This window comes from Haliotis cracherodii, unplaced genomic scaffold (assembly GCF_022045235.1).
Source record: "Haliotis cracherodii isolate W230 unplaced genomic scaffold, xgHalCrac1.p SCAF_39, whole genome shotgun sequence".
NCBI lineage: Eukaryota > Metazoa > Mollusca > Gastropoda > Lepetellida > Haliotidae > Haliotis > Haliotis cracherodii.
This window is the reverse complement of record NW_027266296.1, coordinates 1,525,418-1,648,302: the sequence shown is the minus strand read 5'-3', so window position 1 is coordinate 1,648,302 and position 122,885 is coordinate 1,525,418. Positions and strand designations below refer to the sequence as shown.

Here is a 122,885-nt window from a genome sequence, read left to right as displayed (position 1 = left end):
CCGTCCACAAGGGCAGAGATCCCGCGCCCACTGGCAAAGAAAAACTTCCAGGAAAAACGTTCGTCCTCCATCACAGTAGGGGCTGTTTTAATGTATCGGCCCAAACAGTATTGATACCAAGCTATACGACCCGTGAGGATCCCGATAGAGAATAGGTCTTCAGCAACCCATGCTTGCTGTAATAGGCGATTAACGGGATCGGATGGTCAGGCTCGCCGACTTGCTTGATGCATGACATCGTATCCCAATTGCGTAGATCGATGCTCATGATGTAAATCACTCGATTGTCATACAAAGCAGATTCCATTGGGCTCAAGAGTCGCAATAGCCTTGAAAAGTATATGAATGGCCCACTGAAAATCAGTGATGACACCAAGTGTTCGCGAAGGGATATGCATGTTCTGCCACTCACACAGAAGCATGGCCAAACGTCTGAACATGATTATCCTTCTACATATGACCTTCACCACCCTGAATATATATGACCTTCACCCACCCTCTATACATATGACCTTCACCCACACTCAATACCTATGACCTTCACCCACCCTTAATACATATGACTTTCAGTGAACAGATCTTTGTAGCATAACGCAGTGAATAGATCCTTTGTCCTTTTGACTTCTGTGAATGCGATTTTAAAACTCGTCACGGTCCATTGCTTGCATTGAACAAGAGGTATGGGCAGTTGCACAGATTGGTTGTAACATATATATCTCGTGTTTACTTCACAATTAAGTATCTGATAACTTTGCCTAAAGGTAAATAGATTCGCGTGCGGGAGCGCAAAATGCAATCGTTACTCAAGAATAAACAACGTTTCGTTTTAACACGTTCAGTGTCACTGTATCGACCTTTGTTTTCGTGGTATTGGTTTTCCATGACAAAAAACAAACGCATATTGAATAAATTCATCAATATTTGTCAGAATTTTACACATTGCGATACAAGAGTCATGAATAGACGGTAATTTGGTTGTGCAAACATATCGCGATTGTAACAGTCGCCTAAACGCAGCCAGAGGGTAATTACAAGCGTGGAAATTCGCCAAAACGCAAACCACGTCACCACTGCACAAAAACAATGCAGGGTTGTCCTCTTTGTCCGGGCGATTGCACAACAGCAAACACATGCCGCCACTGAGTGAAGCAGACAGATACAACGCAATCATTCGCCTGAAAATCCAAGAAGAGACGGCGTTTCGTCTACCTTCATGCACTAAGCACCACTGTCTAGACAAAACAATGAAAAGATCCGGAAAAGCGACTAGCAATAAAGTAGTGAGTGTGATTTCATATTTATATATCCAGTTACACTAGGGATGGGCGATGTTGATGCTTTTCTTTACATTAAGTATCAATATAAGATATTTCAAAATATCACTAAATCAAACAAGCAATAATTACAAGTCTACTAGTGTATGGATTGTGGACTTGAAGAGTATCAAAGTAGCGGGAGTGTAGAGTTCCACATGTTGAAGTCGAAACACGAACGAAATAATGTAAATAAAATGACGTCATAAAGGCTAATAAGACTGCCATGGAGACAGCGTTAATTGTCCGAATGCAACCAATACTGAGATCCTATCAAACAAAACCGACTTCATCATGATCACCCTAGATATTTTAGAGGGCTGAAACAATCGTATTCACCGGTAATGTGAAGTTGCAAATGAGAAAATCAACATATAGTCGAAACCCGTTATCACGTACTCCTTGGCATGAGATAAATAGTTCCATTTGTCAAAGGTTCGATACCTACGATTCAATCTTTTCATCCTCTAACCTAGGCATCAGTTAGTGAGTGACTGAGGTTAGTGACTATAGTGAGGTGAGTGACTATACGCCGCTTTTCACAGCAATTCCAGCTAATTAGAACCATGCCCCTGATAACCTTATCATTTGTTCTGTCTGTTAAAAGGAACAATTTCAGCTCTTGGCTTCGAACGTAGTTGTTTATTTCTAAACTGAAAGACAAAAGATCATGAAATAAGAAACGGGAAATAGATTCATAAACTTAACTGGCCACAGACACATTCAGTAATGAGAATTGTAACTGGAAAAAAACTGTGTTGAAATAGTTCGAAAACATGTGATGCTTTGTAGAGTTTATAATTGGAGGTGGGGTGAAATGAGGTTCAATGTCGCGTTCAAGATTGTTGCACTTATATGGCGTCGTGTGTATGTATATTTGTGCGTGCGTGCCCGTGTGTGTCTGTATATGTGTATGTGTATGTGTAGCTGCATCTTACTCTTCCGGACTAATGCCGAGGCAAAAGACCAAGGAAGCGATCCTTATTATTGGAGTGTGTATATGTTTTTACGCCGCTTTTAGCAATATTCCAGCAATATCACGGCGGGGGACACCAGAAATGGGCTTCACACATTGTACCCATGTGGGGAATCGAACCCTGGTATTTGGCGTGACGAGCGAACGCTTCAACCACTAGGCAACCCCACTGTCCTGTTACTGCATACCGACTCAATGTTTTTATTCTCTGACCTCAGTGAGTGAGTGAGTGAAATGGGTTTACCGTCGCTTTCAACAACGAACTCTGGCTCCTTAAACGGCTGATCGCTCCATGCCTTTCATAACATTATGATTTGTTTTGCCTAACGCTAATGGTTATCAGGAATTATTTCACCTCTTGGTTTCGAACGTAGAAGAATATTTCTAAACAGTTACTAAAAGACTACAGATCGTGAAATAAGAAATTTGAAATACATACTTTATGATAAGACGTGCATCATGCAAAGACTATTTCAAATAGCCCTATCACATGGAATCCTTGATCGGGGTTTATTGGAAACATGAAGATTGGAAGCAGTTTGTGATTGAAATGTAGTATAAAACTTGATATCAAATTGATCCACGAACGCGGATCTTCAATTTCTTGATATCTTGAGGGACTCATATTAACACAAAAGTCTGTTACTTCTGAACAAGATTAAAAGAAGTGTGCACAGAACTTTATTATTCTTTTAAGCTACTAAAAATAGCATTTCACCCTCATAAACAACAAGAATAAATAGACTAATCCAAGTAATTTTCATGTAAAAGAATTATAAACATTTACAACCGAGTGCAATGATTCTATGTAAACATAGCTGTAACATAAATTCTAAGCTAAAGTTAAAGGTGATATGCACTGATACAAATAAGTGAGGATATATTGATCAACACTGTCACACTATGTGTTAGTTATACTCGGCCACATTGTATATATTTATACTCAATCACACTATATATCATTTACACAGAGTCAGGTTATGTATTAGTTATGTTCAAACCATATATTAGTTCTACTCAAACTATGTATTAGTTATACTCAGTCACACAAAATATGACACCGGGAAGATCTGACACTGGTCACATGGGTCCAAGTCAACACTGAGTTGATGATCTGTCAACACCACGTCAGTCAATCTGCAGTTTGGAGGTGGTTGTAAATGTAGGTAGTTATCATAACGTCAGATGGAATGATCAGTTGATTATGAATCAGTGGTCTATACTGTGTTACTACTACTGAATACTTTGATTTCACTTGAGATGTGATTACAAACATACACACGGCCACGTCCATCTACACAAACTCCGCACGGGTACAAGACACCGTCATCTTCAGTAAGGAAGTTTCTAACAAACTCTCCCGATTCAGTCAGATGAACAACTTTAGGTTGAGAATCAGCAAACAGGATGTCGCCTGTGCTGGTACTTGTGATGCCCCGCGTATATGTCACTGTTGTGTCTCCTGTCGGGGTGTAGGTGAACACAACGTCCCCTTCAGGTGTCAGGCACAGGACAAACCTGGGATTGCTGTCCGACACAAGGATGTTTCCTGTTCTGGTGGTACAAAGAAAGAGGGGATTTTGTAGGATGGTCTTTCCACTACGGACTGGACAGATTGACTTCAGCACGTGTCCCGTCATATCCAGAATATCCACGCTGGGGGGAAACTGGACACTTGCTGCGAGTGTTGATTGTGTCAGAGACGTTATACCCCGGTACTGTTTGTTGGTTGTGATGGTTGACAGCAGCACCAGGTCAGGGTTCACTTCAACTGTTACAATCTGTCTGGTATCTGGCACAGTGACAGCTACCTGGTTGTGTTCCAACTTTGTTATACCCAAAGGACCACTACTCAGACTGAGCACGCTGTGACCTGGCTGTTTTGTCGTGGTGTAGAAGGACTTCACACTCTTGTTGTTGTAGTCTGTGACTACCACTGTGTCTGTGCCATTCACCACCAGAGTCGTCACGTCAAACGGGCATGCTGTATTTTCATCTCCTGCAACTGTGATGTTAATGGTGTTCTGTAAGCCATGAGTAACCTTCAGGTCCAGCACACCCTCATATTGGATATCTATCTCACCCAGCTGTAGATCGTCCAGTGCTCTACTCAGCTGATGCGTGTCCTGTCTGAACATGATCCTGGCTATTCTCCCATCATCCTTCAGGACTGCGTCTCCGACAGCATCCACATCACCGACCTCACATCCTTGATACATCTCATACACATCCATGTCAAACTCAGATTGTAGAGTCTGGTCTATCAGTTCAACCTGTTGTCGGTACATCTGTACTGATATTTCCCCTGACTTAATGTCGGCTGTCAGTTGTCCAATGTGCTTTTCTGAGACTTCTCTCAGTTCGTCTAGGAGTTTGTTTTCCTTGAGAGTGATCTTCTCTCTCGCTTTGTTACCTGACGACTTGATCTCGGATTCCATTTGAGCATACCGATCTTTTTCAGAGATGACATTTGATTTACCTGTATCGACTTTTACTTTCATTTGGATTTGTTTCTTTATTATTTTGTTCTTCTCATTCAACAGTTGTGACTTTAAAGCAGGTAATTCCGACTCAAGTGTGACAACCGAGTCACATTTCCTGTGATAGATAATACAACAGGTTTGACAGGTGACTTTCTTACAATCTTTGCATAGGAACTCGATGCACTGATTCTTGTGTTCTTTACACATGAACTTTCGTTTCCTGGTGATAATAACCTCGCTTGACAGGTCAATTGTGTCATGATGGCGAGTGGATGAGATGCGTCTGTGTACACTCTCGCATACGTCACACAATGCGTCATCGCAAATAGAGCACCACACAGAGGCTGGAATTGTCTCCCCTTCGCGTTGACAGCACGCGCAATTTTTCGTATCTAAACAAAATAAAAAAGATTGATAAAAACACAGCTGGCAATGTAGCACTGAGTGTGTACTGGTATATCACAATGTATAAATCTAGTGGTACTGAGTGAAGGTGATATGTTTATTGTTGTTAATACATATTATTGGTATATACAGAATCTCACCGCACGTCTTTTGATATCAAATCTATCAACACGAGTTGATAAAAGTGGAAAAAACTCTGAGACGTTTTCAGTTTGAAGACAACAGTTATAAGCAGTGTCCTCAGTGTAAAAAAGCCCTGCTAACAGTTTCAGAGCCATGAGTGATGTCATTTGATTGTGGCGTCATGGCAACCAATAACGTGACAATGGGCTGCAAAGAATTGTGATGCAATTTCATTGCAGTGATATCTACACTATAGATATCGCTTGATCTCACCCGAGCCATATCTCCTGTGGGAGCCAGTTTTGGATGATAAAACATATTTCACACCATCATAAAATCACACATTAATGCTACACCTGTCAACAGATACAAGCATATGTACATGATGGACTTTAAGAGCGTTTTGCCGGCAACTTTACATACATGAAAATAATCTTTTTTGTCTGTAACATCTTCCTTTACAAAGGCCAGCGTGTCTACATGTCGTATTTGGATGACTACAAACTGTATACAGCGACTAAAGCGAAACAATTGTTACATTACCAGATTGAGTATTCATAATATTGGTCCTGTTTCTATTACTTCTACAGTATTTGTTACAGTGAAATAACTCAGAGCGCAATGGGATTGGGAGAATAACATTAAGGACATTGATTTGGACAAACTGTTGACACAATGTAGTTTGTATCTACCTTTAGATCCGGGGCCAAATGAATCTAAGAGACCCTGGATGACAAAGCTTGGCTTGACATCATCCGCCCACTCCTCCAATGGTTTCTCGGGGGAAGACACTTTCGTCATTTTGCTGCAGAATGGACACAGGAGAGACTTGGCACTGATGGCTTCTGGTCTGGTTTTGGTGTAGTTGACCACACATTTCCGACAGAAGGTGTGATAACATACAAGGGTGCATGGATTGTCAAACACCTCTGTGCATATGGTGCATGTTAGAAAATTTTCCTCTAGTTTCTGGGACGTCGCCATCTGCCAACAGATAGAGAGACGCACGTGTAATGCCACATCATATCTTAAATGAGAGTCAATGATCATTTCAAATTTGTGAAAATATTCCATATAAAATTCCCCAAACGTTTTCACCCGCAACCACAGTTGACACATTTAGCTGATGTAGACGCCGTCGCACCTGTGTATCCAACTCATATTTTCAACAGGTAACGACAAAGAATTTGCTAGATGCATTCATCCAAGGACTGAATATATTCAGTTGTAATATCTCCAGGCCACAGTCGCTATAACAGGTACACGGACGTTTATTGTCGCGTGTTATATGCACTGACCTAGATATCGCCTCTCATTTGCATAACGAAAGTAGACTAGCTGTTATCAATAGCCCCCAGCCAACACAATGCATCACCACTACAGCCATTATACATACTTACTGTCTTAAAACCGTACGACATATAGATATGATAGACATACTACACCCTCTGGAGTCAGTGTATCGTTAACAGACAAACGTGCGTGAGATCAGTCGCATGTACATAACGGAAGTAGACTTGGCAACACAGGGGTGGGAATGGCACGAACGCTAAACACATCGCCACGACTGAATTATCAGCTGACTATTACTTCACAGCCTGTCGATACATTACTGAGTAACGACGTCGCTTAACTCGGCCATTGAGATCATTGTTAGCCTTGTAGTGTACATAACATTTGGCAAATATCACCAGCATGTCAACTTACCTTCACTTCCTTGATCCCACCAGGCGGTGTAGAGGGAGATTGCACACCGTGATGAATGGCCACTGCTAGTGACCTGTTACCAGCTGCTACAGCGCAAGTGATCTTCACTCGATTTACTTTTGCTCGTTTTCATCAGAAGAGAAATATATTTATCCGAAAAAGATGGGAAAACTTGAGTCTTGTTTGGAAATATATACAAAACACTCCAGATAAGCACCTTGCTTAAATATAACTTTAGAGACTTTAGGGTGTCACGTGACTCATTCACGCGTTGAAAAGTCGAGCAACACCATCATGCACATTTAGTTCGGTCGTTGCTTACAATATGTCTGTCATTTCTTACCAAAATACGATTACAAATCTAAATTTAGTGCTTTAAAAAATGTATAACCTGAAGCTGTCTATTCTCCCAAGCTCTATGCCAATGATCGACTTTCTCGTGTAACAGTAACTTTGTGCTGATAGCGATCAAAATAGATTTTGTGTTGACATCAGCACACACAGGAAAGAAGTGATGTTTTCCTGCTTTGAACGTAACAGTAGCAATGGCCAGGGGGTCGGGTTTACCTCAAAACTTATTGGATGTTTGGCAGTGAAGATTTCATTGTGTGATAACAGCCCAAACAGGATATTAGGGCTATGTTGTAGAAGCAGTAAGGGATTCGATGGGGATTATCAGGACCTGGTGTCACCTAGCTGATTGTGTTAAGGCCATCCCAGACCAGGCAACCAACTTGAGTAGACGATGTCATGTCGACATTGACTGGCTGCCTTGAATATATTTCTTGCTTACTTTTCTAGCGTGACCTGGAATGGGAAGCCACATAGTTTGTTTGTTGTTTAATGCCACTCTCGGCGATAATCATACCTGAAATGTGTTCTTTAATACTAAGATGCAGTGAAAATTATCAAAATAAATCATCCATTGCGCCATACTTGACTCTGCCAATCGTCAGTGTGCCAGGTATTTAGTCTTCCTGTCTAGGAATCAGATGGCTTACACACTAGGGCCGGGTCGGGTAACTCGGGTACTCGGGTCGGGTGGGCACTGACAAGGACCCTGATACCAACAGGACTACACGTACCCGTGGTTAGTCACTGGATATGTAGATTAATGAGAAAAAATCACTGCTACAACTCCATGGTTATCTACAAGTATATGTTCACACATCATTCTGACTATACACTCATTCCTTCTTTATATGTTTTGAGTAAAGATACAGCTTCAGTCAACTCCAGTGTATACATGACCAGACCCTTTTGTACATGTACCTAAATATATTTTGCAAGTGGTCCAGTAAAACAATTTCTATTCGGCCATTTTGTAACTCTTGACGCTGCGGGTATCCGGGTAGGGTTGGGTAATAGGGGGTCGGGTACCAGTGTAGTAAATGTGGACTTGTCCAAACCCTTTTACACACCACAATGAACACACATGCAAGTATCATGATACATATCGGATCGCGAGCAAGGTACATATATGTGTATAGGTATATGTATTGGATTGCACAGTCCTTTGACCCAGCCCTAATGATCAGAGGATGCTTGCATGTAAATGTTAGTTTACAAGTTCCTCTCTGCTTCTTATTGCATACAGTCAAACACCGTTGTGTCCAACATTGAAGTTTCGACGTAAAACTATTTCTTCTTTATTCACCTTTTACGATTGTGTCGATCCTCGGATAATTCGAATTATTTACGTAGGCTCCTTCAACTTCGACACAATGGTATTGCACTATATATTCAAACCCACTGTCAGCCTTAAACAGAGAGGGGCGGTGGGATAGCTTAGTGGTTTAAGCTCTCGCTCGCAATACCGAAAGCTCGGGTTCGATTCCCTATGTTGGTACAATGTGTGAAGCCCATTTCTGGTGTCCCCGCTGTGATATTGCTGGAATATTGGTAAATGATGTAAAAACATACCGTTCAAAACATACTCACTCACTGACTTAAACAGACAACCTTATATATCTTGGTTACTTGTCAGATATATAAATACAACGAATCTTAAAGAATCATCAAGAATAAACCACTTGACTATTCTTCTGTGTGCCTACTGAACGTATATTCATCGATCCAGAAACCTGAATAACATATTTTATCAATTTCAGTTAAACTTAAGAATACAGCTTATGTCACTTCTAATTACAAATTAGATGATGATTTATACTCAGTATTCAGTATGTTATGTGTTTGATTGTGATACTTTATCATATATACCAGGTTATAACGGTTTCTTCATTTTGTTTATGTGAAAAATGTGGGACCCATGCTTTTCAGGTTGTAATGTCATCATTTGCCAAGCAGTAATCTTTGTTTCTGTGTCAAGATGATTCTGACAAGTACTCAACACCAGTACTGTCCCACATTGTGAAACCACACATGTCAACGGATATCTGATGCTGTATTATTCACATTTACTACGAACTGTGCAAACTATTTTTGTGTCATCGTTTTCAAATACAACGCCCCATTCCTGGTGTCCCCTTTGATGACATTGCTGGAATATTAGTAAAAGTGGCGTAAAATATACTCTCTCACTCACTCTCTCAAATGATACGTGATATGTTTGCAAATACTCAAACAAATATTATTATGACTGATTTGAAATAACAACTAAACAACGTTGTTCCTTTTTCATTTGTGTGGTTCACGGATGTCCAAGGAAAGGTAAGGTGCGCATCTGCTGTGAAGAAACATGTGATCGTGGATTCCAACACCAGATTCCCCCTGAATATGTTTCGTGGTTTGTTAGCGCCACATCCGTGCTCGTGGCTTTCACCACGTCCAGGACCAGCCTACTTTTGGACTTTCCTCCCATATCGCGCTGCCAGCGCCACGACAGCGCATACCCTGACCCAGTGGAAACCAACACGTACCACCTCCGCCGTCCACAACGACAGAGATCCCGCGCCCACTGGCAAAGAAACTCTTCCAAGAACACGTTAGTCCTGCATCACAGTAGGGGCTGTTTCAATCCATCGGCCCGAACAGTATTGATACCAAGCTATACGACCCGTGAAGATCCCGGTGGAGAATAGGTCTTCAGCAACCCATGCTTGCCGTAATAGGCGATTAACGGGATCGGATGGTCAGGCTTGCTGACTTGCTTGATGCATGCCATGAATGTCGTATCCCACTTGCGTAGATCGATGCTCATGATGTTAATTACTCGATTGTCATACAAAGCAGATTCCATTTGGCTCAAGAGTCACAATAGCCTTGAAAAGTATATGAATGGCCCACTGAAAATCAGTGATGACACCAAGTGTTCGCGAAGGGATATGCATGTTCTGCCACTCACACAGAAGCATGGCCAAACGTCTGAACATGATTATCCTTCTACATATGACCTTCACCCACCCTCAATACATATGACCTTCACCCACCCACAATACATATAAACTTCACCCACCCTCAATACATATGACCTTCACCCACCCTCAATACATATGACCTTCACCCACCCTCAATACATATGACCTTCACCCACCCTCAATACATATAAACTTCACCAACCCTCAATACATATGACCTTCACCCACCCTCAATACATATGACCTTCACCCACCCTCAATACATATGACCTTCACCCACCCTCAATACATATAAACTTCACCCACCCTCAATACATATGACCTTCACCCACCCTCAATACATATGACTTTCACCCATCCTCAATACATATGACCTTCACCCACCCTCTATACATATGACTTTCACCCATCCTCAAAACATATGACCTTCACCCACCCTCTATACATATGACTTTCACCCATCCTCAAAACATATGACCTTCAGTGAACAGATCTTTGTAACATAACTCGATGAATAGATCCTTATAAAATAACTTTGTACCTTTTGTCTTCTGTGAATGCGATTTTAAAACTCGTCACTGTCCATTGCTTGCATTGAACAAGCTGTATTGGCAGTTGCACAAATTGGGTGTAACATATATATCTCGTGTTTACAGTGTCAGGTATAAACTTCACAATTAAGTATCTGATAACTTTGCCTAAAGGTAAATAGATTCGCGTACGGGAGTGCAAAATTCAAGCGTTACTCAAGAATACACAACGTTTCGTTTTAACACGTTCAGTGTTACTGTATCGGCCTTTGTTTTCGTGGTATTGGTTTTCCACGACAAAAAAACAAACGCACATTGAATTAATTCATCAATATTTGTCAGAATTTTGCACATTGCGATACAAGAGTCATGAATAGACGGTAATTTGGTTGTGCATACGCAGCCAGAGGGTAATTACAAGCGTGGAAATTCGCCAAAACGAAAACCACGTCACCACTGCACAAAACAACGCAGGGTTGTCCTCTTTGTCTGGACGATTGCACAACAGCAAACACATGCCGCCACTGGATGAAGCAGACAGATACAACGCCATCGTTCGCCTGAAAATCAAAGTAGACCATAGAGACGGCGTTTCGTCTACCTTCAAGCACCAAGCACCACTGTCTGGACAAAACAATGGAAATATCCTGAAAAGCGACTAGCAATGAAGTAGTGAGTGTGATTTCATATTTAAATAATTATCCAGTTGCACTAGGGATGGGCGATGTTGATGCTTTTCTTCACATTAAGTATCAGTATAAGATATTTCAAAACATCACTAAATCAAGCAAGCAAGCAATAATTACAAGTCTACTAGTGTATGGATTGTGGACTTGAAGAGTATCAAAGTAGTGGGGGTGTAGAGTTCTACATGTTGAAGTCGAAACACGAACGAAATAATGTAAATAAAATGACGTCATTAAGGCAAATAAGACTGCCATGGCGACAGCGTTAACTGTCGGAATGCAACCATTACTGAGATCCTATCAAACAAAACCGACTTCATCACCCTAGATATTTTTGAGAGCTCAAACAATCGTATTCACCGGTAATGTAAAGTTGCAAATGACAAAATCAACATATAGTCGAAACCCGTTATCACGTACTCCTTGGCATGAGATACATAGTTCCATTAGTCAAAGGTTTGATACCTACGACTCAATCTTTTCATCCTCTAACCTAGGCATCAGTTAGTGAGTGACTGGGGTTATACGCCGCTTTTCACAGCGAATTCCGGCTAATTAGAACCATGCCCCTGATAACCTTATTATTTGTTCTGCCTGTTAAAAGGAACAATTTCAGCTCTTGGCTTCGAACGTAGTTGTATACTTCTAAACTGAAAGACAAAAGATCATGAAATAAGACACTGGAATTAGATTCACACACTTAACTGCGAACAGACACATTCAGTAATGAGAATTATATCTGGAATAAACTGTGTTGAAATAGTCCGAAAACATGTGAAGCTTTGTAGAGTTTATAATTGGGGGTGAGGTGAAATGGGGTTCAACGTCGCGTTCAAGATTGTTGCACTTATATGGCGACGTGTGTGTGTGTGTATTTGTGCGTGCGTGCGCGTGTGTGTATGTGTCTGTGTATGTGAATGTGTAGCCGCATCTTACTCTTCCGGACTATTGTCGATGTTATAGCCCAGCCCACTAATATATCATGCCTCATTTCAACATTAATACATCAGACACAGAATACCGACCGAGCCGACCATTCCTTGTTTTAGAACTATAAAACCTAGTGCCAGGCAGGGTAACAACAAGAACCATCTTTTTACGTCTTTTTTTACGTCTTTTCAATCGGCAGGGGATCGAACCCCGAGACATTCCGCTCTTCGGGCCGACGCTCTATCAACTAGACCAAGGAAGCGATCCTTATTATTGGAGTGTGTATGTGTTTTTACGCCGCTTTTAGCAATATTCCAGCAATATCACGGTGGGGACACCAGAAATGGGCTTCAAACATTGTACCCATGTGGGGAATCGAACCCTGGTATTCGGCGTGACGAGCGAACGCTGCAACCACTAGGCAACCCCACTGTCCTGTTACTGCATACCGACTCAATGTTTTTATTCTCTGACCTCAGTGAGTGAGTGAGTGAAATGGGTTTACCGAAATTTGAAATATATACTCCATGATAAGAAGTGCATCATGCAAAGACTTTTTAAAATAGCCCTATCACATGGGATGCTTGATCCGTGTTTATTGAAAACATGTAGATTGGAAGCAGTCTGAGATGTACTATGAAACTTGATATCAAACTGAACACAGATCTTCAATTTCTTGATATCGTGAGGGACTCATATTCACACAAAAGTCTGTTACTCCTGAACAAGATTGAAAGAAGTGTGTCACCTGCACGGAATTTGATTATTCTTTAAAGCGACTAAAAATAGCAATTTATCAACATCAACAAAAGATATAAATAGACAAATCCAAGTAATTTTCATGTAAAAGAATTATGAATATTTACAACGGAGTGCAATGATGCTATGTACACATAGCTGTAACATAAATTCTAAGCTAAAGTTAAAGGTGATTTGCACTGACACAAATAATTGAGGATATATTGATCAATACAGTCACACGATGTGTTAGTTATATTCAGTCACACACAATATGACACGGGAAGTCCAAGTCAACACTGAGCTGATGATCTGTCAACACCACGTCAGTCAATCTGCAGCATGGATGTGGTGGTAAATGTAGGTAGTTATCATAACTTCAGATGGAATGATCAGTTGATTATGAATCAGTGGTCTATACCGTGTTACTACTACTGAATACTTTGATTTCACCTGAGTTGTAATTACAAACATACACATGGCCACGTCCATCTACACAAACTCCGCACGGAGTGTAGACACCGTCATCTGCAATAAGGAAGTGTCTAACAAAGTGTCCTGACTCAGTCAGATGAACAACATTATGTTGAGAATTGTCAGCAACCAGGATGTCGCCTGTGCTGGTACTTGTGATGCCCCGCAGACCTGTCAGTGTTGTGTCTCCTGTCGAGGGGTAGGTGAACACAACGTCCCCTTCTGGTGTCAGGCACAGGACACACATTGAACTGTAGTCCGACACAAGGATGTTTCCTGTTCTGGTGGTACAAAGAAAGTTGGGATATTGTAGCATGTTCTTTCCACTATGGACTGGATTGATTGACCTCAGCACGTGTCCTGTCATATCCAGAATATCCACACAGGGGGAAGACGGGACACTTGCTGCGAGTGTTGATTGTGTCAGAGACGTTATACCCCAGTACTGTTTGTTGGTTGTGATGGTTGACAGCAGCACCAGGTCAGGGTTGACTTCAACTCTTACAATCTGTCTGGTATCTGGCACAGTGACCGCCACCTGGTTGTGTTTCAACTTTGTTATACCAAACGGACTACTACTCAGGCTGAGCTTGCTGTGACCTGGCTGTTTTGTCTTTGTGTAGAAGGACTTCACACTCTCGTTGTTGATGTCTGTGACTACCACTGTGTCTGTGCCATTCACCACCAGAGCCGTCACGTCAATGGGCTTTGCAGCCTTTCTATCTCCTGCAACTCTCATGTTAATGGTGTCATGTAACACAGGAGTCGCCTTCAGGTCCAGCACACCCTTATACTGGATGTCTATCTCACCCAGCTGTAGATCATCCAGTGCTCTACTCAGCTGATCCGTGTCCTGTCTGAACATGATCCTGGCTATTCTTCCCTTCTCCTTCAGGACTGCGTCTCCGACAGCATCCACATCACCGACCTCACATCCCTGATACATGTCATACAAATCCATGTCACGATCAGCTAGTAGAGTCTGGTCTATCAGTTCAACCTGTTGTCGGTACATATGTACTGATATTTCCCCTGACTTAATGTCGGCTGTCAGTTGTCCAATGTGCTTTTCCGAGACTTCTCTCAGTTCGTCTAGGAGTTTGTTTTCCTTGAGAGTGATCTTCTCCCTCGCTTTGTTACCGGACGACTTGATCTCGGATTCCATTTGAGCATACCGATCTTTTTCAGAGATGACATTTGATTTACCTGTATCGACTCTTACTTTCATTTGGATTTGTTTCTTCATTATGTGTTCCTTCTCATTCAACAGTTGGGATTTTAAAGCAGGTAATTCCGACTCTAGTGTGACAACTGAGTCACATTTCCTGTGATAGATAACACAACAGGTGTGACAAGTGGCTTTCTTGCAATCTTTGCACAGGAATTTGATGCATTCATCCTTGTGTTCATTACACATGACTTTTCGTTTCCTGATGGTAGTGACCTCACTAGAAAGGTCAAGTACGTCATGGTGACGAGTGGCTGGAAAACGTCTGTGTGCCTTTGCACATGACTTGCAGAGTGCGTCATCGCATATAGAGCACCACACATTGGCTGGAGTTGTCTCCCCTTCTGCTTGACAGCACGTACAATTTTTCGTTTCTAAATGAAAAAAGGAAAGGGTGATAAAAATGTACCACTAAATGCGGGCAACTAAGGTTTTGTTGGTATATCTCTATGTATACATCTAGTGGTACTGAGTGAAGGTGATGTTTATTATTGTTGATACATATTATTGGTATATATAGAATCTCACCCGAGTGTCTTTTAATATCAAATATATCAACACGAGTTGAAAATTTCAGTTTGTAGACAACAGTAATAAGCAGTGTCTTAAGTGTTAAAAGGTACTGCTAACGGCTTCAGTAGCAGAGCCATTAGTTATGTCATTTGATTGTGGCGTCATGGTAGCCAATAAGGTCACAATGGTTTGCAAAGAATTGTGATGCAATTTCATTGTCGTGATATTTACAAAGTAGATATCGCTTGATCTCACCCGAGCCATATCTCCCGTGGGGGCCAGTTTGGGGTGATAAAACATATTTCACACCATCATAAAATCACACAATAATGCTAGACCAGTCAACAGATACAAGTATATATATATGATGGACTCAAAGAGCGTTTTGTCTGTATCTTTAAGTTTTTTTGAAAATAATCTTTTTTGTCTGTAACGTCTTGTACAAAGGCAATGGTGTCTGCATGACGTATTTGGATGACTACAAACTTTATACAGCGACTGAAGCGAAACAACTGTTACACAACCAGATTGAGTATTGATTGTATTCGTCCTGTTTCTATTACTTCTACAGTATATGAAACAGTGAAATGACACAGAGCCAAATGGGAATGGGAGAATAACATTTAGGACATAATGGGAAAACTGTTGACACAATGCAGATTGTATCTACCTTTACATCCGGGACCAAACGAATCCAAGAGTCCCTGGATGACAAAACTTGGCTTGACGTCATCCGCCCACGCCTCCACTGGTTTCTCAGGGGAAGACACTTTCGTCATTTTGCTGCAGAATGGACACAGGAGAGACTTGGCACTGATGGCTTCTGGTCTGGTTTTGGTATAGTTGACGACACATTTCCGACAGAAGGTGTGATAACACACAAGGGTGCATGGATTGTCAAACACCTCTGTGCATATAGTGCATGTGAGAAAATGTTCTTCCAGTTTCTGGGACGTCGCCATCTACCAACAGATAGAGAGACGCACGTGTAATGCCAGATCATATCTTAAATGAGAGTCAATGGTCATTTTAAATTTGTGAAAATACTCCATATAAAAACACCAAAATGTTTTCACCGGCAACCACAGTTGACACATTTAGCTGATGTAGACGCCGTCGCACCTGTGTATCCAACTCATATTTTCAACAGGTTACGACAAAGAATTTGCTAGATGTATTAATCCAAGGACTGAATATATTCAGTTGTTATATCTCCAGCCCACAGTCGCTATAACAGGTGCACGGACGTTTATTGTCGCGTATGATATGCACTGACCCAGATATCGGCTCTCATTTGCATAACGAAAGTAGACTAGCTGTTATCAAAAGCCCAGAGCCCACACAATGCAACACACCTACAGCCATTATTAATCCTTACTGTCTTAAAACCGTACGACATATAGATATGATAGACACACTTCATCCTCTGGAGTCAGTGTATCGTTAACAGACAAATTTTCGTGAGATCAGTCGCATGTACATAACGAAAGTAGACTTGGCAACACAGGGGTGGGAATGGCACGAACGCTAAACACATCGCCACGACTGAATTATCAGCTGACTATTACTTTAAAGACTGTCGATACATTACTGAGTAACGACGTCGCTTAACTCGGCCATTGAGATCAGTGTTAGGCTTGTAGTGTTCATAAAATTTGGCAAATATCACCCGCGTGTCAACTTACCTTCACTTCCTTGATCCAACCCAGGCGGTGTAGAGGGAGATTACACACCGTGATGAATGGCCACTGTTAGTGACATGTTACCAGCTGCTACAGCGCACGTGATAGCGACTCGTTTTACTTTTGCTCGTTTTCATCAGAAATATATTTAACGGAAAAGGATGGTAAAACTTGAGTCTTGCTGGGAAATATATACAAAACACTCCAGATAAGCACCTTGCTTAAATATTACTTTACAGAAGAGACGCAGGGGTGTCTCGTGACTCTTTCACGCGTTGAAAAGCCCAGCAACACCATCATGCACATTTAGTTTGGTCGTTGCTTACAATATGTCTGTCATTTCTTACCAAAATACTATCTAAGACCTAATTTAACGCTTTAAAAAATGTATAACCTGATTTAATAGCGAAATCCATGGTTCACAGATAAGCATGTGCAGATTGGATTTGTGGAATATCATTTGTCTCATTCAGTTTGCAGAGGAAAAAAATGATCAAATATTTCATATTGATGGTGTGTGTGTGCCTGACGACCTGTAGCGCGGCGTGTGTATGCGTGCAGAGTAACGGTATTCAATTGAAGTCGTCTATTCTTCCACGCTGTTTGACCATGAGTGACATTCTCGTGTAACAGTAACTTTGTGCTGATACTGATAAAAATAGATTTTGTGTTGATATCAGCACACACAGGAAAGAAGTGATGTTTTCCTGCCTTGAACGTAACAATAGCATTTGCTTGGGGATAGGGTTTACCTCAAAACTTATTAGATAATTGGCAGTGAAGATTTCATTGTGTGATAACAGCCCAAACAGGAATTTATGGCTATGATGTAGTAAAAGTAAGGTATTCGATGGAATTATGAGGACCTGGTGTCACCTGGCTGATTGTGTGTTTAGGCCACCCCAGACACTTGAGTCATGTCGACATTGCCTGGCTACATTGAATAGATTTCTTGCTTCTTTTCTAACGTGACCTGAGTGGGAAGCCTGCAAAGTGGTATTCCACCACTTGTGACTAGCGTCCGCTTCTGAATGAGGACAACTATTCTCAAAGAGTATTTAAGTCCGATATCATGTCGACATTTACTGGCTACATGTAAGATCTTGAATAGCTCTAACATGACTTGAGTTGGAAGCTTTCCAGCTATGTAATCCCCAGCCAGGAAGTTGGACAGGGGATATAGGAACGGAGTTCGTCTGTCCATCCGCTTCTCAATCAATCTTTATTTCAAGTACTGAAAAGGCCATAGGCCTATAGTACATACATACATACGGTAGCAATGGGTGCAATAGGAATTACTTATATCGTAACAAAATATCATATCTATAATGCAGAGGATCTGATGTTCATTGCATGATATATATACATTGAAAGATATTGTGTGACTGTTTCATTTTGAGATGACATGAGGATATAAAATTTGTCTATTCTAGGATTCAGGTAAAAATATTTATGTATGTATTCTTTTCTGATATTTGCATACAATGGACAGACTAGCAAAAAATGGTATTCATCTTCTATCTCTTGGCAAGTACAATATTTACACAATCTGTTTTCCCTTGGTATCGCTAAATGTCTACCTTTTTCTATTAGAAGGTCATGAGAACTACATCTGAAACGGGATAGTGCTGTTCGTAATTTCTTAACATTTATACCCAAAAGATATTTTTCGGTCAGAATGAATGATTTAAAACAGGTGTAATGCTTTAACTTATTGTGTAAACCTAGTGAAGAGTACCACTTTTGAAAATACATATCTTTTAGCCTTTGTCTTAAATTATATATGAAACGATCTGGTACTGTTACATGTTGCTCTCTCCAAATGTACGCAAACCGCAAGATTGGAGTATCTTTTTGACACCCGAGGCCCAGTTATTTTCACCTCTGCTATCGTAAAGAATCATCATGTTATAGTATTTCTTTGGGAATCTGGTATTTGGCATTTTAAGCAATTTTATCCAATATTTTATTACTTTTATGTAACTAAATATATACATTGGGTATCTCCCACATTCCTCGTAAACTGTAACATTTGGAGTGTTGGAATTTACTCCTAAAAATCTTTTATACGCAAATAGATGTACCTTCTCTATTGTATCATAGTTCTCTCGGCCCCAGACTTCAGCACCATAGAGTAGAATTGGACATATCTTAGTGTCGAATGGGGACAAAAACATTCAACATTCAACGTTAAACAAATGAAATTTACGCACTGATCTTACTGGTTATAATCTTAAATGAGTTCGAAAATTGGTGTCTTACAGAGTTATGTCCCTTGCTCCATGCTCTTCAACGTAGTCCTTACCGGGTGAAATGGAGACATTACTGTAAGTTTGCATGCTTATCTAAGATATATTTGTCAAGACCCAGTGCGAAAATTGGTTTTGTTAATTCTTTTTTTTAAAAGAAGCTGAGGCCCTTGCTCCGTGATTTTCAACTAAGTGCACTGAGTGTGCAATGGAGACAAGTTTTCTCAGAAACTACTAAAGTTAGTTATCCAAGGAAAACTTATCAAGACTGAGTTTGAGAATTTGTGGTACAAATCATCTTTTTTCAGAGAAGGGGAATTTTGTGTGTATTAATTTCACATGTTATCATTTTTGCTGATGACAAAGGGACCTCAGTGACTATCTCTTCTTAAAGCTTTATAGAACTCTTTTTCTACGGTTCATATTTACTACTACAAACACAATTCTATTGTGACCCATGGCAGGAGATATTGGTAACGCTGTTATCTTGTTATCCCAGCTCCATCCTTTTATCATAAACGCCCTGGACCTATTTACCACAACAGCTTCGTTTGTGAGTCCAGTGTCAAATTACAACGTGTTATTACATGCTAAACCTCGTCTAAAAACAATCTCCAGATTTGATATTATGTGACGAGGGGTCGGTCCTACGAGGCACCGGTTTTCAATGTGCCTCCAAACCAAACTCTCGTTCAGATGAGTGTTGAATTCATACCCATGAGCCTTCTTAGAAAATCTGTGCAAAGTTAGTGGTAAGAGAGATGGAGCTGGTGCGTCATTTTCAAAAGGAAGCTTTGACGGCTGATGGGTCCAGGGAATTTATCATGTAATACTGGTTGGGTATTTGGTTGAGTGAGTGGTTGAGTTGTTGAGTTGTTGAGTGAGCGGTTGAGTGAGTGAGTGATGAGTGGTTAAGTTTTTGTGTGGTTAAGTGAGTGAGTGAGCAAGCGCTGCAATGATATGGTGCTGACAAGCCAAAAAACATAAGCAGGGCTTAGTGATATTCCAATCTACAGTCATAGTTTTCTGGGACGCCTGACGACAGCTCAGCACAGCAAATTGCGATGTCTTATGCCTTAGTCACAAATACAACAGTCGCCGGATAATGTGGGCGGTGGGTTTCACCGATGCCCCGGCGTGCCGCAGATCTGTGCCCTCCTCTGTGACACTTCGGTGTCCAAATGAAACCAAAGATGATCGGTAGATACCCCTTCAGCCAGAGTCCCAAGGGTTTTGGAAAAAGTGTTCGCTTTCAAAATTGTTGCAAGTGCTGTATCACATTTCAGCTGGTTTTGTAAATTTGTGGAGTATGAAACTTCGGAGATGAAGAGTGGAAAGGCAAAGGGAGCTGCTGCGAAGAAGGGCACAACGGGGAGGAAGAGACAGAAGGACAGTGTGTGTGGAGGGACAGGCATCCCTATAGACATTCTATGCTGCTCATCCCATTCAGCCCAAAATATAATATGTGCCCGCGCCCCATCGGGTATCTCTCAATTTTGCTGATTTTCAGCATTTCGGGCATCGTAAACTAATCTTTCCAAGCATCGGTGTATATGTGACTTGGGCATTAGACGACTCGTCCACCCATGCCTCCAAATATAACAGAACACATGGTCAACACAGTCTAAGTTTTATTTTAAGTATGTATCACGACTGAAAACAGCTGTATAGATCATGATTGAAACAACATGCAACAACTGTTCCTTCTGTATGGCCATGGATGATATATAGTAGAAGCCCAGCAATATGTTGTTAGTCAGCCAGCCATCCATGAACAACTTAGTCCTTTGTCTAGTCCAATGACAGGAAACACAATAAAATTTACAAATTGTGGACAGGTTATGATCCCCACGTTCTCATTTCTTGAAAGCTATCTTTTTGCTCTTGAGTACAGACCACTTGTGTCGCTTCAGGTAGTAGCTTACTGCAATTAGTCCTGAGAAGATTATGATAGCCTGGAAGAATCAACAGCATTGTTAACTTCAAGATTGCATTAGTATATCATTCCAGAACTTAAACATCAACAGTTCAATTGAGGATGAAATGGTTTTAAGTTTGAGTTTGCTCTGAACGAAATTTCAGTTTTATCACAATGTGTTAACTTGATGTGGGAGGAAAGAACACAGTGTTTGTTTGATTGTTGTTTAATGCCACTCTCAGCAATCTTCAAGCTATATGACGGCGGTCTGTACCAATCAATCCAGTGATTAATATCAAGAGCATCGATCCAAGCAATTGGGGGTATGATTACATGCATTGATTAAGTTAGCAAACTTGAATACCAGATCCCATTAGTTGCCTCACAGTCTCCTCTTATGACAAGCAAGGGTGGCTGAAGACCTATTCTAGCCCGAATCTTCACGGGCAGAAAGTCAACAGTGATAAAGATATGAGTGAGTGAGTGAGTTGGGTTTAACACCGCTTTTAACAATATTCCAGTTATATCGCGGAGTGTCAGCTTAATGTGGGAGGAAAGCCCGAAGTGATGCAGGTCCCAGACGTTTACCACTTGGGTGAAACCCACGAGCACGGGTATGGTGCTGACAAACCTAGAAACATAATCGGTGCGAACCGGTATTCGAACCCACAATCACAGGTTTCTGGCATGCCCAAGGGATGCAACTCTGCACAGCGAATTGCGGCGCCTTAGACGACTGGGCCAACCGTGCCCCCGATAAAGATATGACATTTACCACTTTGGACTAACACTGGTAAGCATGGCAAGGTATTGAATAACCAGAACCATATTCAGGATCAGCCTATTATCAGAAGTAATGGGACGATACACAAAGGCATCAATGCATCATAAGTGTCATAGTCTTGATACAAGTATCAATCACAGTCGCACACTAAGGATAATATATCGCTTCTTGCCTGAAATGTTTTCTTAACTATTGCACCAAACATAATTTTTGTAGTGAAAACAGAAAAAAAAATCATCCACTGTAAATCTACAGTGTACCAGGTATTTGGCCTTCCTGTCTATGGAAAAGATGGCTTACGCACCAGATAAGAGCACATGCAAGAATCATCATATGTTTCTGATCGTGTGCAAGGTATCGTGATATGAACGTTGGTCCATCATCCCAACATAAATGATCGGGAGATCCTTGCATGTGACTAAGGTATGTAACTCTGCAGTCAACAGATGTCCATTTATATGACATTTATTTTCTATGCTGGATAACATGCTCAAAGCACACAGAGAACAATTGATCAGTGTGCATTTGATTTTCATTATCGGCACCTTGGGAAGTATACAACCCAGGCTGCTAGAAAGACAACAGTCAAATCACCATCACCCATTCACTTTGGGGTGAACAGAGGCATATGAGAACAGTCACCAGCCCAACAAGACACCACATGTGCTTCAGTGTGGGACAGGCCCAAGTCCTAGGAGCCAAGCTGCTAATCACAGCCATCCATCCAAGGACTCTCCAAGACCAAGTTGCTTAACTTCCCCTGATGTAGGCTGTACACTGGTCCACGTAGCACCACTCATTTCATGGTGATGACCTCTTACCTTGAGTCCCATCTTCTTGCGAGTGTCATGTTCGGGTTCTGCGGCCCACTTCAGGAACACACATATATCCTTCGCTAACTGACTCTGTGTGGCCTCAGTGCCTGCAAACAGATGACCAACACTGTATAAATAATTACTCTTGACGAGGGCAAAAGAGAAAACAAGGACCCCCACCCTGAGGTGGTCTGACCAGACCAAGATCGCAGACTTCAAGCCAGCCAGACCTTGTTTTATTTCCCTTTATGCCGAGCTCCAGGCAGGGAAACAACAAGTACGATCGGTTTGGGTATGACACGGCCAGGGATCGAACCACCAACCTTTCACTCTCCAGGGAGACGCTTTACTCGACTGAACTGACAATCCAACAGCAGATTATTATCTGGTTTCATAATGCTGAAAATACCATTTGTGAGTTTGGATTAACACTGCTTTAAACAGTCAAGTCTTGTTAATCCGACTTTTGTTAATCCGATAATCGGCTTTATCTGACACTAATGATGGGAACCGATTAAATCAGTGCTACTTAGACCCGTTAATCCGACAGTCTCGCACCCCGACTCCGACACACCTATTTTGCAACGAATTATCGAAATAACTCATTAATCATGTTAATCAGTTTTGTTTATCCGACAGAGTAATCAACGAACTCCTTGGTCATCTGCCCGCGAGTACACAGCCCATGTTTTGATGCGAGACAAGTCCTTGTCCGATTTTCGATAACGAACGTTGATACTAACAGGACTTGACTCTATTTCAATTATACTACACTCTTTCATCTTAATTTGGGAAGGAATCCCAAAAGTGATCGGGGTAAACATGGGATTCTAACCCACGTTCATCAGATTCCAGGACAACTAACAGGACACCACAGAGAAATTACAGAACCATGGATGACTCTCGCGACCCCAAGAATTTTTAAAAAATCAACATCACCAACAATATATCATCAGTTTGGCTAAATCTGACGTCTGTACATTGGTAATGACAAATAAGTAAAACAGCACCTACCATCTTCATATTCAATGATTTCATTATAGAGAGCCTGGGCCATGCCTATAGCTCCTCCTGGAAAGTAGGGGTTGTAGTAGAGTCCTTCCTTCACATTGACTCCTTCTGGTGGGTCACAGTAGCCAGTCAGCAATGAAAATACATAGTCCTGCACACAATAACATTAACATTAGCACATTTACATCATTTATTAGGATCTGATATTATTATTATTATCTGAGTTAATATTTCCTTAGCACTAAGATGGCTTTGTGGGGTGGGTCCCTGGTTTATATCAGTATATAGTAGACTAAACAAGTTCCTGTGTTATGGCAATTTTATGAAAAAAAGTTATTTGTTCTGGAATATGACGAGTGAAAGAGTCAGATACCAGAACTATTCAGGAGTTTAAAAGAATTGGAATTACACGGGAGCTCATTCAGAATTTTATTTAATACTTGCCATTCATAACTTCTTTTTTCAAAATTTCACAGTTGTGTGTGAATATACATGTGATATAGGCAGCCACTATCAACAGCAAAATCCAAATAAGTTTAACAGAATAATACTTCAAACGTTAAACTTTAGACTTGTATTAATTTAATACCATACATGGGCCCACGTTGAGAAATCCAGGAGTCCTTTACACAAAGCCATCTGAAGTGCTAAAGTTACCTGCACAACAAAGTTTACAATCACATCACAATATCCCATGACCATTAGGGCTGCAAGATAATACACTATAAGGTGAATATGATTTGTGTCACGAATATAGGGTGATGAATACGAATATTAATTCACGAATACAATAACAGATCAGCAGCTGAAGTATTATTTGTTATATTAAATGAAACATTAACAACATAAATTATTTGACATGGTTTGTTCATGTTGTTAATTATTAATATATTATACATTTACATACTGCACTTATCCAGGTACTAGAATCTGCTCACATGCGACAATGACCAGTGACCACAATACTGTCAAATTAAAAATTACAAGAGTGTTGTCTCTGAAGAAATCAATGCATATAATGTTCTTATTCCCTTTAGGAACATACTTGCATATTCATAAATATTCAATTCTAGTGGCCACAAATAACACATTTACATCATTTTTTAGGAGTGGGCAAATTGTGTTCAGTGTCACAGTACTAATCAGCTATATCTTGGCAGCCTGTGAACAAATGCATTTGAACCAGGCAAATCCTTGACTGAAATCTCTAGCAAGGGCCCCATCCCACAAAGTGATCTTATATTACCGCAACGATTGTCTAAAGCCTGTGTTAAAGTATCTGAGTTAATATTTCCTTAGCACTAAGATGGCTTTGTGGCAGGGTTCGAAATTAAGGGACGCTAAGACGCAAAATGCGTCTTAATTTATGATTTTGCGTCTATAAATCAAAATAAAGACGATATTCTTTGCGTCTTGCTTTTTTCCGTTTAACAATTGATTGAGAAATACCTAAATTTCTAAATTCACTGTGATAACATTTGATTTCGTGAAGATTTTCCTTGATTTGTTTACCTCCAATTTAGAGTTACCTCCCCATTTGCGTTTCCGGGAAAAACTTTTACTTCTTTTCAACTTTTGTGAACGTGGACTATTCTGAGCTCTTTTTGACCAATGAACATATAGCACAGTTGTGTGTGAATATAGGCAGCCACTATCAACAGCATAATCCAAATAAGTTTAACAGAATAATACTTCAAACATTAAATATAAACTTGTATTAATTTAATACCATACAAGGCCCACATTTAGAATCCAGGAGTCCTTTCCACAAAGCCATCAAAGTGCTAAAGTTATCGCAACTCCCATACTTTAACAAAGACTTAGGACTTTTATTGCACTACGGTTGCCTTCTGGAACGGGAATCTGCACCACAAAGTTTACAATCACATCACAATGCGCAATGTCGTTGAAATAGCCAAGGGATGTTGAGTGTTTTCAACATTTGTTTGTGAAACTTGTTTCTGCAGTACATAAGCACACGCTTTGGTATTTAACACTGTGTAATACCAGCTTATTGTTTCTAAACAGGTTACATCTTCACGGGTGAGAAATTAAACCTACTTCTACACTTAACAAGTTGAACTTCTGCGATAACATCATACACATGGATTAACTGATGTACGCAGCTACAACTGTGGCAGATCTCAACAGTCGCACAGAGACGATTAGTGATAACAACCCTTGGCTCGACCAAACTTCGAAATAATCTCCTCCTTGTAACCATGGTAACAGGAAAGGGACACATTGATAATATCAATATTTGATTTCACTTGGGTTTTATCGGCTTACTCATCAGTGTCGGAAATAACTGCCTGCACGTGGCAGGAAATTTTACTCTACCTGCCCAATGCTATTTATTCAGCATTTTTATAGCTCCTTGTAGATTCTCAAGTGATTGTTTGCATTATTGCAAGATGGGCAGGCAACACTGGGTCACCTGCCCAGCTGTCTTGTTGGGTTTTATAATTATTTCGAACACTGTTGCTCATACTGTGAAACCTAGAAATCCAGATGTTCCTGTTCAGAGGAATTTGTCCGGATTTACAAATGCCCGGATAATCAAAAGTATAGGCATGGGAAAGACAATCCCTTGTAGACTTACAAGATATATAGTTGTCCTCAACAAGACTGTTCAAAAGGTAGTGTTCTACTCTTGTACTGACAAGGTTTCACCTTATTTGAGGAGTATGATCAAGGTTCAACATGACTAGTCAGCTTTTCCAAAATTTGTATCCCAAAATTGGAAACTACAGGCCCGAAACGAGATCTACCTGCCACGGACCTACTGGTAGGCGCATATCTCGAAAACTGCTTGTGGGATAGAATCATGCGTTCTACCCATGAATATGACATCTTTATTGCTGTCATTTAAGATGTCTAACATCTAATGACAATCTTCCCCAAGGAAAAAGGAAAAACCTCTTACCTCTCCACCATGCCTGGCATTGACGATGTAGCTGAGGTCAGGGGGAAGAGCACCATTGTTGGCAGCACGGGCAGCCTCAGAATTGGGATACGGCTCCGGGAATTTGTCCGACAACTTGCCTGGCCTCTGGAACATGTTGCCCTCTTCATCTGGGCCGTCAGTCACTTGGATCTGCAGTCAGGTGAGTAGGGGGGTCAGGTGAACAGTTTCAAAGATTTCAGTTATAACACAGTATGTAGGAGGAAAGCAGATCTTATATATATATGTCTACCACTTGGGTGAAACCTAAAGCATGGGTATAGTGTTGAATATCAAGAAACATGAAGTTGATTCAGTTTGTTTGTTGTTTAACGCTGCACTCAGCTATATTCCAGCTATATGACGGCGGTCTGTAAATAATCAAGTCTGGACCAGACAATCATGTGATTGACATCATGAGCATCGATCCACGCAATTGGGATTGATGACATGCATCAACCAAGAAAGTAGGTCTGATCACCCGATCCCGTTAGCATGGTTAGTCACCTCTTGTGACAAGCATAGTCACCTTTTACGGCAAGCATGGGTAGCTGAAGACCTATTCTAACCCTGATCTTCACGGGTCAGGGCGACCCCTGATCATAGGTTCCCGAGCCTTGGGCAAACAGATGAAGAGTGGGAGTTGAGATGCAACATCTCCCTTCATATTCCAATTCCATTGTCTATGGGAAATTGTGGTAGATTCAATCATGTCTTGCTGATTGTGGTATTCCATCATTAGTTTGTTTGTTTGTTGGTTATTCTTTAATGCCGCCCTCAGCAATATTCCAGCTATATGACGCGGTCTGGACCAGACAATCCAGTGATTGACATCATGAGCATCCATCCACGCAATCGGGATCGATGACATGTACCAACCAAGTCGTCAAGCCTGACCACCCGATGGTATTAGTCACATTTTACGACAGGCATAGTCGCCTTTTACGGCAAGCATGGGTTGCTGAAGACCTATTCTACCCCGGATTCTTCAGAGGTCCCATCATAAGTAACCATTTGTGTAGAGTAGTGACAAGTATTGGCCTGAATTTTGTATTGCAATTTTGTGCAATTATGATTCAAGTTATGCAAAATGTACCACGATATATTGCCTGTGATCTTTCATCTGTAACCTGAATAACTGAGAGAGTAATCCCAACTAGAAAGTAAGTAACTGTTTGCTAGTACTTTGTTTTGTTCAAACTGTACTCCCCCTAATGTTCAAAATGAAGCTTGTGAATGCGTAAGTTGTGTTGTAACAGTATTCCAGTCATATCACGGTGTGTCAGCTTAATGTGGGAGGAAAGCCCCAAGAGAAGCAAGTCTTAGATGTTACCACTTCGGTGAAACCCACACGCACGGGTATGGTGCAGACAAACCTAGAAACATAATCTGGGCGAACCGGGATTCAAACCCACAATCATAGGTTTCTGGCGTGCCCAATGGACGCAACTCTGCACAGCGAATTACGGTGCCTTAGACGACTGGGCCAGCTTGTGAGTGAGTGAGCTGCGCAATACACCGCTTTGAGCAGTATTCCAGTTATATCATGGCATGTCAGAAGTGATGGGGGTCACAGACAGTTACCTCTTTGGGTAAACCAACAAGCACGGGTATGGTGCTGAAAAAATCAGGATTTGAACCCACGATCAAGGATTTCAGGCATGCCCTGCCCCCCAGCATGAAACTTAAGGCCCCCTTGTCATAGCCCTTCTCAAAGTGATCGGGGAAAACCAACACTGATCAACACATACTGACATAAAACCAACACTTTTGTTTCATATGCACCCCTCCATTTTCAAACAGATGTATCTCATAAGGAAGGCCTTTCAAAGACTTGAGATGTATCCCTGCTTTAGGACTCAAAACCCTCCATTAAGCTGAAAAAAGCACTGTATGGCATGATATAGCTCTCACTCACATCTTCGGCTTCTACCTTGGCCTCTTCTTCTGTCATGATGACGCCGACCAGGTTACGGTAGCAGAGGTATTCCATACTGTGACATGCAGCACACACCTGCTTGTATACCTGATAGCCACGGCGGATGCTGCAACAGAGGGAAGGTTACCCCGGTAACGTGAAGGATGTAACAATGCTTTAGCACTGTCCTATCTAGCTGCACCAAGCAATATTCCAGCTTTATGACGGCGGTCTGTAAATAATTGAGTCTGGACCATACAATCCAGTTATTGATATCATAAGCATCGGTCTACACAAATGGGGTCAATGACATGTATCAACAAGGTCAGCGAGCCTGACAAGCATAGTAACTTCTTACGACAAGTGTGGTTTGCTGTAAGACCTATTCTAACCTGGATTTTCACCCATGTAATATCAATGAAATATGGTGTCAAGTATTTATGCATGCTAAACATCGACCAACCGCATATCAAAATCATAAAACTATTCAAAACATGTCAACTCGTGATTTGATGGACACAAAATATTGCATCCTATTAAAACATACAAAAATTGAGAATGGAAGCAAATATGCAGAACAAGCATGGTTGTTTGAATCATGAAATCAACACAAAAACATCAAGACCTACATCTTAGCCTGATAAACATGATCAAATTTAACTGATAATATATGAAATCAAAGTTCAGACTGGGTCTCAAGGAAAAAACAGGTATATTTAGTGCAGGGCTTCAAGAATGTGCAACATTACATGAATATGATCATAAAAAATTAGGTGACAATGGTCTGGGACCCCATAAAATTGTTAGCAAATACCTTCCATGATCAAATGCGTTGAACATTCCATGATGACTCCATGGATACTTTGGCGGATGGAGTTCAAGGTCAGCAGCTATGACGGCCTGGTTGAGGGCGACCGCCAGACCAACCCCTCCAGCAACTGCAGCTCCAGCAGCAGCGACAACTACCTTCTTGCCGGTGCTGAGCTTCTTGAAGGACACGAAATTAGCCTGCACCATGTAAAACATAATGAAATATTGTTTCTGTGTTCCAGTATAGTGGGTAAAAACGTTACAAATACACAATACAACAAGTTTCACAAAATCGTTGAACATGTTATAAAATATCCTGTCATTCATGAGTACTCATAAATTCAACATCAGACACCCTTTTCAGTTTCCATAATGTCCTAGGAATACATTTACACTCAGTTTAACAGTGTGAAAGTAGCTCAGGCCGTTAGCTGCTGGGTTAACATTACTAAAGTCTCACGGGTTCGCATCCGACAAATTCTCACAAAAAGTGGTTCCTTGTCTCAGTGACATGTAACCTATGGCAGAGATGTAGAGTTGTGATATATCCTCGTGTTATGGGTTTTCGAGCCCCTAGCAGCGGTAGAAATTGGAACTAGTCCTATAGTCCTTGCCAAACTGCCGAATAGTTAAGGTATCATAAGAACTAGTAGAAATTTGCCATATGTTATCATTAGAAGGACTAGTGGATGAAAACTTTTGTTTCTAACGCAGAGAAGTATTTCTAACTACATGTCTAATAACAATCCTACTACACTAAAATTAGGTCTTATCTTTGAGAACATTTGTAGGGCACTTGCATGTTTTGTTAATTTTATTGTGATATGGCCTCGCCGAGCAAGATGAGGCACTATCTTGTTACAGTCACATGATTTTGAGCCACTCCAATAGTCAAGTTAAAAATTGATGCACAACATGATCAGTCACATGGCATAACAGACAGAAAGTTTACAAACAGCAGCTGATACATCATTGGTGCATACAATTTTTCTTATGCAGAATCATAATCAGATCAAGTCTGATTAAAATGTGCATCAGTGAAAAAGTAAGTATTGAGGTTTGTTTTCTGTACTTATTGAACATAATTCATAACATAACTTCAGTGGAAAGTGGCAAACACTTTGATGTCTTCAGTTGGCTTCGAAGTATCAACCTTGATTACTTCATCAAGCGTGTGGTTAAGTATTGTTTAGGGGCTAAAAAAAACATGTGACCTGGGGATACCGTATTCTAAAGTTGCTCTAAGCATTTGTAGTCCTGATTTCGAACCTACCTTTAGAATACAGTACCACAAACTTTTCAAACACGTTATGATACCCTATGGCAAAATTGGTAGAATTTTGTTGCCAGTCAGACCAGTCAGACCAGCAAATGCCCTGTGACGTAAGGGGTCATTAAGTGTATATAAGCTTCTCCAATGATCTATCATCTCTACATGCAATGTCATTGAATAAGCCTAACGATGTTGAGAGTTTTTAAAATTTGTTTACTAAAAATAGCCTACAATGTATTTTTTCGTAATTTAAGTGGCTAAAATGATTTTAAATGGGAACAAATATACATACAATATCTTTTTGATTCATTAATTTTCATTATTATGCACAGGAATGCAGTTTATTAGGTATATTATATTAGCGCTGACCACATCCAAATGTCGCCGGTGTTAGGGTAGGTTACCCAGATCTCTATCCTGAGCCCTTGGATCCCTTTCACAATTAACCACCCCTTTACAATCATTAGGGTTAGGTACTCCGTAATCCGTTTAGTGGCTATTTGATTACCCAAACCGTATCGTTAGCCCTTGGTTCACCTTTACGATATATCAACCCTTAGGGTTAGGTACCCCTTTAGGGGCTATCACAGATTCTATTGAAGCTCCTAATATTTTTCACACAAAAACGTAGAGAAAGCAGGGTCAAATGGTTTAGTGTCAAATATTTTGGCTACAGGAAACCATCCTGGAACATTCACACAAGCGACTTTCATCTCTGCATTTATTCAGCACTGATTCAAAAGCGAACTCAGCCTTGTGTGGTCACTAGCCACGCTTATGCCTCCATCGTTCCTTAAATTTTCCACAATATCCTTACAGTGTTTCCCACCACAACTTTCTCTAACAAAAATCAACGGATGAATTATTATACACCACGTCGTTCATGGGTACCCGCAATTTGACGTCTGACACCGTTTTCAGTTCGCACCATATCCGCTCATTCCTCACCAATCAGTATCTTGCATATTACGGAATAAAATGATTGTGCCAAATGGCATCAGGATCACTCAGAAGGGTCCTTAAACTATAGTCACGAGCCATCATGTCTACCCGTAAAATGTGTAAGTGTCCGTCACCTATTCAACCCTTTTCGTTCAGTTCTGTAATGGTGTAATCATGATTAGGTAAATTTGGACTTAGTTTTCAGTGCGGCGGACGTAGCTCAGTCTGTTAGCGGTCGGGTTAACAATCCGAAGGTCGCGGATTCGGGTCCAACGCATTCTCACAAATTCTGGTTGCTTGTTTTTGAGACGTGACCTGTGGCAGTAATTGTCCTCACAAGAAATGGTAGTAGTGTATTCTAAAGGTGCTCCTTATTTCACAGCTAGTCAGATGCAAAATATGACACATTTCATGGGTCACAAATCGGTCCCCACAAATCAGTCAGTCAGTTACCACACAGATGTGAAAAAAGTTTTCCCGTCTCGTATCACACTGGCTAAGACAAATGTGACCCAAAATCTAACCTTACATTGCCCCAAGCATGCTAATTCCGAGCTTCTCTAATTCCTTTCTATGTTACATGGCATAGTGATGGTTTTGGATATGATTCCGACCAATTTAACCTCCAGGACAATACATTGATAGATGCATGTGTATTATCTAACAGTTTGTGTCCTTTCAACCGAAATACAAACATATCTACCCACAATACATACGTGACACTGAAACTTATGAAACGGGATTTTCAAGGGCATTGAAGGTTTATTCTCAACCCTAAAACCTTGCCATCGCTGAACGACGATAGTCTTTCGTGGACGGTATTACATTTCCCTATACTTATTTTCATATTTTGAGTGCTTTTCAGCCTTACCTGAGGGGTCACAAGACCCGATTTTGCTCGCAACAGAGCTTGCTTCGAAGTCCTGCCGACGATAGCGGCCATTTTTGTTCTTCACCTCGAGGCAGAGAGACCGTCAAGTGCCTTAGACCCCGTAACGAAGGAAGCTGACAGACGGACTTTATGAACCAGGGTAAAAGTGTACGCGCAGGTATTCTGAGCAATTTCCGGATTAAAAAGTACCGGAAGAGAGTTCCCGGCAAGTGTTTTCTGTTTACAGGTAACAATATTATTGACAGAAACTTAATTGCATATGTCAGTGGGGCATGTTTTTTTAATGTTTTCAGAAGGAATGCCAAATTTTGTATTTGGAAAACTGACTGACAAGAAATTTATCACTCGTACAACCACTCTAATCTTGATCAAATTCCTATCATTAGCAATGCTCAGTCAAATTTAAAATTTTGCATATTGTCTTAACAAATCACTGATTTAGCTTCAGAAATCCTTCAGAAATACATATCATAGGATGGTATTTCTCCCACTTGCCTGATTAACTTTCAGTAAAGCTCTTTTTGACACCACCGTGCAGAGCCAGAAATTTCATTTTGGTCTAAAAAATGGGTAACATTTTAAGAAATTGTTTATTTGAATTAAACCATAATATTATTGTAGCATAACAGCAGTAATCCATGGCCAATTTAGGTGAATATTCATCCAAACTGAATTTGTGGGAATAGAAAAATGACTTTGAAATGTGGCGTAAATGTCCAATTTTGGGGGTAAGTTAATAACTTATGACACATCTCAGCTTCCAGGCACCATTTCTAGTACAGCATCAACTGTGCCGGTCATTAAGGGAATGCAGAAGATTTCCCTAAGCTGGAAATGTCTTACCTACAACAACAAAATATGAAAAGAAGCATAAGGAGTCTGTATTAAACAATGATAAACATGGAGAAAACAATGTTTCATGATTAATCGGTTTCTTTTGTCTTTCAACAGTTCTTCACAGTACTCCAAGTCTTTTTTCATGTTTTTCTCTTTTTGTGCTGCCTCGTCCAATGGGCTGATAGAATCTTCCAAAGGTTCAGTTGACTTTTCGATATATTCCTTTGAAGATTTCAGCTCTTGTTGGGTGTATTTTAATTCCTTCCCCATTTTCTTGACTTTTGAGGCATTTTTGGCCAGGCTGGTTTTAGTTTGAGCATGAGCACTCTTTTCTCTCCTGTTAAGGCTGAAATATTTTCCTCTCATATTTGGCTTAAGGGTTTCCAATTAATTTCAATTTATGAACTCCAATATTAACAGCTGATCAAAGTATGCGGTTGGTGAATATTTACACTGTGTGTCTTGCCAATGGCCGCAAAAGCTACATACATACTGGATCAGGAACAGGCTAAGTAGTTGCCGACAGTATCTTAATGGACGCAAGCTGTTAGTGTACAACGACACACTGGATCAGCCGGAGCACCAACTGTCCTTTCCGATCAAGCATCCCTTTATGATCATTTGAATGAAGAATTAATACCCATTCCGATCAAACTCCCCTTTACACCTTTACGAGATTAATACTTATATACCCCTTTCCGATCCTCAGGTTACAGACCACCGTCATATAGCTGGAATATTGCTGAGTGCGGCGTTAAACAACCAACCCATCCTCAGAATTATTTGTGAGTAATGGTTCGTTATTTCAGGGTGGGTTACACTAATTCCGAAAGCTTCAAAATGAGAACCCAAGTTGATAGGAATATCGTAACCCTGTCTAAAAAAGTATGTTATAAATGGAATTTTAATTTCGATTTATATCCCAATACCTGTTGATTGAGCTAAAAGTGTCACATCTAATTTAGTTGTGTACATTAACAGTAATCCCAGGTGTCGTCTCAATTGGAGTTGTGTTATGATGATAGTTTGTATGTGAATGTTATACTAGTTATAGTGGAGGAATGGTTGAATTAATGAATGTGAGTCCATTGATTGTGTGGTTGAAAAATAAGAACAAAATACAAAGTCTTAACAGAGTCTGTGCTATCATCCCTACATGCTGAATGGACTGGTCCACTACCGTCAACTACTAGATTGACATTTTTGCAATCATGTCTTATAAACGAATTGTTAGAAATATGAAATAGGGTTACAAAGTTTCTGATTTTTAGGGTTACAATATGATCAGGGTTATGAAATTTCTAGGGGTGTGAACTCGTTTGGGTTAAAAAAAATTACATACACCTTTTTGGGGTGCAGGCAAAACATGACCGATTTCATTTGGTGAAAGAGCCTACTGAAGGTCAAGCGAAAACGTCACCTTTTGTTTATGATATAAATAATAACGATTTATGTTGTAATATTTTTGCTTTATTCTTGGTAACATTGATTCTACTTTCGTTACCATGTTTCTACACAGCACAAATATCATTGTCATCTATTGATCTTTTTGTTGTCTGGCAGGAAATCAGAACATATATTTGTTGAAACATGAAATACCTATTGTATAACATTCACACTTAGCTTACTGTATACAGAGAAGTTATATTTTTTTATGAATATTTTCTATTTTGGTTGTAAATACTGTTACAATATAAAATAATCACATCTAGTTAGAGTTATCTTCATGTTCTAAGCCTTAAGGGGAAGTGTACACGCAAAAATCACTTTCTTTCTTTTTCTAAACAAAACGCAATTTTAGAATTAGTTAGTATCTGTGTTTGAAAATATACACTCATTTTTTTTCACAGTGAAAGTAGGAAGCTCACAATAGTGTGAAAGTGATATGCCGTTATGAGGCCTTCGTTTTACGAGCGAAATAGGCCTGAGTTATCCCCCTTAGATTATGACGTAATTGGTGCCAATTCAACTGGGTCCCTGTCTATTCTCAACGCAAAAGATATCAAGGACCAGTTTGCGGTAAAACAACATGGTCTACGACACACTCCGGCGCAGTGGTGACTCAGCATAACACAATTCTGGCTGGCATCTGAGATGCTAGAATCACAAAACTGTACCTACACCACGTGAAGCGGCTCTAACAAAGCATGATGACGTCATAATGTTTATCAATTGGCACCAATGACGTCATATTGCAAGGGACATAAGCCATGGTGTTTTTGTTATGGAAATAGAACACTTGGAAAATGTGAAAAATATAAATCGTTTTAGTGCAAAAAATATGTTAATTAAATATGATGTTTTTATATTTTTGTCTATGACACTTCTATGTTAACACTTTTAATGTGGAAAAAGTAAAAGAAAAAAAGGTTCATTTCCGTGTGAACTTGCCCTTTAAGCTAATGCCGACATGTTGATGTCGGAAAATCGGGTCCCTTCTTTCTTCCATCTGTTTACTTTAGTGGTATCTTCTGATTGAATCATGTTGCACATTGAACAACGGAGGAGGAAATCTTCATTCCTGCTCCCTTAGTTATTTCATTGTGAGATTCAGATTACAACCGGAATAGAAAACTGCATAATTCCCCCTGGTTCATTCTTCATTGTAAGACACCACACACCCACAACCACAAATCACAAGTCACTGAGTCTGACCACCGGATCCATTTAGTCACCTCTTACATATAGTTACTTAAGAGGCGACTAATGGGATCGGGTGGTCAGACTCGCTGACTTGGATGATGCATGTCATTGTATCCCAATTGCGTGGATCAATGCTCATGATAGCCTGGTCCAGATTTGATTATTTTTTAGACTGCCATCATATAGCTCGAATATTGCTGAGTGCGGCGTTAAACAACAAACAAAACATATGGTTAACCAGCTTAAGTTACTGGGGACTTATTCTGACAATGAGTAAACATCTGAGAGTCAGACCTGCATCACTTCAGGCTTTCCTCCCACATTAAGCTGACACTCTACGATATAACTGGAATACTGTTAAAAACGGGTGTTTAACTCCACTCACTCGCTCACTCACTCAGGAGTATAAAACTAAGTAACTTCTCCTTATTTTCACACAATTCTCTGGTCCATTTGGACCAGTCATATGTATTTGTTTTTGTTTTAAATCGGCTACTCTTTTTTTGGAGCTGGTCCCCTTTGACTGATGTCTTTTGGGAGGAACTCTTCTGAACCGTGAAGATCCGGGGTAGAATAGCTCTTCAGCAACCCATGCTTGCCGTAAAAGATGACTATGCTTGTCGTAAGAAGTGACTAACGGGATCGGGTGGTCAGGCTGGCTGACTTGGTTGATGCATGTCATCGATCCCAATTGCATGGATTGATGCTTATGATGTCAATCACTGGATTGTCTGGTCGAGACTCGATTATGTACAGACCGCCGTCATATAGCTGGAATATTGCTGAGTGCGGCGTTAAACTACAAACCAACCAACCTCAACATTCTTTTGACTATGGCGCCACTACTTGGTAACCTTATTGTATGACATCATGGCACTGAAAGGGCACTGGTGGCCAAGTAGTCTAAGGCGCCGCAAATCACTGTGCAGAGTTGCGTCCCTTGATTCCTGTTTGGTCCAGATTGTTTCTGGGCTTGTCAGCACCATACCCATGCTTGTGGGTTTCATCGATGTGGTAAACATCTGGGACCTTCACTTCGGGCCTTCCTCCTATATCAAGCTGACTCTTTATGATATAACTGGAATACTGTTCAAAGTGGCGTTAAACCAATTCATTCACTTACTTATAGCACTATGTGACGTCATCAATGGAATGTAGAAATTGAAGGAACTACAGCGCTTGTTGGGGTATGGCGCTTTATATGGTGAATACGGTACATCCACATATTGTTATCGATTAGCACTCAATCACTTGAATTCACTTGATTATTTAACATGTTCAACAATATGTCATTAAAATGTAACCCTCACAAATCTGAAACAAACCAGTGTACCTCCAAATTATGGCTGATGGTACATACAAGTTTATACATCTACCAACAACATTAACAGTGCCATGTAAGGCCTACTGAGGTTTTGATGAATGACTACATGCATTAATAATGACAATCTATTGATCTTGCAGCAACTATGTTTTCTTAGACCTTGAAGTCCACTTCAGTGTTAGAAATTGTCACTAGTCCTGTCGTCCTGGCCAAACTGCCGAATAGTTATCATATAGACTCTTAGAAATTTGCCATTTTTATGGGTTTTTCTATATGTTATCATAAAGACGAGTGTACTAAAAATGTTAGTTTCTACCCTCTACTGCTGCACTTTGTGTTCACTATAGGTGAAATTGCTCAGTTGTAAGATGAAACTGGATAGGTATTGATTTTACGTATTTCTCAGTTTAACGAGATAATTAATTAATGAGGTTGTTATAGCCATGTACAATATACGCCATGGCTGCAGCTTGCTACTGTAGATCCTAGGGGATATAGACCAGGGAGTTATCTTGTAATCCGAAGTAAGTACCCAGAGCTCCAGTCAACTTTTTGAGCAATTGAGTTTTTACTCTAGGGTTTCGATTTTAATTGAGTTATTACAATTTTCATTGGGTAACCAATATTTTTTCACTCATCTATTCATCACTCTATTGGGCATGTTTTGTATTTCCCAAAATTAGTAAACATTTTAAGATTTTTGAAAAATGAAATAATGTTTTAGATGTATACAACTGTTCTAAATATATACATGATATACCAGTGATATAGGCTTTACTCAGAATGTAAATTAGCTCGTAATTGTGTTTCGGAACTTAGCTCCTTTGGACGCATGCTGGAAAAGCTTCATTGGGTATTTATGCAGGCTGTTTTTATACATTTGAGTTTTAACTAATGCATGCGTTTCGGGTTCGATTCCCGACATGGGTACAATGTGTGAAGCCCATTTCTGGTGTCCCCCGCCGTGATATTGCTGGAATATTCCTCAAAGCGGCATAAAACCATACTTACTCGAAATTAAACCTTAAAGTCTAGCAATCCTTCACAGAACCCAATTATTGAAAGTTAAAAATTCAAAGGGTCCTGACCTTCAAATACCATAGCAGGAACTCTTGTGTGCCCCGGGACTAATTCCAAACGGGTGGCCCAGTCGTCTAAGGCGCCACGATTCGCTGTGCAGAGTTGCGTCCCTCGGGCACGCCAGAAACCTATGATTGCGGGTTCGAATCCCGGTTCGTCCCAATTATGTTTCTAGGTTTGTCAGCACCATACCCGTGCTCATGGGTTTCACCGAAGTGGTAAACGTCTGAGGCCTGCATCACTTCAGGCTTTCCTCCCACATTAAGCTGACACGCCTCGATATGACTGGAATATTGTTAAAAGCGGCATTAAACCCAACTCACTCACTCACTCTAATTCCGAACACGGCTCGTTTTCTGTTATAAGTATCACATCATTATCTATTCTCTTCACAGATTTAATCAAGCCAGCTGATCATGGGGCTGTTGACAGACCCCAAACAGAGGCAGCGGCTTGTGGCCGTCATCTCCAAGTACAACCAGAAGCTGAGCATCCTGCTGTACATGGCGGGACTGGTCTGGTTCCTCCTCCTTGCGTACCAGCCCCTCAACGCCAGCACCTACTTCTCCGAGAACGCCCTGCTGCCGGGTCTCGTGGAGAACGAGTTCTACAACGACGCTGAGATCAGCAACTTTAATAAACAGCTGATGGAACAGCTGAAGAAGGATGAAAAGTCAGTGATGGTCCTTGTGTGTGAGATACTGCAGTGATGATTGGTCCTTGTGTGTTAGATACAGCAGTGATGATTGGTCCTTGTGTGTGAGATACAGAAGTGATGATTGGTCCTTGTGTGTGAGATACAGCACTGATGATTGGTCCTTGTGTGTGAGATACAGCAGTGATTGTCCTTGTGAGTCAGGTACAGCAGTGATGGTCCTTGTGTGTGAGATACAGCAGTGATTGTCCTTGTGTGTGAGATACAGAAGTGATGATTGGTCCTTGTGTGTGAGATACAGCACTGATGATTGGTCCTTGTGTGTGAGATACAGCAGTGATGGTCCTTGTGTGTGAGATACAGCAGTGATGATCCTTGCGTGTGAGATACAGCAGTGATGGTCCTTGTGTGTCAGATACAGCAGTGATGATCCTTGTGAGTCAGATACAGCAGTGATGATTGGTCCTTGTGTGTCAGATACAGCAGTGATGATTGGTCCTTGTGTGTGAGATACAGCAGTGATGGTCCTTGTGTGTCAGGTACAGCAGTGATGATTGGTCCTTGTGTGTGAGATACAGCAGTGATGGTCCTTGTGTGTCAGATACAGCAGTGATGATTGGTCCTTGTGTGTTAGATACAGCAGTGATGATTGGTCCTTGTGTGTGAGATACAGAAGTGATGATTGGTCCTTGTGTGTGAGATACAGCACTGATGATTGGTCCTTGTGAGTGTGATTCAGCAGTGATGGTCCTTGTGAGTCAGATACAGCAGTGATGATTGGTCCTTGTTTGTCAGATACAGCAGTGATGGTCCTTGTGTGTCAGATACAGCAGTGATGGTCCTTGTGTGTCAGATACAGCAGTGATGGTCCTTGTGAGTGTGATTCAGCAGTGATGGTCCTTGTGTGTCAGATACAGCAGTGATGGTCCTTGTGTGTCAGATACAGCAGTGATGATCCTTGTGTGTCAGATACAGCAGTGATGGTCCTTGTGTCAGATACAGCAGTGATGGTCCTTGTGTGTCAGATACAGCAGTGATGGTCCTTGTGAGTCAGATACAGCAGTGATGGTCCTTGTGTGTCGGATACAGCAGTGATGGTCCTTGTGTGTCAGATACCGCAGTGATGGTCCTTGTGTGTTAGATACAGCAGTGATGATTGGTCCTTGTGTGTCAGATACTGCAGTGATGATTGGTCCTTGTGTGTCAGATACAGCAGTGATGGTCCATGTGTGTGAGATACAGCAGTGATGGCCCCCAAGTTAATGCAAGAGAACTAATTGGGACCATTTGCATGATTTGTGAAAACATGTCAGAACATGATGAATCTTACTACAACCCAAAAGATCATTAGGCGACAATTTTTTTATTTCTTGGTTTACGGATGCGCCGCTCTTTCAAAGTCCAAATGTTAAAAAAAAATAAAAATGAAAATTACCCTTTTTTTTTATTACCGCCGATCTTTTCGACAAAAAGTTCAAACAAAAAAAAAGATTTCATTTCCTCGTCGAGCGTAAAGCAAAGGGAAGTCACTCTGATATTTCTTGCTGGGATCTTCTGTCAACGCAAAGAGCAGTGGTGACTAGTTTAACTATTTCAACACTGTTGGCCGTTCAAAGCCACAAGACACACCGCACGGTAGACCGTCCAAGTCACGTCAAAATAGGTTATATAATTATATTACGAAATACGTATTCCATTTGATTTTATCATTTTTTTATCTATAGATTAAAAATGTATTCACTAGACACTATTTCCCACAATGTTATTGAAAATAAAATTCTCGGACACACTTCGACAACGAACATTTCAAACAGCAAAATAAAGACGTTTCACGTGCTGAAACGTCTTAATTTACAAAGTAATAAAATCATCAAAAATATAGCTATAAAAGTTGCCAAACTGACATATTAGTTATTATTTCCAACTTTTCGTGCGATCGCATGTAATCGTCAGTCAAATGACATCTCGCCTTTCGTCGCCTCGATTTCATTGCTCGGACACGATGTCTTAATGTCAAAATATATGCATAAGAAATCTTTGTCACAGCTCGTAACCTAGCTCTATGCATCCATAAAGTTCGTTATTTTTAATGTAGATCGCGATTTCATTCTTAAATGTTCAGAAACACATGATTTAACCCAAACCTTTCACCAAAGTCTGAAAATTACCGTTGCTGTCATTTGATTGGCTGCCTTAGGTCACGTGCTTAAATTTGACCAATCACGAACCTTGTAGCAGATTTTGTCGGTGAAACAATATAAGTTTTTTTAATGTATACTGACATGGCAGCCTTCGACATATGTGTTATTCATACGAAGCTTTGAAAACGGAGGTATTTCCTCATGTTAGTGAGCGGACAGCCACTTTCATCGGGAAATGGGTGATGACAGATATTATTTGTAGTTCTTTTAAAAATAATGTTCCAACAACGTAAACAAATGAAAATAAAAAAGAAATGGGTAAGTGGATTTTATGAATTCTTATATTTGCCGAAAAAATCGTTAAATTTGCGCTTCATTGGTCCTCAATCTGGACGTTATGAATGTTTTAGCTTACATTATTTTTATTTAAAACGAACTTTATTTAGTTGTTAATGAATTATTTAAATAATGTAATACACATAACTTTCATATTTATAAACAATAGCCTTAGGATTTATTAGACCTTTCAAATAGTGTATGGCCAAACATGTAGTAGCAAAGATGTTAATTTCAGCAGATAATTTCAGCAGATAAATGTTGGTTTCATCTATCACACAAGAGTCTCTGGGAACTTGGTGTCACAGCAGTAATCTCCTGGTTGGCTGGTGTTGAAAGAGTTAAACGTTGCCCATGCTGCCAAAATAACAGCGTCTTTCATGCATTTCCACCCTTGACATGAATATTGTTATGTTGCCATTTGTGCACAAGCTGAGTGCCAGGGATATAAAAAATGTTCTTGAAAACTTCAGTTATTTTACTTTTGTTATGCCAGGATATTTTTTTTCATACCTACCTAACTTTTTAGGACAAAATCAACTTAAAAAAATGTGAGAGGCTTTTTTTTTTTTTTTTATAAATTGGCCTGCCTCACTTTTGAAATGAGTTTGAAATCCGTTAACCAAGAAATAAAAAAAGTGTCGCCTTAGGATGAAAGAAAGGAATGGTGTCATGTTTGAACTCCCTTTGCAGGACAACTCCTAAAGACTGGATCTATGAGCAGTTCCAGAGTTTTGGTCTGGATGTCTACACGCAGAACTTTTCACTGAAATACCCATTTGGGCCAGTCGATAAAGTAAGTAGAGATCCTCATCTCCCTCAGATATCTAGCCAACTCACAGAATCTTTCTTCAAGCATACCTCCTTTTTATATATATATATATCCGGCAGCTCTACCACTAGACTCAGTATACTGTGTCTGAGTGGGGTATCCATGTTAAAATACGTCATGGTATCTCATTTGGCTGGCACTATATATCAACATCGCTCCGGACTAGAACAACAGCCACACACACAGCAAACATGCATGCATGTCGCAATATAAGTGTAATAATCTTGGACGCGACATTACACCCCATTTCACCTCACCATGATATATTTATTTGCTTCCAGGAGATCCCAGGGAGGAACATCTATGCGATCCTGCGGGCTCGCCGTTCGTCTAGCACTGAGTCTGTCGTAATATCAGCGCCACTCCGTCCCTGGCTGGCAGAGGATGAGCAGACCAGTGGGGGCATCGCCGTCATGATGGCACTAGCGAGACACTTCAGAAGTATGTACAATATGAGGAGAAGAATTCTATCTTGGTCCCCTGTTTTGTGGTATAATGGATAGAGCGTCTGCCTGGTGAGAGGACGATCCTTGCTTTGATTCCCTCCGAGTCATGGCAAAATATCTTAAAGATGGTACTTGTTGTTACCCTGCCTGGAGCTAGAAATGAAGGGAATAAAACAAGGACTGGTTGGATCAGAGTCAGTAAACTGTGTCTGAGTAGGGTATCCATGTTAAAACTATGTCATGGTATCTCAATGAGCTAGCTATTAGCTCACCCTGTCATATCTTATCCTGTGAAACCTTGTGAATCTGGACATTTTACACTCGAGGCTGCCTCCGTGGTCTAGTGGTTCAGCGTCCGCCCGGAGAGCGGAAGGTCCGGGGTTCGATCCCTGTCCGCGTCATACCAAAAGACGTTAAAAGATGGTACTTGTTGTTACCCTGTCTGGCGCTCGGCATTAAAGGGCTAATACAAGGACTGGTTGGCTCGTAGTCAGTATACTGTGTCTGAGTGGGGTATTCATATTAAACTGCGGCATGATATCTCAGTGAGCTAGCACTATAAATCGGCATCAGTCCGGACTAGTACAAGCAGCCACACACACACGTGCATGCAGGTCGCTATATAAGTGCAATAATCTTGGACGCGACGTTAAACCCAATTTCACCTCACCTTTACACTGGATGAACGTTTAATATTTCTCTATGATTACGGTAAAATCCATTTTTGCACAATCATGGAATAATTGCTTGAAACTTGCTTCAAAGTACAGATAACTCTGTACTGTACTTTAGGATTTCAGGTTGATGAGGCTCTATGATATTAGTCCACATTCAAAGTGTTATATTTCAGGGGTGGTCGGGTAGCCTAGTGGTTAAAGCGTTCGCTCCCCGGGCTGAAGACCCGGGTTCGATTCCCGACATGGGTACTATGTGTGAAGCCCATTTCTGGTGTCCCCGCCGTGATGTTGCTGGAATATTGCTAAAAGTGGCGTAAAACCATACTCACTCACTCACTGTCATATTTCACTTGTATCCTCTTTTCCATATACTAACAGAGTTCCAATTCAGCTGCGCTTGTCATGATGATGGAGTGCAATCACTAATATGTAATGCGTTGTTGTGTTAAATGGCTGTTATTGTGAGATCTGCTACATCATATAATGGTGTAATATCTCCCTCGTTATTTCCATTGTGTACTGATGCTGATGCTGGTGTTGCAGACAAGCCCTACCTAGCCAAGGACATCATCTTCCTGATGCCGGAGTATGACGAGGTGGGGATGCAGGCCTGGTTGGATGGCTATCATGGGACCACGTCGGAGTGTAAGTAGGAGCTAGGACTAGACTTTTTGATGTTTATCCGCCATTTACACATTGACTTTTGGCATGGCCCTCAAGGTCATATCGGCCATACACCTACAGTTTGGTCATGCGCCCTCCGTGGTTTGTGCAACGACAACAAAACAAGTTGTATGATAAAAATACAAATTTATTAATATTTTGCCAAATTGGGGGTTGAATCGGTTGCTGCTAATGAGAATGATGATGTCGAAGACCTCTGCATTGTCCTGGGGTGCTCCTGATCCAGACTAGGGATATCCAGACCTGGGGTCACGGCAACCCGGTCATCCCTGGGGGTGCTCCTGACCCGGACTAGGGATATCCAGACCTGGGGTCACCACAACCTGGTCATCCCTGGGGGTGCTCCTGACCCAGCCTAGGGATATCCGGACCTGGGATCACAGCAACTCGGTCATCCCTGGGATCTACCGGACCTGGGGTCACAGCGACCCACTCATCCCTGGGGGTGCTCCTGACCCAGCCTAGCGATATCCGGACCTGGGGTCACAGTGACCCGGTCATCCCTGGGGGTGCTCCTGATCGAGCCTGTGGTCACAGCGGCCCAGTCATCCCTGGAATCTACCAGTCCTGGGGTCACAGTGACCCGGACTATCCCGTTGTGTGAATGTGGCTGCTCCCTATGTGTTGAGGGGGAGGGGGGGAAGCCCGCCCAGAAGTTGGTGAGAAAGCCGCAACAGCAACAGTTTTGTGATGGCCCTTCAGGTCATATCGACCAATACACCTACAGTTTCGTCACAGGACCTCCATGGTCTATTGGCCAAAACACCTACAGTTTTGTGATGGCCCTTCAGGTCATATCGACCAATACACCTACAGTTTCGTCATGGGACCTCCATGGTCTATTGGCCAAAACACCTACAGTTTTGTGATGGCCCTTCAGGTCATATCGACCAATACACCTACAGTTTCGTCATGGGACCTCCATGGTCTATTGGCCAAAACACCTACAGTTTTGTGATTGCCCTTCTGGTCATATCGACCAATACACCTACAGTTTCGTCATGGGACCTCCATGGTCTATTGGCCAAAACACCTACAGTTTTGTGATGGCCCTTCTGGGCATATTGACCAATACACCTACAGTTTCGTCATGGGACCTCCATGGTCTATTGGCCAAAACACCTACAGTTTTGTGATGGCCCTTCAGGTCATATCGACCAATACACCTACAGTTTCGTCATGGGACCTCCATGGTCTATTGGCCAAAACACCTACAGTTTTGTGATGGCCCTTCTGGTCATATCGACCAATACACCTACAGTTTCGTCATGGGACCTCCATGGTCTATTGGCCAAAACACCTACAGTTTTGTGATGGCCCTTCTGGTCATATCGACCAATACACCTACAGTTTCGTCATGGGACCTCCATGGTCTATTGGCCAAAACACCTACAGTTTTGTGATTGCCCTTCTGGGCATATCGACCAATACACCTACAGTTTCGTCATGGGACCTCCATGGTCTATTGGCCAAAACACCTACAGTTTTGTGATGGCCCTTCTGGGCATATTGACCAATAGACCTACAGTTTCGTCATGGGACCTCCATGGTCTATTGGCCAAAACACCTACAGTTTTGTGATGGCCCTTCTGGGCATATCGACCAATACACCTACAGTTTCGTCATGGGACCTCCATGGTCTATTGGCCAAAACACCTACAGTTTTGTGATGGCCCTTCTGGGCATATTGACCAATAGACCTACAGTTTCGTCGCAGGACCTCCGTGGTGTATTGGGCAAAACACCTACAAAGTTTTTTCTGGCCCTCCAGGGCATATCGACCAAAACACCAACAGTTTTGTCCTGGCCAGCATGATTTTTAATATGTGTTTAATGTTATATACTTGCCAAATGCCTTCACATCCTGGGCCCCAAAATGGCTGTGTATTTATTGACTGATTAAACATTATGTTTTGTTCCATTTATGAACTTCAGTTCATACCTCAATGTATCAGATTGCTTCTGAATTAAAAATTTAGAATTAGATCTATACAATATATCATAATGCGTATCGCAATACGGCCTTGTGCATCATAACATATTGTGATACACTTTAAGCCTCCAATACCCATCCCAAATGTTTATCACCTACTTACATTTCAGTCAGTACGTTCACAATCTCATTAAAATCAGATCTGAGTTCTCTCTGCCGCTAAAAAAAGATCTGAGGACATCCCCTTACGGGTCACATCAGAACGACCTTTCGCAAACTTTGACCGAACACTGAAACGAATAACAAGAAGTTTGATACCAGCCAGTGAGAAAGCAGCTTTCTGGAGCCTTACGGCACTCGTTTCAACCTGGCGACTTCCATTTCAGGCTGTGCTTGAAAAATATGTTGACATAGTTCTCGATTAAAATTTTGAAAACTGAACAAATGAACATTCCGGAATGTCTAATATATGGTTATGATTGTATGGCAGTGCTTCCCCCATACTGTGCAACTCCTCCTCCGTTATCCCACGTAAGCGAGAGACACTTGATGTAACTGTCCTTCGGAATACCCCGTATTAACGTTTTCGAGGTTGCATGATTAGAAAACACATTCTGACTGACACTTTCATGATCTGGTAAGCGACGCTTTGATTGGTCGGATGAAAGGTCATTCTGATGTGACCCGTAATGGGATGTCCTCAGATCTTTGTTTAGCGATAGCGAAAACTAAGATCTGATTTTAATGAGATTGGTACATTCACGATTGTGTATTGTTCTTCTGCAGTCATCTTCCCTGGCCGACTGCCCGGACGTAGTGGTCAGATCCAGGCCGCTCTGAACCTGGAGATCCCCCCTGAGAAGACAGCCTATCTCAACATTAAGCTGGAGGGCATCAACGGTCAGCTCCCGAACCTAGACTTCGTCAATCTCGTAGTCCGTCTCTGCCGCAAGGAAAGAGTCAAGGTCACTCTCAACAAGATGGTGAGATATTGCTGTTGATGTCGTATGTTTAAATGTTGACCTAGAAACAGCCCATTTTAGTGATATCTGAGGATCTATCAAGACTCAGAGGCCGATATTTGGGTCCAAGTTGGCCTCATGGTTACAAGGATTCGGAGACACTGCTAGTAGGTTGCTCACAGACACTTATATAAATATCGAACTGACATTAGTTTCATGCATCATGGGAGAAGATCGCAGGGGCCCAAGAAACCCCTTAGTTTTGAACACTTCATAACCTTGCTCGTGGTTTCATAAAGGTGTTAAACATCCATGACCTGTACACTTTGGGCTTTCCTGTCACATTAATTTTGGAATATAACTGAAAATATTTTCAAGCTCTCATATACCCAACTAACACACTCACTCCTGCACCATACAATTTCTCTCGGCCAGGATGACTACATGTATGACCCTGAGACGTTCGAAGGCTACACCCATGCTCTGAAGACCATGTTGAACATGATGTGGTATCAGGCACCTGGCTCCCCTACAGGCAACCATGGACTGTTCCACAGGTTTCACATTGAGGCTCTGACCTTGAGTGGGGAACCTGAGAAGAGGGGAAGAAGTGTTGGACTGGACAAGTCAGGAAGGTCAGACAATTTCAGAGCTTTGAAATAGCCCGACTTTGAGTATTCGGACAAATTACCTGCCTGTTCTTATTTTGTTTATTATCTTGATCCTCATCCTGACCATTTTGTTGAACCAGCTATTTGATATATATATGATAGACATCTTCCCGAGGCAAAGAAGTTAACAGACTTTAAAAGTCCAGTTTACACCCTTGTCGATCTAGGCTGGCATTTTGGGGCTCGATCTTAGCGCCACCAGTGGCTATTACGAGTTATGTCACTTCTATGTCATCTCTACTGACCAATCAGATTCCACCTCTCATAATACTTGCATTGCTTCAAACAAAATGGTGGTGCTCAGTCAAGACTATCTGATCGATAATAAAGATCTTTATTGTTATAAAGTGAAGTTCATAAAGTCACTTGAGCACCTTGATTAAAAACATGAAAAGATTGAGAAAATATCAGTTGGTGCACAGTTGACTGCACACATGCTCTGCAAATCCTGCAATCTAATGAAGTCGGCGCGGCAGTTGCCATGTTATTTTTTAACCGGATGTTGATTTTGTTACGGAATTTTGATTGGACTATCCATAGACTCGTTAGTCCAGTCAAAATATAGCTCTATAATTGCAGCCTATTACGGTAAGGAGAGAAACTGGACTTTAAAAGTCAGTTTACACTTAGGAAGATGATGAACAGAAGTTGCTTCTTCAAGTAACATTGAGACCGCCTCCGCTGTCAAGAGGTAGAGCGTCCGCCCGGAGAGCGGGAAGGTCCGGGGTTTGTTCCCCGGCGCCGTCATAGCAAAAGACATTAAAAGATGGTACTTGTTGTTACCCTGCCTGGTGCTTGACATTAAGGGTAACAAGGACTTGTCGGCCATGTAATAATGCAACAAAATCCCCTCCCATTATATTATCAACCAATCAGGAAACAGGAGTCCATTAGTCAGCATAGCCAAATTCATTTTTGTTTATGGTTTTATAAACGCCCCCAAAAATGTTGGTTAACGAGTCATATGCCACGAAATCACTTTCTTTCTGACTATGCACCCATTCCTTCTGACCTTTATAGGTTTGAATAAAGATAAAACTTTAGTCAACTTCAGTGTATGCATGACCAGATCATTTTATACGTGTATCTAAATACATTTTAGCGAGGCTACTGTCAAACTATTCCCTATCGGACATTTTACACCCAAGTCTTGAGACATATAGCGGGTATCCGGGTAGGGTCGGGTAATAGCGTGGTGGGTACCTGGGTAATAAATTTGGACTCGTCCCAGTCCAAGTATCTGTTAACATAACTGACACACATCAGTCTAATCTCATTCACACTTTACCATGTGTAACAACACTATGCATGCTATCATTACAACTGACAATGACAGCAGTTTGGGTTATGTGTGATAGAATAAGCAGTTCTGAGAGGGAGAGTTATCTCCCTTACATCATTTCATTTTTCTTCCAGTTGGTTTGGCTTTTGTGTTTCTTGACAAGTATAATTTGACATCAATACCTGCAGAACTATCTACAATATTCGTATGAAATAATAGCCCTGTTATAATATAATAATAAAAGCCCAAATATCTTCCCATGCTAACACAACCAAAAATGGTTTCATTTTTTAGGAGAAAAGTGAAATCAAATTTTGTTGTATTGTGAAAATAGAAAATGTGTTCTTAAATTTCTTTTATCATGAAAATAGTTTTACGAACAATTTCATCATTTCCAGGGGAGTTATTATCATGATTATTACAGTTTTCTCACACGTCCAAGAAAAGAATTTAAGAAATGAATGAGGATATCTATCATCAAACATTTCTGAGGAATGACAGTAGAAATTACATTCAAATATATGTTTCATGTTGTGGCAGGATCGTGGAGGGCGTGTTCCGCAGTCTGAACAACCTCCTGGAACGTTTCCACCAGTCCTTCTTTTTCTACATCCTGTCCGGCACGCAGAGGTACATCTCCATCGGCATCTACATGCCCCCCTTCGCCCTCATGGTGGCCGCTGGCCTCATCAAGGTGGGATGTTACCTTGTGTTAGTTCATGGTAGCCTAGTGGTTCATGTGTTCACTCATCCTGCTGAAGATCTGGGTTTGATTCCCCACATGGGAACAATGTGAAGCCCATTTCTGGTGTCTCCCTCCATTATATTGCTGGAATATTGCTAAACGTGGCATAAAACCATACTCACTCACTAACTCATTACAAAGATAGGTGACTTTCGATTTTGGGAAGGAAACGCTCTAGAACAAAGTTTCCAGCTTCAAAAAAACATTACACCTGAACACATCCCACCACCCAAACAATCAAACAAAATAATCTGTCTGTTCCCATCATAGACTGCAGTTTTAATAATGTGTCTGTCGAAGGCTGATTGCAGAAAACAACAACTTCAATTCTCTACTTCCGTAGACAATGAGAAAGAGAATGATGTGGCAGGTTCTGTCAGGTGATCAGGTTGTGTAAGGTCGCTATGCACTGGATTACAACACGTGACCCATTTGTTTGGGTGGTGACCATGGTGATGCTGGGATGTGTTAGGATGTAATGTTTTTTTTAAAGCTGGAAACTTTGTTCTAGTGCGTTTCCATACCAAGATCGAAAGAAGTAGAAATATATAGTGTGAGATAGGATAAGTATATGAATATACAATTAATTATAATATTTTCAATTTAAGAAAATATGATGTAAGGGAAATTATTTTTTTCATGTATTCAATATTTATTTGTAATTTTTGTAAATGTCAGTTCAAAGGATTACTCCATTTCCACATTCTCTGACTGTGATGTGTTGTTTGTGCCTGTAATTTGTTTACAAATGAGTGAGAAGGAAAATATTTTTTTTTATTATTATTCCTTGCATGTTGGGGTGGCAGGTGCATCAACCAAAACTGTAAAAAACTATGATGTCATTATTATCCTAACCCTAGGCCCTAGCATTGTGGATTGGCGCCGACTCCTCTCAGAAGAAGCCAGAGGCTGATTCAGCAGCTGTCCAAGATGCAGATAAGGATGGAGAGAAGAGTGAAGAAGACAAAGTGGAGAAGAAAAAGGAAGAGCAGAAAGATTCGGAGCAGAGAAAGAAGGAAAAGAGAGAGAAAATGGAGAAAGAAAAGAGGAAGTTGGAAGAAGACGAGGAAGAGGAGGAGGAAGAAGAAGGAGAGACAGGCGATGAATCTGAAGTGAGCTTTGAGATTTATTTTGTTTTGGTCAAATAACAAGCTTTGATTACTGAAATTGTCCAATTTGTTTTTTCTTCACTAATGAATAAGTGATCAGGCAGTAACTTATTAAAAGTGGAATTAATTATAGGCCGTTTCTTGTTTAAAAAAAATATTTAAGCAGTATTCGTGAATGGTTACATTTGAAAGTTTTATTTTGCTTTTATTATCTGATATTGATACAGAGGAGAAAGATTGTTGTAGTTCTACATTGTTTATAGCTTGAACTCGAACTGACATCAACAAGTCAAACACCAGCAACTAACTGTCCTAACCTTGACAGCCCATACACATAATCCCACTCATTCCTAACATTCTTAAACTCACCAACTTCCAACGATTACTAAAGCGCCATCTTGGTTACAGATGCCCCAGCAGGTCGGACTCCGTAGCCTGCTGCCGGTCGTCTTCATCTGCATGCTGCTCGGCTTCCTGGCATACTCCGGACCGAACCTCATGGCCCAGTTCTCCACGCCGTTCCGGCTGCGCGTGCAGGACTCGCTGCTGTTTGGTCTCCTGGCTCTCTTCTGTGCCTCTCTGCTGTATCCCAGGATGATCAAGAAGTGAGTGGAGCTGTGTACCACTCCAAAGACGTTAAGGACCTGATTCCTTCATATTACTCTATCATGACAGATTAACTCTTGTATGTAATATGAAGAAATGGGTGGTCGCGAACTACATTTGAGTAGTGTATTATATATATATGCTTAGCAAGCACGTAGATTCAATTCAGTTAATGTTATTATTTTAAACTTTATTTGATATTTGCGACCGCGTTTTGCCAGACCGCTGGATAGCATGGTTGAGTAACATGATAACTTCAGGCAACAGTTAGTCATTTTGAGCTACAGGCATCAGTTGTGTTGGGTGCATGTCAGCGTATCCTAACAGTGTGGATTCTTGCTCATAATAGCAATCACTGGGTTTTCTGATCCAGTCTCAAGTATTTACAGTCTGACAGCATTTAACAACAAGCAAGCTGGTACCAGTGAAATTAGCGTTCGCATATCTAGGGCCAAGTTTCACAAAGCAGTATCAGCACTACCACTGATCCAAGTCTGTCTAAAATAGTGGTTCTGGTTGTTGTCATCGTCCTGAGGGAAGCCTAGTTTCTACCCTTGCCACATCAAGGCCACTTTTCTTGGCTCGACCCAGGTGCCACCTTGCGTAGATCACGAGTAATGAAAACACGATATCCAATCAGCTTGCTTTTATTATCTCATATAGCTTCACAAAAAATAGCGACTACCGTAGGCAACGACCTAGTCAATCAGATAATGAAATCATTTGCGATTTCATCCCTGACACAAAAACATGGGCAATCGTCTTTTGGTGAAAGAGACGTGTCAACAAAGACAGGCAGCGGTAAATCACTTACATTCGAAGGTGTACCAGTCGTGGATGTTGATTTTGTGAAACTTTGTCTGATTTGACTATCGATATGTGGGATCCAATCATGTTTAGCACAGGAAAGTGGGCTATTTTAACCAAGAATCAAGCCATAGCCTGGCCACTTACATTACATTGTACGAACAGCAATATTTCTAGTGCTATATGTGCGCTTGTCTTGCTGCCTCTACACAACACATAATCAGGCAATGTGAGTGAGTGAGTGAGTGAGTGAGCAATATTCCAGCAATATCACGAAGGGGGACACAAGAAATGGGCTTCACACATTGTACCCATGTCAGGAATCAAACCCGGGTTATCCACATGATGAGCGAATGCTTTAACCACTAGACTACCCGACCGCCCATCAGGCAAGTTGGGGTTCACACAGAGTTCGTGCACAGAGTTGGGGTCATTGACATCCTGCAGTTACACTGTCTTGTGTCAGACCTCATATCATAACACTCGTCACACCACAAAAGGTTTTGTTAGCTTTCACTGATGATGAATACTGGTAACTATTGGAGCTATTTTCACTATTGCGATTGTATCAAACCAACTCTTAAAACAATGTTTGATAATTAATTTTATCAATGGAAGAAAAATAATGAAAGCATGGCCGACAATTTCAAAATCACCTATTTTCCTCTCTGTTTCTTCACAAACCAAAGGGGAGCAACTCTAATATGAAATATTTGTAACCCTTGCTAATCATCACACATCATTTATGAATTTCTGAAATTATTTATGAAAATCTGAGTTTACTTACACATAACCTATGTTTTATTTATAATAACTGTGATTATTTAAACTATAAATTTTTTTGCATACTATCAACAATGCCATTGGCGTTTTCATATTTCTATAGACATTGTACAAACGTAGGGCAAACAATTGCAGTACATCAATCGTTCGATATATCGTTACTCTTCTATGGAGTAATTTACCAAGCGTGTAAACAAAACAAGGTGTCCTGAACATTGTCTTTCTTCCCGTCTAGGAAGTACAACGAGTCGGACAAGTTCCAGGTGGACTGGCAGACGCTGAAGAGCATCGGTCTCATCCTGCTGTCCCTCATCCTGTTTGCCATCGCCCTGATGAACATCTCCCTGGCCTTCTTCCTCACGGCCACCATGATGCCCGTCTGCTCGTTTGTCGTCCCCACAAAGAGCAGGTGAGTGAATGAGTGTTCACTGCTCCAGATAACAGATTTGTGTAGAATACACAAAATATAACACCATTACCCATTTATTTTCAGTTGCTTGCGCAGTAAAATTTTCAAAAGTCCAATAGTTTAACAATTCTATGTGTAATTATCCAAAGTATCCTTTTTACATGTTTTCAGCTTGTGTCCCGTAGTTTCTCAACAGATCTAGTGCAGGCATCACTGTACTGCAGTGAATAATGCATCATTCAGGCACTGTGTCCACAGGAACTCGTTTTTGGTCAGTAAATAAAAATATATACCCCCTACTTACATATAGGGGGTATATATTTTTATTTACTGACCAATAACGAGTTCCTGTGACTGTGTCTCACTTATTTTTAAATATAAAAGAGCTACACGATAAATCGCAAAGAAGAATTATCAACAAAGTATGTTTTATTTTCATAATAAAACTTGTTCTATCATGACATCATTTTTGGATTTTGAATATGCTGTCCCAAATTGATGACGTCGTTTGTTAGACATTATTTTTGAGAGGGAAGTAACTTATAAGTTGTTCCCTATAGATGTAGCTCGGCTACACATCAGCCGAACAATCGCATCCAAAAGTGGAAGAGATATGACAATCAGTATTAAGAGAAAAGGTACAGATAATCGACTTGAGGATTGTGAGAAAATGAGGGAAATACCAAACTTAACCCACCTGTTCATAAAATGGACTTGTCCGACATTTCCGAGGTCGGATTCTATTCAGGGAGTCATCATTATTAAAATTTGGTTAAATATTTTAAAACATCCTTAAAGAGACTGTACATAATGTTGATATCCCAAATAAAATAGCTACGTGATAAATCACAAAGCACATTGAAGAAGGAAGCATGGTATATTTCACGATAAAACATTGTTATATCATGATGTCATTTCTATATGCGGCTGTCGTAAGTTTATGCGACATGTCAGGCAGAATTTCTCTTTAGAAATGTCTATGAATTCAATTATAAATACGCATATATTCCATGACTCAAACTATGATCTGAACCCTGTGTTCACAAAGAATGCTCACACATGCCCAGGTCAGCTTGACCTACAAGGTTATCCAACAAGGATTGTACAGGATTTCCCAATAGTTCAATAATGAGAGTCTTCTGAATCATAGTATTGTATCCCAGAACGACCAGTTACGATCATGAGTGGTTGTATTTTGATTTGAGTTTTTGGTATATGTTCTTGTTATTACCATGGTAACCTGTACACCACATCCTCAGTCTTGTGACCATCTGGACACCATTTTGGTACCTACCGTGTGTGAAGTTCCTTGTATTAGAGTGCCAATGGCATGATGGTTAAGTTATAATGGTACTGTTAAAAAAGTTTTGGTTGTCCGGAGGGCATGTTTGGCAATCAGTTTCGTCAGTGAGTGAGTGAGTGAGTGAGAATGTTGGTTTTAACACTGCTTTTAACAGTATTACATTTATCTCATGGTGTGTCAGCTTATCTCAGCTTAATGTGGGAGGAAAGCCAGAAGTGATGCAGGTCTCAGACATTTACCACTTCGGTGCAACCCACAAGCACAAACCTAGGAACATAATCAGGGCAAACCGGGATTCAAACCCACAATAATAGGTTTCTGGCACGCCCAAAGGATGCAACTCTGCACAGCGAATCGTCGCACCTTAGACGACTGGGCCACCCATGCCCCCAGTTTCATCAGTACATGGGTTTACCGAAGGGAAGTGAACATGGGAACATGCTTCATGCACAGGATGTTGATTCACAAAATGGTCCTGGGATTCTGAAACGGAAAAAGGCACCATCAAACTCAATGAACAGAAAACAAATTATTTTATTATTATCTACCCAATGGTGAAATGATATTCCCTGAGATCAAAGATGACTCAAAAGTATATTTTCCAAAGGGCACACCTAACTTTTGTTTCAAGATAGACACAATTTTATGGATAACAACTTCTTTAATACTGTGAAAAGCGACATTTCGGTATAGATCCTTGCTTGACAACGGTATAAGGATCTATACCGAAACACCACTTTTCACAGTATTAACGACGTTGTTATCCATAAAATTGTGTCTATCTTGTCATCCGTCAACTTCTAAGTGATGCCTATCTAAAAAAAAAAGTTTTTGTTTGTTTGTTGTTTACACCACACTCTGCAATATTCCAGCTATATGATGGCAGTCTGTAAATAATTGAGTCTCGACCAGACACTCCAGTGATTGACATCATGAGCATCGATGTAGGCAGCTGGATGTGATGACATGCATCAGCCAAGTCACCGAGCCTGACCACCCAATCCCGTTATTCGCCTCTTACGACAAGTATGGGTTGCTGAAGACCAATTCTAACCCAGATCTTCACAGGGATCTTCATGAGTTGCTGATAACCAATCCTAACCTGTGCATAGGGGCAGTAGCCTAGTGGTTAAAGCGTTCGCTCGTCACGCCGAAGACCCGGGCTCGATGCGTGAAGCCCATTTCTGGTGTCCCCCGCCGTGATATTGCTTGAATATTGCTAAAAGCGGCGTAAAACCATACTCACTCACTCCTAACCTGTGCTGCTAATGGAGCAGCATGTTCAAGAAAGAGTCTAGTGAAACCCTTTTTTTTTGTTCCAGGATTCTGACATGGCTTCAGAAGCTGCTGCTACTGCTAGTGTCGCCTGCATCGTTCCTCTTCATCAGCGCTGTCATCTACACCCTCGTGCTGGGAGACAAGTACAGCGGCTACGTGGACCTGCTGATGTCGTCGTGGATGTACGTGAAGCAGAGTGTGTTGATGAGGCTGCTGGACCAGTGTTTCTTCGGGAGCTGGACCTACACAGTGATGAGTCTTGTCGTCTTCCCCAGCTGGTTGATGTTCTGGGGGGTGCCTCACTGTGAGCCCTAGGGGTGCATGGGAGGGACAGTCTAGTCGTTGTTGTTTTATTTATAAGGGAACAGTTCAAAAGCTGAATGTCGAATAAAAATCTTAATTGTTTTTGTTAAGGGATAGGGAGGTTAACAAGTCGGCAAGATTTCCATCAGACATGACAAGTCAGTTCAAATAACAGCTCTAATCATCATTTTTTCTTTGAATAGGAAAGGAATTTAAATGAGTAGCGTACAAAGGCAGTCATTTTGAAATACTCCCAAGTTCTGCCACACCAACAACTCTGGATATTATTGCAATGTAGCCTTCATTGACAAAAGAATCTCTTTGAGGATTGTCATCATTTTCTGAACAAAGTTTTGGAGGGAGGCATGTCTTAAAACTTAATGAATTAAGGCAATTATTCTATATTGAACTTTTGAAATGCTCCCCAAGTGCACGTAGACGTTGATGTACAGGACCTGGTATGACAACTGGGTTGAGATTTGACATCATTACATGAATCTGACAAGTGAAAACTGCTGAAATATCATTTCCATTTAATTTAATAAAAAGTGGAACACAAATTATATCATCTGAAACTGTAAACTTTAGAATTACTGCATTACATCGAATATTTGTTTTTTAGATCAACAATGTTGTAATTACATTCAACAAGTTAGGTCAGATTATTAATAATGTATTTTGCTGAATAAGACCATGTTTTCAAAGTTGGCTTAAACTATTTCAGTTCATGGAATGTGTTCACAGCATAGCGTATTTGCCGTAATAAACGCCCTGGGCACTTGATAAAGGGGGGTGCTTATTAAAACAAGTTGAATTTACGACAATAAAATAATAATTAATTTGTAGCGCCTAATTTCCATCATAAGGTGCTCAATAGCGCTGAAATTTGTAGTTCTTAAGTCGAGCAGTAGATATTAAACGTAGTTCAAACGTCAATGAAACTAAACCTTTTCGATAATAGTTACTTGGCAGTCATATACCCCTTTTATACTCCTGTGTTTTCTGTAATAACTCTATAATATATACAAAGAACGAATAAATATTTGGGCTTAAAGATTACCTACAGACTGCTGTAATTGCTAAGGGGGCACTTATTGGAGCGGGGCATTAAGTACAAGGAATACAGTACTTGTACATGTTATGTGTTCCTTCTATGGACAATGCAGGATTTGAGTGCTAATCCTAGTCTTAATAGTGAAATGGTGGTACTTCTGTTACTACAAACAAGCGGGGCAAGTATGGGCCTGTAGACAACAGTTCAGCAATAAGGGGATACTGCCTCTCGCATTTATTTGGCCAACACTGATACGAGGATTTATTTCAGTTGTCCATTTTGTTATGAGCAGTGAACATGATTAATTTGTTTGATAGGCATTACTTAGAAGTTGGCGGATGACAAGATAGACACAATTTTTATGGATAACAACTTCTTTAATACTGTAAAAAGCAACGTTTCGGTATAGGTCCTTATACCGTTGTCAAGCAAGACTGAATGAGGGACATAGTGCAGAATATATATAGCAAGTAGAGGATTAACAGTAACAACAAGGGCATACATGAGTGGGATAACATAGGTAGGTGTGACAACAAAGGATGATGCTATCACAACACGATGGGAAGAAAACACATAGCTAGAAGCCAATGGGGCATGAAGCCAATAAACAGGTGATTATTGTTTGAAGAGTTCATAGTAGGCGGATGGGATGATCACCTGTTTATTGGCTTCATACCCCTAAAAGCCCCCTCTTGGGTTGCACACACCACTTTCACCCTTTTCGGAATACACTAAATGGTCTGGCCAGGCCCGTGTGCGAAATACGCTACAGTCGGAAAGCGCACGTTAAATCTTCTATATCAGTCAGTCAGTCCCTCATTCAGTCTTGCTTGACAACGGTATAAGGATCTATACCGAAACGTCGCTTTTTACAGTATTAAAGAAGTTGTTATCCATAAAAATTGTGTCTATGATTAATTTATTACCAGAATACCTGATACCGTGCTGTATGTTTTAATCCCGGACTTTTAATGATGATCTGGTGATCTCAGTATAGTCAAATACATCACTTGTTGTTGTAATGGTCACAAGATTTTGTGTTGGGCATCTCAATGAGGTAGCGTTCTGAAACTTGTGGAGCTGATCAGCTGACAAACCTGTGGTCGACAGTGTGAGCAGGCTATATAATCATGAGTCGAATTATGTTGTGTCTTCTGTCTAAGTGAGTGCTCAAGGTGCTGCATTATCATCATACTGGTCAGCTGATCAGTGCGTTCAAATTTCATTCTCAGCTCCCTAGGGAGTATACTTTTCAAGCTGCCTTGTGAGGCACGAGAGGGTTTATAGTCACATCAACATCTCATTCCGAGTGGATAGTCATACACTGGGTGAACATGATGAGACGAGTGTTGGCAAATATTCATCCTTGTAGGATTAGGTTCATCTGGGTATTCATGATGAATTCATGCTTGCAAGTCCACCAGGTGAATGGGCAGAAGCGGATGCGGTCAAATTCATCACAATCATCACCAAGCCACTACCACCCGAACTGGAAACCAGGTTGAATTTCTTGCAGTCACCGTGAATGTGCGAAATATAGTCCATGAAATAGATCAACTTGTAATCTTTGGATGGATTTTGCTGTAAATTTGCGAAAAAATGTCTCCTAAACAAAAGCTGCCATTATGGCAGTATGTGTCCAATATGCAGTGCTATTCGATTGTCTTTGTTTCAGTAATTGAAAGGTTACCTACTGGTAGTCATGTGACAAGTTTGTAGAAAAATAATGACACGGTAATCCTCTCCAGGACCCTGTTCCACCAATCTATCTTAGCGCTAAGACAATCGTAAGTCTGTGTTGCAGGTTTGTTTGTCTGTTGTTTAATGCCGCACTCTGCAATATACCTGCTATATGACGGCGGTCTGTGAATAATGAAGTCTGGACCAGACAATCTAGTAATTGACATCATGAGCATCGATCTACGCAATTGGGATACGATGACAAACATCAACCAAGTCAGCCAGCCTGACTACCTGTTAGTTGTTTATGACAGACATAGTCGACTCTTACGGCATGGGTTGCTGAAGACCTATTCTTACACCGGATCTTAACGGGTCCAGATGTTGAGTTAAGATGTTCTTGGCACTAAGATCAGTTTGTGGAATAGAGTCCTGGATCTTCACTGCCTTGGAATCTCTGAGGAGGGGTAGTGGAGTTATTTCATGCTATGCAGCATAGTGATGCTTTTGACGACATGATCATGTTCCTAGATTGACCACTCACTGTGTTGGCTTATATATTAACATGTAGGTTATTTGTGGAACAAATGACTTAGTAGAATGGAACAGTGTGCAATTGAATGTTGTTTCTGTGTCGTGATTTCACAAAGGCAAGATCAAATTATTTTCATATTTCACTGACATAATCTACCATAACTTTTGTAAAAATGAAAAGTACTATATTCATATACTTTTTGGGAGTATAGCTTTTATTTCAGGTGGGTTGAAAATTAACCCCAATCATCCCATAATAGCACCAAAAACTGTAAAACCAGACATATTGGTCTGGCTTTAGCAGTTTAGGAATGCTAAGAAAGAAACATTGTTGGAATAAGTTTGCAGCTACAAGTTTATGGTTTTGCTCAGAACAAAGAAAAATGAATGTTTAATTTTTCTTGAAGATTCAATCATGCTTATCAGTGTTCATGCACTTTCAATTGTATGTATAATATGTGTGTGTGCGTGATGCTATGGTCGTTGTTGTTGAATGTTTGATGTCAGTGAATCACATTCCCACTCAACTATGCATATTCTTGTTACTCTATTTCTAGAATAAATATTTTACTGAAAAACTAAACTTCGTGATTTTTCTATAGATCTGTATCCAGGATAGAGAAAATATTCATGCATTGTTAATTTACCTTGTTCAATTTCTGGATTCCATTTCTGATATATCCATAAAAAAAATAAATAATAATAAGTCTAAAAAATTAAGTCTTGGTTCTCAGGCACCGTCCGCATCATCATAAAGTCTGTCGCACATTTCGTTTTTATTTCAATTTTTTTTTAAATTATAGTCCTAATACTTAAAAACAATGCAATCCAATATAGCACACAGTTACTTCCCTTTACATTTGCACTGCTTTACTGCACATCTTGTGTTACAGTCATGGTGGCAATAGGAGTTTTTGTTCTTGTTTATGTAGGGAGGCCGTTTCCCAGGGTGATGGTACACAACTGTTTATTTGGTCACATACTTGTTTGAACAAGCAAAAAAACACGGCCCATCGCACTATATTTTCAAAATTCATTGTCTGAGAACCAATGTTTTATATTTTCTTAAGCCTAAAAAATGTATATATATCCTCCTGTAAATGGATCAAATTTCACTCAAATTACATTATTCCCAGTCTCATTAACATCAGATCTTAGTTCTCACTACCGCTAGACAAACATCAGAGGACATCCTTTTATGGGTCACATCAGAATGACTTTTTGTGGACTTTGACCGACCAAAGATATGTCTAAAAAGAAGTCAGCATTATCCAATCAGAAAGCAGCTTTTTGGCACAACTTTCAAACTGGCGACTTCCATTCCAAACTACGCTTTGAAGTTCTCGATTCAAAATTTGGAGACTGAACAAAAGAAAAAACTGGAATGTCCAATAGATGGTCGACATTTATGGCAGTACTTCCCATGGGCTATGGAAAGTCTCTTCTGTTTCAAATGTTTATCCCATTGAAGCGAGAGATAGACCATGCTTTCTATGGAAACAGTCGCACTGCATGTAACAATCACTTAAAATGCCTCGTGTTGACCTTTCCCAAGTTGCTTGATTAGTATACACATTCCGACTGTCACTTTTGCCAATCTGGTAGGCTACGCTCTGATTGGTGGATGAAAGGTCGTACTGACATGACCCATTATGGGCTGTCCTCCAATCTTTGTTTAGGGGTAGCTGAGAACTGAGATTGGATTTTAATGAGATTGTACACTCCCCCTTTGGGAGTGTACAATCTAAGCTGCTTCTACATGTGCATTAACCATCTCATCCTACCTGGAACCTATTCGCATCTAGGTGAAGAGAGGCCATTTGAATAAAATCGCGGGTCGAAGGAAACATGACAAATGTAAAGTGGGGTGGGGCAGGGCAGCAGCCCTAGAAATTCCCAGGAATCAAGCATGCAGAGCTCAGAACCAACCATGTACAGACAGACCACTAGTTTGTTGGTTTGTAGTTTAACACCGCACTCTGCAATATTCCAGCTATGTGACGGCTGTCTGTAAATAATTGAGTCTGGACCAGACAATCCAGTGAATGATATCTTGATAACATGCATCAACCAAGTCAGCGAGCCTGACCATCCGATCCCGCTAGTCGCCTCTTACGAGAAGCATAGTCGCCACTAACGGCAAGCATGGGTTGCTGAAGACCTATACTACCCCGGATCTTCACATGTCTGTACCACCACCAGGGAGATCGGCTAGGAATGTAGAGAGCAAGGAGGGGGGGGGGGGGGGGGGGGGGGGGGGGGGGTGTAATCAGGCGTGCGAATTATCAAATCACTTGCCTATAACCAAAACATTCCATTCTGATTAGTATGTTTTCCAATTGAGAAAAGCATTAACACACATTATCTATGGATAACAGAGATGCTTTCAGTGAGGTCCGCTAAGCACCAAAGCACTCAGTGTTCGTACTTGTGAGACATACCAAAACGGGGAGCTGGCAGAGCAGAAAGAGGGCACTGTTTCAACATAGCATCCCCCTGTGCGATGTGGTGCATTGTCATCAAAACAGCAACAATTCCACATCTATCTTTGTCCTTCGGTGTGCCTCAGAATGTGCAGAGACACCAGAGGGCACACCCAAATATTTAATGAACGCACAGCAACTTCTTTATCGTTTGTAACCTGTGGCTACTGCATTACCTGATGAATAGGTCTTCAGCAACCCATGCTTGCCTTAAAAGGTCACTATGCTTGTCATAAGAGGCGACTAACGGGTGGTCGGGCTCGCTGACTTGGTTTGATGCATGTCATCGATCCCAACTGCATGGATCGATGCTCATGATGTCAATCACTGGATTGTCTGGTCCAGACTCGATAATTTACAGACCGCTGTCATATAGCTGGAATATTGCTGAGTGCGGCTTTAAACAACACACAATCAAAACAAATGATAAAGAAGTTGTTCTCCATACACATGTCTTCATGTTCTCCCAACTTCTAATGCCTATCAAAGACCTCTAAAAGCATTATTCGCAGAACTGAATAATAAACACAATTTCCCATTCAGTTTATTGCAGATAACAGTCACTTCTAAACATCTTTTTTTAAACAAGCAGAAACAGTAAGTCTCTTTGACATAACAACAACATCCAACAGCCAACAGTGAGATTCCGTAAGGTATCGGGTGTATAGGGCCGGGACGATGTACAAATTCACATTACGATACATATCCAGGATATCATGATACAACATGTATCGTGATACAGAAAAAGAGACTCAAGCTGATGATGACAATGCAAATACACCACTACCAATGTAACACATCGTATCGATACATCGACCTATAACACTAGTCTCATCAAAACTTGACGTCCCACCCTAACACATCGTCCCACGAGCTGTACACGTATTGATGAGCTGGAATCAGTTATTTCTGCATCCATTGCGTTTGACCTGATGTAGATGAGATTTGGCATTTCAAATCTCTAATTTAACATACAAGCACTCTTGACAGACATTTTATAATGCCTCTGCAAGCATATAACCTGACATGGACGAGACAGTTAACACATTAATCATGGATATATCTGGAATTAGTTGGTTATGCTACAAATTGAATAGCTAGGAGTGTTATCCTAAACCTTCATCCAATGATAAATGCTACAGCCACAAATGATCTTGTCAATGACCAAATCTGAAATGCAACACTCAGTCACCAATGACTGCTTGATTTTTTACATGACTATTAACTTGATCAACTTGTTGACTGTTGATTTCATCAACTATTGTTGTCAACTGTGGGTTAGACCAACTAGTTGATGGCTGATCTAATCAACTAGTCAACTGTTTAGTGCCCTATGGACCAATCAATGGATTTCAACAAATTTTCAACAAAATATATCTAGTATTAGGTCAAATAGCACTGACTGTAAAAAGTGAACATTCAGGTATTTGATACAAATAATTCAATAAAATTACAAAAATATTTTCTTTACTTCATCATAATGTTCATAAAACAAAAACAATCTGAATGATGCATTTATCACTTATGTTTGATTGAGCTGGCAAAAGAAGATAAGAAAACAAACAAGTATTTTCAGTTAGTATGTGAGCTCTGGAGAAGGTTAATTATAGTGCAGTGCGTAGTATTGGGCGAAACTTGCAAAATTGCAAAGACATTGAACCCGTTAGGAGTGCTTCAAAGGTGACTTTGGTATTGACAGTCGGATTTGACCTCAGTGAAGGTCATAGCTAAGGGAGATAACTGCAGTCACTTCCTGTGAGACTTGAAGAAGTTGATGAGTCCATTTGTGGAGGAATCATGGGTGCTGACGGGGTCAGGCCCACTCAACTCTGGCTGGATCACCTTGGCTAGCTGCTTCCCCAGCTCAACGCTGAAACAAGAATTAGAGTGAGTTAGTGAGTTGGGTTTAACACCGCTTTTGACAGTATTCCAGTTATATCGTGGCGTGTCAGCTTAATGTGGGAGGAAAGTTGAAAGTGATGCAGGTCTCAGATGTTTACCACTTCGGTGAAACCCACGAGCACGGGCATGGTGCTGACTAACCCAGAAACAATCTGGGCCAAACAGGGTTCAAATCATAGGGTTCTGGCATGCCCAAGGGACGAAACTCTGCAGAGTGATTTGCGGCGCCTTAGACTACTTGGCCACCAGTGCCCTCTCAGTGCCATGATGTCATGCAATAAGGTTACCAAGCAGTGGCGCCATTGTCAAAATCGGGGCGAAGCGGGATTCGAACCCACAATCATAGGTTTCTGGCTTGCCCAAGGGATGCAACTCTGCACAGAGAATCGCGGCGCCTTAGACGACTGGGCCACCCATGCCCCCAACAAGAATTAGAAGGTGATATGGGGTGAAGGCACATTGGCATCATACTTGAACCTGATCAGAGCTCCAGATAACTTTTTGATCAATTAAGTTTTTACTCTAGGGTTTCTATTTTAATTGGGTTATTACATTTTTCATTGTGTAACCAATATTTTTTCACTCATCTATTCATCACTCTATTGGGTATTTCCCCAACAGAGTGAACATTACAAGATTAAAAAACAATGAAGTAATGTTTTAGTAGATGTACATAACCATGATAACTGTTCTAAATATATGGGCTTGACTCGGAAAGTGAATTAGCTCATAATTGTGTTTAGAAAATTAGCTCCTTTGTACCTATGCTGAATTAGCTTCATTGGGTGTTTATGCGAGCAGTTTTTATACATTTGAGTTTTTCATTTAATGCATGCTTTTCTGTATGCAAGTTAATTGAAAGGAATTGGGTTTTTAATATTTTGGGGGGTATTTTACGCAAATAAGCTGCTTATCTGGAGCTCTACCTGGTCCATGAAATTCTGAAGATAACTTGCTTATAACAACTATGAGATGGACAGAGACTAATACCAATATCCCCGCAACACGCAAATGCAGGAATGTGGGACACCAAATGACTCCTTATTACAAGTGGAGGTTTCAGGAAAGAAGTGACATAGCTGTAGGTTAAAATTTACAATACATCGATGTTATAAATTTATTTATTTACTTCCTGTATGTTCATGTTTTTCATTTCTCAAAACTTACCCCCATTGATCGAAGGAGTTGATATCCCAAAAGACACCTTGGGTGAAGATCTTCATTTCGTACATGGCTGAAAGACAGAGAACACCCTTAATTAAACAACGTGTTTAAACAGCCAACTTTGTGGATATTCTAACCATGCTAAATCGATACGGCTTATCAATGAATTTTTAAAAAGTGTTTGAAGGACTTTAACAGCTATGTACCTACCTATGAGAGCTCCAAGCATGAATGGTGTGAGTTTCTGGAAGATGATGGAGTTGCTGGGACGATTGCCTTCAAACACCTGCAACACATAATACCATAGGATACACAGGGAACATGAACACCATAGGATACACAGGGAACAAGAACACCATAGGATACACAGGGAACAAGAACACCATAGAATACACAGGGAACATGAACACCATAGAATACACAGGGAACAAGAACACCATAGGATACACAGGGAACATGAACACCATAGAATACACAGGGAACAAGAACACCATAGGATACACAGGGAACATGAACACCATAGAATACACAGGGAACAAGAACACCATAGGATACACAGGGAACAAGAACACCATAGGATACACAGGGAACAAGAACACCATAGGATACACAGGGAACATGAACACCATAGGATACACAGGGAACATAAACACCATAGGATACACAGGGAACAAGAACACCATAGGATACACAGGGAACAAGAACACCATAGGATACACAGGGAACAAGAACACCATAGGATACACAGGGAACATAAACACCATAGGATACACAGGGAACAAGAACACCATAGGATACACAGGGAACAAGAACACCATAGGATACACAGGGAACAAGAACACCATAGAATGTACAGGGAACAAGAACACCATAGGATACACAGGGAACATGAACACCATAGAATACACAGGGAACAAGAACACCATAGGATACACAGGGAACATAAACACCATAGGATACACAGGGAACAAGAACACCATAGGATACACAGGGAACAAGAACACCATAGGATACACAGGGAACAAGAACACCATAGAATACACAGGGAACATGAACACCATAGAATACACAGGGAACAAGAACACCATAGGATACACAGGGAACATAAACACCATAGGATACACAGGGAACAAGAACACCATAGGATACACAGGGAACAAGAACACCATAGGATACACAGGGAACAAGAACACCATAGAATGTACAGGGAACAAGAACACCATAGAATACACAGGGAACATGAACACCATAGGATACACAGGGAACATGAACACCATAGGATACACAGGGAACATGAACACCATAGGATACACAGGGAACAAGAACACCATAGGATACACAGGGAACATGAACACCATAGAATACACAGGGAACATGAACACCATAGGATACACAGGGAACAAGAACACCATAGGATACACAGGGAACATGAACACCATAGAATACACAGGGAACATGAACACCATAGGATACACAGGGAACAAGAACACCATAGGATGTACAGGGAACAAGAACACCATAGGATACACAGGGAACAAGAACACCATAGGATACACAGGGAACATGAACACCATAGGATACACAGGGAACAAGAACACCATAGAATACACAGGGAACATGAACACCATAGGATACACAGGGAACAAGAACACCATAGGATACACAGGGAACATGAACACCATAGGATACACAGGGAACAAGAACACCATAGGATACACAGGGAACAAGAACACCATAGGATACACAGGGAACAAGAACACCATAGGATACACAGGGAACATGAACACCATAGAATACACAGGGAACATGAACACCATAGGATACACAGGGAACAAGAACACCATAGGATACACAGGGAACATGAACACCATAGGATACACAGGGAACATGAACATCATAGAATACACAGGGAACGAGAACACCATAGGATACACAGGGAACAAGAACACCATAGGCTCCACAGGGAACAAGAACACCACAGGATACACAGGGAACAAGAACACCATAGGATACACAGGGAACAAGAACACCATAGGATACACAGGGAACACGAAGACCATAGGATACACAGGGAACAAGAACAACATAGAATGTACAGGGAACAAGAACACCATAGGATACACAGGGAACAAGAACACCATAGGATACACAGGGAACATGAACACCATAGGATACACAGGGAACAAGAACACCATAGGATACACAGGGAACAAGAACACCATAGGATACACAGGGAACAAGAACACCATAGGATACACAGGGAACAAGAACACCATAGGATACACAGGGAACAAGAACACCATAGAATGTACAGGGAACAAGAACACCATAGGATACACAGGGAACAAGAACACCATAGGATACACAGGGAACAAGAACACCATAGGATACACAGGGAACAAGAACACCATAGGATACACAGGGAACAAGAACACCATAGGATGTACAGGGAACAAGAACACCATAGGATACACAGGGAACAAGAACACCATAGGATACAAAGGGGAACAAGAACACCATAGGATACACAGGGAACAAGAACACCATAGGATACACAGGGAACAAGAACACCATAGGATGTACAGGGAACAAGAACACCATAGGATACACAGGGAACATGAACACCATAGAATACACAGGGAACGAGAACACCATAGAATGTACAGGGAACAAGAACACCATAGGATACACAGGGAACAAGAACACCATAGAATGTACAGGGAACAAGAACACCACAGGATACACAGGGAACAAGAACATCATAGAATGTACAGGGAACAAGAACACCATAGGATACACAGGGAACAAGAACACCATAGGATACACAGGGAAAAAGAACACCATAGGATACACAGGGAACATGAACACCATAGGATACACAGGGAACATAAACACCATAGAATATATAGTGAGTGAGTGAGTATGGTTTAACGCCGCTTTTAGCAATATTCCAGCAATATCACGGCGGGGGACACCAGAAATGGGCTTCACACATTGTACCCATGTCAACAATATTCCAGTTATATCACGGCGTGTTAGCTTCATGTGGAAAGAAAGCATGAAATGATGCAGGTCCCAGATGTTTACCAGTTTGGTGAATCCCACGAGCACGGGTATGGTGCTGACTGATCTAGAAACATAATCGGGGCAAAGCAGGATTCAAATCCCTATCACCGGTTTCTGGCATGCCCAAGGGACGCAACTCAGCACAACAAATTACGGAGCCTCAGACAATTGGGACACATGTCATCTGACTTCCGATATACATGTGATTCAGTTGTCATGGAAACATGCACATATGTCTCATGACTGTTTGAGTACAGATAGAAACAGCTACGGAAAATTAGCAAGAAATCTTTGTATTTTCAAAGTTGATAAACATTATGTACCTGTAAATATCATTTCAAGCAGTGCTTGATTTGAAACTAAACTGTATATTACTGTATGTGGCCCTGAGGCCTTATTACCAAATAAACTGATTGATTGATGTGTTTGCAGAATTGGGGGTGTTATTGAGTATTTGATGTGTGGACATTCAACATTTGAAACCTCCACTTAAGCCACAGGTTTCAAATATCAACTAACACCCACAAACCTGACACACAATATGTGTATCTCCTCAATGAAGATGAAGATGGAGAAGCACCTTGTGGGGTAGGATGTGGGCTATCTTGCTAGCCTCCATGCCAGATGCCTTCAGTTCAGCCTCAGCCTCTGCCCGGGTCTTGCCTTTCATCAGAGCCTCTGTCTGGGCCAGGAAGTTAGCTTGCAGGATCTGGAACACACATGGCCAACATCACTGGCATTGGTATACAATATGATGCTAGATACCAGTACTAAAAGTGCTGTAATTCATCACAAAGCTAAGATTAACATAAAAATTATCTACTCAGAATTTTACTAGACTCGGGCTTCAGACAAGTGGCTTAAGTCACAGACTGATTCATACTACTGTAATTTCCATGATCAGAGCCCCTAAGCCAAGAAAACACTAGTTCTCAGTGCTTGCACAATTAATACTTACAAAAGTTACATAGATATTTTTTGTTCCAAAGAAGACATTTCCAGGTTTTCACATGAAGGATTCTTTCTGCAGATAAGGCAATATTTTTATATTTTTTTTAATTTCAGCTTTTCCACACAAGGTCGTTCAAAATAAAAAAATAAATAGATAGCCTTGTTAATCATTTATTTATATGAAAGTCATTCTGCCATGGAGTTAAAACTGCAACTGGCTTCTTGAATTACTGAAAGTGATGTAGCCCATGAAATGAAAAATAAAAAACATGTGGCCTTAATCATTTCTTTCGCTGCATAAGGGGGTTATAGATTGAGCCCAAATTTAGACAGGACTGAAGGCCTTTCTGTACAGGGGGTGAGTCTCCACCTACCTCATGGTGAAGGCCTTTCTGTACAGGGGGGTGAGTCTCAACCTACCTCATGGTGAAGGCCTCTCTGTACAGGGGGGTGACTCTCCACCTACCCCATGGAGAAGGCCTTTCTGTACAGGGGGGTGATTCTCCACCTACCTCATGGTGAAGGCCTTTCTGTACAGGGGGGTGAGTCTCCACCTACCTCATGGTGAAGGCCTTTCTGTACAGGGGGGTAAGTCTCCACCTACCTCATGGTGAAGGCTTTTCTGTAGAGGTTAGTGAGTCTCCACGGTGAAGGCCTTTCTGTCCAAGGTCGTGAGTCTCCACCTACTTCATGGTGAAGGCCTTTCTGTACAGCGGGGTGAGTCTCCACCTACCTCATGGTGAAGGCCCTTTTGTACAGGGGGGTGAGTCTCCACCTACCTCATGGTGAAGGCCTTTCTGTACAAGGTCGTGAGTCTCCATCTACTTCATGGTGAAGGCCTTTCTGTACAGGGGGTTGAGTCTCCACCTACCTCATGGTGAAGGCCTTTCTGTAAAGCGGGGTGAGTCTCCACCTACCTCATGGTGAAGGCCCTTTTGTACAGGGGGGTGAGTCTCCACCTACCTCATGGTGAAGGCCTTTCTGTACAGGGGGTGAGTCTCCACCTACCTCATGGTGAAGGCCTTTCTGTACAGGGGGGTTAGTCTCCACCTACCTCATGGTGAAGGCCTTTCTTTTCAGGGGGGTGAATCTCCACCTACTACATGGTGAAGGTCTTTCTGTACAGGGGTGAGTCTCCACCTACCTCATGGTGAAGGCCTTTCTGTACAGGGGGGTGAGTCTCCACCTACCTCATGGTGAAGGCCTTTCTGTACAGGGGGGTGAGTCTCCACCTACCTCATGGTGAAGGCCTTTCTGTACAGCGGGGTGAGTCTCCACCTACCTCATGGTGAAGGCCTTTCTGTACAGGGGGGTGAGTCTCCACCTACCTCATGCTGAAGGCCTTTCTGTACAGGGGGATGAGTCTCCACCTACCTCATGGTGAAGGCCTTTCTGTACAGGGGGTGAGTCTCCACCTACCTCATGGTGAAGGCCTTTCTGTACAGGGGGGTGAGTCTCCACCTACCTCATGGTGAAGGCCTTTCTGTACAGGGGGTTGAGTCTCCACCTACCTCATGGTGAAGGCCTTTCTGTACAGGGGGATGAGTCTCCACCTACCTCATGGTGAAGGCCTTTCTGTACAGGGGGTGAGTCTCCACTTACCTCATGGTGAAGGCCTTTCTGTACAGGGGGTGAGTCTCCACCTACCTCATGGTGAAGGCCTCTCTGTACAGGGGGGTGAGTCTCCACCTACCTCATGGTGAAGGCCTTTCTGTACAGGGGGGTGAGTCTCCACCTACTTCATGGTGAAGGCCTTTCTGTACAGGGGGTGAGTCTCCACCTACCTCATGGTGAAGGCCTCTCTGTACAGGGGGTGAGTCTCCACCTACCTCATGGTGAAGGTCTTTCTGTACAGGGGGATGAGTCTCCACCTACCTCATGGTGAAGGTCTTTCTGTACAGGGGGTGAGTCTCCACCTACTTCATGGTGAAGGCCTTTCTGTACAGGGGGTGAGTCTCCACCTACTTCATGGTGAAGGCCTTTCTGTACAGGGGGGTGAGTCTCCACCTACCTCATGGTGAAGGTAGTGGTCCTAACACAAACAGCACCTACCTCATGGTGAAGGCCTTTCTGTACTGGGTTGTGTGTCTCCACTGGCATCAGGAAGTCACACGGAATCAGGCGGGTTCCTGGAGATCAAAGGATCATATGATACTACATGCATCTATGCATTGATGTGATGATTAGTGATTTCATTAAACTTTCACATTAGTAATACATTATGAGATCAGTGCAGTAAGTCCTGATCCCACTGGTGCTGGAATCAGTAATACATTATGAGATCAGTGCAGTAAGTCCTGATCCCACTGGTACTGGAATCCCATTTTCCAGATAATCACATTTAATTAGCAGATAAACATACTGTGTTTTAAATGTAGAGCGCGGTTCTCCATTCTACCATTCTACCATGACTAAATAAAACGCGAGTGAAGCGGCATGGGTTGAGTTCAGTGTTTTGAGTGGGTTACCAATCTGAATTACGGAATCACCGGACAAAATATGGCGCTGTATATATTCAAGCAGTTTGTTTACACCGTAATACTTCACTCGAACATCTGACAGGCATTGAAAGCATATAAGCATGGCAACTTGGTAAGCTAACATGAGGTGGGAATCCCTTAAGAAAACAAAGCAAGTTTTGCAAGGCTTTTGCTCTACATCGCACGTCCCCATTATGACGTCATGTGTTTTCTGCACGAAATGTATTGCCACACATCCTTTGAATATTGTAGTAACCACATCTGTGCATTTTGTAACCTGTAATTATAGATATAATTATTTAAATATGCCTACCAACAATGATTGAAAATAGTACTATTCTATGAATATTAGCTTCTGCTGTGATGCGGCCGTCAAACCAGCTGTTTCAATCAGAGGGGGTTTATTGTGACTTAATAGCCTTTGATTGACCAATCAGAATCAAGTAAATTCCAAATTTATGGTAGAATACAGAATAATCAAATACTACTGAAATCTTAAGTTCTTTAACTTCTATTGAGAAGTAAGTCACATAAAATTCAAATTAATTATAGATTATAGAATAGATTTTCAAATTAATTATAGATTATAGAATAGATTTTCCAAATATTTTCTTAATAAATGATCTTGCTGTATCAAGCAGCACCAGTGCAGGTAAAACATCGCTAGTGCAGGTAACTATTATTGCCAGGTTGCACCCAGTGCAGGTAAAACATCGCTAGTGCAGGTAACTATTATTGCCAGGTTGCACCCAGTGCAGGTAAAACATCGCTAGTGCAGGTAACTATTATTGCCAGGTTGCACCCAGTGCAGGTAAAACATCGCTAGTGCAGGTAACTATTATTGCCAGGTTGCACCCAGTGCAGGTAAAACATCGCTAGTGCAGGTAACTATTATTGCCAGGTTGCACCCAGTGCAGGTAAAACATCGCTAGTGCAGGTAACTATTATTGCCAGGTTGCACCCAGTGCAGGTAAAACATCGCTAGTGCAGGTAACTATTATTGCCAGGTTGCACCCAGTGCAGGTAAAACATCGCTAGTGCAGGTAACTATTATTGCCAGGTTGCACCCAGTGCAGGTAAAACATCGCTAGTGCAGGTAACTATTATTGCCAGGTTGCACCCAGTGCAGGTAAAACATCGCTAGTGCAGGTAACTTTTATTGCCAGGTTGCACCCAGTGCAGGTAAAACATCGCTAGTGCAGGTAACTATTATTGCCAGGTTGCACCCAGTGCAGGTAAAACATCGCTAGTGCAGGTAACTATTATTGCCAGGTTGCACCCAGTGCAGGTAAAACATCGCTAGTGCAGGTAACTATTATTGCCAGGTTGCACCCAGTGCAGGTAAAACATCGCTAGTGCAGGTAACTTTTATTGCCAGGTTGCACCCAGTGCAGGTAAAACATCGCTAGTGCAGGTAACTATTATTGCCAGGTTGCACCCAGTGCAGGTAAAACATCGCTAGTGCAGGTAACTATTATTGCCAGGTTGCACCCAGTGCAGGTAAAACATCGCTAGTGCAGGTAACTATTATTGCCAGGTTGCACCCAGTGCAGGTAAAACATCGCTAGTGCAGGTAACTATTATTGCCAGGTTGCACCCAGTGCAGGTAAAACATCGCTAGTGCAGGTAACTATTATTGCCAGGTTGCACCCAGTGCAGGTAAAACATCGCTAGTGCAGGTAACTTTTATTGCCAGGTTGCACCCAGTGCAGGTAAAACATCGCTAGTGCAGGTAACTATTATTGCCAGGTTGCACCCAGTGCAGGTAAAACATCGCTAGTGCAGGTAACTATTATTGCCAGGTTGCACCCAGTGCAGGTAAAACATCGCTAGTGCAGGTAACTATTATTGCCAGGTTGCACCCAGTGCAGGTAAAACATCGCTAGTGCAGGTAACTTTTATTGCCAGGTTGCACCCAGTGCAGGTAAAACATCGCTAGTGCAGGTAACTATTATTGCCAGGTTGCACCCAGTGCAGGTAAAACATCGCTAGTGCAGGTAACTATTATTGCCAGGTTGCACCCAGTGCAGGTAAAACATCGCTAGTGCAGGTAACTATTATTGCCAGGTTGCACCCAGTGCAGGTAAAACATCGCTAGTGCAGGTAACTATTATTGCCAGGTTGCACCCAGTGCAGGTAAAACATCGCTAGTGCAGGTAACTATTATTGCCAGGTTGCACCCAGTGCAGGTAAAACATCGCTAGTGCAGGTAACTATTATTGCCAGGTTGCACCCAGTGCAGGTAAAACATCGCTAGTGCAGGTAACTATTATTGCCAGGTTGCACCCAGTGCAGGTAACATTTCCCACCAAATGTGCACGGCAGCAGTTATATTTGATAAATGTGGAAAACTTCATTTTTTTAAACTGACTGCAAATCATTTTTAGAATCCAGGAAACAGAAGTTCATGAAAATAGTGAGATACACATGAGGTCTGAATGCAGTGAACTTGCAGAACTAATTCTTCACAATAACCACAAGAACAGTCACTCATGAAGTTACAATCACATCAAACAGACACTTTGAAACTTCTTTTTCAGGCCGTTTGCAGGATACCAAGATGTGAAAAGCCTTATACAGATTTCCCTAAAATATTCTCAAGTTTATTTTAATTTATTCAAAATGCCGTTAACTGAAAACACAGTGTTCCAATTTATGATGTCATAGCTGAGCTAGGATTGTGAGGTATCTAATGGAATTAGGTACCAGGTCTTAATCTTATTTGGACAAATCGGAATCAAGCATTCCTCTGAGCCATGGCAGAATGTTGGCAATATGCCAGCTTCATTGGAGCAGCCTGTAAATATCAAGTCTGGACCAGACAACCCAGAATAACAAGAATAACACTGTCCTTATAGCTATCTTTATTTAAAGACTATAAAATTCATTTCTTAATTTTGTTGTTTTTGTTTCACATTGCACTCAGCAATATTATACTATATAACAGCGGTCTGTAAATAATTGAGTCTGGACCAGCCAATCCAGTGATGGACATCATAAGCATCGATCTGCGCAATTGGGATACAATGACATGCAATAACCAAGTCAGCGAGCCTCACCACTCGGTCCCGTTTATCGCCTCTTACGACAAGCATAATTGCCTCAAATGACAAGCATGTGTTGCTGTAGACCTATTTTAACCCAGTTCTTCACAGGTCGTGTGTTACAGTACAGTGGAGGTGTGTAACAGTACTGTTGTGTTAAAGTACAGGTGTGTTCCCATACAGCCCAGGTGTGTTCCCATACAGTCCAGGTGTGTTCCCATACAGTACAGGTGTGTTCCCATACAGCCCAGGTGTGTTCCCATACAGTCCAGGTGTGTTAAAGTACAGGTGTGTTCCCCTACAGTCCAGGTGTGTTCCCATACAGCCCAGGTGTGTTCCCATACAGTACAGGTGTGTTCCCATACAGTACAGGTGTGTTCCCATACAGCCCAGGTGTGTTCCCATACAGTCCAGGTGTGTTCCCATACAGTCCAGGTGTGTTCCCATACAGTACAGGTGTGTTCCCATACAGCCCAGGTGTGTTCCCATACAGTCCAGGTGTGTTCCCATACAGTCCAGGTGTGTTCCCATACAGCCCAGGTGTGTTCCCATACAGTCCAGGTGTGTTCCCATACAGTCCAGGTGTGTTCCCATACAGTCCAGGTGTGTACCCATACAGTCCAGGTGTGTTCATAGAAAGTCCAGGTGTGTTCCCATACAGTCCAGGTGTGTTCCCATACAGTCCAGGTGTGTTCCCATACAGTCAAGGTGTGTTCCCATACAGTCCAGGTGTGTTCCCATACAGTCCAGGTGTGTACCCATACAGTCCAGGTGTGTTCATAGAAAGTCCAGGTGTGTTCCCATACAGTCCAGGTGTGTTCCCATACAGCCCAGGTGTGTTCCCATACAGTACAGGTGTGTTCCCATACAGTCCAGGTGTGTTCCCATACAGTCCAGGTGTGTTCCCATACAGCCCAGGTGTGTTCCCATACAGTCCAGGTGTGTTCCCATACAGTCCAGGTGTGTACCCATACAGTCCAGGTGTGTTCATAGAAAGTCCAGGTGTGTTCCCATACAGTCCAGGTGTGTTCCCATACAGTCCAGGTGTGTTCCCATACAGTCAAGGTGTGTTCCCATACAGTCCAGGTGTGTTCCCATACAGTACAGGTGTGTTCCCATACAGGCCAGGTGTGTTCCCATACAGTACAGGTGTGTTCCCCTACAGTCCAGGTGTGTTCCCATACAGTCCAGGTGTGTTCCCCTACAGCCCAGGTGTGTTCCCATACAGTACAGGTGTGTTCCAGTACCTTGATGGATGAGTTGGTAGAAGGCATGCTGTCCATTTGTCCCTGGTTCTCCCCACACTATGGGGCCGGTGGTGTAGTCCACGCGCTGACCACTCCGTGTCACGTACTTGCCGTTGCTCTCCATGTCACCCTGCTGGAAGTATGCCGCAAACCGGTGCATGTACTGAAACAACAGATCAACGTCACTTTCATAATGCACCCCACGGTGAAGGAGTGGTTCAACACTGCGTAGATTACTAAACGGGGACAAGGCTGAATAGCAATCATCATCCGAAAGCCTAGTTTCCAAGTTTGCTACGTCAAGTGTACTTTTCTTTGCTCGATTTTGGCGCCACCAATTGTAGAACACGAGTCGTGTCCCTTGTCATGAAAACCAATTTCCAATCAGATTTCGAGGGGGCACGGGTAGCCCTTTCATCTAAGGCGCCACAATTTTCTGTGCTGAGATGCGTCCCTTGGGCATGCCAGAAACCTATGATTGTGGGTTTGAATCTGGGTTCGACCTGATCATGTTTAAAGATTTGTCAGCACTCTTCACATGCTCGTGGGTTTCACCAAAGTGGAAAACGTCTAAGACCTGCATCAATTATGGCTTTGCTCCCACATTAAACTGACATGCCATGATATAAGTCAGTGCGTTAAACCCAAATAACTCGCACACTCACTCTTATTTCGAAAGGCTTCACAAAGATGGCTACCATACCCGACAAACTGATTGAGCAGATAACGAAGAGATCTAAGATTTCATCCCTGACAGACAACAAAATGGCAGATTACCACAGTACCAATTTCACAGATTACGACCAATAACAAGGAGGAATTAAGTACTGAATCAGCTGAAAGTACGTACCTGGTCATATGGCAGCAGGGTGATGGACTCCGACTTGTAGAAGTTGCCGTACCAGACACCCAGGAGGGCCAGGATCACTGGAATCTGAAATAGAAACACTCCCCTTCTAGAGTGTGTGAGTATGATTTTATGCCGCTTTTAGCAATATTCCAGCAATATCACGGCGGGAGACGCCAGAAATGGGCTTCACACATTGTACCCATGTCGGGAATCAAACCCGGGTTTTCGGCGTGACGAGCGAACGCTTTAACCACTAGGCTACCCGACCGCTCCTCTCCCCTTCTAGAAGCCATTATGAATAAATCATCAATATTCAAACATAATAATTTTAATTGTGAGACGGAATATTCTGTTCATCTCTTTCCAAAATAAAAGCACAGAAATAGGCAAGTGGTGGGAAAGGGGCAACTAGCATGTCCGGGTTGACGAACTCCATCAGGAACGTGTGTGTGTGTGATGGGGATTCAGTGCTTGGGTGAGGTTTAAAGTTAGGGAGCAAAAACATTGTGGTCATTTTTGTTTATTTTTTTTAAAAGTGGTAAGAACCCTGATGTGTTATCCTTCCAAAGCTCTTCAAAACAGACTTCCATATATTAGTGTTGCAAAGGTATCCCACAATATTTTGAATATTTTCACATATGACATCTAGAAACGATGTCCTGACTATATCAATCAATCATTCTCAGAAATGTTTTGTAATTCAAGATTTTAGGATATCATTGTCAATTTCAATAATCACATGGATTAGAAAGGTCAAGCCATCAATCATTCCTCATACATTATTTCCCTGACTTCAATAAACATTAATTGTGTACAAAACCCATCCGACAGAATCAATATACAAGGCCTGGGCCCCATTCCACAAAGCGATCGTAGCGCTAAGGTGATCGTTACTCCCATACTTTAACATTAGCTAACGACAGTCATAGCTCTACGTTCACTTTGTGCAATGGCGCCCTGGTCACTTATCAGTATAGGCCTCATTTGTACTTTGCAAAGAAAGTGTTATGTCAAACATAACATGTGACATGAAGGCACTTTCTATAAGTTATTCCTTGTCTTATTTATTTATTCTGCTCACTTGTTTTGTACTGTAACAATGTTTACTGAAACGATGTGCGTAGAATGATTGATGGCTTATTGGTTGGTTGGTTTGTTGTTTAACGCCGCACTCAGGATTATTCCAGCTATATGACGGTGGTCTGTAAATAGTCGAGTCTGGACCGGACAATCCAGTGATTGATATCATGAGTATCTATTCACGCAATTGGGATTGATGACATGCATCAACCAAGTCAGCGAGCCTGACCACCCAATCCCATTAATCACCTCTTACGACCAGCATAGTCACCTTTTACAGCAAGCATGGGTTGCTGAAGACCTATTCTACCCTTGATCTTCACTAGTTGATGGCTTATTGCAACAAATGAATGTGATTATTGAATTTGACACTGATATCATAAAATTGTCAGCTACTTATCCCTTAATACCAAATCTTCAAATATTGTTATGAATTTATGTCTAGGGTGCAAAACTGAAATCTAATATATACAATTTTTCAGAGTTTGAAAATGAGTACTGTATTTCCTCTAATAGAAGCCAGGTCAAGTGTTCAGTGCAAAAATTGGAAGCCGGGCCTCTAATAGACGCCGGGTCGATCAATTGATACAATTAATGATCCCTTTTTGGGACCTAATTACATAATGAGGACTCCCTTTCTCTTCCGGTAACTCCACGATTCGGGACATTTGTGGTCATAGTGAAATGGGGGTATTAATAGACGCCGGGCCTCTAATTGACGCCGGGTCAAAGGCTTGTCAGAAATAAATAGAAGCCCGGGCATCTAATAGAGGAAATACAGTACTATCAAACTCACATTTTGCTCCAGAGGTGCGGTGGCGAAATGTTGATCCATGTAATGACCCCCTTCCAGCAGCTGTTCAAAGTTATCCATACCTGCAGATAACAAATACAAAATTAATTCTACAACGTTACTTGATTAATCTTCTCCATTTAGTAACATTGCCTTCCTATTTCAGCCAGATACAGGCGGCGGCCCAGTTGTGTTAGGTGACACAAGTCACCCAACAGAGTTGTCTCCCTTAGGCATGCCAGGATCCTATGTTCATGGGTTTGCATCAAATTATGTTTCTAGTTTTGTCAGCACCATAAACATGGGTTTAACCAAATTTATAACGGCTGAGACCTGCGTCACTTTGCGCTTTATAGACACATCAAGGTGATATGTGATATAATGTGACCGAAATAATGTTCATTGCCATTCCATGTCTTAGATTTCATAAGGACACAAGCTGGGCAAGAGATGAGAGTAGTAAGATAAGGAGGATATCACGGAAACTCAGCGCTTGTCATACGAGCTGAACAATTTTAGAAGGCTTTTATGTTATTTTCCCTTCACAGTGATGTGGATAGCTGCTCATATTAATCATGGGTTTGTCTGGTCCAGGTTTTATAACCTAACATTCTTGATTCTCCATACTATCATAAATTCCCTGGACCATCACCACAGATTTGTGTTTGAAGTGATGGACCAGCTCCATCACTCTTATTGCTAACGTTGCACAGATTTTCTTTCAAATAAACAACCAATCAAAATGCCTGTTTTGAACATGAGTTCCGCCTAAATCTACCTTCAAAATTACAATTTGCATTCAGGACGTTAAGTGATATGGATGAACAGTTTTATAAAGACAAACCAAAGCTATGATGTGGGCTTATCCATCAACAGAGGAAATTAAACTTCAAACATTAAAGTTTTGGTTGGTTGGTTTGTTGTTTAACACCGCACTCGGCAATATTCCAGCTATATGACAGCAGTCTGTAAATAATCGAGTCTGGACCAGACACTTCAGTGATTGACATCATGAGCATCAATCTACAAAGGATACGACGACATGCATCAACCAAGTCAGCGAGTCTGACCACCCGATCACGTTAGTCGCTTCTTACGCCAAGCAAAGTCACCTTTTATGGCAAGCATGAGTTGCTGAAGACCTATTCTACCCCGGATCTTCACGGGTCTGAAACATTAAAGTACCAACATTCAATAGCTTACCTATGGACAGAGCAATGGAGAGGCCAATGGCGGACCACAAGGAATAGCGTCCACCGACCCACTGAAAGGGAAGGTTGAGTCCAATCAAGCAGTGGTAATGTAGACATTAGGGCTGTAATGGTGTGGTGAGGTGAAATGGGGTTTAACGTCGCGTCCAAGATTATTGCACTTATATAGCGACGTGCATGCACATGTATGTGTGTGTGTGTGGCTGCTTGTGCTAGTCCGGACTGATGCCGATTTATAGTGCTAGCACACTGAGATACCATGCCGCAGTTTAACATGAATACCCCACTCTGACACAGTATACTGACTCCGAGCTGACCAGTCCTTGTTTTAGCCCCTTAATGCCGAGCGCCAGACAGGGTAACAACAAGTACCATCTTTTAACGTCTTTTGGTATGCCGCAGCTGGGGATCGAACCCCAGACCTTCTGCTCTCTGGGCGGACGCTCTACCACTAGACCACGGAGGCGGTTAGGGCTGTAATGATTCACCGATACCTACGATATCTCGATACACATGATTCTTAAATGGTCAGATTGTGAGATCGCAATCCTCAACCAATAGAACAGGAACCAAGTAGCAATGTCTAAATGACAATTAACACTGTCAGAGGAGTAAACAAAGTATGTGATCTAGACGCTATTGGTAAAAGACATGGTTGAAGCTGTCAGACTTTCATTTTTGTGGAAGCCTCGGTGGCTGAGTGGGTTACATCGCTGACTTCTGGTGCTGGCAATTTGGTGTCTCATTCTGGCAGTGTGGGTTTGAATCCCGGACAGGACTCAACCAGAAAAAGTACTAGAATCTGTACTTTACTAAGAGCGTGTTATCCCAAATATGACATTTGTTACAAGTGACCACTTTCTAAATGGCATTGTCTGTTCATAAATTTATTTCCTCCAAAATATAAACCTTGAAATTTCTTCAACCATTTTTACCAATTACATCATGACGAATAATTTTAAATAGGTCTCCATTGGAAGCAAAGCATTCTATGATCTTGTTATGTAACTGTTTTTGTTTGTTTTATATCATAGCTTGGTTTGTAGAAATATGAGTTAATCATGTTTTAAACAAAACAAGACTTGCGACTCTTAACACAAAGTACAATATACTTACATCCCAGAAGGCAAACATGTTCTTCTCATCAATTCCGAAATCCTTCACTTTGGGCTGAAAAAAACCATTTGTGAATTGTTTGAATATGCAGGTATTTTAAGATATTATACATTACCCACAAGGGTAGAAAGGTTGAATTTAAAATCTTTTCAAATTTGAAAATATGACTTCGGAGATTCACAATGCCAATCGGCCAGTGGAATTGATATGACATCATACTGCTTCATTGTTGAGAACAATGACATCATTTATGGTTGATGACATCATAAATTGATCACATAACATAATCTTAACAATAGGGTGATTTCAGTGCGGTTTACTGTAGGGTTGACGTTTTCATACGTTTTGTCATTTCTCTCTAAAAAAAACAATATGTAATGTGTATACATAGGCTGGTACCCTGCTCAAGGGAGATATGGACTTTCAACGCTTGAGTTAGCCAAGAGTGGGGCTGGCTATCGATATAGATCAAAGAGATCAATAATTGATTAATTAGCAATAAATATCAGAGAAGTAACTTTGAGCGAATATGCAAAAATGTCCGAAAGAAATCGGAGTTGTAAGTGGTGACACATTCATGCATGGATTACTTTATGGACATGTGAGATATAACAAAAACAATTGGTTTCCGTCATCCGCAATTGACACGATGGACAATAACAAGTATATTTCACTAAATTTAAACTTTACTTCATCACAAAACTTTATGGAAGATATTATTGATGACACAATTTTCATATCGATAATCGGGAATCAAACCCGGGTCTTTGGCGTGACAAGCGAACGCTTTGACCACTAGGCTACCCGACCGCCCCCCTCTCATGAATGAAGGCTGAAAGTTCCTCGCCCAAGGCTCAAGGCTTCTCCATTCCTCCACTCTGGACAAACGAACCAGAATTTCTTGTAGCTGGTTGTATTTTCTCTAAATATTCACCATGTGATGTTTAACCACTTGGCAAATTAGAATATGTTCAGCCTCTAAATTAAAATGGTTAACAAATATTGGCACCCTCAAAAGTTCTAATAATCTCTGTTTTTACTCATGAGAAGGAGACCTCTGGCAAAATTCTTACCGCATTTGTAGAGAGAGCCACAAAATGTTTGGATACAGCTTTTTCCTGTGGAAAAAATAAAGTGAATTCTGTCAAGAAGAAAAAGTACAATACAATGCATCACATAACTCATCATTTTCTAGCATGACTCTTAAGCATCTAAAACCTTCTACACAAACACTGTGAACAGTTCGTTTCAGGTTTAAAGCTTTTAAGTTTGGATATTTGTTACAATTTTGTATTTTCTTACGTCTTTGGCAGTCTCCAGGAACCACAGTTTGGCTGAGGTGGCATTGGTGATGGTCTCCTGGGTTGTGAAAGTCTGGAAAAAGGAAACAGTGAATGCTGTTTAACACTGTAGGTAGACTTTTTCAATTATTCAAGCTGATGTTCGCGTAAATTATAAAGTCAGGCCAAGAGGTAGGCACCCTGAGGTACAGAGCCTCACAGGCTGACAAGCAGGAAAAACCAAACACATTTTTTCTGCAGAATCCCAAGAGTGAGTGAGTGAGTTATGTTTAACACTGCTTTTAACAGTACAGTAAACTAAGGTTATAACGAACTCAAAGGGACCACTAATTTCAGTTCTTTAAAACCGTAGTTCGTTATAAGCATACAGCAGCATAACTGCAGCAAATAATCGGGACCAAAAAAGTAAGTTTGTTATATCCGTCAGTTCGTTATAAGCATGTTCGTTATAACTGTAGTTTACTGTATTCCAGTTATATCGCGGCATGTCAGCTTAATGTGGAAGGAAAGCCCGAAGTGATGCAGGTCTTAGATGTTTACCACTTCGGTGAAACCCACGAGCACGGGCATGGTGCTGACAAACCTAGAAACATAATCAGGGCAAACCAGGATTTGAACCCACAATCATAGGTTTCTGGCGTGCCCAAGGGACGCAACTCTGCATAGAAAAATTGCGGCGCCTTAGACGACTGGGCCAACCATGCAGCCTGCAGAACCCCAAGAGGTAAAGTACGGTTGAAATAGGAACACTTTGACATCATACAATGAAAATATAATGAACAAAAAATAGGGCTAGGAATCATGAATATTTTTAGGGATATTTGTATGCTCAGTCTTTGTTTGTTGTTTAACAACGCACTCAGCAATATTCCAGCTATATGACGGCGGTCTGTAAATAATCGAGTATGGACCAGACAATCCAGTGATTGACATCATAAGCTTGATCCAAGTAATTGGGATATGATGAAATGCATCAACCAAGTCAGCGAGCCTGACCACCCGATCCCGTTAGTCGTCTCTTATGACAAGCGCCTTTTACGGAAAGCATGGGTTGCTGAAGACCTATTCTACCCTGGATCTTCACGGGTCTAGAAATATCTATCAAGAAGGACATTTCTGCTTTACCATTTAATATCATTCTGGGTTGTGAAGATGATAAAATTAACTGGTCCAGGCTATCCTATGATTTAATACATGAGTGAGTGAGTGAGTACGGTTTTATGCCGCTTTTAGCAATATTCCAGCAATATCACGGCGGGGGACACCAGAAATGGGCTTCACACATTGTACCCATGTCAGGAATCGAACCCGGGTCTTCGGCGTGACGAGCGGATGCTTTAACCACTAGGCTACCTGACCGCCCCATTTAATACATGAAGTTACAGCAATACATGGAGAGGTGTAGTGAAATATGGTTTAACACCACGTTCAAGATATGTGCGTACATGTGTAGTTTTGAGTGTGTGCATGCGTGGGTGAGTGTGGCTGCTTGAACTATTCGCTGGTGATACCACTGAGATACCATGCTGCAATATAACATGAATACCCCACACAGACACAGTATACCGACTCCAAGCTGAAAAGTCCTTATTTTAGCCCCTTAATGCCGAGGACCAGGCAGGGTAATAACAAGTACCATCTTTCAAAGTCTTTTGGTATGACACGGCCGGGGTTAGAACCCTGGACCTTCCGCTCTCCAGGCACACAATCTACCACAAGACCACGGAGACGGTCACAGTTGTACACGGAACATCTTATCATGTACTGGGCTAAAACATGAGTGAGAAGGTGAGTTGGACTTTATGCCACTTTGACCAATATTCAAGCAACATAATGGCAGGTGACTCCAGAAATGGGCTTCGCGCATTGTACCCATCTGGGGAACCGAATCAGCCTCCTTTGTAACGAGTGGTGAGGTGAGGTGAAATTGGGTTTAACATCGCGTCCAAGATTATTGCACTTATATAGCGACGTGCATGTACGTGTAAGTGCGTGTGTGGCTGCTTGTACTAGTCCGGACCGATGCCGATTTATAGTGCTATCTCACTGAGATACCATGCCGTAGTTTAACATGAATACCCCACTCAGACACAGTATACTGACTCCGAGCCCACCAGTCCTTGTTTTAGCCCCTTAATGCCGAGCGCCAGACAGGGTAACAACAAGTACAATCTTTTAACGTCTTTTTGTTTGACGCGGTCATGGATCGAACCCCGGACCTTCCACTCTCTGGGCAGACACTCTACCACAAGACCACGGAGGCAGTCCTTTGTAACGAGTAAGGCTGTGAGGTATTATCGGTATATTGGTATATCGGTAAATTGAGGTTCATCGTTTCAACAATACATATCATTTTTTCATGCTTAATATATCAGGTGATGTCAAATAGGGATTTTTTAAATGTTATTTTCTTGCCAAATGCCTTATCTGCCCCCAGCATGCATCCGGGGCCGCAAGATAGCGGCATATTTATTGACTGAGTAAACATCATGTTGTACCAGCATCTTTGTTCCATAAATGAACGTCAATTCATACCTTAATGTATCAGATTACTGCTGAATTCCAAATTAAGAATCATCTAATATATCGTGATACATATCATACGGCCTTGCGATCGCAAAATATTGTGATACACTTTAAATCTCCAATACCCCTCCCTAGTAACAAGTGAACAATTTAACCACTAGACTACCCTACCACCCCCTTAAATAGACACACAGAAACAATGACACAACTTCACATCCTTACATTTGAATACTGTGTGAATTGTTAACAAATATGCTCACGTTGAGTCTGTATAGGCAGTGAGAATTGGATGTAATGACACAGAATATCATGGATAACAATTTCCTTATTAAACAATACACATACATATTTAATTCACCTCAAATGTGGTGCATGTAAAATAAAGAGGTTGTCATCCTGCACTAAATATCCCGAAACCAAAACTGAAACTTTGCCCTGAAACCTGTATAGTGTACAGTTGTTCAAACAATCGTCACACAATGGGCCTTGGCAGCAGGGGACTTCCAGCCCTACTGGACCGACAGACAGTTGTTAGTTCACCTTGGATGCAGGGAGGACTTCCAGCCCTGTACAGCTGACAGACAGCCCTACAAGGCCGACAGACAGCTCTTAGCTCACCTTGGATGCAGGGAGGACTTCCAGACCTGTACAGCCGACAGACAGCCCTACTAGGCCGACAGACAGCTCTTAGCTCACCTTGGATGCCACGATGAACAGAGTTGTTTCGGGGTCCAGCTTCTTGACCGTCTCCGCCAGGTGAGTGCCATCAATGTTGGACACAAAGTGTATGTTGGGGCCCACTTTGAACGGCTTCAGAGCCTCATAGGCCATAAGGGGACCCTGAGATGACCAAAGAATGACATTACTTTTAACACAGTTTTGATAATTAGGAGATAAACATACAGTGGTTTCAATGTAGAGCTAGGTTACCTGTATCTTTAACCACGCTAAATTGAATTTGGAACCGAACGTGCAGCGTGAGGTTTCAAATATTAAATTTAGCGCGATCAAATCTACTGGGTACCTAGCTCTACATTGAACACACAGTATGTTTATCTCCATTCTACCATGACTAAATAAAACGCGAACTCTTTGGTGTTAGCAAATATACTGAGTGAAGCGGCATGGGTTAAGTTCAGTGTTTTGAGTGGGTTATCGATCTGAATTATGGAATCTTGAACAAGTTATGGCGCTGCATATACTCAAGCAGTTTGTTTACACCGTAGTACTTCACTCAAACATATGACCGGCATTGAAAGCACGGCAACTTGGCACGGCAACTTGGCACAGCAACTTGGCACAGCAACTTGGTAAGCTAACATGAGGTGTGCATCCCTAAAGAAAACAAGTTTTGCAAGGCTTTCGCTCTACATCGCATGTCACCATTATGACGCCATATCGCTCATTGTGACGCAAAAGATATGACGTCACAGTCATATATAGAAAAGTGCCAATATTCAAAGCTCTTTGTTGTCTCCAAAATGTAAATACATTCCCTTTGTAGATTTCTATCGTGTTTTCTGCATGAAATGTATTGCCACACATCCTTTGAATATTGTAGTAACCGCATCTGCGCATTTTGTAACCTGTAATTGTAGATATAATTATTTAAATATGCCTACCGACAATGACTGAAAATAGTACTATTCTATGAATATTAGCTTCCGCAGTGATGCGGTCGTCAAACCAGCTGCTTCAATCAGTGGGGTTTATTGTGATTTAATAGCCTCTGATTGACAAATCAGAATCGAGTAAATTCCACTTGAACAGTATTTCTGTCAGATGTCAGATTGATGGTTGAGAAAAGCCTAGAGTCTAAAGACATTTACCACTTTCAAGAGCACAGTGTGGTTCTGACAAACTGAAAAACATAAAAAGGGTGAATCGGGATATCAAACCCATGATCATTAGTTTCAGGCACACCCAAAGGACAAAACCTTGAACAGCAAATTACAGCATCGGGGCCATTCAGGCCCATTACTGAACATATATACTCGTAGCAAAGAGAGGATACGTATCATTGTGATACTCTGTTTATAAGGCTTAAAATATATAAAAAATGGTTCTCAGACAATGACTTTTGAAAACAAAGTGCAAGCGGGCAGTGTTTTGGTTTTTTTTATTTTGCTTGTTCAAACAGGTATGTAACCAAATAAACAGTTGTGTACCATCACCCTGGGAAAGGGCCTCCTTACATAAACAAGAACAAAAACTCCTATTGCCACCATGACTATAACACAAGATGTGCAGTAAAGCAGTGTGAATGTAAAGGGATGTAACTGTGTGCTATATTGGATTGCATTGTTTTTAATAAAAGCTAAAATGGATAGAATTATCATTAAACCGCCCGCATGTTATCAGAAATCAGTGGGCCACTGTAACTTGATAATACCTCATATTGCTTGACGACGGGCCATTATCACACCCGTTGTTAGGTGACGTCATAGGCTAGGGATTGGTGACGTCAAGTTCAATAGTGACGTCATCTGGTTTGTTCTATGACATTTCCATAATTGTAAACGTGGGTCAGTGACAATCGTGTTGATTGCAGTAAATGTTTCAAAACCAATACTGTTGTTTATTTTTATTTGATAACAAATTCCATCCATTTTAGTTATAATAATGATAACGCTATTTTTCAGGGCATTAACATTTGCAGAAGCCTGAGGTCTGTAGTATTAGGACTTTTTATTTTTTTTGTAAAAGGAAATAAAAAGGAAACGTGCGGTAGACTTTATGATGATGCGGGCAGTGCCTGAGAACCAAGACTATTACTTTTTTAGCCTAAATTTGAGTGTGTTAAAGTTATGTATCATATGGTGACAAATTGTACAATGACACCCTTCGTGATCACGCCTTCAGCCTGGAAGGGTGGTTTCATGAATATGCATGAATTTTGCTAAAACATCAAGTGACTGTTACAACCCTTATTCAGAAAAGACAATGGATAAGGTTCGTTTGGGCTCACTTAATCTGACAAACTCAAACTAATGTTATGACATGTATTACAAGTGTTATAATGATAACTTTTTTTATATGTTACACATTTCCACTAAAATCAAACATGGCGTAGTTGCTAATATGCAAGGCAGATTTTTGTACGTTCTGGATTAAATTTACCATGAGCAAGTGTGCGAGCCATGACGATCCAGATGAAGTAACTGCACTAAGGTTGTGCACTTCATGAAAATACCAACTTCGGTTATTTTAAAGGCCAGTACCTCGACCATTCTGAAGCATTGTTTGCAAGCAATAACTGACAACCCCCAAGTTTTCTTTGCTCTGTTCATCCTATTCCACATGAGAAGTTTCTGCTCATGTGACCACACAATGGGAGCAGGCGCATATCAGGTCAGGATGTGTTTCTTTCTGAGGCACCTGCAAAGTGATTGTCTTCATACGACTGGGACATTTATATTGTGATCTAGACTTTGATTAACACTGCCTTCTAATCCAATCAAGCTGGCAATCAGTATTCTGTAACACACAAGGTTTTTTTTCAGTTTCCTCCAGTAAAAACAAGATCGAAGCCAGGGAGCACCTTTAGAATACAGTACCACAACTTCTCGTGAAGACAATCTCTGCCGTAGGTTACATGTCTCAAAGGCAAGCAACCAGTTTTAGAGAGAATCCGTCAGACACGAACTCGCGGAGCACTATTGTTTTGGTTTGAGAATTGAATCATGCATGAACAAGAGGTGTGATGTCATATTCGGAAATTGTTATAAGCATGATTAAAAAAAACCTGGAACGGTCAACGTGCTGGCTCTTTAAAGGGACAGTACAACGACGGTCCTGAGTGTTTTTAAATCATGCATGACACCCGTGAAGATCCGGTTAGAATAGGTCTTCAGCAACCCATGCAACCCAAAAAACAAAGAAAAATATGTGTCACAACAGATGCCCGATTCAATTCTCAAACCCAAACAATAGAGCTCTGTACAGTGACGCCGACAACACAAGCACTGCGTAGAGTAAACTGGCTTCCATCTTTTTACTCGACGCAAATTGAAGTTTTGTGTTTTTCTTACAGCTGTTACAAAATGCTAATAGCCAGCTTGATTAGATTAGAAGCCAGTGTTTATCAAAGCCAAGATTACAATATATACATGCCTCGACCGTATGAAGCCAATCACCTCCCTACCCAGAGTTCCTTGAGGCCAACTGAGTACCTTGTCACATCGACACATCTTACACAGTCCATTCATATTGTTCATGCGTTTTTCATGTTTCATTTTGGGTGAGTCCACACATTTAGATAAACATCCGTTATGCAATGTTTAACTTTCATTGAGAAAATATCCCCTAAAACCCATTTCCATTTGCGTATTTAGCTGCCACGTCCAATCATCAAAGCCCTAAGGAGGGCTAGCGATATGGTCAGTTTCATGTCATGTGTAAAGCTATATTGTCATGTACCTCACTGTCGTATTTGTAAAAGTATATCTATATAACTATGCAAAAAAATATGTAAAGCACACCGAAATGCTTGCATTCGGCTCGTCTGTTCATATTTCAGAATAATTGTGTTTGTTTACAAAAAACGGTCACATGACAAGCCTACACCTGCGGTGTGGTCACTGGAGCAGAACAGAGTGAGGCAAGCATTTTCACGTACGCTCGGGGGCTATCAGCTATTTTTTACCAACAAAGCTTCAGAACGCATCAACGTTCAGTCCCTTTCCTGATTTTTCATGGTTAAGAAAAAAATGAGTGTATTCCAATTACGAAGATATCAAAGCACACAACCCAACCTAGTTCCTTCCATTGCCAAAACACAGATAAATGATTATAACAGTAGAGTCTAAATGTGTGCGTTTATGGGTTTTGATCAACATTCGTCTTTTGAAAACGGGATTAGTAGCCATTTAACTACTACTGACACGGAAATACAAACTACAACATGAGGAAATACAACAAATATTGTAAAACTTACGCCTTGCTAAAATAATATTTCCTTATATGCTGACCAATATTTTTTGATTGGTTCTAAATCCACCAACTGTTGAAAATTAAGGAATATATTTTTTTTAATTTTTCATTTTTTTAAATTAATCATAAAAGTCAAGATGTCTTTGTCATAACCCTAATCTTAACAGTTAAAGGTTCAGGGAGTCCACAGTTAGCACAAATCAAGGCCGTCCCATAATTTCGAACATCACATAATCACATGATCACCACACAAAACAACATACAGTCAAGTCCCGTTAATCCTACATCGATGGTTGCATATGATTGTGTCAGATTAACGAGTATGTCGGATAAACGAAATTTAGTAGTATCAACGTTCGTGATCGAAAATCGGACAACTACACGATAGATAAGGATTCAAACACGTTATAAAAAATATGAAATATATATTCATATTGTTATGTTAAATTATTGGCGGAATATGTTTTCTAATCATTCAACCTCTAAAGTTTAACACAAAACAACTGTTACGGACTGTTTGACAGATTCAAAATACTTTAAAAAGCATAGTCTGGAATGGAAACTGGTACCCAAAGCTTAAGAAAGCTGCTTTCTAAGTGGCTAACGTCGACTTCCTGTTGGTCATTTCATTGGTAGGTCATAGTTCGCGAAAGGTTGTTCTGACGTGACTTGTAATGGGATGTCCTCGTCGATAGCGAGAACTTGTATCTGATTTTAATAAGATTGAGGTAATCTAAGCATGTGAATTATCCTGTTTTCTTTATTTAAAGCATTAATTGTTTATTGTTAAGCAAGTTTATAGCTGCAGCTTTGTAATATGCAGCTACCAGCCGACTCACCTCGCATCAAAACACTGGCTGTGTACTCGCGGGCAGATGACCACGGAGTACGCTGATCACTGTGTCGGATTAACGAGACTAATTAATGAGTGATTTCGGTATTTCGTTGCAAATTAGGTGTGTCGGAGTCGGAGTGCGAGACTGTCGGATTAACGGGTCTAAATAGCACTGATTTAATCGGTTTCCATCATTAGTGTCGAATAAAGCCGATTGTCGGATTAACGAGTGTCGGATTAACGAGACTTGACTGTACATATTCAGTTCAACTGCATTGACCGATATGATCACAATTGTATAATAAGAGTGAGCGAGTATATTCTTAAGCCACTTTCATAAATATTACAGTGGGGGACACCAGAAGTGGGCTTCACACATAGTACCCATGTGGGGAATCGAACCTGGGTCTTTGGCAAGACAAGCGAATGCTTTAACCACTAAGGTACCCCACCACCATACTAATGAGAAAACAGTTTCAACATGTTCAAGAACTACAAAAAAGACGCACATAAAATATAATTTAAAAAAAGACATAAATAAATAAATGGTATGTATCTTCCCACCTACCAAGCAGGCTTTATTATTAAACTAACATTTGCAAACCTATAACATGAAAACTTTGACACAAGGCATCAACACAGCAACAACAAATAATCATGTGTTCATTAAAATGGCAAACAATTTAAATTTACAATTAAGTAATTTTCCTAAATTGTTAAATTAATGCAGGCATGTTTAAAACAATGAAAAAAATATTGGTTTCGATTCAATCCGTTTTATATCTTGCACCATGTTTTTACTGCCACGTGATTACCTCCCTTGCATACTGAATTTGATAAACATGGTCTTCCCACAGTAACTGAGAGCAGTAGAGCACAGGGTTGCCAAGGTTACTGTTGCGATCAACCGGCACATAGGCACTGTTTCCCTCATATTATTGTGGTAAACAAATGTCAGGCATTTCAGGGTTTAAATAAAAATAAAACAGAACAACTAACAACATATCTGGTATTTTAAGACATTTTAAAAGTAGACCAAATATAACAGAAAACAATTTGGAAAAATAAAATGCATGTACTTTCTATTCAATTACCCATAACAGAGCTCAACTTTTTTTAAGCAATTGAGTTTTTACTCTAGGTTTATGATTTTAATTGAGTTATTACAATTTTCATTGGGTAACCAATATTTTTTCACTCATCTATTCTTCACTCTATTGGGTATTTCCCCAAATTAGTGAACATTTTAAGATTTTAAAAAATGAAATAATGTTTTAGATTTATATAATTGTTCTAAATATATAGGCTTGACTCGGAAAGTAAATTAGCTTGTAATTGTGTTTCGGAAACTAGCTCCTTTGTACCTATGCTGAAAAAGGAAAAAGCTTCATTGGGTATTTATGCGAGCTGTTTTTATACATTTGAGTTTTTCATTTAATATATGCTTTTATGTACACAAGTTAATTGAAAGTAAAGGGGGTATTTTACATAAATACGCTGCTTATCTGTAGCTCTGCCATAAGTCCCATACACTTTTAAAAAAAGTTGACTAGATAGAACAAAAGAGAAAAAAAATGTGTCTTATTTGTTTGCCACCGACCGACCAACCAGGATTTACTGAACGAAACTTTGTTAACCTATAATAAAGGAAGCCTATTCCGATGAAGCCTCACCAGATCTGATCCACCGATGCCAATATTGACGACATCAGTGATAGACTTTCCCGTGTAGCCCTTCCACTGGCCAGAGATCACCTCCGTGGTGAACTCACGCATGTGTGCCAGCACTGCATTCACTTCGGGCATCACCTGGGTAGGATCCAAATAACTGTTACCATGGTTACGAAGGCATAATTGGATTGGAGAGCGAGAGCGAGAGCGAGTGCTCGGGATGCATTTAATGCTTTTTGAACAGGACCCAGTTCCATGAAGCAATCTTAGTACAACGCCTATCGTAAGTCTATGTTAACGTAAGCGAGTTACGATCATCTCAGCACTAAGATAGTTTTGTGGAACGGGGCCCAGTTCTGGTATTTCAGCTTCATCCCACAATGCAACTGTGGGGCAAAGGGATGAAGGTCGTAGGCATTTACCACTTTCTTACTTTGCACCCATTGTTGACAACTAATCCCCAATCTGCAATGGAATCCTCCCTAGGTGTAGTGATCCTAAGAATGCGAGTGGAAAATCTGATCAAATTAAACTTGCCATAACCAACATTTTGAAACATTTTAAAAATTAAACTTTGAATTAGGACACCTCGTATGATTGCTTTTATCGCTACTAAAACATGGCTTCCAACATAGTGATGGAATCACTGATGACATAATTCTTTTTTTATGCCTAATGATAGTGTCATGGGGTTTTCACGTCTACTCACATCTTTGCCATCAACCATGATTGGTGTGTTGGATCTGTTGCGGAGAGCAATATGCAGGACTGCTCTGCTCTCAGTGAAGTTAATCTTCTCCCCTCCGAACATGGCAGTTCTCATCCTCTCCACCTGTCGATCTCGCGCCTAGAAAGCAGACAACATGTTGAGCATTAAAAGAAAATACATATACATGTATAATAGTAATGTTACAACAACAGGTGCATAGTTGATCAACTGATCAGTGAACATTCACGTCCATTCTAAGGACATCACGTCCAGTCTAATGACATCACATCCATTCTAAGGACATTACATCCAATCTAATGACATCACGTCCATTTTAATGACATCACGTCCAGTCTTATGACATCACATCCATTCTAAGGACATAACATCCAGTCTAATGACATCACGTCCAGTCTAATGACATCACGTTCATTCTAAGGACATCATGTCCAGTTCTAAGGACATTACCGCCGTTCTAAAGACATTACATCCAGTCTAATGACATCACGTCCATTCTAAGGACATAACATCCAGTCTAATGACATCACGTCCATTCTAAGGACATCACGTCCAGTCTAATGACATCACATCCATTCTAAGGACATTACATCCAGTCAAATGATGTCGCTTCACGTCTAATGACATCACATCCAGTCTGAGGACATCATGTCCAGTCTAATGACATCACATCCATTTTAAGGACATTACATCCAGTCTAATGATGTCGCTTCAAGTCTAATGACATCACATCCAGTCTGAGGACATCACGTCCAGTCTAATGACATCACGTCCAGTCTAATGACATCACGTCCATTCTAAGGACATAACATCCAGTCTAATGACATCACGTCCATTCTAAGGACATCACGTCCAGTCTCATGACATCACGTCCATTCTAAGGACATCACATCCAGTCTAATGACATCACGTTCATTCTAAGGACATCATGTCCAGTTCTAAGGACATTACGTCCGTTCTAAGGACATAACATCCAGTCTAATGACATCACGTCCATTCTAAGGACATAACATCCAGTCTAATGACATCATGTCCATTCTAAGGACATCACATCTAGTCTAATGACATCACATCCATTCTAAGGACATCACGTCCAGTCTAATGACATCACGTCCATTCTAAGGACATTACATCCAGTCTAATGATGTCGCTTCAAGTCTAATGACATCACGTCCAGTCTAATGACATCACGTCCAGTCTAAGGACATAACATCCAGTCTAATGACATCACGTCCATTCTAAGGACATCACGCCCAGTCTCATGACATCACGTCCATTCTAAGGACATAACATCCAGTCTAATGACATCACGTCCATTCTAAGGACATAACATCCAGTCTAATGACATCACGTCCATTCTAAGGACATCACATTCAGTCTAATGACATCACATCCATTCTAAGGACATTACGTCCAGTCTAATGACATCACGTCCATTCTAAGGACATTACATCCAGTCTAAGGACATAACATCTAGTCTAAGGACATAACATCCAGTCTAATGACATCACGTCCATTCTAAGGACCTTACATCCAGTCTAATGACATCACGTCCATTCTACATTGTTCTAAGGACATCACGTCTAGTCTAATGACATCACATCCAGTCTAAGGACATCACATCCAGTCTAATGACATCACGTCCATTCTAAGGACATCACGTCCAGTCTAATGACATCACATCCATTCTAAGGACATTACATCCAGTCGAATGATGTCGCTTCACGTCTAATGACATCACATCCAGTCTGAGGACATCATGTCCAGTCTATTGACATCACGTCCATTCTAAGGACATCACGTCCAGTCTAATGACATCACATCCATTCTAAGGACATTACATCCAGTCTGAGGACATCACGTCCAGTCTAATGACATTACTTCCAGGCTAATGACATCACTTCTGGTTTGCAAAGTAGGTGCCCAATGCTGTTCGGTATATTTTTATACTTGGGTCTGCATTGTGATATACATTGCAGTACATTGGCATGAACATTTTGACCTCAAAGACGTGAGATAGCGTTGGTTGTGCTGATGTACTAACAGCAACAACTCGTAGCATGTGTGACTGTTGCTGGAGACAATACTTGTTGGCAACAGTAATGATGGATTGTGCAGGGGCACCTGTCGTAACCTTCCCCTGGTCAGTTCTTCTCCCATGAGGGGCGGTCGGGTAGCCTAGTGGTTAAAGCGTTCGCTCATCACGCCGAAGACCCGGGTTCGATTCCCGACATGGGTACAATGTGTGAAGCCCATTTCTGGTGTCCCCTGCCGTGATATTGCTGGAATATTGCTAAAAGCGGCGTAAAACCATACTCACTCACTCACTCTTCCCCCATGCAAGGGAGTTAACTGACCATAAAAGTCCAAACTAGGCTGGAATTATGGAGTTATATGTTGGCTGGACTAACGAGTCTACGTATAGTCCATCAAAAACATGTGTTCTGCCAACTCTTCATCAACAGATAATCAAAATGCTCACCTGTCTGGATGCAGTTCGCGAAGTAAGACCCTTTATACCACAAAAACAATTTTGATTATCAATCATATGGTCTTGACTGGGCACCGCCATGTTGTTTGAAGCAAATGCCAGTGATATGAGACATGAAATCTGATTGGGCAGTAGGAGGGACATATGAGGCACATAACTTGAAATAGGCGAGGTGAAATGGTGTTCAACGTTGCATCCAAGATTATTGCACTTATAAAGCGGTGTGTGTGTGTGTGTGTGTGTGTGTGTGTGTGTGTGTGTGTGTGTGTGTGTGTGTGTGTGTGTGTGTGTGTGTGTGTGTGTGTGTGTGTCTGCTTGTATTAGTCCGGACTTATGCTTAATTATAGTGAGATACTATGCCACAGTTTAACATGAATACCCAACTCAGACACAGTTTACTGACTCCGAGCTCACCAGTCCTTGTTTTAGCTCCTTAATGTCGAGCGCCAGGCAAGGTAACAACAAGTACCATCTTTTAATGTCTCTTGGTATGACACGGACGGGGATCAAACCCCGGACCTTCCGCTCTCCAGGCGGACACTCTACCACTAGACCACTGAGGTGGTCAACTAGCGGCACTACGATCGACCCAGAAATTCCAGTCTTGTTCAGCAAGGGTGTGGAAACTGGACCTGTACAGTCAGATAATGCCCTTCCCATAGGAAGATGTCTTAACTGTGGATTTGGTGCTTACAATGGCCGACCTGGGTGACTGCGTGTCCTTGTATCTTGGGACTCCCTTGCCTCGGGTTTGGCTTAGGAAAGTTCTTCCCCAAAGAAAGTCATTACATAAGCGCAATAATCTTGAACATGATGTATGACCCCATTTCTCCCCACCTCTTCCCCTGAGACAAAACAGCCTTGGCTAAACCATCCGCTGGGAATGAATATACTAGACCAGTTCTTTCTTTCTTTCTTTCACACACCACACCACACACACCACACTCACCACACCACACCACACCACACCACACCACACCACACCACACCACACCACACCACACCACATCACATCACACCACACCCATACCATGCCAATCTTGCTGAGGCACGGGAGGTAACTGACTATCAAAGTCAAGTCCGCCCTTGCCGAACTAGGCTGGTATTATGGAGTTACATTTTGGCTGGACTAACGAGTCTATGTATAGTCCAATCAAAATCTCGCAATGAAATCAAAATCCGGTTCGTAAACTGTCGTGCAGATTTCGGTCGATTGCAGGATTTGCAAAGCATGTGCACCGCCAATTCGTTGTCAACTGATATTTTCCAAACCTTTTCATGTTATTAATCAAGGTGCTCACGTGATTTGATGTACTTTGCGATGTAAGACCCGTTTTATAACAATATAGATCTTGATGATCGATCAGATCGTCTTGACTGGGCGCTGCCATTTTGTTTGAAATAAATGCAAGTGATAGAATCGGATTGGTCCATAGGATTTGGTTTGGTTTATTTTTTGTTTAACGCTGCACTCAGCAATATTCCAGCTATATGACGGCGGTCTGTAGATAGTCGAGTCTGGACCAGCCTATCCAGTGATTAATATCATGAACATCAATCCATGCAATTGGGATTGATGATGTGCATCAACCAAGTCAGCGAGCCTGACCAGCCGATCCCGTTAGTCGCCTCTTACGACAAGCATAGTCGAGAGGCTTAGAAGAGACATAACTCGTAATAACCACTGATGGCGCTATGATCGAGCCCAGGTATTCCAGCCTAGTTCGGCAAGGGTGGAAACTGGACTTTTAAAGTCAGTTAACTCTCTTGCCTCGGGAAGATGTACCATACCATACCATACCATACCATACCATACCATACCATACCATACCATACCATACCATACCATCTCGGGTGAGATTCTCTATAATTATCTTGCAAAAGAACATAAGAGTTCTATTATGTGCTGTTGTTAGCACAGGACTTGAGTAAATGTTTCTTATTTGTAGTGCAACGATACAGCGATATATTATTGTGTCACGATACAAGGCCACACTATTACAACTCCTGTATTCCAATACATACAATACATTACATTACAAGATCTATTTGTGCAAAACACATGACTATTAACATAAACAGTTCAACCTCAAGCTTACGCAGATTTTTCTAGTTTTTCCTTTTTGGCTATAAATAGCATAGTATTCACAGGGCCCGCCAGCATAAATGTTTCAGCCCTACAATACCCCAATTTCAATCTCTGAAATTTAAAAACAAATGATTCAGGGTTCGGATTCACCTCCAAAAAGAATGAATACCAACTACGAAATGAAAGTACTCTCACGTGATACGAATCGTTTCGTCCCCATAGTATCGCAATATGTATCTTATTGCAACCCCACTGTATTGTTACACATTTAGAAGCTGAACGAAAACGGAATTGATGCTTGGATATTAGCTTCTTTTCCTAATCCAATCCGACATGTCAGACCATAAGACAGTCAAAATAATTTCACGCACAATTTATTACTGAAACTGAACATCCTCATCATTTAAGCATGTTAACTACTACTAAAGAATCGTACCAACTGCAGAAGCTGCTGAAAGACTTCATCATTAATCAAGTTCTTGGAAAAGTCCAAAAGGAGATCTCCATCTTTGGTCTTTAGGTTGATGCTGAAATTAAAACGTTGCATGATGTTCATAACAGGTATCATAATATAGACAAAGGATTTCAGGAAAAGTTTCAAAAACATGCTTTTCACGATTTCATATCTTCCATCCACATGTAGGAAAGGACACATGCACCCCAGCCTTCTATCTTAACTGGATCTTCCGAAAGAAAGGGAGTTAACTGACTATAAAAAGTCCAGTTTCCACCCATGCCGAACTAGGCAACTAGGGTTTACATTTTGTAACAAGTCTATGCTTGGTCCAATCAAAATCCTGTATTGAACCAGACATTCGGTTAGTAAACATCCTGGATATCAACACGCAGATTTAGGTCGACAGAAGAATTTGCAAAGCATGTTTACCATCAACTGGGCATCAACAGATATTTTCCTAATCTTTTCATGTTTTTAATCAAGGTGCTCCAGTGATTTATTGTAATTTGCGAGGCCCGTTTTATCACTATATAAATCTTGATTATCGATCAGATTGTCTTGACTGGGCGCCGCCATTTTGTTTAAAGCAATGGCATACGATATGAGAAGTGGAATCTTATTGGTCAGTAGGACTAACATAGGGACAGAACTCATAATGGTCGCTGGTGGCGCTACGATCGAGCCTGGATATTCCAGCCTAGTTCAGCAAGGGTGGAAACTGTACACTTATTGTCAGTTAACCCCCTGGCCACGGGTAGATGTCTTAACTGTGGATTTGGTGCTTACAATGGACAACCTGGGCAATTGTGCTTCCTTGTGTCTTGGTATGCAAAATTACTGCGCATGCTTTTTTGTCTAGGCAGCAATATAGAGGGACAATTTATTTTTTAATTTCATAATTTCTAAAACTCAGAGGTACATGTATTTTAACATTGCATTCACTGCACTGACATAAATCTTAGCAAACATTTTGAACGTTATAATAGTATGAAATAAACAAAACATTTGTCCATTTACTTTATGTGAAAGCTTCATGTAGAAAGCCAAATTAATCCCCAGTATTGTATCGAGAGGTCATGTATGCCTACAAGATGATACAAGTATATTTTAGAGTGATAGCAACTTTGGATTGTTATAAATACAGACCTCAAAATATGTACTATTAATTACGAGCAACAGCGCTATGTTTATGTTTTCACACGTTTTTCCAAGTCATTGTATTGTATATGATACTGGCTACATAATGATGTGACCCGTGAAGATCCGGAATAGAATAGGTCTTAATTCAGCAACCCATGCTTGCCGTAAAAAGCGACTATGCTTGTCGTAAGAGGTGACGCATATCATCAATGCTCATGATGTCAATCACTGGATTGTCTAGTCCAGACTTGATTATTTTAAAAACACTGTCATATAGCTGGAATATTGCTGAGTCAGGCGTTAAACAACAAACAAACAAATACATAATGATCATGATGATGGAACATAAATCTATTACTATTTTTCATGATACTTGCACAAGTATGTTTTTATTAACAAAAAGTCAAAAGCCAACTTACTTTTGACCTACTTTAAGTAACTATTCTTACATCATACATCTTATTCATTAATGAAACATAAATTAACAGATCATAGGAAGAAAAAAAGACAGAATTAAAAAGGAAAATTAACACAACAAAATTCAAAAGGCATCTTAGACAATTCCAAGAAGTAGAGCAAAAGCATAGGTATAACATGAAAACTGCACAGACTTTATTTTGAACTCTTGATAGACAAATGAACTTGATGACAAAGTGCTATTATTAGATATCAATATGAGGAGTCTGAGCAGGATGAGGATGCTATCATATCTAACTACTTGTACAACACTGGCAGGATGTCAGCAGACAATCTAATTTACTTTCCTGTTTCACATTATTATGAATATGGATGGAACAACCTTTCCAAGTGCTACTTACAATACATACATGCATAAACAAAAGGCTTACACGGTACATTTTATAAACTGGCAGTTTTAACCTTGTGTCCTGTGCATGAAAATTCCATCATGTCCTGCGCAAAACATATTTAGGTCACACATTACTTTATATTTTTTAGCGTTAGGGTATTGCTCAAATACATTTTTTTAGCATGTTATTAAATTTTTAAGTTGCTAAAAGTTTGGGCAATTACACCATGTAACCTGCTCTGAAGCTTATATTTGACCACAGGTCTGAAGCAAGTGTCAGTGGAAATTCCCAAAATTGAATTAAAAATTTGCCAAGTCATGTTATTTTGCTGTATGTATGAGTAATGTAATTTCTTTCCTGGGATGACTTGCATTTAACTGATAACCATGATAACAGTGTTTAAACAAGGTTTTATTGAGTACATTTTGCATTGAATGAAACATTAAAATACTCCTGATTTAAGAAAATAAATTTTAAAATAATCTACATTTTGAACACAGTTATTTTTATTTCCTAATTTTTGTGCCAATGACAATGGAATCATAGATAAATCCCTGGTCTTTTATCATAAACTATAGAGGAACAAATCTATATATGTAGGACCATACATACAAACTTTATGAGTTTAACATTTTACAAACTTCAAACAACATGTCCTTGTAGGACTAAGGTCATCCAAAGGTGACTGCTGAGTCACGAAGTGATTTTTTCGCTAAGTCATTTATAGTAAGTGCTACTCAGGAAAGTAAAATCTATTTATTCATTTACCAATATCCAAAAATAACCTCATGTAGAGCTTCATTTTTACTGTAATGAAAGAAAACAATAAAGTATTTAAGGAAATAGGTTGAAGCAATATACACCCATATATTTGATCAAGTAAAAAAGTCATAAATCCAAAATCCAAAATGCATGACACTTTTGACAGTCCTGTGCAGGGATGCATGTCAAGCATACAAATATAGATCGGTAGAAAGTGTATGCGTGTCATATATTGTCATGCATGTACCTGTATTTCTTAAATCTGTCCGAATCCTCCTTGAACATCTGCGGCATGCTGATACTTGAGCCATTTTTACTGAAAGTCTCCTGCAATGCTTTCCAAGCAGCGGACCCTGACAGAAACTCTCTTTGCAGATCAGCCATTTTCTACGACCTTCACCTTGACTTTGAACGTGTCCTTGAGCATTCGGACAACTTCCGTCTCGCGCGGGGTGGGGGTGGACTTCCGGTTTCAATGTCGACAGCTTACGAAAATGTATGCCAATGTTTACCATTTGAAAACGTATGTATGTAGTTGATCATACTTTTCGTTCATGTATCTTCTTACACAGAAACAATTTCCTCAAGATAATTAACGCGCCATAAAGTCTGTTCAACATTTAAACAATGTTGGGATATATATTGGTAATCTGTGTTCAGACACGAAATCGTGTGACGAAATTCGCGTTATCGATAAAACGCGTGAGTCGGGACTTTGTATAAATCGCGTTTCTATTGATTTCTGTATACCACAGCTGTGCTGTGTCAGTGCGTCACACGAAATACATTACATAGTCTGGTCTGAAAATCGCAGCGATAAACAATATGATCATGCTCTCTTCGAATTTACTGACAACAGCAGTCCGTATTGACAGTGTCGTGCGTCATCCACGCAGCAGTAGACAGTCCGATTTGATGGTGTGTCATCTTTAGGATGATTGGACAATTTCAATAGTCTTTCCGTACACGTAATCAAGATGACTTAGAGTCGTTTATGTCTACTGGTACTGCTTGAAAATTCAATCCATACAACATTTGGCCTGGCATCCTGCAAGGCCAAACTGGTATTGGGATTTTTATATTGGAGCTTTGTTCATATGTGATTAGGTATTGTAATGTGTGGTTTGCATGGTAAGCTGATGGAGTAATACGTAAAGGTTGGCTTCAGTTGATTTCTATATTGCATAACAACATTACGCTGTATTCATGTTTTGATTCAGATTATTTTGTAAGCTGATTACCTTGGCATTGGAAGTGATTGCCTTACAATGATACATGTCTATTCCTATCTCATTTTCGTTGCCAACCTCATGTTTTATGCAAGTGAAATTAATATATTTTCCTTTTGCAGATTGCATTCATTGTGAACTCGACACCAATGACGATGTATCCATAGTGTTACATCATGCTGCATCGTGTCAAGATGCATCCCCTATCTGGCTATAGCGGGACGTAGTATGACTGCTGAAAAACAATCTGATAGCACTGGCTGGTTCAGTGCTTTCAATCACAGCTGGAACTGTATAAAAGTCTGTGTCTAATACATATAGTGCTGACCTATATTACTATTGCCATAACTTCTAATTATTTTGGTACAAACCCTGCTGGACAGAAGAAATTAATAATCTGAAACGTCTTCCTTGATTCTATCAAAAGCTGATCTTTCATATTTTCAAAACCAGTTTTGATGTTTATACAAAGTTTTCACATATTTTTGACATTGTCCATTCAAGATTGATTTTACTTCATCATCAAGACATCGTGTACACTTTATTTATAGCAACAAGTTTCTTAATCAATCTGTCTAAATGGAAAATTTAAAGAAGCATCTTTTCCCCAGTAGCCGGCCTGCAGTGGGGTCTGAAACTAGATCAGTCTTTCATATTGATAATGGTAGTAATGACCATTTGAGCAAAGAAGTGCAGGAATGTTTTGAGAGTGTTGAAGAGTTTAAAAATGCTGTCAAGAACTTGGATGGAGCTGGAACCCACCTGACAGAGTCGCTGACGAAGGCATTAAAGGAGACGCAACACCAGAGCATTGCAGAAGATTGCGGCGTGGCTTTCAGGGAGGTCTATGCATGTGATCAGACTGCATTTGTGTCTCGACAGCTGCAGGACATGAGCTCCGCTCTGTATGACTTGAAAGCAAAGATGGATGATGCCACTGCAGATAATATGGCTGCTGAATATGCTCAGGTAAAGAAAACAACAATTTTAGTATATATTTATATTATATGTGTCTGATTTGATAGTGAAAAGTTTTGAGTATGATGAGTAAGCTTGATGCTTCCTTAACATGCTTAATATGTTCGGTAAGGAAATTTGCATGTTTGGTGGGAAGGAATATCAATATTTAGAATTATACTTATAGTTATAGATCATATGGTTAAACATGAAAAATTGCTTATGTTCATGCTTGAATTGATGAACTTTCATAGAGAATCTGAAACCGAATAAGTATGATAGGTTAGAAATGAGAGACAGGTGGTTATGCTGTGTGATCTTGCGAAGCGTTCTTTGTTCCCCGGCAATGTTTTTAATTGCTCATGCAATTGACCACTTGTTTTCTTGGACCAGGTCCACATGGTCCAGACTAAGTTACTTTCAAATATAGATATGACTAATGATTGTCCTGATTATCACACATATGAGGTTTTGTTGTGGTTCTACATATATAATTCATGCATCATACAGGGTTTCATATCTGTTCAGCTTTTAGGACATTGACTGATTGTCTTTCAAAATGGCCTCATTTCATTTCCTTCACTTTGTAATGACATAGCACATGTTGAAAAACATGTGCTCAAAATTTGCTAAAATGATGAAATGTCCTAATGATTTGTCTCTTTTAAAATCAATGAAAAGGCTTTCATGCTGATTTAGGGCTCATTTGACATGCATAGTATTTATTGCATGTATTGAGTAAACCTTCTTAACAGTTATTGTTAAGAGTTTAATTTTACTCTTGTTGGTACATGGACTTATGATGTTTATAATATCATAATACTTAAAACACTGTAAAACCTAATGCTCATTTTTAACATCATAAGCATGTCTAAACTGTTTGTAAAAAACAGTTGATCAATGATGTAGCAATGTGTAGTGATTCAACAAATATTCAGTTAGTTGTACCCTTATTATCACAGGTATAGACTAACAATTAGTCCCAGAAATAAAGTCATTTTATCTGAAATATATATATTTACAAAATATTAAATATACGGTAATCCAAATGGAGGCCAAGACAGATGCTTAATTTCATGACTTGCCAAATCATTCTAGACTTGAGTTAGATTCTTTTTTTTAATTTTTCTCTGGTCTGGAGACAGACTATGATGGGAATGGCAACTAAAGTACTCACGGAAATGAAAAAAAACTTTTTTTCGACCCCAGATCTTAAATAAATGCAGTTAATATACAAAATATGTAAATATTCAAACAACTAAATTAGTACTAATTGGTCCGTGGCACAAATACAGCATATCAAATGTTTTTATGCCTTTTTACACTTAAAAGTGTGTAAAAATGTGAATAAAACAGACTATTGTGAAACAGGGCATAACCAGGTGTAAGTAAATCAAGGTGACCTATGACACCTTGACGACAGGTGAGAACAGGTGCATAATGCCTATAGTCTGTTTCTGCTATGTCAATTTGGACTTAGTTTTATTTTTGAATGTTGAATTACCTCCTGTAAAGTACATTGTGTATTGTTCACTGAAATCAAACTAGCAAATCCAGACTAGTACTTTTCGAGTTGTTTTGTTATTTCGTATTTACAGCTACGTAACACTTTGTGTCGATTTTTAAATTGAGAAAAAACAGTGTTTTTTCATTTCCTTGAGTACTTTAGTTCTACATTGAGCATGTTGAGTCTTTGACCACATTGATAGGCATGTATATTCCCATGATGTCAGCTTGATAACTTTTTAAATAATGAAGAAAACCTTTCAAGGAAAATGGACACAATTTTTAATAATTGAATTAAAACATCTTAGTTGTGTAAATTTGTGTAAATGTGTGAAGTTTATGATGTATAGTGGATGACCTTCATCTTGAACAGGGCGGTTGGGTAGCCTTGTGGTCAAAGCGATTGCTTGTCATGCTGCAGACCCGGGTTTGATTCCAGACATGGGTACAATGTGTGAAGTTTATGATGTATAGTGGATGACCTTCATCTAAAACAGGGCGGTTGGGTAGCCTTGTGGTCAAAGCGATTGCTCGTCATGCTGCAGACCCGGGTTCCATACCCAACTTTGGTACAATGTGTGAAGCCCATTTCTGGTGTCCCCTGCCATGATATTGCTGGGGTATTGCTAAAAGCAGCATAAAACCGCTACTCACTCACTCATCTAAAGCACTTTTCTTTGAACGTAAACTTTAACATGTTTTAACCGTGTTAATTCAAAATGATACAATGACTACCAATTTGAGGATGTAACTTTATCATGTGTTTATTGGTTCTGTTTATTTAATGTTATAAAATCAGACAAAGTTCTGTATCAGATACGCACCAGAATGAAATAGTGTGGTATTCAGGTTCCTAACATCTTTGATACATTTACCTCATCAGCCTGGCAACACATTTTTTATTATTCATTTTCTGTCCAACCAGGCAAACAAATACAATTAGAAAAAAGTAACTGTAAACAATGGTGAACAGTTAAGATAATTGATTTAATGGATTGTATTTATAGTCCTAGATCTGGCTACTGCAACACCTTATAGAGAAAGCAAAACGTTCTATGACGTCATTGTGAACACGGTTACTGAAAAACCGTCAAGCATCCTGCATTTTAAATGTTAAATAGAAATAGCTAGTTTTTCCCACTCAAAGCGACGCAAATAACACATGAAGAGCAAGTGAGAACAAGAGTTATTTAAATGCACAAATTTATTTTTATATGGATGTAGCAAATTTATGACACATAGTCCATGAATCATCATATTGAAAACGTGTGGCCCTCGTGTCTTCTGATATGGAGAGGGGCGGTCGGGTAGCCTAGTGGTTAAAGCGTTCGCTCGTCACGCAGAAGACCAGGGTTCGATTCCCGACGTGGGTACAATGTGTGAAGCCCATTTCTGGTGTCCCCCGCCGTGATATTGCTGGGATATTGCTTAAAGCGGCGTAAAACCGTACTCACTCACTCACTCTGATATGGAGTTTACACCAGGGGAGTGGTTAAGTATTCTCAGAGGATGTTACGGTGCCCCAGGCCTACAGGAAAGTAAACACTCCCAAAGTGGAATTTTTTAAAATCCTGTCAAGTTTATTAAATGAAATAATAATTGAATGTATATGTTGAATTACCATATTCGACGTAATAAGCGCCCGCAGCGATAATTGCTAATATATTGGCTAGTGGACAATCCAATTGAAATTTGAACCTGGCCAGCCATATTTGGAGACTATTTCACACATTGGCAGTGGATAATTTCCAATCAAACCTATAACTCAGTCTGTAATGATTCACTTTGTTGAAATACAATACAATTCTCATAGAAGCCAGCCCTTACAATTTGAGCAGATCATACATTTTGAACCAGATTACCGTATTTGACGTAATAAGCGCCCCGCTCTAATAAGCGCCCACTGCGATAGTTTCTAATATATTGGCTAGTGGACAATCCCAATTAGCATCCCTTCTGATTGATCAATGTACACAAGACTTATTTATTTGTGTATAATACATAATCGTGTGTTATATGCATCCTTAAGTATGGGCAATTAAATTCTGGAAAATATATCTGTCGTGTATAATACGCACAGACTTTTCTTTTGTATCATTTCAGGATGTCAGCATAAACCACAAAATTTACGATCTTTCAACTCTGTTTTTCTAACCAAAATTTTATTCTAATAAGGGCCACTTATTTCTAATTTTGAGAGCGCCCTGGGCACTTATTACGTCGAATACAGTATCTTTTTGAAATCCTGGATAAGTCTAATTGCAAAGGTGTAATAAGGATCTGTTGTGTTGATAGGCTGAATACACATTCACACATGTTCCTAGTTGTCTCCATCGAGGGAGATTGCTGTGTGGGTTCAGCAGTACACAGTAGTTCAAGTATCCAGGCAGTACTTAACTGAGCTAATTACCTGTAATTTGAATTCAGCAGATTATTTTTAAGGAAAATGTGAATGGTTGGGTTATTCAAGTGATGGAAAGTATGTTTGAATATTACCAGGAGTATGAGTGGTCTCTTTATGATTGTGTGTGTGTGAGTATAGTTTTACTCCAATTTTAGCAATATTCCAGTAATATCACGGCAGGGGACACCAGAAATGGGCTTCACACATTGTACCCATGTTGGGAAGACCCGGGTCTTCGGCGTGACGAGCGAACGCTTTAACCTCTAGGCTACCCGACTGCCCCTCTTTGTGACTGATAGGCATTAGTTAATGTTAAACATTTGGTTGTTTATTTTTCAGACCTTGTGTAAGGTGTTACTGGTGTTCTTGAAAACCCAGCAAACGTACCACAAGCTCTGTAGTGACAGGATGATGGATCTGGTTCAGAAACTAAACATGTCCAAAGGAATCCAAAATCAGGGGGAGATAACTGAACACTTTTTGGCCTTGCTGACCACAACTGTGGACAAATCACAGAACAAAATCCATCTGAAGAACGGCAGCAGTCCATCCCAATCGCCCAAAGGGAGCCCCAAGACAAAGAAAGCTGTGAAAGGTCCAGATTCACCAAAACCCTTGGCCAAACAAACATTTAAGTCTTCATTACTTTCTCTGTTTGATCGAAAGCCTTCCCCTGAAGAAGGTAAAAGTGCCTTTTATGTAGACATGGGATCTGATGCAGCTGGCTGCTCGCCTACAAATGAGCTGGACTCTACTCAGACTGCAGGCAGCTCCGAGTTACTACAAAGGAGGCAAGATCAAGCAGGAGCTCATACAGAACAAATCTCTGCCTCGAAAGAAGTTCCACAAGCTAACCTTCTTGGCCTTGACCTCGATGGACCTGCTCAAGGGCACAGGAAACTGGAAGCCTCTGCTCAAGGTCACCCAAGGCTTGACAATACAAGTCTTGGTTTATCAAAGTTAGCTCTCATGGGTCAAGGTCAGATCCCAAGTACCATAGGTCAAGGTCATCTTCCAAGTGCTACAGGTCAAGGCCAACCATTAGTTGAATTGATTGGGCTGCCTGAATCATGTGATCCCAAGTTGGCTGCAGGCAGTCTTTTGAAACCCCATCTGATGGGTCTGGACCCTGCCCACCCGTCCCATATGAATCCAGTGGTTGATCCACGGAACTTACAGATACATGGGCTTCAGCCCCAACCAGGTACCGTAGCTCACTGTTGACAATTCAGGGTCACGTTTCACAAAGCAATGTTGGCACAACAGCTGTTGTATGTCTATGTTGTGATATAGGATTAAAAGCCATTGGAGTGCACATATGCTCTGTGAAATGGGGCACTGTGTTTTTTGTTACCATTATCCAATGCCAGAGTGCAATAATATTACTTATATATATAAATCAGACAAGTTAATTTATCACTGGTTGAACATGGATTCAACATCTGCTCAAGCAATAAATTATTGTCAAAATTTCTAAACAAGCTTAAGCAGGGTTTTCCCAATGTTTTATGTGGACAACCATATATGGTTAATGGGGCAGTTCACTCAAATATCTTTCTAAAGTTCCTGCTTTGAGTATAACAGTGTCTTAAACATCATATTTAGAATGACATTATGTTATGAAGATTACCCTTGTGTGTTTCCATATCGTGAATATCGTATGTAAGAAATATAATCAAATGAATGAGACTTGCATGATACAATTATTATTCCTGATATCGATGTAATGGCATCCTGTTGTTAACAGCAACAGAAACAAACAGTTTTAGTCCACTAGTCCTTATTATGAAAGCATATCACAAAACCCTTAAAAGGTCAAATTGCTACTAGTCCTTATGAAGCCTTAACTATTGGGCTGTTTGGCAAGGACTACAGGACTAGTGCCAATTTCTAATGCTGGTTGATGGTAAAACAACGATCTATATGAGGTTCCATCTTGGCCACGTGTGGTTGACTTATACTCCCTGAAGATGGGTAGGTGGTGCCGGACATACCATTTCAGCGTTAGAAATTGGCACCAGTCCTGTAGTCCTTGCCAAACTGCCCAATAGTTAAGGTATCATAAGTAACAGTAGAAATTTGGCACTTTTAAGGTTTTGCTATATCTTATCATTATATTTATAAGGACTGGTGGACTAAAAATGTTAGTTTCTGTCGCTGCATTTTGATACATATTTCAAGGATCAAGTTTATGCCTCAGCTTATCTACAGTGATACACAGTATATGATATTTGCAATACAGGAAATCCTGGGCTAATGATTTCTATATGGCCTGATGTAATTTAATACCCTTGTTTGTGTTTCAGGCGTGGGTGTGATGCAGGTGAACTGTCAGTTGGCTTCGGAGGAAGAGCTGGAGAGCGTCATCAACCTGCTGTCCGGCGTCAACTGTTCCAACTCGCCTATGCAAGCAATTCCCGAGAACCAAGTCCAAGGTCAAGTCCAGCTGACAGTGCCCCAGATATATCGCATGCCAAGTCCTGCCTCCGACTCTAATGTTGAAGAGATGAAACATCCCAAATATCAGATGCACCGACGTTCAGAAGGATGTCTGGATCTGTCCGGTGTGCGCGGAAACACCTGGCCACATCAACACAGAGCTAGTCTACCGGCCGTTCAGTCATTCCCCCAGCGGCCGTTGATGGATCCGTCGCGAGATGCAACCATGTACATGCGTCAGTGCGCGCAAGAGATGCACATGCCATATCGTCCAAACCCAGCGTACATAGCGACAGGCCCGGGACCCGGGCCAATTATGTCCACGTCACAGTGGTCCTTCCCTGGCAGTGGAACATGGCCGGCCATGCACACACATGGAGGGTAGGTACAGTTATCATCTACCTATCAATGATATGAGGCATTTTGCATGTGCCATATCAATAACCAGACCCCTGCTGGGCTGAAATGGCTTGTCAATGCATTTTGAATTGGCAATCGATATCAGCCCGGGTGGTAAGAAATTAGAGTTACAGCCCCTTTTGCCTTGGTATAAAAGGAATTCGATCAAAGCGTGCAAGAGAAAAAACCTGCAGCATGGACCAACAGGATTAATGACATGTAAAATTGAACAACTTTTCGTTGCAGTGACTCATTGATATCAGCCAAGGTGGTAAGAAATTAGAGTTATGGCCCTTAGTGCCTTGGTATAAAAGGAATTTGATCAAAGCGTGCAAGAAAAAAAACATGCAGCATGGACCAACTGGATAAATGACATGTAAAATTTAACAACTTTTCATCGAGGTGGCTCAGTGGGAAAACGGTGGGTTACCATGGTTACAAAACTTAACACGATATGTGAGGTTGCAGGTTCAATTTCCGTCATCCATGATGAAAACTTTCATTTCTTGTCTTTGTCTCTTTTGACGTTTTAAAAGCCAAGTACAAATTTCATTTACTACTCAACTCATCAGGTCTTACTAGGAAAAAGCTAAAAATCCCAAGAGGTGATTACGAGATTGGATGATGCCTACAATAAAAAAGGTAAAAGTGGCAGTAGGTTTATAAGATATGTTATAAAGTTAATGTTAAGGCTTTATAGAATGTTGTAGACAATGGTAAAGGTTACTTGTGTGCTGGGGGCTGTCGGGTAGCCTGGTGGTTAAAGTGTTCACTCGTCACCCGGGTTCGATTCCTGAAACGGGTACAATGTGTTAAGTCCATTTCTGGTGTCCCCCGCCGTAGGAACCCATGCTTGCCGTAAAAGGCGACTATGCTTGTCATAAGAGGCGACTAACAGACTCGCTGACTTGGTTGATGCATGTCATCGTATCCCAATTGCGTGGATCAGTGTTCATGTCAATCACTGGATTGTCTGGTCCAGACTCTATTATTTACAGACCACGGTCATATCAGTTGTGTGTTGTACATGTTGTAGGTCTGACACGATGAACAGCAGCTGGTCTGGTGTCCAGGACTCAAGTGACCTCAGTGATGACTCCTCCAGTGGGGAACAGTTCTACGCTGTCGGACGGGACCTGGTGCAGGCCATCGACTCCAAGTGAGTAGTCGTGCACTTCCTCATACTTCAGTCTTCAATTAGAATATACAGTCAACTACATTTATAACGAACACGCTCATAACGAACTGACGAATATAACAAACTGCTTTTTGGTCCTGTCGATTTGCGGTATATATGCTGTGTATATGTTTATAACAAACTATGGTTTTAATGAACTAAAATTAGTAGTCCCATTGAGTTCGTTATAACTGTAGTTTACTGTTGTGAACAAATTGTCCATCACAGGATATTATGGTAAACGAACTAATTTTCAAAGGCTGTATGGTATGACCTGTTTACACTTTAAAATTTGTAGGTTTTTGTATAATCAATTTGTATTTAGCATATGATATAGAATGTTTGGTCTCCCATGTATTTTTAGTGGATGTGGATGTATAAAATCTGGTCTTGTGTGCCAATATATATACAACATAAAGACAGGAGCAACCCCTCTTGGATATGCAGTATTTTGGAAAATAAGATATTTTGAGCATTATGTTAGTCAGAAAGTACATCGTATCACTTCAGGTGACAAACTTAGTGAATAAAAAATTGATATTTGGAATAAAACATCACTACAGTTATCATTTAAATTGTGTTTCCTGGGCCCTAATGCACAAAGCGATCTTAGCGCTATGACCAGATGACTGTCATAAGCCTATGTATTGGAGTAACCATTGCCTTAGCGCTAAGATAGCTTTGTGCAACAGGGCCTTGTTCTCGGTATTTGCAGAGATTCAGATTATTCTCGTAAACTGAGCTGGAAAAAGCGATCAGCAATCTGCTGTACACACATTTTCTCACAGATCTTCCAGTGATTCAGTTAAAAATACCCAATAATCATGATAATATGACTTTACTGAATTTTGATGCAATGATTGAAAGAAATATTACCTGAAACTAGTATTTTACCTGGAATAATATATTCAAATATCATCCTATTTTAGTTGAAGCATTTACTGTGTATATTTAATATTAATATGAATACCTGGACTATGACAACTGCAACAGGAAGTGTTTTGTTGTGTGTGTTATGATAAGATGAACTTAATGTGTCATGGAGTGCTGAACAGACTGAACCCCGGACAATTTGTTTATCCCCAGAGAGGACAGCAGTGACGAGGATTGTGACAGAAGGCGGGGCCCCCCCAACTACCAGGGAGCTGTGGCAGCGGACCCTCATGTATGTATGGCTCTTTCACTACTGGGGCAGGGGACCCGTGAAGATTCTGGGGTAGAATAGGTCTTCAGCAACCCATGCTTGCCTTAAATGGGAACTATGCTTGTCATAAAAGGTGACTAACGGGATCGGGTGGTCAGGCCCACTGACTTGGTTGATGCATGTCATCGATCCCAATTGTGTGGATCGGTGCTTATGATATTAATCACTGGATTGTCTGGTCCAGACTCGATTATTTACAGACTGCTGTCATATAGCTGGAATATTGCTGAGTGCGGCGTTAAACAACAAACCAAACCAAAACCAAAACTTGGGCAGGGGGGTAGCTCAGTGGGTAAAGCGTTTTTTCATCACAGTGAAGAACTATGTTGATTTCCCACACAGGTGCAATGTGTGAAGCCCAGTTCCATTCCCTGGTATTGCTGGAATGTTGCTAAAAGCAGCATAAAATAATACTCACTCACTCTCACTACTGCTGAGTTGAAAGGTCACTGCCTATCGGGTATATGAACATTTACAGGCTATATTTGTCTGTAGTCTATCCCGTGAAGATCTGTGTCAGAATTGGGTCTTCAGCAACCAAGCTTGTTATAAGAGGCGACTAACAGGATTGGGTGGTCAGACTTGCTGACTTAGTTGATGCATGTCATTGTATCCTGTTGTCTAGTTGTGTCCCTTGGTCATGCCAGGAACATATGACCATGGGTTTTTGATCCCAGTCCACCCCAATTGTATTTCTAGGTTTGTCAGCACCATACCCATAACCAAACTCACTCACTCTTCATATCTCATTTGAGACAAGGGACGGAACTCTAGAATAAGACGGCTGTCCAACCTTCTCTGTATTACCTGCTTCGTGTAAAATCACATCAAGATGTGTGTACATTTGCCTTAGCTTATGTTTTGAATGGTTCCTTCAGGATGCATCGTCCATGCACACCTGGCCTCCCAAACAGCAATGGAGCCACTCTAACCTGTATCTAAGCTCTGGTGTGGAGCATCTGGAGCCTCCGGACAACAGCCAGTTCCAGCACAGACCCGTCCAGATGCAGTGGAGTGACCCCATGTCATCTCGCAGTATGTGGCCAGCCGGACCCCCTCCCCTTGGTAAGTGGCCATCAACGTCATCTGTGCATTACCGCATCAGCATCTTCTACCCTTAAAGGGCAAGAGTGACCCCCTCAATTGATAAGCCTCAATTCACTGTCAGGGGCAAGGGTGGCCCAGCCGTCTAAGGCGCAGCAATTTGCGCCCCTTGGGCACGCCAGAAACCTATGATTGTGGGTTCGAATCCCGGTTCGCTCTGATTTTGCTTCTAGGTTTGTCAGCACCATACCCGTGCACGTGGGTTTCACCGAAGTGGTAAACGTATGAGACCTGCATCACTTCGGGCTTTCCTCCCACATTAAGCTGACACACCGCGATATAACTGGAATACTTTTAAAAGCGGCGTTAAACCCAACTCACTCACTCACTCAATTCACTGTGATGAGTTGAGACCCTTAGGTGTGCCTGAAACCTATGGCCATGGGTTCGAATCAGAGTTCACCTGGCTTCTAGATTTGTCAGCACCATATCCTTGCTTGTTGGTTTCACCGAAGTGGTGAACATCTGAGGCCTTGATCAGTTCGGGCTTTCTGTGATATAACTGAAATACTGTTCAAAGGAACTCGTGAAGATTCCGGGATAGAATAGGTCCTCAGCAACCCATTCTTGTCGTAAAAGGCGACTATGCTTGTCGTAAAAGGCAACTAATGGGATCGGGTGGTCAGGCTTGCTGACTTGGTTGATGCATGTCATCAAACCCAATTGCGTGGATCGATGCTCATGGTATCAGTCACTGGATTGTCTGGTCCAGACTCGATTATTTACAGCCCGCTGTCATATAGCTGGAATATTGCTGAGTACGGCGTTAAACAACAGACCAACCAATCAAATTGTACGATGGCACCCTGTCAATTCAGGTATCATGCAATCGGACAATGATTGTTGAAATGTTTATTTACAATACATATAAATTGCCATGTTGCACTTTCTTATGATGTGTTCTTGTCTTACAGGTATCCCTCCACAACGTACCTCCCAAAGTATGCAGGGCTTTGGGACTCTCCAGTGACCTTGACCTTTGTAGGTGGCCTTGACATTTCATCATACTCACGTCTGCATCAAGAGTTCAAAGGCTGCATAATAATTCAGTTTTGTGTGAATGCTAAAAGCATGAAATTCAAAAGCTATGTTGCAAATGATTGTTTGTTGTACTGTATCTTAGCTCATCAGTGAGGTGCTTGCTAGGCGTCAGAATCCCTTTATGAGGTTTACAGCCTTAAAAATATGTTTCTCATCACCTGTAAGAAGACACATTTCATGACTATACATTATTTTAATGATAAGCTAGATGCATCCTTACCTAAAGTGGGATGCAAGATTCATGCTGTGATATCGGATTGTAGCCTTAGAAAAGATGAAATCCATTTTAAGTCGTAATTGTTTTCACAAAACATTGATTCAGTTTCCTGACCCTTGGATTCCTGGATTCCAGTTAGAATAGGCTCCAGCAATCTATGCTGGTCGTAAGAGGTGACCTAATGGCCCTGGGGGTCAGGCTCGTTGACAATGTTGATTGCATGTCATTGTAGCCTGGTGTGGCTTGTTGTTCACAGTATCAGTCACTGCATTGTCTGGTCCAGACTCGTTTATTTACAGGCCACTGTCATATAGCTGGAATATTGCTGAGTGCTGTGTAAAACAACAAACAAACAGTGTTTTGATTATTTGCTGCAAAGGCAGACACTTGAGGATGATGAACATATATTTACTTAAAGGTAGGGCTGGCTATCGATGTAGATCTTAGAGATTGATCATCCTTAGCTAAATATAGATCAATTATAGATAAATATTGGATAAGTAAGTTTGAGGAAATATGCTAAAAGCTCTTAGGACAAACAGCATATTTCACATCACTGGTGTGTGGTGACACACTTATGCATGGATTACTCGGACATTTAAGATACAACAAAATCAGTTGCTTTCCGTCTTTGGCAATGGACAATACTGCTTGTGTAAATTAAAACTTTATTTCATCACAATAGTTTTTTTGAGATATTATCAATGACCCAATTTTAATGTTTCTTCACATCAACGATAATTCTGATTATTGATCTTTTTAGCCAGCCCAACTTGAGTTTGTAGTGTTTACGACAGATTCCATGAATTAGATGCATGGTTATACAGTGAATTCCTTGGATACAAAGCTCAACAATATGATACATGATACATTCTGTATCGATACACATCTTTGCACACTTGTTTTCATATTCTGCACTTTATTTTTCGTTATGTAAGGTGCATCTTTTTATTTCACTCATCCGCTAAGGGCTAATAAAAACAAAAATCAAGAAGAAGAAACTTAAAAAATAAGATTGTCTTGTTATTCAATAAATGGACGTTCATCTACTGTCTTGGAAGTAGGGAAGCCAGACAGTTATGTCGTGTAGTATCCTACCAAAGACCCACATTCGTTTCCCTACAGCAGTACAAGGGGGCATGGGTGGCCCAGTCGTCTAAGGCGCTGCGATTTGCTGTGCAGAGTTGCATCCCTTGGGCGCACCAGAAACCTATGATTGTGGGTTCGAAACCTGCTTCGCCCCGATTATGTTTCTAGGTTTGTCAGCACCATAACCGTGCCCGTGGGTTTCACCGAAGTGGTAAACGTCGGAGACCTGCATCACTTCGAGCTTTCCTCCTACATATAAGCTGACATGCCGTGATATAACTGGAATACTGTTAAAAGCAGCGTTAAACCAAACTCACTCACTCACTATAGCGGTACAATGTGTTGAGATCTTCATTGGCATCCTCTGGCATGATATTGCTCGAATATTGGTCATAGTAAGGAACCTCTAGACTGATTCATTAACAATGGAGCACAAGTGATATGCCTAATGTAATTTTGACCTGTAAGTTCTCTTAATGTTAATCCCAAGTTAGAATTGGTCTTCAGAACCCTGCTTGTCGTAGGCAATCGGGTTTTCAAGCTCTCTGGCTTGGTTGATGCATGTCATCGTATCCCAAATGCGTAGATCGATGCTCATGACGTCAATCACTGGATTGTCTGGTCCAGACTCGATTATTTACAGACCGCCTTCATATAGCTGGAATATTGCTGAGTGCGGCGTTAAACAAGACAAAAATGTCTGTTGGTGTATATGCTGGAGTGTATTTTCGCTTTTTTGCTTGAGATGATTATTTTGAACACAGACCTGTTGTTGTTGCTGTTGTTGTTGTTGTTGTACATGTTGTTGATTGGTAAACTAGAGAGTTATAGATTGGAGTGTAACGATTCACAGACAGCATCGCGATACTCTGTATCATGACAAGAATATCGTATCATGAAGTCTTGTATCAGTACAAAATGATACACGTATAAAAAGGCTGTAAAGATATGCAATAATCATGGTGATGCCGACAAACAATTGAAGCAATTAGAACTATCTGAGATAACTGGGGTCTCAAATTAATATGTTTTAAAAATAAAATAATATTTTTTTGCATTACCAAACTCTTCAACACCTAAAAATCTTCAAGCAAAAACAATTTACTTGATTATTAATTGATTACATATGTGACAATTGTTGCAAGGATTTAGAAATGGCAATGTTTTATTTTTTTGTTATATATGTCACTTAATCATATTACTATACGACGTATTAAGCGCCCAGGGTGCTCTCAAAATTAGAAATAGGGGGCTCTTATTAGAATTAAAAAAAATTGGGTTTATTTCGTAAATTTCGTTATTAGGCTGACAGCCTGAAATCATACAAAAGAAAAGCTTGTGTGTATTTTACACGACAGATATATTTTTTCCAGAATTTAATTATCCATTATTGAAAGTGCATATAACACACGAGTGCGTATCATACTCAGATAAATTAGTAGTGTGTACACTGATCAATCGGGAGGGTGCTAATTAGGATTGTTCATTAGCCAATATATTACCAAATATCGCTGTGGGCGCTTATTAGAGCGGGGTGCTTATTACGTCAAATAAGGTGATCTGGTTCAAATTGTATGATCTGCTCAAATTGTAAGGGCTGGCTTCTATGAGATATGTATTGTATTTCACCAAAGTGTATCATTACAGACCTAGTTATAGGTTTGATTGGAAATTATCCACTGCCAATGTGTGAAATAGTCTCCAAATATTGCTGGCCAGGTGGCCTAGCTAGCCTTAAAGATACTAGCCAGTATCAAATTTCACTCGCGTAACTATGCGACAGTTTATTTTTCATTCTGCGAAAGTATCATTAAAGTAAACCCAATTTGCAAATCATGAGTCAAGTATTATGAAAGGGGGATAACTCTGAGCTGTAACCTCAATTCGTTTGGGATATTGATTTGATTTTTTATTGTCGACTAGATCTGTAGAAATGGGGGAACTCTTTTTTTTTGGATTAACGAAGGTGTGCATTTCAAAATCACCGCCAAAATTTCAGTTGCCATTTATTTTGGGACAATTCAGAATCTTTAGCCAGATCGAAATTTGGCTAGCCACGGGCAGGTGGCTTTTTGACACACTGCTCTGGAAAGTGTTAAAGGATAAAGTAACACAGGATATTTGGTGAAACTGGAAAGAAATGTCAGTGTTGAACATTATCACCGATTTGTTTAGTTCGATTATATTGTTCATTAGTTATAAGAATCATTATAGATCTTAGAAATGTTATGTTAATAAACTGGAATAACATAAGTTAAGCATGTACTGTAAATCTGGAAATTAAGTCTCCAACTTAATACGACTGCTGATCCTTAGCCCAAAATGTGACTCAATATCAATGCAAAGACCACTCGCATTTTTCGCATTTAATTCACGCTTATGTTGATTTCAAGATTTACAGTATATGCTTATAGACCAAGTTATCAATATATAAATGTTAAAATTTGTTTGAAACCTTTGTCACCATAATTATTTTACACATTCTTTGATGTTACTATTTTAGTGTTGATACAGTTCTTTCAATTTAATCATCTCTTTTTTTTCATGTTTAAGAACAGTTGGCTGCATATTTAGTTGCCAAAAGCTTTTGGGGCTGTTAAGCTGCTATATTGTCAAGATTTTCGTAATTTTTATGTATTAATGAACCCATCAAACATTGAGTAATTATTCCCTACAATAGGTCAGAGGTGATATTTATTTTCTTATATTTTCATATCACGTTCAGTTTTTCGTGGTAGAGTTGAAGATGTGGGAGTCACTGCTATAGTCTTCATTTGTGTTTGATGGTAGATCATTGTCTCAGAATGAGGTGGCTAAAATTTAAATAAGGGCCGACAAAGTATTCGTTTCACCGTAACCGTCAATGTAAACCAAGCTGAGAAATCGTAGCTGAGTACTGCTCTGCTTTTACTACCCATCATGCTCTGCTGGCTTATACGATTCCCGCTGTCTAATGCTGATTTTGGGTTTTACCAGACTGCAGATTAGATAGTGTCATGAAAATGTTCCTACCCCTTTTATTCCCAACTATTTAATTCCCCTTTACACAGGGCTGCGACCTTTGTGCCACCTTTGAGCGATCCAAAACTGGCCAGGCCGCTCAATTGTCGCCTAAACCCAGAAATTCATGTTTGTATGTCACTGCTCGAGCAGTTGTTCAGCAGTAACTGCTCAAGCACAGCGGTCGCCACAGTCAACGGTCACTGCACGCTGTTGGTCGCCCAAAGGAGGCACAAGCATCGCCCAGATTGACGGGAAAATATTTCAGCAGAACCCATCGATTACCTGGGGACCATTAGGCGACAACTCTGCCTTCATTCTGCAACGACGGCAATGCTTGTTCCTCCTTTAAGCCACCTTTGAGCAACCAATCTCCTCAGCGACCTTTGTGCAACTGTTTGGAACATGTTCAAAACTTCACAGCGTCCATCGCGATGTCTGAACCTCCTGGAACGACCTAGGCAACCACTTGGCCTCCTTTGAGCCTCCAACGACGACCAGGCAAAAAAAATTGGACGCAAACATGAGGCACAAAGGTCGCCATCCTGTGTAAAGGCCTTTGAACAGCCTTAGAAATTCATCTTTTTTAAGACTGGATATGGAACTAGTGAAATTTCACTAGTCCTCAGAGTCCTGCTTGAACAAGATAAACATGTTTACTATTAAGTTTTAATTTGTACCATTATTGAAGCATTGAGTGTTATGAGGTTCAGAGTTATGGCCCACAAATGCTACTAGTCAGCGAGGACTACCATCATTGGATTGATACACTACTCAGTTAGTAGCGGTCTAGTGTGAATGTCAAAGCCCGAATCCTGCCAAACCTTTCATGACAAGTAGAATAGTAAAGGATTTCTGTATTCGTTAGCCACTTTACATCAAGCTACCATGGTTACCGATTGGGTTACTGGTCACATCACATCAGGTTACCATGGTTACTGAAACAAATTTTTACCTGTCAATTTGAATAAGATTATAATACATTTCAATCTATTTGAAAAATAGGAAATCTATGTTTTATCATGAACAGGAATGGCCAAATATTTGTCAGTTCGACTTTAAACTCCATGAATCACTCAAAACAGTTAGTGTTCTGTTTTCAGAATCAGGTCGTCTGAGTGTAACTTCATCACAGGATCTAAGTCAATCACTATCGGTGCTAACTGTAACAACCAAAGCGTGTTCAACCTCGATGTCTCTGTCCTAGACGATATAGAAAAGTTAACCCTCATTAATCCATGTGTCATCACCATCGTTTCCATAGAAACCAAACATGAAGGATCATGTCTTTCAAATAGGAGTTAAGCTTCAACAAAGGCTGCTAACCAGGTCCTAAAATATCTTGAAAATATCAAATAACAAATTACCGTATTCAATGCAATAAGCGCTCAGAGCGCTCTCAAAATTAGAAATAGGGGGCTGTTATTAGAATATCATTTTGGTAAAAAAAACAGAGTTGAAAAGTAGATTTCATGGTTTTTACAGCCTGAAGTGTTTATGTACGACAGATATAATTTTCCAGAATTTATTAGCCCATAACTAAGCTTGCATATAACACAAGAGTGCGTATTATACGCGAATGAATAAGTCTTGTGTACATTGATCAATCGGAAGGAAGGCTAATTGGGATTGTTCACCAGCCAATATGTTAGCAAATGTCGCCATGGGCGCTTATTAGAGTAGGGCGCTTATTACGTCAAATACGGTATTACAAAACAGGGGGGTAGGAGAAAATAAGAGATCCACCCCTTTTGTAACAGTTTATAGGTGGCAGCTGTGATTGGCCATAAAGGAAGATTATTTTGAGACTTGAAATAGATCAACACTCTCTTTTTACAGCTGATTAGGAATTCCGAGAATATCAATAGTGATGTTTAATGATGTACTGCGAAAGGTAAGAAATATGATTAAGACTAATTATTTGTTCAGGGTTACAGTATGTCAAACTGTTGTATGTATTGGAATCAGGTTTGATGGACTTAAAGGCTTAAAGCTAAATCATACAGGGTTTGATTTTCTTTTTCACTAACCATATGCGTGTTTCCTCTATTAGAGGGCGGTCGGGTAGCCTGGTGGTTATAGGGTTCGCTCATCACACTGAAGCCCCTGGTTTGATTCCCAACATGGGTACATTGTGTGAAGCCCATTTATGGTGTCCCCTAGGGCTGGGACGGGTAACGCGGGTACTCGGGTCGGCTGGGTACTGAGTAGGACCCGGGTACCCACAGGACTACCCAGACCCGTGGTTAGTCACGTGATATATTGTTTAATGACCAAAATTATCTAGAACTCTATGGTTACACTATAAGTCACTAATGTTCGCATTTCTTTCTGACTATGCACCCATTCCTTCTGATTTTTCGTATGGTTGAATAAAGATATAACTTAATTCAACTTCAGTGTATGAATGACCAGATTGTTTAATACATGTATCTTAATACGTTTTGCCAGGGCTATGCTAAAAATGTTCCCATTCAGACATTTTGACACATCTCCTGAGACCTACACTGGGTACCGGGTAGGGTCGTGTAATAGGGGGGTGGGTACGCGGGCTCAATTAGACAACCAGTACATGCCCGCCTCCAACTGACGCCGGGACGTTTGCTCTGTCAAAAAGATAGAACCCGGGTCTCTGAATTTTTGTATACTTTGTGTATGGGCCTGAGGCCTCAAGTACAAATAAAAGATTGATTTATTAAGAATGTTTAGCAACCATCATTTAATGATGTTAATTTGAAATGCTGAAAATGAATGCCTAAGATAACAGTTTCCTATTATACATTGAGATGCGTTGATGATTAATCATGTGTTTCCTGCAAATGTACCCTTTGTATCAAGTCTTTGAAAGGCATTAAGAAGTGATGCACATAAGGAAGAGGATTTATTGATGTCAACTTCTTTATTATGAGGAACACAACATTTCGAAGCATATACTTACTCCTTCATCATTCACCATATACTCCGAAACGTTGTGTTCCTCATAATAAAGAAGTTGACCTCAATAAATCCCTTTCTTTACCCTTTGTATGTCTGTAGAATTAGGATTCAGTTAAGTGAGTTGCCTCTAAGCCAGCGTTGAACAGAATCGACGCCGATGCAAAACTAACAGACGCCAAGTCTATCATGGAGGAAATAAGTAACTTGACACAAGATACAAGTGTTAAGTTGACTTTAGTACATTGTTGTTACCATGGTTACTGATGAGCAGAATGATGAACATAAACATGAACAAATATTCTATTTCCACAATTAAAACTTGTGCATAGTTGCATCTTTTGCTTTCTTTTTTTGTTTGTTTGTTGTTTAACGCCGCACTCAGCAATATTCCAGCTATATGACGGCAGTCTATAAGTAATCAAATCTGGACCAGACAATCCAGTGATTGACACCATGAGCATCGATCCACACAATTGGGATATGATGACCTGCATCAACCAGGTCAGCGAGTCTGACCACCTGATACCTATAGTTGCCTCTTACGACAAGCATAGTCATTTTTTACAGCAAGAATTGGATTCTGAAGACCTATTCTATCCCGGATCTTCACGGGTCACATATTTTGGATGTGCCAGAAACCTAAGGCTTGTCAGGCATCTAGGTTTATCAACACATAAGTGTGCATGGTTTCACCGCAGTAGTCTTAAGACCTGCATCACTTTGGGTATTCCTCCCACATCAAGCAGACATGTTGTGATATACCGTATTTGACGTAATAAGAGCCCAGGGCGCTCTCAAAATTAGAAATAGGGGGCTCTTATTAGAATATTATCTTGGTGGGAAAAAAAACAGTTGAAAAATAAATTTTGTGGTGTATGCTGACAGCCTGAAATGTTTACATACGAGAGATACACTTTTCCAGAATTTAATTACTCATAATCAAGGGTGCATATAACACACGAGTGCGTATTATACGCGAATAAATAAGTGTTGTGTACATTGATCAATCGGAAGGGGTGCTAATTGGTATTGTTCACTAGCCAATATATTAGCAAATATTGCTGTGGGCGCTTATTAGAGCAGGGCGCTTATTACGTCGAATACGGTAACTCAAATACTGTTCATATCAATGTTAATCCACACTCATGCTTGTGATGTCAATCACAGGATTGTCTGGTCCAGACTTGATTATTTACAGACCGCCATGGTATAAGCTGGAATATTGCTGAGTGCAGCGTTCAACAACAAACAAACAAGCAAACAAACAAACATTATTGAGCG

The 122,885-nt window shown here is 40.7% G+C and overlaps 5 protein-coding genes across 8 annotated transcripts; 2 read left to right on the top strand and 3 right to left on the bottom strand.

Annotated features, from left to right (window-relative positions):
* Nucleotides 1-3,061: 3,061 nt before the first annotated feature.
* Nucleotides 3,062-17,142, bottom strand: LOC139478122 (uncharacterized). The gene is made up of 5 exons (XM_071260446.1): nt 17,109-17,142; nt 16,094-16,385; nt 13,711-15,284; nt 5,993-6,284; nt 3,062-5,164 (listed from the first exon to the last, which is right to left on the bottom strand). Exons 2-5 carry the CDS (start codon nt 16,383-16,385, stop codon nt 3,507-3,509), a joined length of 3,816 nt encoding a protein of 1,271 aa, XP_071116547.1. The 5' UTR covers nt 17,109-17,142; the 3' UTR covers nt 3,062-3,506.
* A 3,826-nt stretch (nt 17,143-20,968) lies between these two features.
* On the bottom strand, nt 20,969-32,731 carry LOC139478109 (cytochrome c1, heme protein, mitochondrial-like). Its single transcript, XM_071260422.1, has 7 exons — nt 32,641-32,731; nt 29,559-29,752; nt 28,745-28,871; nt 26,809-26,979; nt 23,886-24,033; nt 22,878-22,978; nt 20,969-21,309 (listed from the first exon to the last, which is right to left on the bottom strand). Exons 1-7 carry the CDS (start codon nt 32,710-32,712, stop codon nt 21,211-21,213), a joined length of 912 nt encoding a protein of 303 aa, XP_071116523.1. The 5' UTR covers nt 32,713-32,731; the 3' UTR covers nt 20,969-21,210.
* A 101-nt stretch (nt 32,732-32,832) lies between these two features.
* LOC139478119 (glycosylphosphatidylinositol anchor attachment 1 protein-like) lies at nt 32,833-59,601 on the top strand. 3 transcript variants are annotated; one of them, XM_071260442.1, is made up of 14 exons: nt 32,863-32,887; nt 33,684-33,695; nt 34,208-34,283; nt 38,941-39,218; nt 42,371-42,473; nt 42,791-42,950; nt 44,176-44,277; nt 47,036-47,232; nt 47,647-47,846; nt 49,705-49,858; nt 50,770-51,021; nt 51,427-51,623; nt 53,450-53,623; nt 56,249-59,601. In XM_071260442.1, the coding sequence occupies exons 4-14, from the start codon at nt 38,962-38,964 to the stop codon at nt 56,517-56,519; spliced, it is 2,067 nt and encodes a 688-aa protein (XP_071116543.1). In that variant the 5' UTR covers nt 32,863-32,887; nt 33,684-33,695; nt 34,208-34,283; nt 38,941-38,961; the 3' UTR covers nt 56,520-59,601. The 3 variants fall into 3 exon arrangements, with proteins under 3 accessions (XP_071116541.1, XP_071116542.1, XP_071116543.1); XM_071260441.1 differs by lacking the exon at nt 33,684-33,695 and having other exon boundaries at nt 32,850-32,887; XM_071260440.1 differs by lacking the exons at nt 33,684-33,695; nt 34,208-34,283 and having other exon boundaries at nt 32,833-32,887.
* A 3,509-nt stretch (nt 59,602-63,110) lies between these two features.
* Nucleotides 63,111-101,324, bottom strand: LOC139478137 (glucose-6-phosphate isomerase-like). The gene is made up of 17 exons (XM_071260468.1): nt 101,149-101,324; nt 98,170-98,260; nt 93,136-93,273; nt 92,430-92,564; nt 85,686-85,829; nt 82,465-82,536; nt 82,236-82,280; nt 81,163-81,216; nt 80,039-80,099; nt 78,839-78,918; nt 76,963-77,046; nt 76,113-76,275; nt 71,394-71,470; nt 68,971-69,099; nt 65,535-65,610; nt 65,328-65,394; nt 63,111-64,128 (listed from the first exon to the last, which is right to left on the bottom strand). Exons 1-17 carry the CDS (start codon nt 101,283-101,285, stop codon nt 64,005-64,007), a joined length of 1,677 nt encoding a protein of 558 aa, XP_071116569.1. The 5' UTR covers nt 101,286-101,324; the 3' UTR covers nt 63,111-64,004.
* A 34-nt stretch (nt 101,325-101,358) lies between these two features.
* On the top strand, nt 101,359-118,898 carry LOC139478136 (uncharacterized). Of its 2 annotated transcripts, none has more exons than XM_071260466.1 (8): nt 101,359-101,424; nt 102,253-103,099; nt 107,337-108,201; nt 109,304-109,817; nt 110,872-110,994; nt 112,099-112,177; nt 113,095-113,281; nt 114,235-118,898. In XM_071260466.1, exons 2-8 carry the CDS (start codon nt 102,710-102,712, stop codon nt 114,288-114,290), a joined length of 2,214 nt encoding a protein of 737 aa, XP_071116567.1. In that variant the 5' UTR covers nt 101,359-101,424; nt 102,253-102,709; the 3' UTR covers nt 114,291-118,898. The 2 variants fall into 2 exon arrangements, with proteins under 2 accessions (XP_071116567.1, XP_071116568.1); XM_071260467.1 differs by lacking the exon at nt 101,359-101,424 and adding an exon at nt 101,889-101,965.
* The last annotated feature ends 3,987 nt before the right edge of the window (nt 118,899-122,885 follow it).

What these genes read in the sequence shown, in the direction of transcription:
- LOC139478109 (XM_071260422.1), bottom strand. Translation starts at nt 32,712, where the DNA reads ATGGCCGCTATCGTCGGCAGGACTTCGAAGCAAGCTCTGTTGCGAGCA. An exon ending in AACGCATTTGATCATGGAAG is followed by an intron (nt 28,872 to 29,558) that starts GTATTTGCTAAC and finishes CCTCTGTTGCAG; the next exon opens with CATCCGCCGTGGCTATCAGG. An exon ending in ATGCCAGGCATGGTGGAGAG is followed by an intron (nt 24,034 to 26,808) that starts GTAAGAGGTTTT and finishes TATTGTGTGCAG; the next exon opens with GACTATGTATTTTCATTGCT.
- LOC139478119 (XM_071260440.1), top strand. Translation starts at nt 38,962, where the DNA reads ATGGGGCTGTTGACAGACCCCAAACAGAGGCAGCGGCTTGTGGCCGTC. An exon ending in ACTAGCGAGACACTTCAGAA is followed by an intron (nt 42,951 to 44,175) that starts GTATGTACAATA and finishes CTGGTGTTGCAG; the next exon opens with ACAAGCCCTACCTAGCCAAG. An exon ending in GGACTGGACAAGTCAGGAAG is followed by an intron (nt 47,847 to 49,704) that starts GTCAGACAATTT and finishes ATGTTGTGGCAG; the next exon opens with GATCGTGGAGGGCGTGTTCC.
- LOC139478136 (XM_071260466.1), top strand. Translation starts at nt 102,710, where the DNA reads ATGGAAAATTTAAAGAAGCATCTTTTCCCCAGTAGCCGGCCTGCAGTG. An exon ending in GCCATGCACACACATGGAGG is followed by an intron (nt 109,818 to 110,871) that starts GTAGGTACAGTT and finishes TACATGTTGTAG; the next exon opens with GTCTGACACGATGAACAGCA. An exon ending in AGCCGGACCCCCTCCCCTTG is followed by an intron (nt 113,282 to 114,234) that starts GTAAGTGGCCAT and finishes CTTGTCTTACAG; the next exon opens with GTATCCCTCCACAACGTACC.
- LOC139478137 (XM_071260468.1), bottom strand. Translation starts at nt 101,285, where the DNA reads ATGGCTGATCTGCAAAGAGAGTTTCTGTCAGGGTCCGCTGCTTGGAAA. An exon ending in TCCTGGAGACTGCCAAAGAC is followed by an intron (nt 82,281 to 82,464) that starts GTAAGAAAATAC and finishes TTTTTTCCACAG; the next exon opens with GAAAAAGCTGTATCCAAACA. An exon ending in ACATGTTTGCCTTCTGGGAT is followed by an intron (nt 80,100 to 81,162) that starts GTAAGTATATTG and finishes CTTCCCTTTCAG; the next exon opens with TGGGTCGGTGGACGCTATTC.
- LOC139478122 (XM_071260446.1), bottom strand. Translation starts at nt 16,385, where the DNA reads ATGGCGACGTCCCAGAAACTGGAAGAACATTTTCTCACATGCACTATA. An exon ending in GTGTCTACACTCCGTGCGGA is followed by an intron (nt 6,285 to 13,710) that starts GTTTGTGTAGAT and finishes ATCTGTTGGCAG; the next exon opens with ATGGCGACGTCCCAGAAACT. An exon ending in ATTTGGCCCCGGATCTAAAG is followed by an intron (nt 5,165 to 5,992) that starts GTAGATACAAAC and finishes TATTTTGTTTAG; the next exon opens with ATACGAAAAATTGCGCGTGC.